Source organism: Bubalus kerabau, chromosome 19 (genome assembly GCF_029407905.1).
Source record: "Bubalus kerabau isolate K-KA32 ecotype Philippines breed swamp buffalo chromosome 19, PCC_UOA_SB_1v2, whole genome shotgun sequence".
Taxonomy (NCBI): Eukaryota; Metazoa; Chordata; class Mammalia; order Artiodactyla; family Bovidae; genus Bubalus; species Bubalus kerabau.
This window is the reverse complement of record NC_073642.1, coordinates 15,226,115-15,360,661: the sequence shown is the minus strand read 5'-3', so window position 1 is coordinate 15,360,661 and position 134,547 is coordinate 15,226,115. Positions and strand designations below refer to the sequence as shown.

Below are 134,547 nucleotides of genomic sequence, written 5' to 3'. Positions count from 1 at the left end.
CAAACAACCCCTGGCCACAATATGGCAGGAGTCTAATTGGGCTCGGTGGGGGTGTTGCTAGTAGAGGAAGGAGGGTGCATCCATCTCTGCTTGCAGCAGTGGGGAGGCTTCAGAAAGGAAGAGTCTCTGGTGCTGATTCCCAAAGGGATGGGCAGGAGTTTGCAAAGCAGAGGAGGTGGGAATGGCATTCTAGGAGTAGGAACAGCATGTAGCAGCCAGAGCCCTGAAATGTGGTGAGGATGGAGGAGCAAGTAGGGCAATGAGGCCAGCGAAGCAGTGGCTCTGAAAAGGGCCTCTGACAGTCCTGTTGAGGGACCAAGGGAATGAGAAGTCAGGGGGTGAACTGGGAGACTGGGATTGACATACACACACAACTGACATTATTTATAAAAATAGATAACTAATGAGAGCCTACTGCATAGCACAGGGAACTCTACTCAGTGCTCTGTGATGACCTAAATGGGAAGGAGCTCCAAAAAAGAGGGGCTGTATGTATATGTAGAGCTGATTGACTTTGCTGAACAGCAAAAACTAACACAGCATTGTAAAGCAAATATACTCCAATAATTGAAAAAAAAAAGACAAAGGAGAGAGAAGCCTTATAGACCACAAAGCAAACTCCTTAAGCTGCTCTGTCTCACACACACACACACACACACACACACACACACACACACACATTCACTTTTGCCATCCACATTCGTGGGGTTGGGGAAGGGCAGGCTGATACAATAATGAATTTCTAGGAGCTGGGTGCTTGCTATGATATCCAGGCCAGCAAAAGGGAGTGAGTAAATCCTAAAATCTAATATCAATGCAGAGGGCACAGACTTGGGGATGGGAGTTTAAGTTAAAAGACCTGGAAGAAGGCAGTGGAAGAGGAAGAAAGAAGCTGGGCAAGAGGTGAGGGCATTTGGGATTTTGCCATGCCTGGGGCTCCTTGTCTGCATCTTATGCTGTGTTAGTAACATGGCTTCATCTCTCTCTAATTATCTGGATTCATTTGTCATCAAAGATCATCTGACTTCTGCCCCTAACCCATCCCTATAGGTTGTCATTAGTGTCAGGAAAGGCGGCAGGCAGGGAGCTGCCAGGAGCATAAGGTCTGGGTCTTGTAGGTACAACACTGTTTGAGTTCATGGTCATGGGCTCTGTAGGGTCTGGCCCAGCTTAAGGGCTTGGATGAAAAGCATGGGAACTAGATCCAGGAGAGATGAAGGATCATTCTCCAGCCACTCAGAGAAAACCCGTATCGTGCCAGTTTGATTTCTCCCAAAGCCATGTGAGGGAGAGAGAATACCCCAAGGATGAGCCCCACCAATGATATGAAAAGCATGCACCTGGGGCTTCTATGAATGGGAACTGATTTTTCCTTGCATTCTAGTGATGTCTAAGTAGTCCAGATGGTGTCCCCAAGACCCTAAAGCACAGTGGGCTGGGGGAGGGTCATGGCAATTCAGCCCAGTAAATATTGCTTTTTGTCTGCTGAGACAGCACTGTGCTTGATATCTAAAAAGGGAACAACACCAAATCAGGCCTGGCTTTCCTGAAGCTTACAGTCTACTTGGAGAAACAGAAAATTAAACTTCAGTTACAACTGGGCTGTGCTAGATCTATGATTGAAGAAGCACAGGTAGCCATGGAAAGCTATCCCAGGGACCCAACAGGGGCTGTGTGGGTGTCAAGGATGTTCCAGGCAGAAGAAGGAGTGCAGCAAGGCTCTGATATCACAGAGACTGGCACAGATGAGCAGGGAACAGGTGTAGTGTAGCTGGATAGAGGACATGCACTGTGCTGGGAGGTAGGTGCAGGCCAGAGTGGAATCCCAAAGCCAGGACCAAGAGAATGGGCTTTACATGGAAACCACAGGAAGACAGGGAGAATGTGGAGGAGGGGAACAGCATCAACATCTGGGGTGAATTACTCTGCCTTGTGGGAAAGGGGCTGGAGGGTAGCAAGAGGGCAAACAGGACTTCACTTAAGGGATTACTGTATCACTCGGGCAGGAGACGGTGGAACCTGGATTTGAACACATAAATGGACGTGGAGGGATATTCAAAGACACCAGAGATATTTATACTGGTGGTAAAGAACCCACCTGCCTATGCAAGAGACATAAGAGATGCAGGTTTAATGCCTGGGTCGGGAAAATCCCCTGGAGGAGGGTATGGCAACCCACTCCAGTATTCTTGCCTGGACAATCCCCATGGACAGAGGAGCCTGGTGGGCTATGGTCTATAGGGTCGCACAGAGTGGGACATGACTGAAGTGATTAAGCAGCAGCCCTGTCAAAGGAGTGGTGGGATTATAACACACTGCAGAGCTCCAGGAGTGGGTGAAAATGAGGACGTGGAAGCAAAGAGTGAAAAAACACTGTTTCAAGAAAAGAAGGAAGGAGGATGGGACCAGCAGCTAGAGGGGAGATGCAAAGCCAAGAAAGGTTGTTTTCTATTTATCTCTCTTTTTTGGGTGGGGATTATTTTGGAATCTTTGCACCTGCAGGGACAGAGGCAGGAGAGAAGACATTGAAGGTGTGGGGCCACAGTGGGGATAGAGCAAGAAAGTGGAGGAGGCAAAGGGGATGAAGGCCAAGGTACAGGAAATGGTGCAGCCTGGGATGCAGAGGAAAGCAGAAGTGGTCCATTGAGGGATAAATCCGTGAGAAGGTGTGAGCGACTCTGAGGACGTTTTAAGGACTCTGGCCTGTGGGGGTACTTCCTCTGGAGGTAGAGTGTAAGAAAGACCACCTGCTGAGACAGGGTGGGTATAGGTGTGATCAGTTAAAACCACTGTGGGACTTCCCTGGTGGTCCAGTGGTAAAGAATCCGCCTGCCAATGCAGGAGACGTGGGTTCGATCTCTGGTCAGGGAAGATTCCACATGCTGCGGGGCGACTAAGCATATGAGCCACAGCTACTGAAGCCCGTGGGCCTAGAGCTCACGCTCTGCAACACGAGCAACCCCGCAATGAGAAGTCTGCACACCGCAACCAGTCGTTGCCACTCACAGCAACTAGAGAAAGCCCTCGCACAGCAACAAAGACCCACTGCCACCATAAATAAGTAATATAAATAAATATAACAGGAGGAGAAATTTGTAAAAGAAAAGCCAGAAGCCACTGTGAAGACTGGGGGCAGAGAGCGATTAGGAGAAAGAGAAGTCGTCTGGAGCAGCGTCAGCTCCACTTCTTGTTGATTACTGGGAATTTATCTTGGCCCCAATTTGCACACTGTGTCTTTTTGTTTTTGTTTTTTTTTTTTTACAATGCAGCAGAAAGGGCCAAGAGGTGAAGTGGTCCATAGCTGGGGTTTTGTCAGAAGCGGGAGATGAAGGGGCTTGAGATGAGGATGCTGCCAAGACAGTGGTTGACACTCAGCATGGATCCCAGACTCCAGGCAGGAAGGATGGGAGTTGCTGATGGACAGAGGGAAGTAGAGAGGTCAAGTGACAGGCTGTCGGACGGAGGATGCACGTGATTGGTGACAAATGTGAGCTGGGGGCAGGGTTATGATTAGAGAATGGGATGTCTGAAATGTTGATTTCAGAGGTGGATTCCCATAGAAGCAAACCTGAGATACACTGGGAGGAAGTGTCCGGCGGGCCAGGGAAGGGAGCGTGAATCCAGGTCACCATTCCAAACAGGTCCAGGTAAAGGGGTGAAGCCAGAAGCTGAAAGACAGAGGAGCTAGGCTGTGGTCACTGAGGTTTTGGGGAAGGGGGTTGCCAGTGGGCCCCCTTAGAGGGATGCGATGGGGTGCTCAAGAGACTCTCTCCTTATGGGACTTATCAAGGCCCCGTTTATGAGCTGTCCTCACCTCACCCATGACCATTGCCACCATGCATCGTTGTTTCTGTATATTAACAATTACATCAAAAACATTGTTGTTTCTGTATATAAACAACTAATATTCTGTATAATATTAATAATATAATAACTATCCAAATTTATATAACACAGAGTTAGCGTCTGTAACTGCTTCAGCTGAGCCCCCATTTTAGAGGCCGCAGGGGTGGGGAGGAGGGAAATGTGTCCTCATCTGTTTGTTTCGGGCTGCAGGGGGTTTTCGTGGCTGTGCGTGGACTTTAGCTGTGGTGAGTGGGGGCCCCCCCTCTAGTTGGGGTGTGCAGGCTTCTCACCAAGGCAGCTTCTCTCGCTGCAGAGCGTGGACTCTAGGAGACGCTGGCGCCAGCAGCCGTGGCACACCAGCTTAGCTGCCCCACAGGATGTGGGATCTTCCAGGGCCAGAGATCAAATCCGCGTCATTGGCAGGCAGACTCTCAACCACTGGACCACCAGGGAAGTCCTGTCACCATCTATAAAGGTGGCAATGTCTCAGCTCTTCCCCAACTCTTCTTTCAAGGGGTTCCCCTTCCCCCTTCTCCCTCCCAAACTGGCACTGAGGGCAGAGGGGAGCTGGCATAGCCTCACAGCAGTGAGGAGGGGTCCCACCATCCCTTGAGTCCTCCTGCTAGGGCGGCTCCTCTCACCTCCTCACTGGCTTCCTGCACTGGGGTTCGCTGAGGGGAAACGGCTACCCTTTGATTCTTGGGAATCACACAGATAGTAAGTGATGGAGGGAGGCCTCCAACCCAGGTCCATGTGATCCAGAGCCTGAGGCAGTAGTCACTGTATGCATGTGTGCGTGCATGCGTGTGTACATACATGTGTGCATGTGTGTGTGTGCATGCATGTGTGTGTGCATGTGTGCACGCATGCATGTGTGCACGAGAGCTAAGTCACTTCAGTCATGTCAGACTCTCTGTGATCCTATGAACACAGCAGGAGCCCATCAGCCTCCTCTGTCCATGGAATTCTAAAGTAAGAATACCAGAGTGGGTTGCCATTTCCTCTTCCAGGGGATCTCCCTGACCCAGGCACTGAACTTGAGTCTCCTGCGCCTCCTGCACCGGCAGGAAGATTCTTCTCCCACTGAGCCCCCTGGGAAGCCCCTACCCACTGTACACACAGCCTCAGCTAGGCCACCCAGCTTCCGACTCCTAAGTCCAGAAACCATGAATCTCATTTTCATTCTCTCTCCCTGGAGCCCCAAGGGTAGTGTGTGCGCGTGTGTATTTAGTCACTCAGTCGTGTCTGACTCCTTGCGACCCCATTGACTATAGCCTGCCAGGCGCCTCTGTCCATGGAATTCTCTGGGCAAGAATACTGGAGTGGGTAGCCTTTCCCTTCTCCAGGGGCTCTTCCCAACCCAGGGATCAAACCCAGGTCTCCCACATTGCAGGTGGATTCTTAACCAACTGAGGCACCAGGGAAGCCCAAGAATACTGGAGTGGATAGCCTATTCCTTCTCCAGAGGATCTTCCCAACCCAGGAATTGAACCGGGGTCTCCTGCATTGTAGGCGGATTCTTTACCAGCTGAGCTATCAGGGAAGCCCCCCAAGGGTAGTATTTTCTGCATTTTTCCCCTAACAGCAAGTGAAGGAGGTAAAGAAATATTTTACCATCTCTCCAGTGTTGGAGCCATTGGGAAGAATGATGGGGTTAATATTCATCCAGGCTGACCCAGATTAGCCATAGCAATTGTTAAAGTATTGAAAATTGAATTGCTAAAATATTTTTATTCCAGCTGGTAAATAACTGCTCTCCTCAAGTCCACCCTCCCAAGTGACCCCCTCCAGTGCCTCATTCTGATTGGTTCCCAAGCTGTGTACATTGATAAATATATTGAATATTACCCCTAAAAGAGGAAAAGAGAAGTTTTACCCAACTAGGATGGGACACATATGTATAAATGCTACCTCGAGCTATTGATGGTGCCATAGAATTGTCATTTTCTGTAACATTAGTGAAATAACTTGTGAACGCACAGCGCATAATGCCTAGTGCACAGCAGGTGTTCACTAAACATTAGCTGTGTGATAACCTAAGTCGTCTTGCTAAAAGCCTCCCTGGAGGAAGAGTTTGGAGCCCAGCACTTCCCAGACTTGATGGAGCTGACACTCACAGCAATTTTCATTTAAGTCCCTGAAGTGGAGATATGAGTCAGATATGGCTAGAACTATATCCAGATGCTAGAGCACCTGGATAAGTTAGCCAAGGCAGTTTCCTGGCCATCAGAACCACTGGACCTGAATGGGGACTAACTGACAGGCAAAAGCGAAGTGAAATAAGAAAGAAATTTGTGCCAAAAGCAGAAGCCAATTGGACTCAGCACCAAGTCCTTTCTGTGAACAGATGCTGAAAGCGTTGGTTGTTCAGTTGTGACCGACTCTTTGCAACCCCATGGACTGTAGCCTGCTTCTGTCCATGGAATTCTCCAGGCAAGAGTACTGGAGTGGGTTGTCATGCCCTCCTCCAGGGGATCTTCCTGGTCCAGGAATCAAACCTGCATCTCCTGCATCACAGGTGAATTCTTTACCACTGAAGCCACCTGGGAAGCCTAGGATACTGGAGTGGGTAGCCATTCCCTTCTCCAGGGGATCTTCCCAACCCAGGGATCAAACCCAGGACTCCCTCATTGCAGGCAGATTCTTTACTGTCTGAGCCATGAGAGAAACATTGGTCCCTGTCATTTACTGAGTGGTGTACCCTCTTTTAATCCTTAAACCCACTGTAGAAAGACTGCCAGCATTCCCGTTTTTGATGTTTGGAAATTGGAGTTTAGAGTTTGGTTCAGTCCGATCCAGTTGCTCAGTCATGTTCAGTTCTTTGCGACCCCATGGACTGCAGCACGCCAGACTTCCCTATCCATCACCAACACCCAGAGCTTGCTCAAACTCATATCCATCGAGTCGGGTTAGTCATTTGTCCAAGGTCCATGGGTATCAGGATGTGGAGCTGGAAATCCCATACATTCTGGTTCTATAGCAGTTCGTCTGCCCCCTCCATCATGAGCCCAAGTGTTCCCCTTATACACTGCAGTGGTTTGTTTTAACAGACCCCTAGAAGGAAATCACAAAAATAATAGTCCAAATATTCACATAGTCCCAATTAGACATGCTTTCAGTAGAATTGACCCACAATCCAGACAATCCAGCAAGGTCTGTGATGATGGGAGGGGTAAAGACATGCAAAGAACCAAACACACACCTGTACCTGCCAGAGAAGCAAGAAAAGACCTATGACAGCCACTCACTGCCTCGGATGCTTCCATATGGGTGGAGAATTGGATGGTGCCAAGGAAATGCTTTGCCAATGGATGGCACCCCCAGATGAACAGGCTTGGCCTCGGTATACAAGGGAGCTGTGAACGACAAGGCAGATGAGTGTGCATGGTGAGCCCGGTGGCTGGATTGATGCACGGGAGCTTGTGTTCCTGCACTGGGCATGTTTGCAACTGGGATCAACACAGAGAGAGTGGGCTACAGGCTGGAGTCTGCCTGTGTGTTCACGCGGTGTCTCTGATGTCTAGTCTTTGCTAACTGTGTGTGTACGTGTGTAGAGCTCTCCATGGCTTTCAAAGTGCTGTCTCAAACAGGATGGCTTTTTACCTGAATGAGGATTTTGAAGATGATGGTATTCTGGGTTCCTGGAGCCCAGTCTTGCCATTAGCAGGTGAATGAGTGACGTTATTTTTCCTTTTCTTTCTCTCTCAGTAGAATCAGCTACTTCCTAACTGGTGTCCCATAGGATGGATACCACTGTGTCCATTCTTGAATCCACTGCCTCAGATGCCTTCATAAACACAGATCTGACTATGTTTCTGCTCAGAAATTATCTAAGACTTTCCGGTACCACAGTCTGTCCACAGATAATATTCTGAACATGGAAATGTGGGCAAGTAAGTTTGGGGAAGAGGCTACAAATCAGATCCTCTCTGTGTTTCGCCATGTACAGTGGCATATTAAAGGGAGTACGCAGACCTGATTCCCTGTGTGAGGGGGTCTTGTAAATGATTTGGGCTACAGAAATGTACTTTCTTTGCCCTCTGTAACATCTACTAAAATCTCAAGGTGATCTTACAGAACAAGTTTTGGAAAAGGTCTGCCTAGAAAATAATACCCAGACTAAATAACTCGACATGAAAAACTTTCCAGAACCTTGACTTAATATTCTTGAAAAGTGGTAAGAGTTCAGGCTCAAGAATCAGACCCCAGTTCTAATCCTAACACTGCCATTTAATCCTGTGAAACCTTGGCCTTAATTACTCTCCTATTCTGTGCCACAGGTTTCTTATCTATAAATGGCAATGACTGTGCCTTCCTTGAAGGATTATTGTAAAGGATTGCATGAGAGAACCAATGTAAAGCCCATAGTAGAATATCAAGCCTACAGAAAGGACTCAGTGAATGGAATTTCTATTATTATAATTATCTTTAATCCAAAGATAGCTTTAATCCATTTCTAAGCACACAGTACCTGACTTTCCCCTCAAAAAGACCCCAATAATGACAAAAGCAGTGAAAATAACTGGCCAGGATGTTGAATACCTGTGAGGATTTTAGGATTTCAGCACCAGAAAAATAACTTGGCTACATGACGTAACTTACTATGAACATCACTGACTATGAAGGTTAGAAGACAGAAGGTCTCCATTTTCTGGTCTTAAAACTATCTGTAACTCTGTGTGGGACCCTGAACAAGAGTCTTGGCCTCTTAGGGACCCAGTTTCCCCTCCTGCAGATGACAACATTGGGTAGGAAGATGCCTAAGCTCCCTACCAACTCTAAGTCCATGGGGAAATCCTCCTTCTCTACTGGCTTAGCATGCATGCATGCGTGTTCAGTCGCTTCAGTCATGTCTGACTCTTTGTGACCCTATGGACTGTAGGCCATCAAGCTCCTCTGTCCATGGGATTCTCCAGGCTAGAACACTGGAATGGGTTGTCATGCCCTCCTCCAGGGGAACTTCCCGACTCAAGAATCAAATCCGTGTCTCAGATTCTTAACCCACTAAGGCACCTAGGAAGCCCCCATGTGAACACATTGCCTCAGGCATGTGTCAACTGGCTCCCAGGGTAGCATGGGATCTCACTCTAAGAGCATCACACTGAGATCAACACACACTTGTGTTGCCTTACATCACAAAGGACCCACTCCCAGTCTGCCTGTGTGCCTAGGTCATGGCGGCAGAACCTTGTTCATAACACGTGGGTCAGTCCAGAGGAAATGCAGACAGAGGAAGCTTTTCCTTTCTACCTATTTGATACTTTGTCTTGTCTCTGGTTCACTTGGCACCAATAAGTGAATCCCTGGGGTGGCAGTAATGATTGGAATTTGGGTTTTATGACTTGGCCATGTGTAATCTCTGGAGAGGGATGATGAAATCTCTACTGGAAGAAACAGGAGATTTGTTTCTACCTACTTTGTTGCTCTATTTGTCTATTGAAGCGCTGATCAATTAAGAATTTCAGCCCATAAGGGAGGAGACAAGTTTCTTTTAAATCTGGACCAGTGAGTTTTTGTGTTCCTATATTTACTTTTGACTTCTAGCTTAAGTTGTAGAGCTGGAGCTACAAATACTCTATATGACCGTCCATGACAAAGGCCTTGACTTTTCATTTGCAAGAGTGTAAAATATTTTCCTACTTTTGGAGGATATGAATTATGTTTCTTAGGTTATAGGAGTGCTTGTTATAAACACAAATCATTGCATATGTGGAATATTCCTAAAGTTCTCAGGAAATAGAAACACTGAATTTCTGATACTTCAATGTGCTAGAGCTGAGAAAATCCATCTTACATAAACTGTTAGATCAGAAACCTTTTAAGGACCCAAACTCACATAATTACAGTAAACTTTGGAAAATCACAAGAAACACTGGCTATGCCTTTTCTCTGATTGATCGGTGTTAAGTGAACGTAACAGGACGTTTTATTTTACTTGGGTTTGTTTTTCAACAAAAAAATCTGAGTCTCCTAAATTTATGTAGGTTACTAATCAAATAATCAAATTATTCCCAATGAGGTTTAAGATTATGAAAAATGTGAATTTGCATCCAACTAAACTGAATGATTATCTGACCAACTCCTCCTATCAACAGTAATTATATTTTGTATTGAACCAGTTTAAACATAATTTCCAGGATCTTTAGGTGAATTAAAACTTTAGATACATATCACAGTGCACTAATTAATGGATAACTCTTAGATATCTAGATAATTTCAAAGTAAGTAATATAGAATGATGAGACTTGGTTATAAACTATGATTTAAAGTTTATATGCTTTTGCTCCTCATTTTTATAAGCTATACAGCTAAATCTTTGGGTCATGTTAATAAACATGTTCATTTTAAATTGTAAAAGTGGAGTCTGTGGCTAATAAAATTGTGTTGCATGTATCACAAGTTCTGTTAGTCTGCTAAAGTGCTTGGATATGACTGACAGTCCTCAGATAATCTACCCCATTATTTTCCCTGTGAAATAGAAGTTAGTTACTTTAGTTAGAAATCATAATTAATATGGATGGTTGAGACTATACTCGAAGCCATAGTGACAGAAATGAAAGTGCCTATTTGCTTTCATTTCTAAGACATTAATGAGGGTAAGAGAAGGACACAACTTGGAAAGTGAGATCTGTTTGCCTTGGTTTATATTTAGGCTGGTGCAAACGCAAATGCAGCTTCAGACCATGAATTTTAAATCATTATAATTGGGCTCAAATACGTCTTTATTAATTAAAATAGGAACCATTGCAATCAACATAGTTTTGCCAACACGAACAAGTTTGTTTATTTCTGTAGTGTAAAAATCCATGCTTCAAGATTCAACAAACTCTTGGAAAGCATTTTTTGCCACTTTCTGGCTGTGGAAACATTTTCCCTGCAAAAAATTGTTAAGATGCTTGAAGAAGTGGTAGTCAGTTGGCGAGAGGTCAGGTGAATATGGCTTCCAGATAGCTCAGTTGGGAGAGAATCTGCCTGCATTGCAGGGGACCTGGCTTCAATCCCTGGGTTGGGAAGATTCCCCTGGAGAAGACTCCACCCCAGTATTCTGGCCTGGAGAATTCCATAGACTGTACAGTCCATGGGCCGCAGAGTCGGACACCACTGAGCGACTTTCAGCGCAGCTTCAATGTAGGTGAATAAGTCAGATGAGGCAAAACTACATGGCCCGATTCGTTCAACTTTTGAAGCAGTGGTTGTGCAACATGCAGTCGGGTATCGTTGCTGAGAAGGATTGGGCCCTTGGTAACCAGCGCCCGCTGCAGGTGTTGCCATTTTCAGGGCATTTCATCAACACGCCAAGCATACTTCTCAGTAATGGTTTTGCTGGGATTCAGAAAGTTGTAGTGCCTCAGACGGGCAGCAGACCACCAAACAGCGAAAGCGCGAGTCGTCCAGTCATTATTATTGCGCAGAATAAGAGAAGGTGACCCTTCAAAGCAACGATCTTTTAAATTTTCGGTCAGCTCCTGAGGCACCCACTTACTGAGCTTTTTCACCTTTCCAATTTGCTTCACATGCCAAATGACCACAGAATGGCCAGTGTTGAGTTCCTGGGCAACCTCTCGTGTAATTGCAAGGGGATCAGACTTGATAATGCTCTCAGGAGTTGGTCGTTGTCACCGTCTGACGGCTGGCCACTGCGCTCCTCATCTTCTAGGCTCTCATTGCCTTTGCAAAACTTCAAACCACCACTGCACTGTACATTCATTAGCAGTTTGGGGGTCAAATGCCATTATTGATGTTTCAAGTTGTCTCCGCTATTTTATGACCTATTTTGAACTTGAAGGGCTTCCTTTGTGGCTTAGCTGGTAAAGAATCCGCCTACAATGCAGGAGACCTGGGTTCGATCCCTGGGTTGGGAAGATCCCTTAGAGAAGGGAAAGGCTACTAAAAAAAAAAAATCACTCAAATTTTATTTTTGTCTAACATCATTTCCCCAGTCTAAAATAGATATAAAATACACAGCAAGTAATGTCATTAGCAAAAAATAATAAAAAACAAAATGAGAAATGTGCATTAAAATAATGTATACCAATAGCCACATTTATTTAAGAATGTGTTCATGCTCAGTTGCTTCCGTCATGTCCAACTCTTTGCAACCTTATAGACTGTCATCCTCCAGGCTCCTCTGTCCATGGGATTCTCCAGGCAAGAATATTGGAGTGTTTTGCCATGCCTTCCTCCAGGGGATCTTCCTGACCCAGGAATCAAACCCACATCTCCTGAGTCTCCTGCATTGCAGGTGGATTCTTTACCACTGGGAGCCACCAGAGAAGCCCACATATTCCAATATCAAATGGTCAAGTTCAACAATACAAAACCTCAGTTACTTTTGCATCAACCTAATGACCTGACTCTAAAAATAAGCCATAAAAATGCCAAATTTTGTCAAAGTTCTCTTGACTTTGAAGGGCTGACCTCCTTGATTTACTGACCAATGTCATTATCACAATATAAAAGAATATTATTTATCTTCTGTTCAGTCTTCCTAGATAGTGAAAGTTCTTTGTTTTAGCAGAATCATTTTCTATGCCTCTGTCTGAGATTTATGTTTACTTTATTATGTCCTTGATTATAAAACAACAGAGGTTCATCACATAAAAAGAGCTCAGATGCTTTATAAGCCTGTTGTTCTAAAATATTTCATAGTCACCTTGATAAATAGGTAGCTAATTATTATTTTTCAAGCATCCAGTGATAATATCTTAATCAAGTATCTCCTCTGACAACTCTTTATATTTTTGCCTTCCCTAGATTGTATCCTAATTTAGAAAGAAATAAAATAAAATGTTCAGAATACTTTCTACACCTATCTTTGAAAATTCCCGTAGACCACCAGAAAAGTACAAAGATTTATACTTCCACCTTATAAAAAGAGAGGTACTGAAAATAACTAGGCTTATTTGGTGTGAGTCATTGATTCTCTGGTTGGATTCACTATTGTAAGGGATGTATTTGAAGAGTTGTCAGATCAGGAGGGCTGCTCTGACTCCTCTGTCTGAGACATGGTCCTGTTTCCCAGTCTGGGCAACAGTGGAAAATGGCCTGGTTTCCCTATTCTGTCCTAGAGCTTCTATAGGATAAGAGGACGTATGTGTTCAAAGGATTTGGGGCAAGAAAGAGTTTAATAATTAGAGGACACGTGGAAAAGAAACTACTCTTAAATTCCTTCTCTCCTCTCCATGCTCACAGGCCCACCTTTTTCCAGGTGTTCCTTTTTATATGGAACCAGAGGGACCTAAATAAATCACGGACAGGCTGAACCATTTGGATGGATGAGTGGGTGGGTAGCTGGCTGGGTGGGTGGGTAGGTAGATGGTTAGACGAATGGCTGCGTGGTTAGATGGTTGGGTGCATGTACAGGTAGATGATGGATGGGTAGACGAGGGGGTAGATGAGTGCGTGAATGGGTAGGTAGATGAGTATCTGGGTGGTTGGATGGCTGAGTGGGTGGGTAGGTGAGTGGTCAGATGGCTGAGTGGGTGGATAGGTGTGTGGTTGGATGGCTGGGAGGGTGGATAGGTGGATGGAAGGATGGGTAGATGGGTGGATGAATGGGTAGATAGGTGAGTATGTAGGTGGTTGGATGGTTGAGTGGGTGGGTAGGTGGACAATGGATGGATAGATGGATGGGTGAATGGGTAGGCAGGTGGGTAGATGAGTCACATGGATGGGTAGGTGGCAGGTGACCCCCAGCAGGGATTTGACCTTATGCACCTGTAAGCAGTCCTGTGAGGCTGTTTTCTGACACTGTACTTGAAGTCCTCAGAACTGGTAGTCACGCAGGGAAGATGGACATAATATGAGGGAGAGCAAGGACAAGTTGAAACTCACAGGCTGGACTAAATCCCCTGTCAACCTTGATGATCGGGCCACCTGTGGAAGCTGACCTTAGGCCATGGGGAAAATTTAGCTCTCCCAGCACACCTTAAAAAATGTTGTGAGTTTCTCATTACTTTCCAGAACACCATTTTGCTCCCATTGTTACAGTTCAATCACTCAGTCACAGTTCAGTCACTCAGTGTTGTCCCCGACTCTTTGTGACCCCGTGGACTGCAGCACGCCAGGCTTCCCTGTCCATCACCAACTCCCGAAGCTTGCTCAAACTCATGTCCATCAAGTTGGTGAGGCCATCCAACCATCTCATCCTCTGTCATCCCCTTCTCTTCCTGCCTTCAATCTTACCCAGCTTCAGGGTCTTTCCCAATCAGTCAGCTCTTTGCATCAGGTGGTCAAAGTATTGGAGCTTCAACATCAGTCCTTCCAGTGAATATTCAAGTTTGATTTCCTTTAGGATGGACTGATTTGATCTCCTTGCAGTCCAAGGGACTCTCAAGAGTCTTCAACACCACAGTTCAAAAGCATCAATTCTTCAGTGCTCAGCTTTCTTTATAGTCCAACTCTCACATCCATACATGACTACTGGAAAAACCATAGCTTTGACTAGATGGACCTTTGTTGGCAAAGGAATGTCTCTGGTTTTTAATATGCTGTCTAGGTTGATCATAGGTTTTCCTCCAAGGAGCAAGCGTCTTTTAATTTCATGGCTGCAGTCACCATCTGCAGTGATTTTGGAGATCCCCAAAATAAAGTCTCTCACTGTTTCCATTGTTTCCCCATCTATTTGCCATGAAGTGATGGGACCAGATGCCATGATCTTTGTTTTCTGAATGTTGAGTTTTAAGCCAGCTTTTTAACTCTCCTCTTTCAATTTCATCAAGAGGCTTTTTAGTCCCTCTTCACTTTCTGCCATAAGGGTGGTGTTATCTGCATATCTGAGGTTATTGATATTTCTCCTGGAAATCTTGATTCTAGCTTGTGCTTCATCCAGCCCAGTATTTTGCATGATCTACTCTGCATATAAGTTAAATAAGCAGGTGGATAATTTACAACCTTGACATACTCCTTTCCCTATTTGGAACCAGTTTCATGTCCAGGTCTAACTGTTGCTTCTTGACCTGCATACAAATTTCTCAGGAGGCAGGTCAGGTAGTCTGGTATTCCCACCTCTTGAAGAATTTTCCACAGTTTGTTGTGATCCACAGAGTCAAAGGCTTTGGCATAGTCAGTAAAGCAGAAGTAGATGTTTTTCTGGCATTCTCTTGCTTTTTTGATGATCCGTAGGATGTTGGCAATTTGATCTCTGGTTCTTCTGCCTTTTCTAAATCCAGCTTGAACATCTGGAAGTTCTCTGTTCATGTACTGTTGAAGCCTGGCTTGGAGCATTTTGAGCATTACTTTACTAGCGTGTGCTGCTGCTGCTAAGTTGCTTCAGTCATGTCTGACTCTGCACGACCCCATAGACGGCAACCCACAAGGCTCCGCCGTCCCTGAGATTCTCCAGGCAAGAACACTAGAGTGGGTTGCCATTGCCTTCTCCATACTAGCGTGTGAGATGAGTGCAATTGTGCAGTAGTTTGAATATTCTTTGGCATTGCCTTTCTTTGGGATTGGAATGGAAACTACCTTTTATAGCTTAATCCTAAATTTATCAGAAGGTTCTATTGAGTAGGCATCACCTACTCAACTTGAGGGACAGTTCCTAAGGGCCCCACACCTATTCTTCTCTGATTATTCTCTCCTCACCTCAGTCTACGGAGTTGTTGTGTAGTCTGTGTTTGGAGAAGAAACAGATGCTTGGCAAACAAACATCCTTCCAAAATTTTCCTGCCACCTCTGGGGCAGTGGCTTTTTAGTCTTTAAAGCCAAATATGTGATGTCTTTTCCTCTGGCTCTCCTGGGCTCATCACTTTGGGGTGAACCGGGCTTAAATCTGACTGCTGGGGCTGAGGGGTGCAGAACTGGTGAGGAAGGGAGGAGAGAAAGCAAGCAGGATGTTTGGAGCAAATGGAGAAATTTGGAGTGGAGAGGTACTCATCAGTTAAAACTCCAGAATTTTCTGTACTGCAAAAATACAAACACACACACACAGGGGACTGCCTGGGTAATAATTTCAACAAACACCTCCTTCCTTTCCAGTAAAGAAGCAAACCTCTTCCCAATATACCTACTATACCCACTGCCTTCAAATCCACTGAGACATTGCTGTAGACTGTAGAAGCAGCACATAGGCATGGTGGCTGGAATTGCAACCCACGACCCTGAGCATCACTGCATGTTCTTGCTAAAGGCACCAGGAGTGCAAGGCCCTGAGTGCTCTGACCTGGGTTACTTCCCAGGGCTGTGTCTGCAGCCAGTAACCTTAAGGGATGAGGTAGCATCGCACTCCCCAAACCCAGCTTTCTTCCCCTCCCTGTAAAAGGGACAAGTCCTCCAGGCACAAAGTGTAACATACTTCAATGTCTGTGAAACAGCCATTCGAGCCCACCTGTGTCACTTCCCCTTACCTCCATGGGACTGCAGGTCACGGAGAACCAGTACAGACATGAAGCTCTGGCTACAGATTTTGCTATGAGTGATAAAAGTCCTTTGTCTCTGACCCAGGAGTGTCATGCCTTCTGCCAGCATCCATGGAAACATGATATGTTAGCTTATAAGTAGTATAAAATCCCAGAGAAGGCAATGGCACCCCACTCCAGTACTCTTGCCTGGAAAATCCCATGGACAGAGGAGCCCGGTGGGCTGCAATCCATGGGGTCGCTAAGAGTCGGACACGACTGAGCGACTTCACTTTCACTTTTCACTTTCATGCATTGGAGAAGGAAATGGCAACCCACTCCAGTGTTCTTGCCTGGAGAATCCCAGGGACGGGGGAGCCTGGTGGGCTGCCATCTATGGGGTCACACAGAGTCAGACACAACTGAAGCGACTCAGCAGCAGTAGCAGCAGCAGCAGTATAAAATCCCAGACCATTAGCAACTCTTTTCAGTGGTGGCCTTTCAACGCCTTGTCCCAAAGGGTACACAGATCACCTTGACCAGCATCTCTGCATCTCAGTGGGACCCTGCTAAGTGATATAAAGAAAGAGTGAAGTCGATGATGATAAAAAAAATAAAATAAAATAAAAACCAGGGCGGAAATCTAGTGTCTACCTCCCACTGGCTGGGCTTGTCTGGCTTTCACACTTAAAAACCCAAAAGCACTATGATGGAGAGGGTGTTTGAGGGTGTCCTCCTGGCCCAGTCTGGCTGATCTAAGTGCCTTCTTGGTGCTTTTAGAAAGAAGGTATCTACCAATGCACTCTGGCTTCTTAGCCTGCTGCTGGCAAATGCTTGCCATTCCCAGATTCCGAGCAGCCTTTCTAGACAAGATTTCAAACCTAATTAAGCTTAGCATTATCACTGTTTTTATCACATTAAGTTCCCGCCTGGCCCACAGCAGCAGAGACCACAAAGTCAGCGCTGCATCTTTAAACAGAAACAACAGATTTTGGTTCAATTAAAAATTCATTAAAATGCAAATGAGTTTGTAAATTTTTTTCCCTCCTTCTGATAATTCTTTAGCATGGTTTTTAAATCATAGCTTGTGCTGAAGGAGAGGTGAACCCATGGCTAGAAAGGAAAAGAGAGGGAGAGACAGAACACTGGACACTCACTGAGACGTAATGCTGCTTCCCTGAGAGCCTTCCCCCTCTGCCCCCTGCTTCCTCTCCTCCACCACTCTCCCCAGAGGGGACTAGTTTCATGATTGCTCCCCAGTGCTAGTGTTTAATGTTAAACCCCATCATTTTTATCTTTATCTCACCGCATCTTAAGGGAAACTCCAGGATAAAATGAATAAGTAACCTTATCCACCTAAGGCTATGGTTTTTCCAGTGGTCATGTATGGATGTGAGAGTTGGACTATAAAGGAAGCTAAGTGCAGAAGAATTGATGCTTTTGGACTGTGGTGTTGGAGAAGGCTCTTGAGAGTCACTTGAACTGCAAGGAGATCCAACCAGTCCATCCTAAAGGAGATAAGTCCTGGGTGTTCATTGGACGGAATGATGCTAAAGCTGAAACTCCAATACTTTGGCCACCTGATGCGAAGAACTGACTCATTGGAAAAGACCCTGATGCTGGGAAAGATTGAGGGCAGGAGGAGAAGGGGATGACAGAGGATGAGATGGTTGGATGGCATCACCAACTCAATGGACATGGGTTTCGGTGGACTCCAGGAGTTGGTGATGGACAGAGAGGCCTGGCGTGCTGCGGTTCATGGAGTCGCAAAGAGTCAGACATGACTGAGCGACTGAACTGAACTGAACTATCCACCTAAACCCCCTAGGGCTTCCCAGGTAGTGCTAGTGGTAAAGAACCCGCCTGCCAATGCAGGAGATGCTGGTTTGATCCCTGGTTCAGGAAGATCCCCTGGAGGAGGCCATGGCAACCCACTCCAGTATTCTTGCCTGGAGAATCCCATGGACAGAGGAGTCTGGCAGGTGACATTCCAAGGGTCGCACAGAGTTGGACTGAAGCGACTTAGGATGTACCTACAGCCCCTAGCCATCCCATCATATGTTGATAATGCTTTTAGGGAGCTTTCTCCACTCACAGGACATTGAAATGTGACCAAGGGCTCCTGTAATGACTTAAAATGGTGATTAACCCCTCTCATGCATTTGGCCAGGTAACCTCTTTGCCCAAATCCAACAAAACCACAGAGCCTACAGAAAGACATGTATGAACTAACAAGATGTTTAGTGTATACAGGACCTGTAAGGCTTTGCCCTCACGCTCTGACCAGTCTACCCAGAAACCTTAGTATACTCCCTACTTTTATGCCTGGCATAGGAATGGGGAAACTGAGGCACAGAGATTTGGGGAGATACTTGCTATGATTTTTCCAGTAGTCATGTATGGATGTTAGAGTTGGACTATAAAGAAAGCTGAGCAGCCAAGAATTGATACTTTTGAGCTGTGGTGTTGGAGTAGACTCTTGAGAGTCCCTTGGACTGCAAGGAGATCAAACCAGTCCATCCTAAAGGAAATCAGTCCTGAATATTCATTGGAAGAACTGACACTGAACCTGAAATTCCAATACTTTGGCCTCCTGATGCGAAGAACTGACTCATTGGAAAAGACCCTGAAGCTGGGAAAGATTGAGGGCAGGAGGAGAAGGGGACGACAGAGGATGAGATGGTTGGATGGCATCACCGACTCAATGGACATGAGTTTGAGAAAGCTTCGGGAGTTGGTGATGGACAGGGAAGCCTGGCGTGCTGCAGTCCATGGGGTCGCAAAGTTGGACATGACTGAGTGACTGAACTGACTGACTTGCCCAAAGTCACATTACTAGAAAGTAGTGGTCAAGACCTGAACCCATATCCCTTGGATTCCAAAGCCAGTGTTCTTTATATCACACGAATTCCACAGCTCTTTGTTTCCATTTTCACAGAGCTGCTCCAGCTTTTTTTCCCACAATTGACCAGCTATTTCATCCACTGGATCCTAAAACAGCTTGGATGTATAGACTGATGCTAGCTTTTGAGAAAACGATGCCATGGTTTCAGATGCCATCAGACCCCAGGAGCGATGCTGTCATGGTGCCGCTGCCTGTGGGAGGCAGGCAGCTTCCGCAAGTTCATTAGACACCCCTAATTGCTGTGAACACATTCAGGAGGTATAGTAAATGCGACTTAATTGAGAACTAATTAACTTGTTATAGTTATCTCGTTACATGCCAATTGAATGTCTAAATATTCTTTTCTTCTCAGATAAAGAAATATAAAAAAGGAAAATCAGGGGTGAAACTGGATCTCCATCCAGGTACCGGGGCAGCAACAGGGGTCTTGGTCCTCCAGAAGGAGTCAAGCTCATTAACACTATGTTAAAGGAAGATGTTCAAAGGCGGTGGGCAGATCCTGACTTTCAGAAGAATTCTCCATTAAATCTGCTGTGAAATGGGATTTAGCCTCATAAGGCTCCAAGAGACAGGACCCGGCAAGGGCTGTTTCTCCCACCTGGCTTCTCTCTAGCTGTTTAAGGTTTGGGTTTTTTATCCCTTTGTTTGCTGACAATCTGCCCTTTTCTGTGAAAGGCCAAGGGGACCTCCACGTAACCATGTGCAGCTATCAAGAGCAGAATGCCAGGCAGCGTTCAGCTGCAGCCCAGCTCTTGTGTTATCACTCGCCCTTTATCTGTTTTCAGCCACAATGTCGTTTAACCCTCTCTTCTGCTGAGTTTCCAAAAGCTCAGCGAGTCCCCAGCCATGGGGGAGATAAGGGGTGCCTCTCTCGAGGAGCAGGAATGAAGGCAAAGCTGAAATAATAGATCCGTTCACAGCACTTTACTTTCAGCTCTGATGTTTCTTGTTCAATTATGTCTGTTTAAATCACCAAGGAAAGCGAATCCTGTTTATTTCCATCAGAAACTCAAATCAATACCCAGTCCTGGCAGACAAAGGAGTCGGGTCCCCTTCTCACTGATTTGTAACTGTTAGAATTTATGGGCCACCTTGCTGACAATGGTTGGTATTGCACAAGGAAAAGATGTCCCTGGCTTTCCATCTTAATGAAAGGCAGGCATGACTGCTTGGAAAAACACTCTGGTTGACTCTCTCAACCTCTCCAGTTCAAGTACCCTCCCAGGTCTTTCTGGCTTCCTGTCTCACTGAAGCCAATCTCAACCACATTGTTTCTGGGACTTAAACATTCTTCTTTTGTCACTGCTGCTGTTGCTAAGTCGCTTCAGTCGTGTCTGACTCTGTGCGACCCCATAGACAGTAGCCCACCAGGCTCCCCCATCCCAGGGATTCTCCAGGCAAGAACACTGGAGTGGGTTGCCACTACCTTCTCCAATGCATGAAAGTGAAAAGTCAAAGTGAAGTCGCTCACTCGTGTCCCACTCTTAGTGACCCCGTGGACTGCAGCCCCCCAGGCTCCTCCATCCATGGGATTCTCCAGGCAAGAGTACTGGAGTGGGGTGCCATCGTCACAGCCTCTGATTATCCCCTATTCTGGAAGCTGATGGTGCTAACATAACTCTCGGCATCCCAGAGAGAAGTCAGGATGCTGAGGGCCCATTCTCTAAGCAGAGCTATTTATGTGGGCTGCCCCCAGGCTGGACATCCAAACCCCTCTGTCCAGGTGGGTTTCTATAAAGAACCCATTGGGATTCCTTTGTCTGACCTTCGTGAAGACAACAAAAGAATGGATGGAAAACTATTAGCCTACCTTGTAGAAAGAAAAATGATAAACCACTTACTACACAGTCAGCATGCTGCTGCTGCTGCTGCTGCTGCTAAGTCGCTTCAGTCGTGTCCGACTCTGTGCGACCCCATAGACGGCAGCCCACCAGGCTCCACCGTCCCTGGGATTCTCCAGGCAAGAACACTGAAGTGGGTTGCCATTTCCTAATACAGCAAACTAAATACATACAGTGAGATTCTGAGTGTTGTTGTTTACTCACTAAGTTGCATCTGACTCTTTTGTAACCCCATGGACTGTAGCCCACCAGGCTCCTCTGTACCATGGGATTTCCCAGGCAAGAATACTGGAGTGGGTAGCCATTCCCTTCTCCAGGGGATCTTCCCAAACCAGGGAAGGAACCTGTGTCTCCTGCATTGGCAGGTGGATTCTTTACTACTGAGCCATCAGGGAAGCCTGAGATTCTGATAAGCGTTTACACGTTCTTCTCCCTACAAAACTCGTGCAACCCCTCTTTACCATAATTAAGAAGCCTGCCTGTCCTCTAATTTATCTGGGTGTTTTGAAGTTTATTTTACAACCTAGGTTTGGCTACTTTATTTCTGCCGAGTCTTCTTGTCTCACTTTAGTCGTGCCGAGCATGGCTTCTTTGTATGAAGCCCTTGCTTGCTTCTATTTGCAGAAAACATTCAATCTCTGCTTATGCATTTGTTCAAAGTTCACTTTAAGTACAGAGTATTTATCAACTGGATTGCTCTGTAAAGCGCCTGCCGCCGGTTACTCATTACGGGGAATGGCTTCCCTTCCTATTTTGCACGGCCCTGCAGCTTTCTGTCTATGTTGCTCTCATTTGAGCGCTCCGTTTTCCTTGGCCAGCTGCCTCTGTACTCAGCCAGCAACCTGATGATTGGGGGCATATTTCAAACCTTCTACTCCTCCCGGGTGGGGAAGGGAAAGACCAGTTTGGGACTGACATTTAAAAGAGCTCTTGTATTGTTGGAGACATGGTTACTATGTTAAAATTTCCTAGAAGAAACTAGCATCCTGATTGGTGGGGCGTGGGGGGTGGGGGAGGTGCGGGGCGGGTGCGGCGGGCGGAGGTGGTGGTTAACCAAAGCTTCAGGGGATGGAGATAGGGGTGGGGGCTACGAGGTGGGTGGTTTCCAACAGAGGTTGTCTCTCGCATCCCCAGCTGTCCTTTGGAGGCCCTTGGGCAGAGTTTGAAATTCTGACGCCTCTGTCCCACCCCAGAGATTCTGATTGAATTATTGGGGAGGAGGGAGCCTGAATCAAGGTTGTTTCCCAGATATAACTGAGTACTGAGCTAGGCTAGAGGTTGGAGCCCAATCAGAGTCTGCAAGAAAAAGTGAGCTTCCCATTCAGGGGAGAGCAATCTCAACTTCAAGTCCAAGGGACCTGATTGGCGTCCAGACTGGAAAGCCAAGAGTTGAAAGTGAGGCATGATGCGGGGAAGGGATAGTTAGGGAGCCTGGGATTGATATGTACACACTGCTGTATTTAAAATGGATAACCCAGACGAATTAAATAAAAGACTTCTGGGGTGGAGTATGGGAAAGGCAACGCCTCTAAAACATGCATTTAGGGGTGGGACATTTCCTTCAATAGGATGAGTCAGGTCCCCCCCAGCAGGGTATGCAGGAGTTACAGCCCTCCATGTTTGGAATAAAACCTGAGAAGTAGCTCCATGGCAATAGGATAATCAATTAATGATAGAGAAAATAACAAAAACAAAGCAAAGTACATTATTTGCTCACATCAATGCTTCATGTATTTAGACTTAGTTATCATGTTCTGCGAGCTTTCCTGGTGGCTCGGTGGTAAAAAAATATGCCTGCCAATGCAGGAGACACGGGTTCGATCCCTGGATTTGGAAGGTCCCCTGGAGAAGAAAATGGCAACCCACCCCAGTATTCTTGCCTGGGAAACCCCACAGACAGAGGAGCCTGGCGGTCTACCGTCATGGGGTCACAAAGAGCTGGACGCGACTTAGCGACTAAGCAACAACAACGTCATGTTCTGCGTGGCCGGTTCCCAGCTCCTCTGAACGCTGCACTGACCCGCGCCCACGCGCCTGGCTGTCACTTCCACTCGCCATCTGGTTTCACTCTTTGAACGCATTCTAGATATTTCAGGTGTACTCCTTAAATCTGGGCTCCCCCAGAATATCCCTCAGTGCTCCCACTGTGGCCGTGAGAGGAATAAAAGCCAATCGCTTGTCCTTGAGACTGCATTCCTGTTAACTCAGCCCAAGTGGAACTGCCAGGGAGGAAACAGCACCAGCTCTGCCCACCCAGATCAGGTGCAGAGACCCTGGCTCAGTGTTAGGACCAATTCCTCAGCCCCCACTTTGGGGTCTGGCCCCAGCTCTGCCTCCGACTCCCTGAGTTTCCTTGAATAAATCACTTCTTCTTTTGGCCCCAGTTCTCTCATCTAGGAGAGGGATTCTAGGGACAACCACACCCTTTCTGCTCCGTCCTTGGTGAGTCTGGGATTACACAGGCCTGAGAGTGGCAATGGCACCCCACTCCAGTACTCTTGCCTGGAAAATCCCATGGACGGAGGAGCCTGGGGGGCTGCAGTCCATGGGGTCGCTAAGAGTCAGACACGACTGAGCGACTTCACTTTCACTTTTCACTTTCATGCATTGGAGAAGGTAGTGGCAACCCACTCCAGTGTTCTTGCCTAGAGAATCCCAGGGACAGGGGAGCCTGGTGGGCTGCCATCTATGGGGTCGCACAGAGTCGGACATGACTGAAGCGACTTCGCAGCAGTAGCAGCAGCAGCAGAGAGTGGTCCCGGAGGAGCGATGCTGTAGTCAGAGAGCTTGAAGAAAGCCCAGACATTTACCTGGGGTTAGTTCCCAGCAGTGTGCTTGTGAAATGCTCTGGTGAAGACTTGTGCAGTTCTAGAAAACATAATCGTTTGGTTACGGCTAAGCCACTTCTCCACTTCTTCCTTTGGAGAAGGAAATGGCAACCCACTCCAGTGTTCTTGCCTGGAGAATCCCCGGGACGGGGGAGCCTGGTGGGCTGCCATCTATGGGGTCGCACAGAGTCGGACACGACTGAAGTGACTTAGCAGCAGCAAGCCACTAACTCCATCATCCCCTATGTTTTCCATGGACTGGGCTCCCAGTAAGGAAGCCTCCAGTAAGGAAGAGCTTTAACACAGCCAGGAGTAGAATCATCCAGGATATAGTTAATTAGCTTTGTGCCCACCTGCCATAGCATCCGGGGAGCCCACATGCCTCACTCCCTTTGGCAGTAAAACTCTGCCTTCGTAGGTATTTTTCACTGCTCCCTGGGCTTCCCAGGTGGTGGTAGTGGTAAAGAACCCGCCTGCCAATACAGGAGACGTAAGAGACATGGGTTCGATCCCTGGGTCGGAAAGATCCCTTGGAGGAGGGCATGGCAACCCATTCCAGTAGTCTTGCCTGGAGAATCCCATGGACAGAGGAACCAGTCAGGCACAGTCCAGAGGGTCACAAAGACTCAGACACGAGTGAAGTGATGCACACACTCACTGCTCCCTGCCTTCCTCATCTCCCTGCACCTGAATACTTGGAATGGTGACATGGAGATCTTTCACCCAACTTTCCTTTCCCTAGCAGCATCCCTTTGTCAGGATGCCTCCCTCTCTGGGCTTGTCTCGTTCTCTCTCCCCTCCGTTTACCATATGTACATTATAGCAGACTCCTGGACATTCCCAAACATACCGACTTCTTCCCTCTTTCCAGTCTGGACTCCTGGGGACCACAACACCCTCAGGACAGATGTCTACCTCACCAGCATCTTATCCCCACACCCTGGGTTCTTTCTCTGACTGATGTCAGCACCATGCCCCTGTCTCCAAGCCTGGGTTTAGGGCAATCTCAGCCCCCTTTCAACAGAATCTATGCATCGCTCTCCTCTGATAAAAATAGGAGAAGAAATCCAGAAGATTTATTTCCTTCATACTCCAGGTTAAAAAATTGGAACAGCACAGTATGTGTATGCACCACGGGGCTCAGTTTAGACAAACTCACTGATTTAGGAGACTTATTTTCTCTTAAGGAGCTTTACAGTGGGTTAAAAAGTGTATGATCATAACTTTTGCATTCATTAGCATCGTTTCTATGCTGCCAAATGCATAATTCTGAGTCCCAGTTCCCACTGAACCTATAAGCAAGAGGATTTATTTTATTGTTTCATTTTATTCATTGCTTTTTCTTCCCTCTCAGTGCTTCCCTAGGGCTGTATCATGGGCAAAATTTCACCTGTGATCAGGTTACAGAGCTGGGAGCTGGGAATCGAGGTACCAGTCTCTGGTTGGCTGGTACCTACACTTGGGTAGGATGATGTTTTTCAGGAGGGTTGTGGCCCCAGCCAAAATGATACTGGCCAGGACAAAGGAAGCCTACTTTCTAGAAAAAGTCACACCTCTGATGCCAGTGTCTAAACCTTAGCCCCAAGGTATTGGGACCTCCTCCTTAATATTTTGATAGAAATTGAAATAAAATTTTAAAACTCTTGTTCCTTGGAAGTAAAGATATGATAAACCTAGACAATGTATTCCAAAGCAGAGACATCACCTTGCTGACAAAGGTATGTATAGCAAAGCTATGATTTTTCCAGTAGTCATGTACAGATGTGAGAGTTGGTCCATAAAGAAGGCTGAACCCCAAAAAATTGATCCTTTCAAATTGTGATGCTGGAAAAGACTCTTGATAGCCCCTTAGATTGCAAGGAGATCAAACCAGTCAATCCTAAAAGAAATCAACCCTGAATATTCATTGGAAGGGCTGATGCTGATGCTACAATAGGTTGACCACCTGAGGAGAAGAATCAACTCATTGGAAAAGACCCTGATGCTGGGAAAGATTGAAGATAAAAGGAGAAAGGGATGGCAGAGGATGAGATGGTTAGATAGCATCACCAGCTCAATGGACATGAATTTGAACAAACTCCAGGGAAACAGTGGAGTACAGAGGAGCCTGACGTGCTGCAGTCCATAGCAATGCAAAGAGTTGGACACAACTTAGCAACTGAACAATAATAAATTTGCCTGGTAGCTTGGACAATGTGTTTTTCTTTTAAGGTGACCATCCCCAAATCCATAACTAGTGCCCATTATGAGTAGGCAGTTCACAGAAGCAGCATACAAAAAGATATCCATTCTCACATATAATGAAATAATTTGCACTTAAAACAGCAAAATAAAAATTTTCACTTAGCCGTTGGCAAAGAGCCACACGTTTGACACAATGCTGCATTAGCTGGAGTGGAGAACGTTTTGATGGGAGAGAATACTTGCATAGCCTTTGGCAATACCCCCACAAGGTAAAGTGTATATGATCCTTGATTAAGTAGTTCTGCTCCTAGGACTCTCTCAGAACCACGGTGACCCATGGAAACATTACTGGAGAAAATCCCATGCTTATGCAGACTCAACTCACTGGATTCACCTCAAGTGTGGAGAAAAGGGAGCCTTCCTACGCTGTTGTTGAGAATGCAAGTTGGTGCAGCCACAATGGAAAACAGTATGGAAGTTCCTAAGTAAACATGGAGTTTCCATATGATCCCACAATCCCACTTCTGAGCATGTATCTGAAAAGGATGAAAACTCTTATTTGAAAAGATACGAGTACCCCAATGTTTATAGCAGCATTATTTACAATTGCCAGGATGTGGAAGCAAGCCAAGTGTCCATCAACAAATGAATTGATAAAGATATATATATATATATATATATATATATATAGAGAGAGAGAGAGAGAGAGAGAGAGAACACAATGAAATACTACTCAACCATAAAAAAGGATGAAATAATGCCATTTGCAGCAACATGGGTGGACCTCAAGATTACCATATGAACTAAGACAGAGAAAGACAGAGATTGTATCTCCTATATGTGAATCTAAAAAATAATATAAATGGAATTATTTACAAAACAGAAACAGATTCACAGATGCAGAAAACAAACTGATGGTTACCAAAGGGGAGGGGAAGGATAAATTAAGAGTTTGGGATTAACAGATACATATATGTATAAGACGGAGAAGCCAATGGCACCCCACTCCAGTACTCTTGCCTGGAAAATCCCATGGATGGAGGAGCCTGGTAGGCTGCAGTCCATGGGGTCGCTATGAGTCGGACACAACTGAGTGACTTCACTTTCACTTTTCACTTTCATGCATTGGAGAAGGAAATGGCAACCCACTCCAGTGTTCTTGCCCGGAGAATCCCAGGGATGGGGGAGCCTGGTGGGCTTCTGTCTACCGGGTCGCACAGAGTTGGACACGACTGAAGCGACTTAGCAGCAGCAGCAGCAGCATATGTATAAGATGTATATAACAGATACATATATACATATAAAGGAGAAAAACAATAAGGATTTACTGTATAGCACAGGGAACTATATTTAGTATCTTATAGTAACCTATAATGGAAAAGACTAACACAATATTATAAATTAAATATAATTCAGTGAAAAATAAAAATTTAAACTCAGATCTGAAAATGCACCCCAAGCAGGCTTAACAATTCAACCACTCTTTCCTAGTCCAATGATCACATCATAGTCACTTCTTAAACCTCTGAATTCTTTCAGCTGGAGACCCTTCTTCTGTCTTCATGGAGAAAGAGATGCAGATACAAACTGTTTCCCCAATTTAAAAAACTGTGATAGGTCTACCATGGGTGGGGCGAGGAAGATAAAAGGCTCTGGCAACAGTCAGCCTCAGAGGAAAATGAGTTTAAATGCCACATATCAGCATAAGACCTTGGTCAGCATAAACACCCTGAAATTCAGGGTCTTCATCTTCATAACCAAGATCATGGCCATGGCCATGGAGGAAAGAGAGGAATCAATAATAACTCCCAGGTATTTGGCCTAAGCAATAGTACAGATGGTGGTACCATTAACTCAGATAGCAAAGTTCAATGGTTCAAAGTTCAAAGGTCAAGTGGGCCGGGGAGCGGCAGTATGAGCATCATCTCACTCCCACCCCCGACCTACTGAATCAGAAAGACTGAATAGCTAGCTAGTGGGAAGCTGCTGCATGTCACAGGGAGCTCAACTCCGCACCCTGTGATAACCTAGAGGAAGGGATAAATGTATACATGTAGCTGATTCACTCTGTTGTACAGCAGAAACTAAGACAACATTATAAAGCAATCATACTCCAATAATTTTTTTTAAATCTTAATTAAAAAATAAAACCTCTATGATGGACCCACAAGTCTATTTTAACAAGATGTCCAGGTATTTCTGATGCATGTTAGTGTGTGAGGGCTGGTGATTCAGAGAACATACCAAAAGTGAAAGAATTTAAGGTATTAAGCAGAAAAGGATTTAAGGTGGTTGGTACTTACAAAACCCTTGAAAGGGAGAAGGAACACAGATCTGGGAAGGTTGGTGTCCCTGGTAGCTTGGTTTACCTCCAGCTTACAGAGAGCCAGAAAGCTGTGGAAGTTCAGGAAACCTCTTGCACGAGTTTTAACTTCAGAAGTAGATGATTCATAGGAAAATGCTGGTGGCCACTGCAAAAACCTTTCATTTGCTAAAATCCATGAGGAGCAATTATTTGGTTTGGTTTCTGCTTCTCCTCTTTCCTCCAAATCTCAACAAAGGCTTCCTGTTGGTGGAATCTAAACTGAGAACCCATTATCAGGGATCTGGGGAGATGGAGCTGCCAGATTCCCGGCCCCTGTGATGGGAGCAAAGCGCAAAGGGGAGGCGGATGTTGGGTTCCTCAGCAAGGTGGGGTAAAATAAGAATCTGTTGGAGATGCTGATGAGCCATCCAAAACTGGAGGCCCTCGGTAAGGATGCTGAGAGTCACTTTAGCAGAACGGTGGGGCAGAGCATTTTGGGGAATTGAATGAAGAGAGAGAACGCATAAAAGTAATGGATACAGAGAACTGACAGCCATTCCAGGGACATTTGCTATGAAAAAGGACAGAGAAATGGGCCACCACCAGATTCTTGATTATTTACAGGAAGAAACTGAATTTCAGAGAGTTTCTATGATTTGACCAAAGTCTCATACAGATGAGTGGTATTTAAACCTTGACCTCTGACACTGACTGTCACTAAATCCTATGTTATCTTCCCTCGCCCAGACAGATCCTCCAGTTTCTCAGGTTTTTTACTCTGGGTTTGTTTTCCCATAGTTACTGGAAAGAAAGTAAATTCCCTACTTACTCGTCAAAGCCTCTTGTCAGGAGGTAACTGTCCTCATTAGAAAAGAAATCTTATTAGACACAAGCAGGGATGAGGCCCCAGGCAGGTCTTCGTATCTTCAAAAGCAAAGGACTTCTACTAATTCACTCCCACAAGCACTTTCACAGACAGAGAACCTTCAAAGAGATAACGAGGAGAAGAAAGATAGACACTCCCTCCCTTTGATTGTTTCAGGTTAATAAATCAGTATTTGTGCAAATGGATTGACTCTAATGGCCACATGAATCTAAGCCAGACTCAGATAAAAAGAAGTCCCAAAATGAGTATACCCGGAAAAGTTAAAGCCAGACTGGCTTGAGGTTACAACCCACCTGTCACTCACCGTCTTCCCAAGAACATTCGATGGTATTACTTCCCAAGGCCTGGGCCATCCGGTTGCTGTGAAATCTGAATTCATTCTGTGTGGATGCCAAATGCCCTTTATGTAGTCAACCCAAGAGAGCAGCGCCAGTGGTGGGTTCCACGAAGGTGTTAAATCTACTGATGTTTTTTCCATGAAAAAAAAAATGCGAAAAAAAAAAAAACCCATCTACTTAGAAAGGGGTAAATTTAGTCATCAGTTGATCAGTAGATAATTTTAACACCTTCATGGAACCCACCACTGGCACTTGGACTCTCTTGGGTTGACTACATAAAGGGCATTTGGCATCCACACAGAATGAATTCAGATTTCACAGCAACCGGATGGCCCAGGCCTTGGGAAGTAATACCATCGAGAGTCCCTTGGACTGTAAGGAGATCCAACCAGTCCATTCTGAAGGAGATCAGTCTTGGGTGTTCTTTGGAAGGAATGATGCTAAAGCTGAAACTCCAGTACTTTGGCCACCTCATGCGAAGAGTTGACTCCTTGGAAAAGACTCTGATGCTGGGAGGGATTGGGGGCAGGAGGAGAAAGGGATGACAGAGGATGAGATGGCTGGATGGCATCACTGACTCGATGGACATAAGTCTGAGTGAACTCCAGGAGCTGGTGATGGACAGTGAGGCCTGGCGTGCTGTGATTCATGGGGTCGCAAAGAGTCGGACACGACTGAGCAACTGAACTGAACTGAACTGAACTGAAGTAGATGTTTGGAATCGTGATCATATATGCTACATTACACCCTAGAAATTATAATCAAATTCGTCAAAACAAATAAACTAGGAAAAGTTGATGTAAACTGAATCTCATCTTGAAATAAAAAATAAACGTCTTATTTTCTTTTTTATTAATTTAGTTAGAAAAATAATACATGAACATTGTAGGGGAATAAAATGAGGAATTACATTTTACCAGTGAGGTGGACACGGATGCTGGAGAAAGGGATTAAAAGTCTCCGAGAAGATGTAAAGCCAGAAATTTCAACACGTGTTTCAAGGAAGTCTCAGAAAAGATACCATCTTCTAATGTCAGTGGTTGGAGAGCACCAGCACCACTAACAAGTTCAGGGCGGGCTCTCTCCTGTAGGCCAGGGCTGGTGGTGGCTGATGCAGAGCTAGGCACAGCTGAGGGCAATGGGGATAAGGGGCCCTGGAAATAAAACCAGGAGGACACAGCTATCGTGATGATGACAGGGCCATTGTGATAGGAATGGCATCTAAGGGGGCTAGACTCACGGAAAATTCCTGTTATGCAGACAACAAAACGGAACGTCACTAGAGGTGAGATAGATGGGCACCCAACGATGGTAACTTCAGGCATGCACCACCAGAGGAAAGCAAGGACAGACGAGCAGGAGGCTGAAGGCAGTCACCGCAATAAAACAGCACACCCTCTTACCTGTGTGCTTGGTTTGAGCCAGTTTTCAGACTCAGACCAATCAGCTGAAAGGTGGTTTGCCGCCTCCTTCAGGAGGAAGGAGCTAACGCCACCGTGGCAAATACACACAGTAATGACTCCCACAGTCCTTTCTCAAAGGCACCTACAGCCATTTACTTGGGTAGCTATACACCAAGGGAAGGGGGATAGTTAAACATTTGGATGACTCTTGGACACAAATCTGAGCCAACACTGATCTCAGAAACCTGAAGCATCATTACCCCTCCCTCTCGGTTAGAGTGGAGGGTACATGTGTTAGTTGCTCAGTAGTGTCCTACTCTTTGCGACCACATGGCTGTAGCCCACCTGGCTCCTCTGTCCAAGGAATTCTCCAGGTAAGAATACCAGAGTGGGTAGCCATTCCCTTCTCCAGGGGATCTTCCTGACTCAGGGTTCAAGCCCGGGTCTCCTGAATTACAGGCAGATTCTTTACCATCTGAGCCACCAGGGAAGCCCAGAGGGGACATGGGGTCATGTAATAAGTGGAGTCCTGGCCAAGATCTGACTTACATTGGATACACTGCATCCATGAACCCACTTAGTGGTCACTTCTAGAGCTCCAAATGTATATTTGGTAATTGGTGCAACCCCCATATAGGAATCTTGACCAATGGGGTGGGAACTATCATAGTGGGGAAGGCCAAGGAGAAGCCGTAGAACTGTATCCTTGTTTGGAGGTGATTCTTCATAATTATAGCATTTCTGATCCTCTTCTGAGCCAAGCACCCCGCATGACTGTTTCTGTATCAAACAATCTTAGTAACTAGAAATAGTGTCTCCAAGATAGAGACCCTCAGTCATATTTCAGAATGATAAAATCTTTCTCCTCCCAGAAGATTTTATTACCTTCTAGAATAATAAGCTTAATCTTTCTCTGAAGAGGAAGATGGATGTGTTAGCCAGCAGCCTCATATAGGATTTAGGGTCTCCTAAGCTCAGTGTTTGAGCATTCTTTGGCATTGCCTTTCTTTGGGATTGGAATGAAAACTGACCTTTTCCAGTCCTGTAGCCACTGCTGAGTTTTCCAAATTTGCTGGCATATTAAGTGCAGCACTTTCACAGCATCATCTTTCAGGATTTGAAATAGATCAACTGGAATTCCATCACCTCCACTAGCTTTGTTCGTAGTGATGCTTTCTAGGTCCCACTTGACCTTCACATTCCAGGATGTCTGACTCTAGGTGAGTGATCAGTCATGTATGGATGTGAGAGTTGGACTGTGAAGAAAACTGAGCACCAAAGAATTGATGCTTTTGAACTGTGGTGTTGGAGAAGACTCTTGAGAGTCCCTTGGACTGCAAGGAGATCCAACCAGTCCATTCTGAAGGAGATCAGCCCTGGGTGTTCTTTGGAAGGAATGATGCTAAAGCTGAAACTCCAGTACTTTGGCCACCTCATGCAAAGAGTTGACTCATTGGCAAAGACTCTGATGCTGGGAGGGATTGGGGGCAGGAGGAGAAGGGGACGACAGAGGATGAGATGGCTGGATGGCATCACCGACTCGATGGACGTGAGTTTGAGTGAACTCTGGGAGTTGGTGATGGACAGGGAGGCCTGGCATGCTGCGATTCATGGGGTTGCAAAGAGTCAGACACCACTGAGCGACTGAATTGAACAGAAGCTCAGTGTTCATTGCCTATGACATAGACATGTGTGTGTAGCATCCACTAAGTCCACTCCTCATCACCACATGGAGCTTGGGGGGCAGTGAGAATCCATGCAAACATTTTGTGCTATGACTTATAGACTGTCTAAATACATTTTGCCCCATTGTCCTCTTACCAAACGTATCGAAGTGCAGAACACAAACCTTATTAATTGTCTGGTTGCTTGGCCTGACATACCCTTCCCCAGCTAAACAAGAGAACAAATCAAAAACATCCTGAAAAGGATGGCAGGAATCGCTGCTACTCTCAAAGACCTAAAGCAGGAGTTGGTAAATCACAGACCACATGCCAAATCTGGCCCACCAGTCTAAATAAAGTTTTATTGAAATACAGCCACTCATTTGCTTACATATTGTCTATGGCTGTCTTTGTACTACAGCAGCATAGTTGAGTAGTTATAACAGAGACTGTATGGCCACAAAGCCTAAAATATTTACCATTTGGCCTTTTGCAGAAAAGGTTTGCTGCCTCCTGATCTAAAGATGTCAGAGTAAGCGATCTCCATAAATGACGCAGTCTGGTCCCTGGAAGAAACCAGATGGATCCTGAAATGACAATAAACCACCACAAACTCAACCAAGCAGTAGCCCCAGTTGCAGCTGTCATGCCAGATGCATTGATTTTGTTAGTGGAAGTTAACATGGACTCAGGCACATGATATGTGGCCATTGATTTGATAAATGAATTCCTTTATACTCCTACCAGAAAAGAGGATCTGAAACAGTTTGCACTCACATGGAACAGGCAACAATATGCATCCATAGCTTCGTCTCAGGGATGTATGAACCTACCCCTCACACACAAAAGAGAACATCCCAAAGACCAGCACATTCAATCTTCCCTTGGCATTGATGATATTGTGATAAGTTGGGTTAGATAAAGAATTGGATAGCACAGTGGATGCTTTGGTATGACACATATGCTACTGAGGGTGAAAGGAAAAATCAGAGTTTGCCATATCGATACAAGTGTTAGGGGTACAGCGGTAAGGGGCATGCCAAGACATCTCCTCCCAAGCAATGGATAAATAACTGCAACTTATACCTCCTGCCATGGAGAAGGAAGGAAGGAAGCCCAGAGCTTGACAAAACACTGGTAGATTTTGTCAAGTTCCGGAAGCATCATGTTCCATATTTTGCAGTAGTATTCTAGCTCATAGACTGGATGAAATGAAGTACTGTGTATCTTGAGTAGAGACAGAGCCACGAAGGAGTTTGCAGCAAGTCTAAGGTGCAGAGCAAGCAGCCTTGCCTCTTGCACTGTATGACCCAGCAGAACCTATGTTATTGACTTGATGCTGGTGGTGGGCAAAAAAAGCAAACAGTAAAGAACAGGGCAATCACCACAAGGCCACAGCATCTGCAGTGGAGAATGATAGACCTTTAGAAAACAGCCTCTGGTAGAGATGGAGCACCATGGAGCACCAAGTGACCATGAATCCAGAATGTTCGATGATGGTCTTAGCCTGTCATCATGCCCTCAAGTTGGGCTGGCCCAGCAGCGGCCCAACAAAAATGAGTGGGATGAGATTGAACAGCATTTGGCCCAGAGAATGCAAGCAGGCTGCATGAACAGATAGCCTAGATCCCCATGAATTCACTCTCAGCTCATCCTGTACAGGAGCCAGTATGACCAGCTGGAGGAAAAACCCAAGCTTGGTTTACAGATGGGTCAGTGTAATGGGCTGAATATTTATGTCCCCCAAAATTTCATACATTGAAGTGCCCACCCTCAAGGTGATGATATTAGGAGAAGGCGCCTTTGGGAGGTGATGAGGTTTAGATTGGCTTCCCTGGTGTTTCAAACAGTAAAGAATCTGCCTGCAATGCAGGAGACCCAGGTTTGATCCCTGGGTCAGGAAGATCCCTTGGAGAAGGAAATGGAAGCCCAATCCAGTATTCTTGCCTGGAGAATCCCATGGACAGAGGAGTCTAGTAAGCTACAGTCCATGGGGTAGCAATGTTCATCCGCCAGCCCCAGAGACCACGCTGAGTGCTGATATAACAACATACCTCAAAAACTACAACTGGCAGCTCAGTCCTTCCATCCTGAAGAGCTAGAAATTCCTTGTAAGAAGAATAGACATATTCCAATTATGGGTTTGCCTTTCCTACCCATAATTGAAGCTATGGCCTCAGTCTATCCAAGGACCAAATATGTTTGAGTCCCACCAACTTAATATGTCCCACCAACATGGACCTTACAGAACATTGTTATCACGGGGAACACATGAGCCGTTGTTACTGTCACTAAGTCATGTCCAGCTCTTTGCAACCCCATGGACTGTAGCCCATCAGGCTCCTCTGTCCATGGGGTTTCCGAGGCAAGAATACTGGGGTGGGATGTCATTTCCTTCTCCAAAGGGTCTTCCCAATGCAGGGATCAAATCCATGTCTCTTGCATTGCAGGCAGATTCTTTACCATCTGAACCACCAGGAAAGCCATCATAGAAAACACATTCCGCAGCAAAGGAGATATAGACGTTGGCCCACATGGAATCACTTGGACATATCACTTATGAAGCCACCCAGAAGCTGCCAGCCTCATAGAGCAATGGAAGAGCTTTCTGAAGGCTCTGTTGAAGCACCAACTTGGATGCAATACTCCATGAGGATGGGTGCCACACTCCAGGATGCAGTGACCCCATTGAGTTAAAGACCTTTGTACAGTATTGAATGCACAGTAGGAGTACTGCATGGGTCTAGGAGCCAAGAGGTAGAAACAGGAATGGCCATATTTAACATCCCTCCCAGTGTCCCAGGGAAAAACACTAGGCTTCTCATCTCTCCAAAGCTGGATTTTCCAGAGCTACAGGTCCTGTTTCCCAATGGGGTATGCTATTGCCAGAACCAAAGCAAGAGTCCTATTGAATTAGAAGCTATGGCTGCTATCCAGTCTTGTCAAACTCTTTAGGTCCAGTGACCAACAGGGGAAGTGAGGAGCCTTGATCTAGACAGCGGTAATTGTCCCTGAAACCGAGAAGGCAGAGCTCCAGGTCTGTCTTTAGGTCCCTCCCGGCCAACTGTGAAGGTACATTAATAAATGCAGCATCCCTGGGTATTTGAGCAGGTGAGCCCCTGAGACCAGCATGAGTGTTAGCAGAGAGTGAGAGGAATCTATACAGGGTGGTGGTGCAGAGAACACGGAACTCCAGGTGGGGACCCAAGACCAGCTGCTGTTAGTTGCTTCTCTTCTCGCTCTCCTAAGTTTCTCCCAGGAAAGGAGGAGCTCACGGGCATCTTGGGGAAGCTGCTGGAGAATGCGAATGAAGAAGCGGCTCTGAGTGGCGCGAATAGCCGACTGCGGGCACAGACGCCCGCCGCGACGGAAGAAAAGTCCTGCTTTCTTCCTGTGGAAGAAAGTCCTGCTCCCACGGTGCTGCATGCGGACAGCTCCCGGCTGTCAGAGCTGCAGAGTCGGCCTCAGCTGCAAGGTGACCTCGCCCGACGGCCTGCCCTTCCTAGGCTAACGCATCCGACTGCCCACTGTGGGGAAGATAAATCTGGCCTTTTCCACCCAGTGGGGGTAACTCTGGTGGGCAAGCGTTCCCTGCGTGGTTGGCCGAGCTTTGGGGAGGTCCCCATAGCAACCCCCCCTCAGCCCAGCCTTGCTTTCCCTAGTCTTCTCCGCTGCGGTCCACGCAGGATGAGCTGCTCAAGAGGCTGGAAGGAGGGCCTGCTGTCCGGGGTGGGAGGTGCGGTCTGCAGGCTGTCTCTCCCTGCTGGCTCTTTCAGATCTGCGGGGGGAGTCAGAGGTCACGGCCTTCTTGGAGCAGCTTTCCTTCAGTGGCTGAGCAACACGGCTACAGAGGTAACCCTCCGCAGAAGCTGCTCCACGTTAGTCTCCTGTGAACAGTATATTGAATTAATTCCCTGTATTTAGTATCTGTTAAGTAAGAAGGTGCTGACCCCTCCTCAACATTGCACACATTCTGTGTTCTTTTCCAAACAACCATCTGAGTTTTATGTGGCTCCAGTTCATAGCACAACCATTCTGACCCCATGCAAGACACACCTGATAGAAAATATTGGCTGCAAAGTTCCCCTCTGGGTGGATGAGTCTTTATCAGACCTGCACAGTTGTTCACTGTCTCTTTCTATGCAGTCCCTCTCCTCCCACTCCCTTCATGGGTGTTGCTGCTGCTGCTGCTAAGTCGCATCAGTCGTGTCCGACTCTGTGCGACCCCACAGACGGCAGCCCAAACAAATACCTTGTAACCTAAGCTCTGTTTTAGTGCCGGCCCCCCCTCCCCGAGAACACAAATCGCAACAAAGAGGAGGAAAATTAAGTGAATTAAAGTCACCCCAAGTCACACCCCCATCATAAATAGAGAGCATGCCTCAGAGACATAATGGTTCTGTCATAAGTACATGAAATCAGCCAAGTATACTGTAAACTGTTAAGTCTCCCTTCTGTTTATTCAATGACAGTGTCAAAATCTCACATTTTTCATCAGAATAAAATATAAAAGGTTGTCAGTGTCACATCTAAGTGATTTGCAGCCCCCAAACATGTTAAGAATGCTATCTTTGTTATATTATGAAGTGTTTTTAATTAATCTCCATTCAAGGGACTTCAGTTAACCAAAGGCCTTTATTCCTCTCTGTAAGTCATTTGGCTGTGCGGAAGTCCTGCTCCTCCTGGTGGGCCTGCATACTTTCGTTCTCACGGACCAGCAGCTCACCCTAGAGAACAGGTGTCCCATAATACAGGGTTCCCCAGTCTCTGGGATCTACCACCTGATGATCCGGTGGAGCTGATGTAATAATAATAAAAATAAAGTGCCCAACGAGATGCACTTGAATCATCCTGAAACCATCCCCTCCTTAGAAAACCTGTCTTCCACAAAACCAGTCCCTGGCGCCAAAAAGGTTGGGGACCGCTGCTAACCTGACTTCCATTATGACACTAAATTGCCCTCCACAGAAGCTGCTCCAAATCACCCTCCTGTGAACAGTATATGGAATTAATTCCCTGTATTTAGTATCTGTTATGTGAGACGGTACTGACCCCTCCTCAATAAACAACAAACAACGATCTGAGTTTCATGTGGCTGCAATTCTTAGATGAACTAAGGTCATCTAAGAACCCTGGAGTCAGGCACAGATCATACATGTGTGAATCCGACTAGATGTTAAAACAACAGGCATGTTGAGGTTTGACAGAAAACAACAAAATTCTGTAAAGCAACTATCCTTCAGTAAAAAATTAATTACTTAAAACAACAACAGCAGGCCCTGGTAGAGCCTGTTGAGAGCTGAAAAGTCCGTGGCCCACTAAGAGCCTTTCAACTTTAAACACTTTTCTGGCCCAATAAAATATTTCTGTGACTCAGATTAAACATGGGCTGTGAGTTTATGATCCATGGTTTATACTTGAAAGATACTTGTTGAAAAGTAATTATTGCCTCTGAACATGAAAAGAAGCATTCCCTAAGCAAAGCCAACTGCCGCATACAGCTGGCCTTACAGTCTTTACTCCAAAAATGTCAGATGAAATGGGCTGGCAGGAACTCCAAGATGGACAAAGGACTCGAAAATTAATAAGCATTCTCTTCTTGGGAAGCAAAAGTAGGTGTCATATGAAAACATAAGTGAATGAACAAACGGTGACTGCTTTTCTGAGCTCCCTTCCTCCTTACCTGCTACAGGCGCGGAGCTCTCTCACTTTCAGAACCTGGGAGTGATGGCAGATACATTTATAAATACACCCACACTTGTCGTGAATCTCAGCAGCTTCACTCCACATCCCTGGAGGACTGACTGTAGGAATCCATTAAGTTAATGAGGGGTTGGGCACAGCTCTATCTGTGCAACATGTGACAAGCATCACCCCCTAATTGAATCAGGAACCTTCTGCAAAGACTCTGAGGGAAAAGTTATGCTTTCCATTTCTTGAAAAGCAGAGCGCTGGGCACACAGCTGGGCACATAATGGGAAGGTTTTACTAGGACCCGATGGCAAGTGTGTGAACTGTGAGAACACGAATGCTGTATGAATAGGTCCCTTTTCCTCCTCCGTCAAGGAATCCAGTTTGCTGTTTCCCCTCCTTTTCTCTGGGGAAGGGAAGAGTTGTCAAGAGAAAGCCTCTAATTTCATGTCTAATTGTATTGTCAGGGTGTCTGGGGGATGTGGGGACATTCCCTATTTTTGGCTTTTTTATTTAAAAAGCTAGAAAGGGCATGTCTTCCTGTGGCTGTGCCCAAGTCAGGGAGAGGTTCAGATGCTGACTGAGTATTGATTTTCACTGAGGGTGTAAGGTGTCGTTTTATTACTGATTTTTGTGTTATTTGATTCTTTGAAGAACTGCTCAAATTTAATTTCTTCACCAGACCTAGAAGGGGCATTAAGAAAAGGACTCCTCTGAAGAAATAACTTGGGATTTTCCAACCAGTTTTTGATGATCCATGTCTGTCTCCCCTTGGTCTGTTTGCTTTGCAATACTGATTTCCAGAGAGACTACTGTATCTACTTTTTCATCTCAATTTCAGTTACATTGTTTCATTGTTACTGTCATTCAGTTACATTGTTTGTTTGCTGCTGGGTCTTTGTTGCTACAGGCAGGCTTTCTCTGAGTGTAGCAGACGGGGGAGGGGACGGGGAGGGGTGGGTGGGCTACTCTTCCTTGCCAGGCACAAGCTTCTCATTGTGGCGCCTTCTCTTGCCGTGGAGCACAGGCTCTAGGTGCTGGGGCTCAGTAGTCGTGGCACAGGAGCTTAGTTGCCTGGGGCATGTGGGATCCTAGTTCCCTGACCAGGGATTGAACCTGTGTCCTCTGCTTTGGCAGGTGGATTCTCAACCACTGGACCACCAGGGAAGTCCTGCAGTTAACGTTGTGACTGAAACTAGCTACTGAGACAGCTCAATGAGCAAGATGTAGGATTCTTGCTCCTTTAGGAGACTGTCTCCTCCTCACTATATTCCTATATTCCCATTCTCCCGATTTCCCTTTTGACTCTCCCTGGCCCTGGTACTGCCTCAGCTCAGAGATGACACTTCATTTTGGGCACCACCCCCCTTCAATCTTGCACGCTCTTCAATCTTGAAGAATTGATGCTTTTGAGCTGTGGTGTTGGAGAAGACTCTTGAGAGTCCTTTGGACTTCAAGAAGATCCAACCAATCCATCCTAGAGAAAATCAGTCCTGAATATCCATTCATTGGAAGGACTGATGTTGAAGCTGAAACTCCAATACTTTGGCCACCTGATGTGAATAACTTACTCATTTGAAAAGACCCTGATGCTGGGAAAGATTGAGGGCAGGAGGAGAAGGGGACGACAGAGGATGAGATGGTTGGATGGCATCACCGACTCAATGGACATGAGTTTGAGTAAACTCTGGGAGTTGGTGATGGACAGGGAGGCCTGGCGTGCTGCGGTTCATGGGGTCGCAAAGAATCGGACACGACTGAACCACTGAACTGAACTGAACCATCTTGCGCAGTGCCACCTGGTGGTTCCCCTCTGCTATTACAGCAGGACAACAAAAGCAGCCCAGCGGCAGGGGCAGCTCATCAAATGAATGGAAACAAAGCTTTGAGGACCACTGCATGAAAGAAATCAAATGACTGATAGAAAAAAAATTCCTCCTTTTGTGGAATGGCCATAAATTCACGAGTTGTATGAATGCAGAGTAAGAAGTGATTCTGTAGGGACTAGTTTACAAACATCAAAACTATATTCCTATCCACATCTTTGAAAACACCTTTTATACTGTACTTTGTTAGTGAATGAGGGTGACTTTGGAGTGGTTAACCACTCTCTATGAAAGTCCTCTCTTTATAGGCTTCTGAAAGCAAAACTATAAATGGTTTTCTATTATCTAGCAAATTATAATGAATCATCAATATTATTGACACTTCCAAGTTTATCCTTTCAAACAGCTGCAGCGACCTCAGAACGAAAATTCCTGCTTCATACAAAGCGTCTCCCTCTCACAGTGGCTAGCTCAGTACTGTCGTCCTGGGTCCTGGCTGATATTTCGCCACGTGAAAGAAAAAAGGACCAAGTGGCAGTAAGCTTTTTAACATTTATCTTTTTTTTCCCTTTAGCTGTGCTTTGGAAATAACTGAAAATGTTTGTCGGTGTAGTTTTTAAATTTCTCTAGTTTAAAATATAGGTGCTGCTTCGTGATTTCTGCTTCATAGTTATTTGTGGTCAATGCCATTCTAGAATTGGAGGAAAAGAAGATCTTTACCACCAGCCTCATCTATCCCATTGATTTCCTCACCCAACACAAGCCCCTAATGGAGCTTGAAATGAAGGCAGCTTTGCTTTTGTTTTCTGCCTCTGTCGGCACACCTCTGCTGGAGGCCAGCTGTGGTCTAAGCCTGGGGCACTCATTCTGCATGAAGGCTAGCTGCCCCTCCCAGTGCCTGACAAGCAGAAGGTAAGGGGAGGAAAGGGGAATGCCATTCCCTTGGCTGGGCCTGGAGCTGAACTACAGAGGGAAAGGCTTATAAAAGACATAGGAGCCAAGAAGTTACCAATTCAGGTAGAAAAGCAGGCTGACAGTGCTGGGAATGCGGCGGTGGGAGGGCTGCTATAAAAGGCCAGAGGGACTCACGCGTGTCTTACAAACTACAAAATAAGATAGAGAGGCACAGATGTAAAAAATAAAATTTTGGTTACCAGGGGGTAAGGGAGGAAGGGGGTAAGGGAAGAACCCCATGAACAGTATGAAAAGGCAAAATGATAGGACACTGAAAGAGGAACTCCCCAGGTCAGTAGGTGCCCAATATGCTGCTGGAGATCAGTGGAGAAATAACTCCAGAAAGAATGAAGGGATGGAGCCAAAGCAAAAATAATACCCAGTTGTGGATGTGACTGGTGATAGAAGCAAGGTCTGATGCTGTAAAGAGCAATATTGCATAGGAACCTGGAATGTCAGGTCCATGAATCAAGGCAAATTGGAAGTGATCAAACGAGATGGCAAGAGTGAATGTCGACATTCTAGGAATCAGCAAACTGAAATGGACTGGAATGGGTGAATTTAACTCAGATGACCATTATATCTACTACTGCGGGCAGGAATCCCTTAGACTAAATGGAGTAGCCATCATGGTCAACAAAAGAGTCCAAAATGCAGTACTTGGATGCAATCTCAAATATGACAGAATGATCTCTATTCGTTTCCAAGGCAAAGCATTCAATATCACAGTAATCCAAGTCTATGCCCCAACCAGTAACGCTGAAGAAGCTGAAGTAGAACGGTTCTATGAAGACCTACAAGACCTTTTAGAACTAACACCCAAAAAAGATGTCCTTTTCATTATAGGGGACTGGAATGCAAAAGTAGGAAGTCAAGAAACACCTGGGGTAATAGGCAAATTTGGCCTTGGAATACAGAATGAAGCAGGGAAAAGTCTAATAGAGTTTTGCCAAGAGAACACACTGGTCATAGCAAACACCCTCATCCAACAACACAAGAGAAGACTCTACACATGGACATCACCAGATGGTCAACACTGAAATCAGATTGATTATATTCTTTGCAGCCAAAGATGGAGAAGGTCTATACAGTCAGCAAAAACAAGACCGGGAGCTGACTGTGGCTCAGATCATGAGCTCCTTATTGTCAAATTCAGACCTAAATTGAAGAAAGTAGGGAAAACCACTAGACCATTCAGGTATGACCTAAATCAAATCCCTTATGATTAAACAGTGGAAGTGAGAAATAGATTTAAGGGCCTAGATTTGATAGATAGAGTGCCTGATGAACTATGGAATGAGGTTTGTGACATTGTACAGGAGACAGGGATCAAGACCATCCCCATGGAAAAGAAATGCAAAAAAGCAAAATGGCTGTCTGGGGAGGCCTTACAAATAGCTGTGAAAAGAAGAGAAGTGAAAAGCCAAGGAGAAAAGGAAAGATATAAGCATCTGAATGCAGAGTTCCAAAGAATAGCAAGGAGAGATAAGAAAGCCTTCCTCAGCGATCAATGAAAAGAAATAGAGGGGAAAACAGAATGGGAAAGACTAGAGATCTCTTCAAGAAAATTAGAGATACCAAGGGAACATTTCATGCAAAGATGAGCTTGATAAAGGGCAGAAATGGTATGGACCTAACAGAAGCAGAAGATTTTAAGAAGAGGTGGCAAGAATACACAGAAGAACTGTACAAAAAAGATCTTCATAACCAAGATAATCACGATGGTGTGATCACTCACCTAGAGCCAGACATCCTGGAATGTGAAGTCAAGTGGGCCTTAGGAATCATCACTACGAACAGAGCTAGTGGAGGTGATGGAATTCCAGTTGAGCTATTTCAAATCCTAGAAGATGATGCTGTGAAAGTGCTGCACTCAATATGCCAGCAAATTTGGAAAACTCAGCAGTGGCCACAGGACTGGAAAAGGTCAATTTTCATTCCAATCCCAAAGAAAGGCAATGCCAAAGAAAGGCAATGCCAAAGAATGCTCAAACTACTGCACAATTGCACTCATCTCACACGCTAGTAAAGTAATGCTCAAAATTCTCCAAGCCAGGCTTCAGCAATACATGAACCGTGAACTTCCAGATGTTCAAGCTGGTTTGAGAAAAGGCAGAGAAACCAGAGATCAAATTGCCAACATCCACTGGATCATTGAAAAAGCAAGAAAGTTCCAGAAAAACATCTATTTCTGCTTTATTGACTATGCCAAAGCCTTTGATTGTGTGGATCACAATAAACTGTGGAAAATTCTTTAAGAGACGGGAATACCAGACCACCTGACCTGCCTCTTGAGAAACCTATATGTTGGTCAGGAAGCAACAGTTAGAACTGGACATGGAACAACAGACTGGTTCCAAATAGGGAAAGGAGTACGTCAAGGCTGTATATTGTTACCCTGCTTATTTAACTTATATGCAGAGTACATCATGAGAAACGCTGGACTGGAAGAAGCACAAGCTGGAATCAGGAATGCCAGGATAAATATCAATAACCTCAGATATGCAGATGACACCACCCTTATGGCAGAAAGTGAAGAGGAACTCAAAAGCCTCTTGATGAAAGTAAAAGTAGAGAGTGAAAAAGTTGGCTTAAAGAGCAACATTCAGAAAACGAAGATCATGGCATCCGGTCCCATGACTTCATGGCAAATAGATGGGGAAACAGTGGAAACAGTGTCAGACTTAATTTTGGGGGGCTCCAAAATCACTGCAGATGGTGACTGCAGCCATGAAATTAAAAGACGCTTACTCCTTGGAAGGAAAGTTATGACCAACCTAGATAGCATATTCAAAAGCAGAGACATTACTTTGCCAACAAAGGTCCGTCTAGTCAAGGCTATGGTCTTTCCTGTGGTCATGTATGGATGTGAGAGTTGGACTATAAAGAAAGCTGAGCACCGAAGAATTGATGCTTTTGAACTGTGGTGTTGGAGAAGACTCTTGAGAGTCCCTTGGACTGCAAGGAGATCCAACCAGTCCATTCTAAAGGAGATCAGCCCTGGGTGTTCTTTGGAAGGAATGATGCTAAAGCTGAAACTCCAGTACTTTGGCCACCTCATGCGAAGAGTTGACTCCTTGGAAAAGACTCTGATGCTGGGAGGGATTGGGGGCAGGAGGAGAAGGGGATGACAGAGAATGAGATGGCTGGATGGCATCACCGACTCGATGGACATGAGTCTGAGAGAACTCCGGGAGTTGGTGATGGACAGGGAGGCCTGGCGTGCTGCGATTCATGGGGTTGCAAAGAGTCGGACACAACTGAGCGACTGAAATGAACTGAACTGAACTGAAGGGAGGAAGGGATAAATTGGAAGATTGGCTTTGACAGATACACATTATTGTATATAAAATAGATACCTAAGAAGGACCGACTACTCTGTAATGGCCTCTGTGGGAGAGGAATCTGAAAAAAGAGTGGATATATGTATATGTATGCTGCTAAGTCACTTCAGTCATGTCCGACTCTGTGCAACCCCATAGACGGAAGCCCACCAGGCTCCCCCATCCCTGGGATTCTCCAGGCAAGAACACTGGAGTGGGTTGCCATTTCCTTCTCCAATGCATGAAAGTGAAAGTGAAGACGCTCAGTCATGTCCGACTCTTAGCGACCCCATGCATATAGCTGAATCACTTTGCTATATAGCAGAAATTAATACAGCATCGTAAATCAACTATACTCCAATAAAAATCATCTAAAAACACAAAACAAGAATTATAAAACTCATCCCAAATGCCCCAAATGGGGATTATGCACACAGAGGAAAAGTGAAAGGGAAGGACATGTATAGAGAGTCTTCCCGAGTTCTCCAGCTGCCTCAGGACTCCCTCCCCTCCCTCCCCTTCCTCCCCTCCCTCTCCTTTCTCTCCCCTCCCCTTCCTCCCCTTCCTTACTTTCCTCCTCCCCTTCCTCCCCTCCCTCCCTGTCCTCTCCTTTCTCTCTCCTTCCCTTCCTCCTAGGCTCAGGAAGCAGGAGCCCCACAAACAGCTGAATCAGTGAGTGTGGCCAAGGACCTCATGGACCCTACCAGAGATAAAATAACCCACAACGGGCCCTTGTGGATCTGAGATCCCAGTTTTTCCTTTTGGAAGAAAACTGAATGAGGAATTTGGCCTTCTTAATCTCTCCCAGACCCATGCACTGCTATATTGGGTAGACCACACAGCATTTCTCCAACTCAGCGTGTGGATAACTGAAGTGCTCAGTTGAGGTAGCTGCTATGAGCCCAGGCTACTCTCAGTGATGTCAGGGGGCTGGGGGCTGCTCCCAGGGCCGCTCAGGAAAGCTTAGGAAATGGCTTTCAGGCAGAAGAGTGATCCAGTTCTCATCAGTCACCTCAGGGAATTTCCAGAAACCCAAGAATGGACTATATTCCCCCATTGGCTTATGATTACAACTGGGGTTCTGTTGCTGGACGTGTGTGTGTGTGTGTGTGTGTGTGTGTGTGTGTGTGTGTCACTCAGTCATGTCTGACTCTTTATAACCCCATGGACTATAGCCCACCAGGCTCCTCTGTCCATGGAATTCTCCAGGCAAGAATACTGGAGTGGGTTCTCATTGCCTACTCCAGGGGATCTTCCCGACCCAGGGTTCACACCTGGGTCTTCTGCATTGCAAGGAGATTCTATACCATCTGAGCCACCAACTCTCACCAAAGATATGTTGCTATAAAGGCAGGAACCTGCTACCACTCTCCATAATCATTCTGAATTGTCAAAAGTATCTCCCTCTTGGTTTAATAAATAAATTTCTTTTAAAAAAATGTCTGGGGAAACTTAAATTACTGCTTTCTTTTTCATATCAATAAATTTCCTCCTAGCCAAAAAATGGAAGATATTTCAAAACGTGCAGCCGTCACATAGGTGCATTTCAGGTGAGGATTCTTCTCAAAGAGAGCAGTGTGCCACAGGATGCCCTGAAGACCTGGCCAAGAACTTTATTTGTGACGATGTGAAAAGAAAGGGTGCCTTTATGATCTTCACGTTTCTTTCGCCCTCCACCCCTCATTTTAACACATCGGCAGTTCTGTTGCCAGCATCAGACCATCGTCAGCAGAATTTGAGCAATGGTTGGGGGGAGGGGGCTTCCCAGGTGGCCCTAGTGGTAAGGAACCCGCCTGCCAATGCAGGAGACCTAAGAGACGCAGGTTTGTTCCCTGGGCCGGGAAGATCCCCTGGAGGAGGGCATGGCAACCCACTCCAGTATTCTTGCCTGGAGAATCCCATGGACGGAGGAGCTTGGCGGGCTACAGTCCATAGGGTCGAGAAGAGTCAGACATAACTGAAGTGACTCAGCACGCACGCAGGCACACGGCCAACGGGAAGTGGTCCCCTCGGCCCCTGGGAGTTACAAGATTTGTGGCACCCCACCCCCCTGTAAGTGGATCTCTGAATCGCCCCTGTGCCCCAGAAGCTGGGGCTAGGCTGTGACACAAAACAATCAACAGAGAAGTCCAGGATAAGGGATGACCAGTGACATCAGGTGAGAAGGCAGGAGTCAGAAGCGTCCCAGGAATCCCGGGATTAGTGGGGCAAGTTTTTGTAAGCTGTGCTTTCCTTCACTGGAAATTGCAACGTGAATATTAGGTAGATGCTTACAAAACATCAAAGAAAAATTGGAAATTGTTTGCAAAACCAATTTCTTTACTTAATATGTGTGTTTATATTGGGTTATTGAGAAAGAATATTAAACTCTGGCAGGAAAAAAAAATTCAGTGCAGAGAAAATAGGCACAACAAATTTTAATGACATTTTTCTTGATTATAGAGTCATTTGTGATCATTGTAGAAAATTTATAAAACAGAAAAAAGTATGTAGAAAAATACAGATCAACCTAAGTTTCACCATCCAGCGATAACCCCTCCTCACATTATATATAGTCTTTCTTTTTTTGTATTATCCTAAATGATAAATCAAAGTCCATATGGGATGAGCACTTTCAGCTAGGATTCCATGTACTTTAGATATATTATCTTAATTTGTTCTCACTGAAATTCGTAAGTTAAGTATTGCTATTTTCTTCATTTCATATTTTGGAGACTGAAACTTGAATTGAGATCACACAAAAAGGTGAGTTCTGAGCAGTGATTCACCTCGAAATCAACTCTAAACCAGAACTACTCAAAGTGTGGTCCATGGACCAGAGCCAGTGTGTTGACTGTCTGTTACGGATCCCTGCCGAGACAAGTACAGAAAAGCAAAGACAAGCACTTAGTAACGTCTGTAGCAATTTCACATTTGCAACATCAGGGGCTCCTCTGGATGAAGAGGTTTGGGGACCCCCCGACACACACAGCCAGTCATGGTGTGAACTGCGTTCTAGTTACCCAGGAGGTCAGGCACTGGTCTGCAACCAGTGAGAAATTTGAAATGAAATGAAAACCCTGGTCTTGCACCAAGAGTACTTTGAGGAGCACTGCTCTAAACCACGAAAACCATGTTTTTAAATGTAGGTGTTATTATTTATTGTTCAGCTATGGTGAGCCAAACAGATCAGGAGGACCACTGAAAACATGGTTTGTTACTCACAGTTCCAAGAGGAGGGGGCACAACATGCCATGCAGGGCCACCGAGGGAAGCAATAGGGTCAGTCGGGAGGCAGAAGGCGTAGGAGGACAATGTGGGCAAGAGCTGTTGTTGTGGTTTCCGTGGAAAGGAACAGGTGTGGCAGGATAAGCAGACTTAGAATTCTCTGGTTTGCATCATTCCAATGGGCGCTGGGGCATAGGGGCTGACCCTGGTGTCTGGTACTGGCCTTAAGATGCTTAGGACAAGGGGTTAGTGGCTCAGACCTTGAGAGCACCATTAAAAGGTGGCTTGGGGTGTGGACCGTGGATTGTTCCACTTGCTCGTGAAAGGCAAATCCTTTGCCATCTCTAGGGACTGACTACCTTAGGCAGGGCAGTCTCTCCAGGGTCAGGAAGGACTCAGATGTCAAAGTATTAAAATCAAAATATCTGCTTAAGACAAACAATTTGCATTGCCTCCTAGGGTGATAACAATGAAATAAAGGTAGAAAAATTAGCTGCTAAGAGATAGAAAGTGCAACAATATGAAACAGCTACAGAAACACTCTGCTGCCCCCACACACATGGTCAGCAGCTTCTGGCAAGTCCTGTTTCACACAATCATTGAAGGCAGGCTGGATGAGGGCTTGTGTGCAAAACTGGAGGTGGGGGAAAAAAAACCCACCAAGATCTTTTGCAACCCCATTGCGGCAGAGCCTGCCAGTTGTCCCTCACATCTGTCCTTCCCTTCTCTCATAACAGACTTCTCAGCTGAGCACACAGAAGGCCAGGATAAAGATTTGCTCCACGCTTCCCTTGCAGCTAGGTGTGGCCACATGACCGTATTCAGAACAAAGTGGACAGACGCAGAAGCCAGTTTTAGACAGACGCAGACAAACATGGCCAGTTTTTTAAATTTTTAGTCCTTTTTTCCCCCCTGTTGTTCTTCTTTAAAGGTCGTTTTATTTATTTTCTCCCCACCATTTACTCTCTTAATTTCAGTAACCCTAGAAAATACCCCCAGAGAAAAGCAGACCACAGTATCCTAGAAATCAGTACTGACATGGTGTACTCTCTTCCAAAAGTCCTGCCAGGAGCCTTGCTGCAAATCTTCACCTGTTGAGACCCACATTTTCATCTTTTTAAATCGATTTTTGTTGGAGCATAGCTGCTTTACAATGTTGCATTAGTATCTGCTGTACAGCAAAGTGATTCAGCCACTCGTATAATATATCCTCTCTTTTTTGGATTCTTCCCCGTTTAGGTCACCACAGAGCATGAGGAGAGTTCCTTGTGCTGTACAGCAAGTTCTCACTAATTATCCATTTCATACCTAATGTCAATAATGGACATATGTCAATCCTGGTCTCCCAGTTCCTCCCAGCACCCCTTTCCCCATCTTGGTATCCATACATTTGAAGAACTTTCTTTTTGTGTTTATCTCTTCCTCCACTTTGTTGCCTGCAACCTGGGTGTGATGGATCATGAGGAAAGGGCCTCGCTGTAGGCTGGGAGAGAGGAAAGTTGGGAGGACCTGAGTCCCTAAGGACCTTGGAGACCTTGTGGACAAACCAGCCCTGGTTATCTGCCTGGAGACTTACACATGAGGCAGGGTGCAGGGGGCTTGTTTAAAACAAGCCATTGGCATTTGGGGTTAACTGTTGTGTGCAGCTAAACTTCATCCAAACTCAGATACTTACAAAACCACTGGTCTCTTGATCCTTCTGAAACTTTCCCAATCTGCTTCATCAAACCTGTCCTGGGCAGGGGGGTACTGCGAAGAGAAGGTGTCCAACCACAAAGAATACATTTGAGGAGAAGTAGAAGAGGACTTGGAGAAGGCAATGGCACCCCACTCCAGTACTCTTGCCTGGAAAATCCCATGGACGGGTGATCTGGTGGGCTTCCGTCTATGGGGTCACACAGAGTCAGATACTACTGAAGCGACTTAGCAGCAGCAGTAGCAGCAGCAGAAGAGGACTCCTAATAGGATGCTGTACAAGAAGCCCACTTGGGGCCATGGGCCACTCCCCTTTAACCAGTGTTTTGTGAGGAGATCTCAGCAGGTGGATATAACGATGAATGCTGCCATGGCTTTGGAGACTCTCATCTGCACATCAGAACTGGTGTTTCACCAGCCTGCTCACCAGGTGGGTGTGACTGTGCAGCTTCCTGTTGCCACTGGTCACCGTATTGAGCTGGAAATGACTGTTAAACAAGGCCATCATTAAACGCTGAAGTATATAAGGTGAAAGTCACTTAGTTGTGTCCAAGTCTTTGCGACCCCATGGACTGTAGGCCACCAGGCTCCTCGGTCCATGGAATTCTCCAGGCAAGAATACTGGAGTGGGTTGCCATTGTCTTTTCCAGGGGATCTTCCTGACCCAGGGACTGAACCTGGGTCTCCCACATTGCAGGCAGATTCCTTACGACCTGAGCCACCAGGGAAGCTCCAACAGTACATAAACTTGCATTAAATTAACCATATTAAAAACAAAGGCAATACATACTCACAAGGCACCACTTCCTAATTTCATTCTCCACCTTTTTCCTATGTTCTTGAGATTATTTCATGTGTGGTCTCTGATAGAAATACATCAACTCTTCTCAACCTTGCCTTCAGTGAGGTGATGGTTGTGGCTTGAGATTGGCCATGGCTGAGACAGGTATTGAGTTGGTTTCTACCACGATGGATAACATGGGACCAGACGAGAAACAAAAATCTGCTGCCCACAAGAATTTACAATCTCATTGAGATGTCATGAAAAACTACGTAAAATTGGGTACGTGCGGGAGAGCTAGCGCTGAACTCAACTAGGAGACGGGGGGCTGGATTCTGTTTCAGTTCTGAAATTAGCAGTGGGGCTGTGGTCAAGTCTCCTGGACTCTGGGTCCCAGGGTTTTCCACCTGTAAGTGGCCTCCCACCCAGGACTCCAAGCTGCACAAGATCAGAAACTGTGCCTACAGATCCCCACTGCATCCCAGTCCTCTGGCAGAGTTCCAGACACTTGGTAAGTGATGCAGCAATACTTGTTAAGTAAATAAATGGCCAGGCACTGCCTCTACCCACTCTTCCAGCTCTGAAAAAATGGAGGCCCATGATCCAAATTGAGGCCAACAGAAGTGACACAAGACTGAGGGCCAGGGGTGACTGACCCAGGCCAGTTTCCTTGGATGACTCCAGGGTGTCAGGGGTGAGAGGGTCACGCCGGACTCTGAGCACAGTTGGGTGAGCTGACTCAGAGAAAGCTGATTCTGTGACCTCAGTGATAATTTCGCTGAAGCACTGGTCAGAACAGAGAAAGGGCATTCTTTTGTTTTGACCCTGAGAAAATATTTTTAGCATGTGTATCTGACAAAGGACTGTTATCATGGATGCCTTTATTCTTAATTGTATGATTTTTTGTTGTTGTTGTTAAACCCATTTTTATTGAAGTATAGTTGATTTACAAAGTTGTGTTAGTTTCAAATATACAGCAAAGTGAAGGCATCCTTTCTGGTTTATCTTCTGCATCTGGTACCTGACTTCACACTTTGGTTCAAAACCACCTTAATTTTTTTTTTTTTTTTTGTAATTTTACTAGAGCACTAGTAAAAACCAGAATAAAGATTTGTTTCATGCTTCCCTTGCAGCTAGGTGTGGCCACGTGACCATATTCAGAACAAACTGGACAGACACAGAAGGCAGTTTTAGACAGACACAGACAGATGTGGCCAGTTTTTAAAACTTTTAGTCCGTTTTTTTCGCTGTTGTTTTTCTTTAAAAGGGTAGTGGCTAAGAGAAGTGACACAAAATTGAGGGCTGCGGTGGCCGACTCAGGCCACATTTGACTTACAATGTTGTCTTGGTTTCAGATGTGCCACAAAGTGACTCAGCTATACACGTATTCATTCATTTCTAGATTCTTTTCTCATATAGGTTATCACCGAGTATTGAGTCGAGTTTTCTGTGCTATACAGCAGATCCTTATACATTATATATAGTAGTATATATTATATATATAGTGTGTATATTCATCCCAAGCTCCTGATTTGTCCTCTTCCCACGTGTTTCCCTTTGGTAAACATAAGCTTTTTTTTTTTTTTTCCAATATCAGCAAGTCTGTTTCTATTTTGTAAATAGGTTCATTTGTATCGTTTTTCAGAATTAGACCCCACACATGAGAAATATCATATATTTATCTTTCTCTGACTTACTTCACTTTAAGTATGACAATCTCTAGTGCCACCCATGCTGCTGCAAAAGGCATTATTTCATTCTTTCTTATGGTTGGGTAATATTCCATTGTATACATGTACCATATCTTCTTTGGGTTTCCTAGCTGGTGCTAGTGTAAAGAATCCACATGCCAATGCAGGAGATGGAAGAGATGTGGGTTGGATCCCTGAGTCAGGAAGATCCCCTGGAGGTGGGCACAGTAACCCAACCCATTTTCACCTGGAGAATCTCATGGACAGAGTAGCCTGGTGGGCTACAGTCCATAGGGTTGCACGACTGAAGTGACTTGGCACACACACACCATATCTTCTTCACCCGCTCCTCTGTCGATGAACATTTAGGTTGTTGCCATCTCTTGGCTGTTGTAAATTGTACTGTAAGGAACACTGGAGTGCATGTATCTTTTCAGATTCGGTTTTTAGTTTTATCTAGTTAGGAAATCATTTGCTTATTTCACAGGAACACATTGTCAAGAATTTAAGCAAGAGATGGTTTATGATAAGTAACTTTTATGATTCCTAGCCCCTAAATGTTTATAATTTCAACATTTTGTCAGTAGTTGAATGGTTAGATTTCTACACTGAAAGTCAGTCACCCAAAGCTTAAATGTTCCATTTCATTTTCTTCCAATATTAAAAGCTGCTAACATTTTTGATACATGAGTTCTCTAGTCTTTTATATAAGACAAAACAGCCCTTAATACCATTTGAAGGGTTAGAAAATTCCTAACAAAAATGAACCATTTCCCCCCTCTCTGCTAAAATCTCCAGTTCCCTGGGGAGCCGTTCCCAAGGCCCTTGCAAGATCTCCTGCTGATAATCCCAGAAAAAGTTAAAGCAATTGCCTGGATACATTTCCTTCCTTACTTTGACTAAGGTACAATGTTGCCATTTACAAAAGCTACAAATGAAATGCAAATGTGCCCCTTTACTTTGTCTTGTTGTTGTTGTCGTCGTCCTTGTGTGTGTGTGTGCACTCAGTCGTGGCCAACACTTTGTGAGCCTACGGACTGTAGCCCACCAGGCTCCTCTGTCTAGTCTATTGTCTGTTCTTGCTATAATATTCCAACTCTTTACACACACACACACACACACACACACACACCCCTACCTCACTCTGCCTCAGGTATAGCTGTTCACAGCTTCTGCTTCAGAGATGATGAAGAAGTCAGATCATTACCACTTGGCAGATTCTTAACACTCTAAACTGCTTTCAGAGAGTTCAAAGCTGTTAGGTACCAGGTCAGAGTTTTGAATGGGAAAATTATCATATATTACTGAGTTTTAAAAAACAAGTTTGGATTGACTGAAAGGCCTACACTCTTCCATGTGGAAAGACAAAAATTGAGATTTATGATCATGGTGTTTCTACTGATGAAGAGTGTGCAGGGAGTGAAGATAAATTTGTTCCTTTTATCTTGACATCCCAGAACTAAGGGGATACGGCAAGAATCAAAGGCAATGCAGGCTTACAAATCCATTTAGTAATGCCCGGGGTGCTGCAGGGGCCCTTGGCAATCCGATCCCAGAAGTTGCTGAGGCTCAGGGGAGACGGACTGAATTAAAAGTTCCTTTCTGCTGGGTGAACCATTGTGGGCAGTTTTGCTCTTTTGAGCCTCAGATTCTTCAAATGTAGAAGGTGGGGACTCGTATGAAAGGACTGCCAAGACGATTCTTCTGAGAACCTGAGGAGCAGTTCTGTTAAAGTTTACATACATACCTTGCGGGGGGGGTGGGGTGGGGGGAGTTAAATGTCTAAATGGTACTTGCAGTTTTGAGTTTCCCTGAATTTAAGCTCTGGGTGCCAGGTCCTACTCCTGGTCCCCGAAAGGGGAGCCAAGCCCTTAGCTAGTGTCGGGATGAGAAGGGGCTGTCCCATGACTGGGTATAACTCTGTCTGGCCCCTCTGGGGCTCTGCTTCCTGCTCCTCTTTCCCTCATATTAAATATTTCTGGGGACCTGATGAGGTGCCTGAATAGCTAATAGATTTGATATGCATGAGTGCTCAGTCATTCAATCCCTTTGCGACCCCATGGACTGTAGGCCACCAGGCTCCTCTGTCCATGGAATTTTCCAGACAAGAATCCTGGAGTGGGGTGCCATTTCCTACTGCAGGGGATCTTCCCCACCAAGGGATCAAACCCCTGTCTCCTGCAATTCCGGCATTGGCAGGTGGATTCTTTACCTCTGGGCCTCCTGGGAGGTTCAAAAGACACTATTAATGTGAGTTAAATGTTACTGGTTGGTAATGACTTTTGACTTGCTGCCACTCCCATAAACTCCTGTATTTTAACCCAAACAGTCAATGACTTAGCTTAAAGAAATGATTACTTTGGGACCTTCTAGTTTCTCCAACAAACCAAGGCAGAAAAAAGTAACGTGTGTAAACAGAGGGTTCAGAAAGAAAGGAGGCTAGCACCAAGCGTGTGCCCACACACACTACCCAGCATCAGCAGACTTGACACTTCCTATCCAATCATTCTTTCTCCTCCAGATCCCAGGAACAAACTCAGTTTTCAGAGAGAGCTGCAAGGGGCAGGGAATGTACACAGATCACTGTAAAAGCAGCTGGCTCATGAGGATTCAAACCTAAGTACTTAGGGACAGCATCCCACGATCAACTATCACAAGGGTTCCCTACAACTCTCAGAGTAAAATCCCATCTCAATGGCTCTCAGTGCAAGGACAGCCTCCCCATTACAAAGCTAGTGCTACTTCCCAGCAGATATACTTGAAGAATGTTGCTCTGTGGGACTGGTTACAAGATTTCTCTATAAGAGAGCAGTGTCCAACCTTTCTGGCACCAAGAACCAGTTTTGTGGAAGACAATTTTTCCATGGACAGGGCAGCGGGGGTGGGGGGTGATGGTTTCAGGAAGATTCAAGTGTAAAACATTTATTACGCCTTTTATTTCTATTATTATTACATCAGTTCCACCTCAGATCATCAGGCATTAGATCCCAGAAGCTGGGAACCCCTGCTATAAGGGATGGAACTGTTCACCAAGTTTCTACTCCTCCTGGCCACTTATAATGACTCCTCAAGTGAGTCCAAGGAAGGAAGCATCTGACGCTGGAATGATAACACAGGTCACCTAATAGATAATGGAAATAGACTGTTGTATCAGTGCTTGTAACAGTGACGTTTACCCGACCTGGGATGAATTAAGGATGATGGCAACCTCTCCATGACGTTCAGCGCAGTAAGAATGCAGTTTGTAGGGAAGCAGAGGGTTAAGGCCAGCCAGTTTCTTCTTGCTTTGGGGGGAGAGGGCTGATCCCATTGATCAATTGTAAGCCATTCAGGAGACCACAGCTGCATTGTAGCTCACATCCCCTGTGTATGCGTGCTAAGTTGCTTCAGTCATGTCTGACTCCTTGCGACCCCATGGACTGTAGCCTGCCAGACTCCTCTGTCCATGGGATTCTCCAGTAAGAATACTGGAGCGGGTTGCCATGCCCTTCTCCCGTGGATCTTCTCGACCCAGGGATGGATCCTGCCTCTCTCTGTAGTCTCCATTGCTACAAATGTGTCTTCCTCCTGAACCATGAACCACTAGGGGGCAGAAAACATGTGCCTCTTTGTAGGCCATCTCTAGCCCCTAGCACAGAGCCTGGCACAGAGTAGGCGTTCAGCAAATATTGCCAAGTGATGGAGTGAATGGGGGAGTGATTGAAACATGGAGCAGCATAACAGTTGCCTCCCATTCTGTCCGCTCCTCTTCCAATATCCGAACCATTTATCTCAGAAAAAAAAAACAAGGTTAAATGATATCAAATACAACTCCTACACACAAGGAGGCAGAAGGACTCAGCACAGCCAGTGCTTTGGAGAAGAAATCAAAAAGGTCAATTCGTACCACCCCAGGGCTCTTCCGAAGGGGCTAACCACAGTCACCTCTGCTCCAAGCCCCTCCGGGACCTCGCTCGTGTGGGCGAGCCTAGCTGCCTCCCCCATTCATTCTCCAGTGCTTTCCAGGGAGGCCCTTGCATGTAGCCTCCCTTTCCTAGCCAGCTGATCATTTCTGGGAAGTTTTCTGATTTCAGGATTGTTACCATTAGCACAAGAAGAAGCAAAGTTGGGTAATTATCTAATTCCTGTAAAACTTAATGGGGCCCTTCCCACCCCAGGCTAATGGGTGATGCAAAATGTAATTTGAGTTAAGCGGTCTAAGGCTGGGGAAGTGTAAACTATTCAGCGGGAGAGGGGGATATTACCCCTTGTGGAGGCAAATTTTCTAGCAGACCTTTAGATCAAGGTAGGATCCCCCCCGGGGGGTACTGATTTTGCCGGAAGAGGGCAAGAGCTGGGAAGATGAAGCCCAGCTCAGAACTAGCACCCGTAGGGCCCAGGCAGGGTGAGCGATGTGTCTGCCACTGTGGACAGAGGAGCCACTCCGGTAGGAGTCGGGGATCTAGCCAAGGCTCCAATAGCTCAAGCAACTCAGCGAGCCCTCTCTGGACCCAGTCTCCTTGGGTCTGTCAGTGGAGACCAAGAGGACCGCCTGGCGGGGCTGATTTCTCTCGGTGGGGTGGGGGGCGGGGCGAGCACCTCACCCACAAATTGCAATCAGCGTCCCCTCCGAAGTTGGCGTCTCTCGGATGTCTTCTCCCCTCCCCTTCCCCCACCACCCCTCCTAATTCGTCAACTGCTGAAACATCTGCCTGGCTGAAACCAGCTCCTCGCCGCGCGCCGGGGGCTGTTTCCAGGTGTTGGTCTTTGTGTTGGGAAAACTTTGCGAGAAACCGAGGGCGCTGGACAAAGATTGAAAGAGGGAGGGCGTTTGCCAGGCGGCGGGGCACGCCGAGCGGTGCGCGCTCTTCCCTGGGGCTCCGCTTGGTACCCGGACGCACGCGGTGCTCCGAGCCCAGCCTCCCTAAAGCGGGGAGTGGCTGGCTCCGGCCACATTCCAGCGCCCTCGGGAACGAAAAGAAGGCAGGCGGGAGAAGCAAAGGCCGGAGGCTGGACACTGGAGTTGTCTAGAGTGGGAGGAGGAGAGCAGGGGCGCGGAGCGAAGCTGTCAAACTGCGCGCGGATCCCCGCGCGGGGCGGGGAAAGGGAGGGGAGGAGAGTGGAGAGGAGGGGCGGACGCGAGCTGAGAGCGAGCGAGCGGGCTCGCCGCGCCTGAGCAACCCTTGTCTGCTGCTGCCGCCGCCGCCGCCGCTGGCCCGGACTCGCCCGGAGCGCAGCGTGTCTGCCCGGCTGCGCGCCGAGGCTCGGGCGCCTGCCGCTGCGCCCCCCAGCTCCAGCTCTTCTCGCCGGCCCGCGTGGGTCCCGGTGGGCGCGAACCCACCATGCAGCTGCAGTTCCGGAGCTGGATGCTGGCTGCGCTCACGCTGCTCGTGGTCTTCCTCATCTTCGCAGACATCTCGGAGATCGAAGAAGAAATCGGGTAAATAAATAGCTGCGCCGGGGCCCTTGCCGAGCCCGGGCGGGATCTCTTCCACACCCCTGCACTCTGTATCCACCCTTGCACCCGCTTTGTTTGCGCGCCGCGCCCCCCTGTCGCTCGGCGGGAGAGGTGGGGAATGATTTGGACCCGGGGTGGCGGTGCCGGGGGCCCGGGACTGTCTGCGCAGTGGAAGGCGGGGGCGCGGCTGCCGCGGGAAGTGACCGGGCCGGGAGGACTGGCAGCCTCCAGCTGGCCCGCGTAGGGGAGCAGACTCGCCCACCCTGCCTCCCTTCCTCGGCCTGTCCGCGCGCGTCGTCGCCGGGGTCGAGGGAGGGCGCCGGGGAGTGTCTGGGGCGGGCGGAGAGGCCGAGAGTGGAGGAGGTTGGAGTTTCTTTGTCTCCGGCTCGGCCGCTTTCTCGCCTTAGCAAAGTGGGCAGGGGGCGCGCGGGGATCTCTGTGCTGGGGGAGGGGATCCCCGGGGCCAGGGCGAAGGGCGGGGGCTCTCCACGGGCTCCCAGGAAGGCGAGGGTCCCCAGGACACCCAGATACGCACACGCGCCTCCCGCCTGCCCGGGAGCCCAGCACTGGGGCGCGGGCTGGTAGGAGCGCGCAAGGGTTAGCTGTCATCCCTTCCCCACCCTCACCTGGTTTTGGACGTTCAGCTAATTCCGCCGCGCCCCCTGCGCCCCCGGGTTCCTGTGCGCTCTGGGTCGCGGAGACGGAGACCTTTGGGCAAAGTCTGTACCGCCCCCCGCTTGTCCTGGCTGGGGGTTGGGGCGGGGCGGGGGCGAGGGGTTCCCAGGCACACAGTCCTGCCCTCGCTTTTCTCCCAATCTCTCTGAGGGCGGGACCGCGAGCCCCAGTCCTGGCACAGGACTTCGATGAGTGCGCACTCGCGGCGCGGGACGCACCCGCTGTGGGTCGGGTAGGCTGAGGCTCGCGCCCCGCCCCGTGGCCGCCCGCACGCTGGCCAGCCCTTTTCCACAAAGAACCTCCACCCCGCGGTGAGCAAGTGTGGGGAGGGGGCTATCCAAGGTTCTGAGAGGCCCTTTGGAGAGCTTCCTGGCCCAAGGCAGAGAGAACGTGAGGTCATAGAGTGGGCAGAAAGTCCCTTCTTCCGTGGGTCTAGCTTCGGGCAGGCTCCCTCCCGCTGGTCCCGCGCCGCGCGCGCCCCTGCATTGTCCCGCTGGGTATTTCATTCACTCTCGGCGCTAGTTGAGGGCCGGCCGAGCCGACAGGTTCCTCCGAAGGGAAATGCCAGCCCTGGCCCAGAATGCCAAGGCCCTAAGGACCGAAACCCGGGCCGGTCGCCACTGCCTGTTCTCGCCTTTGCTCCTCGCCCCTGCCCGGCTTGGCAACCCCAGAATTTCTTCTGGGAACTCCACTGCTCTTCAAGAACCCCGCCCTCTTCCTCTCCCTCCTCCTCCTCCTCGATTTCTCCAAGAGCTCAGAAAACTTTCCCAAATACTGTTCACGTAATACACGACAGGCTCCTACGCGGAGATAAGAGAAACGCTCCTTTCGGTAGCTGTTCGTCTCAAAACTGTGGATCGGAAAGAAAATCCGGCAGGACAAGTCGGGGTGAAGGAGGACGCGGTTGGGAGGGCCTTCCTCGGCACCCCCTCCCCCCCTACACACACTCCCATTCTCCCGCAAGATGTGGGCTCTGCCTGGCCCAGGCCACTTGCTGACCTTGACCCGCGAGGGAAGGAACAGCGGCTGCCCATTGTGCTGGGAAAACTTAAGAGCTGGGCGCTGTCAGGCCTTGCTCGCTTGTCCCTCCACTGAACTTTTACAGAATTTCTTCTAGAGGCCAGTGACTTTTAATTTTTTAAACGCGATCAGCAAGTCACTTTGCATATAATGCTGCGCTTTCCTGCCAAATACCTTGTAAACCCACTCCCCACCTTAGGTTATTTCAATAGGGTATCCGGAAATAAGCTCCAAAACGGGAGCTAAGAAGGGCATTTACCATATGCTCAAAAGCCAGGGCTCCTCCGCTGTGGGTGTTTCCTTAGATCTGTTTCACTGGGGTTGGGGAAGGGGCGCATTCCTGCTTGGGCCCACCGTGGGGAAAATTGTCAAACAAGTCAAATGTGTTATCTCGTGCGGCACTACCCGCCCCACCCCCCAGCTCCGGTGCCCCTGTCCTCAGGCTGACCCCTGGCTTCCTCTCCCTCAGCCCTCTTCCAGTGCCACCCCCAGTCTGCCCCACACACGGTTCACTCATCTGGGATTTGCCATGACTCGGGGAGGAAGAACATGGAACAGAGGACCGGAATCCAAGCTTACAAGCCAAGTTGCAAGCTCAGTCACTTATTTAATCTTTGGGAGCACCCCAACTTTGGACAGCCAGCGGGGGCTCAGTGCAGTAAGTGCCCTGGCACAGTAGCCAGTGAAGGGCACCAGGCATCGGACTCCTGTCTTCCTCAACCTATGCCTTGCCTTCCCGGGAGACCCGGAATCCAACTTCAGACCATGGGGCTATGGCGCCAACCCTGCCTGCCCTTCCCCAACTTTATATTGACCTGTGCTCCGAAAGATTGCAAATCACCCGCCAGTGCTGGTCCCTGGGAGAAAATAGAGGTTCTGTTAAAGGATGACTGTTTCTGGAAGACAATGGTAGGACCCTGTGATCTGTTAGGAAGGACGGGGAAAAAAAATATCTCTTTTGGAGTAAAATTTCCAAGGATTAACAAATGAGAAGTAAAAGAGGAAAGACGATTTCATGTGTGTTATCTAGAGGAACAAAACTGAGATACATTTTTGCTACGTTCTTGATTCCTTTTAGTATTAAGCCTTTTGATGTGGTGTTCTCAGAAGTTCTGTCCTGCCCAAGGAATCGTCTAAAGGGTTGCGAAGGGCACGGCTTTCTTCCAGGGGCTATTTCCCTAGAGACACGTCTCTTGCTAAGTAATGATTTTCACAGTTCTGTTTCTAACTTACTTGCTTGTGGAAATGCCTCCCTGGGGTTGAATGGGAAAAGAAAATGTAAAAAGATGGGTTCTTTGCAAAGATTTCGAAGAGTGAATTCAAATTCTCAATCAGAGATTGGGTGAAGCTTTGGTAAAAGCTCCCATCAACTCAGGCAGCACCCCCAAATTTTAGAGTCCACTGGACAAAGTCGTAAGCCAAACTTTTTCTGATCATCCCCTGAGCTTTAGTCTTGAGTGTAACCTTCAAGAGAGAGTTGTGAGCATGGCTGTTGTGCCCACCATGGTGGGCTCAGAAGCTGACACACGGAAGGCATTCAGAAGCATCTGTTGCATAAATATCCCCTGGGGTCTGGCCCAGTGATGGACATGCACGGCATCTTTAGGGAAGGCTAACAACTCAGTCTTGGAACAAAAAGGGAGTGTAGGGTTCCACTTAAGAAACCTCCTCTCTTTTTGTAATTGGGGTAAATTTGACCCAGAGAAGTAGCATCACTTACCAAAGATTACCCTGGCTGGTTGAGGACAGAGCAAGCCTGCTTGTTTGAGCTGGTCTCCTCATTTATAACCCCATGCCCAGTCCCCAAGTGAGTTCTCTAATCATAAAAGAATAACAGAACTCTGGACAAACAGGATGTGCACGCATGCTAAGTCGCTTCAGTCGTGTCCAACTCTTTTTGACCCCAGGTACCATAGCCCACCGGCTTTTCTGTCCATGGAGTTCTCCAGGCAAGAATACTGGAGTGGGTTGCCGCGCCCTCCTCCAGGGGATCTTCCCAACCCAGGATTGAACCCACATCTCTTAATGTCTCCTGCACTGGCAGGTGGGTTCTTTACCACTAGTGCCACCTGGGAAGCCCCAAAGAGGATGTAGCTAGGAATAATAGTAATAATAATAATAGAAAGCATGGCAATGGCAAAGATGAAGACGATGATGGTTATTAACGTTTATTCATTTATTGAGTGCTTGAAGCAAGAGCTATTCCAAGGGTTTTGTAGATGTTAACACGTCATCCTTGTGGAAACCCAATGGTCCCCTACTAAGTGGCCCCAAGAGCTACTATTTGTTGAGCACAAATAGTGCCAGACACCATACTTACTGCTCTAAAGCACTGGTTCAGGGACTTCCCTGTCGATCCAGTGGTTAAGACTCCGTGCTTCCACTGTAGGGGGTGAAGGTTTGATCCCTGGTTGGGGAACTAAGATCTCACATGCCCCCAGGATTATTTTTGGCATGGCAAGATCAAAAAATAAATTTAAAAAATGAAATCAGTAAATGACTTTTAAAATAAATAAAGCATTAGTTCACTCAGTCCTCACCACACTTCTTGGAACTAGCTAGGTACTGTGGCTACCTTTAGGTCATCAGTGAAGACACCGAAGCTCTGAAAGACTGTATATCTTGCTCATGATAAAGCCAGTGACCCTAATTCTATGAGAATCCAAAGTCCCTGTCTTGATTGACACCCTAGACTGCCCTTTCTCTGAATTCTTGGCCTCCTGTAGTGGCATTACAGAATAGGTCTCAGAACTGGCCTTCCTAACTCATTCCACTGAGTTCTTCCAAAGGTCCAGTTTCCCTAAGGATGTGGTCTGACTTAGTAGTAACCACCCCCGCGCCAGCAGTTTAGAATGAGGGCAGGTGAGTGATGAAGACTGAGAAGGACTTGGGGCTCGTCTCCCAAAAGTGCCCCCGGTCCGGTCAGGTTCAGTATGGCACTGTCCCCTGGTTAGCAGACAAGTTCACTGGCCATGAGCTTGAACATCCCAGACTCTCGGGTGGGGCCTGGGACTGAAGCTTCTGAAGGAGGAAAACTCCCATTCCATTGCAACTCTGATTTTGATGTCAGCTGAATGTACCTTCCTCACTTCTACACACCACGTGATTGGACATCTGGACTAGGGTTGACAGTACAGATGCTTAACAACTGGTCCCTCTAGGGCGCCACCCTCTTAGAACGGACATCTGATTGGTCAGAACTGATGCCGTCTAGTACATCATGGCCAGGGTCCTGGTGCACCCCAGTCAGACATCAGACGCTGTCTGGGAAGGTAATGAATGAACCAGCTCTGATCATCAAACCCGTGAGCTGGCAACTACTGCCATAAGCCAAGGATGAGTGAGGTGCACCTTTTGGTGGATGAGTCCAGGTGGGGACAAAAGGAAATGACCTTGGACAGTTGCCGTCCAGGTCACAAGAAACACACATACCTGTACAAGATGAGGCTATGTTTTTTTTCTTTTTTAGCCCAATCTTCGCCCCAGTCCTCGTGTACTTCGCTCAAGTATAAACATGATTGGAGGATAAAATAGGACAGAAAGAAAGTCTGTTTTTTAACTGACTTGCTCCAAGTCCTTGTTGCCAACTGTTCCTAGCATCAAATTTAAATTGTAAATAGATATCCTTCTTAGAAACCAATTCGCCACTCAGGGCCTCTTTCCCCTTGTAAAGCAGGGTTGCTAGGTTTTAAAATTGCTTAGGTTTTACAAATTGGGGATGTTGTAGATTACAAATTATAAATACTTCTCAGAGAGAGTGGAATTCTATAAAGGCTCCCATTGCTTTTAGTGTGGCATACAAGATAATACGTAATCTGGCCCCTGCATCTCTCTTCAGTCTTCCTGGGCTCCAGCCATTCTGTATTGCTCACAGTTCAGTGGAACATACCATGACTTCAGGCAACTGTGCCTTTGCACGCGCACTTACTGCTTTCTGGATCAACCTTCTTGCACACACTATTCTTCCTGACCTCACCCATCCATCCTGCCTTCCTCTGACTCCTCCTTTAAGGCTCAGAGCTAGTCCCCTCTGCAAAGCATTCCAGGACCCCAGACCTTCTTGGACCATCTGGTGTAGCTGCTCCTTCTCTGTATACCCTTAGCATCCCAGTATCCTATGGAGATGGACTCAATGATTATGTTTTCCCCCCTTCCCTGGCCCCTGGTGATAAGTATTGCCATTTACTTGCTAAGTCATGTCCAACTCTTTGCAACTCCAGACTGTAGCCCACCAGGCTCCTCTTTTCATGGAATTCTCCAAGCAAGAATACTGGAGTGGGTTGCCATGCCCTCCTTCAGGGAATTGTCCTGACCCAGGGGTCAAACCCACATCTCCTGCATTGGCAGGCAGAGTCTTTACCACGGAGCCACCTGGTGATAAGTATATGGTTTAGTAAATAGAGCCCATAAAGTATTTTTAGAATGAACAAACTTGGGTCCAGTTGCTCAGTCATGTCCAACTCTTTGTGACCCCACGGACTGCAGCACACCAGGCTTCCCAGTCCATCACCAACTCCCGGAGCTTGCTCAGACTCATGTCCATCCAGTCGGTGATGCCATCCAACCGTCTCATCCTCTGTCCTCCCCTTCTCCTCCTGCCTTCAGTCTTTCCCAGCATCAGGGTCTTTTCCAATGAGTCAGTTCTTCGCAGGTGGCCAAAGTATTGGAGCTTCAGCTTCAGTATCAGTCCTTCCAATGGATATTTAGGACTGATTTCCATAGATTGACTGGTCTTGGGCCAAGCACGTGGGAAATACAAGCATTCACCCTTATGCTCCCAAAGGTCTGTGTGTGTTAGTTGCTCAGTTGTGTCTGACTCTTTGACACCCCATGGACTGCAGCCCACCAGGCTCCTCTATCCATGGGATTCTCCAAGCAAGAATATTGGAGTGGGTTGCTGTATCCTACTCCAGGGGATCTTCGCGACCCCAGGGGTTGAAACCAGGTCTTCTGCATTGCAGACGAATTCTTTACCATCTCAGCTACCAGGGAAGCCCTCCCCACCAAAGGTCCACTCAATTGTAAAGCAATTAAACACCCTCCACTTGCTCAGAAAGCCCCTTGCTTTTCACTACATGTGTATCCAACATGGAGGTCACAGCCCAGTTAAGGGCACAGCTTTTGTCATCTCAAATGTTGGGGAGCAGGCCATGGGAATGAAAGGAACTTTCTAGTTTGTAAAAGAGGGGGACCCAGTGGTAAGGCTCCTGCTGCCAGTTTAGATAACAAAGCAAAGATGTGAAGCCCCACTTCCAAGACCATGTCCAGTTCTTTTTCTCCAGAGAGCTCTTTCTAGCTCTGCCACTGCCTATAATGCCAGGCCCCCACCATCCTCCTCTTGCCTGGAAAGGAAGTGCCCGCTCTGCCTATCTTTATCACCTTTATGGCCTCCACACTGGCAGTGAGAGCAGACTTGAGGCCAGCTGTTTCCTTCCAAGGGCTGGCCCCCAGAAAGGATGCTGAACAGAAAAGATGTGCTGTGTGTTTGAAACATTGAGGGAGAAAGAAATAAGAGGTCAGATTGATGCATTGATGCCAAGTTGTGTACGACTCTTCGCAACCCCATGGACTGTAGGACACCAGGCTTCTCTGTCCCTCACCATCTCCTGGACTTTGCCCAAGTTCATGGCCATTGATTGATGTGCATCATCTCAAAGATTTTCTCTCTGAAGCACCTTTAAGTTGTGTTTTGATTAACACTGGTCAAACCAGGGAATCATAATGGATTGGCCAAGACTTCTAAGCAGCTGCGAGAACCCTCAGTGGGATTCAGAAGCCTTGCACCTTTCAGCTGCCTCAAGCAAAAATGACTTCATGAGGCAGGTGGAAAGATACAGTGAAGAGAGTTGGGGGGGTGCCCTTCCCTGGTGAAACAGTGGTTAGTTATCCGCCTGCCAGTGCCGGGGATACGGGTTCGATCCCTGCTCAGGGAAGATCTCACATTCTGCAGGGCCAACTAAGCCCAAGTGCCACAACTTTGGAAGTCTGCTCTGCAACAAGAGAAGCCACTGCAGTGAGAAGCCCACGCACCGCAACTAGAGAGTGGCCCCCACTCGGCACACCTAGAGAAAAGCCTGCACAGCACCCCAGACTTGGCACAGCCAGTAAATAAATACAAAGAATGGGGGTGGGCAGGAACATGAATGCCACTGGGGGCTGGGGCTGGTCAGGTGGCAGTCTCCCGTGAGGAGATGGGCACAGATTCATGTCTCCAGGAGAAGCCCCAGGGTGAGACATTGGGGTGCCACGTGCAAGCAGGGAAACCATCCCCCGTGTCTGAGTGACTGCTGGTCTGGGGCTTGTCCTTAAGTGTTGAGATTAGTCACTCTCCTGGGCGGCAGCTGGGCTGGTTTTAAATTCTCCCCAGTCTCCCGCAATTCGTCACTTGGCTAGGAAACTGCCCAGTGTCCTGACGGGACCTGTTTGTCCTAGCATTTCTTAGCGTCAGCTGTCGCAGACTTTGCAGTGGCAAAGGGAACTGCTCCAGAGGTGTCTGTATTCCATGGTGGCAGGGAGTGGGCTCCTCCCAGACACTTCTAGCACTTGGAATCCTGGTTGGCTGCTCCTGGAAACCCCGAGTCCCTGTGTGGGTGTGTGTTTGAGTTCGGAAATTGCTCTTTGAGAAAGAAGCTCTCTGCTCTGTCACAGAGTTCTCCAGCATTTGGCTATCATTATTGCAGGAGCAGGGAGGCACAGCTCTGGTTCCTGGTCCCCTTTAAAGGCTCAGGGCTGCAGTTTCTCCTCTGCCTCTTAGTTGATGGTGGGAGGCTGAAATGACCCTGAGGTCAGCGGTTCCCAATGCTGATCTGCAGATGGGCGGTGACCCAGAAGGAAAAAGGAAAGAGAAAATAAGAGATACAATGTAGCCATGACAATTCTGTTAGTTTCAAGTTTTCAACCTGTCATTTTCTGAGAACTCAGCTATCTTCTGAGATGATGTTCTTTTTCTTTTGGGTGTTAATGTCCTTTGTTTCCTGAAAGAGGGTGATGGTAGATAGTAGTGTTACATTTTTCCCCAACCTGTGTTTTTGGACCAGTGCAGTGGGGGATCTTAGTTCCCCACCCAGGGATCAAACACAAGCCCCCTGTGCTGGAAACATGGTATCTTAACCACTGGACCATCCTGGAAGTCCCTCAGCCCCAATTTTTTTGGAAATGTTATTGATGGGTGAAATCTATAGTTTGGGATCTGAGTTTACCTTGAAGAGTAAACAGAGGCATTGCTTCTAGAAACAGGGGCTCACTCCTCACACATCTTTTCTCAGTGGAGGCTGATGGCAGCAAAGAATAACAATGGTCTTATTTATTTATTTATTTATTGGTGTATCTGTTGCGTGCATATGACAGCCTAAGCACCTTAGCTCTGTTCGCACCTGTAATATTCTCAGCAGTCCTATGAGGTCCATGTTGTTATTACCTCTGTTATGATGATGAGCAACCTGAGGCACAGAACAGTTAAGCAACTTGACCAAAGTCACACAGCCAGTCAGTGGCAGAGCTGGGATGTGAACCCAGGTTCCAGGAAATCAGGAGAACCATCTATAACTGATGTATGAAATGACATCCAATGAGGGAAATATGCATGCTCAGTCCCCCAAAGGATAAAGCTGGGAAAGAGAGAGGTCTGCAGGAAAGAGAGAAACCCGGGGACAGCCATGCTCGAGGAGAGCTCCAGAGACAGGACGCTAGAGGCGGGGCTGTAATGGAATATGGCAGCCCAGGAGATGGAGGCAATTCAGGGTGGCCAGCTACACGGCATCTTGTTTTGGATGGTGCTCCCCATGCCTCCTTCCCTCCTTCCCTCTCCCCCAGCCCCCTCCTTGCCCCCACCAGGTCTCATCAGAGTGGTTCTGGAGCATGTTTGTTTGATCAGCTCACTATAGGAGACACAGACACACACACACACACACACACACACACACACACACACTGATGGAAGAGAAAAAACAACACAAATGATTAAAGCCTGGAAGAATTTTTTTCTGGGGAAAGACAGAAGGGCTAGGGTGGTCAGCTTCCTGGATCCTGGCAAGGAAGGAAGGAAGCAGGTGGGGAGGAGACTTCTGCAGGGAGGTTGTAGGGGCCCAGGGAGTCTCTTTCCTAGGGGCTTATATTGTACTCGGAGCTGCCAAGTTGGTTCATCTACAGATGAGGGACTGGAGGCCCAGAGAGGGACCAAGTCTTGCTGAGGTCACACAGCCAGTAACAAGGAAATGAGATGCCAACCAGCTTTGCCCAACTGCATCACCATGCCCTTCGTAGTGACTTCTGTGTCCCGGAATCACTGGGCTGCCTGCGCCTGTTCCCCCTGCCTCCCACCTCCTGCCCTGGGCCATTTCCTGTACCACAAAGACAGTTTGCAAAGGGAAACTGGAAACACTGGGACTTCAGCAAGGGCTCACGGATGGTCAGATGAGCCTCCTGAACACCATGGCGACCCCATACTTGGGTGCAGCATTTCAGCTCCTGTTGAGAAGAGGCACGCACCCTTGGACAGTCCAGTGATGCATGGGTGCTTGCCGTTAGGTTTCCAGTCTCCAGTTTCAAGCACAAGAATATCGGCCGCGCTTGGAGGAGTGATCCGCAGGATTAATTCACATCTTCTTGCTTAGTAAATGCCAAAGTGGCTTAAATAATGGAGCGGGGAGGCTAAGACACCCAGAGAAAATGAGCTGGTAAACTGATCGGGCAGCTGACTTGCGTTTGCTCTTCTCCTATAAGCAGCAAACCCTCTCCCACTGCACTCTGAGGCTCCTGAGGTTTGGGAGCTGACTCTTAAGTGGACTCTGCCTTATGTCCAAACTACACCCCAGTCCATAGGCTTTGTTCTAAGGAGAGGTAAAGAGAAGAGCGGGAGAGGAACCTGCAGTGGTGTGAGGGTCCTGGCCAGAGCTGGGAGCCTCTTCCAGGGAAGCAGCAGGGCAGCAGCCCTCTGACAAGTAGCTCCTTAAAGAACAGCCAGCCTTGGGGATGAAGCCAGCCCAAGGTGTCCCAGCCCCATCCCCAGCCTATGGGTACCCAGGCCAAAGCTCTGCCCTCCAGCATCATTAGAATATGACTCCCTCAGGTCTTCATTGTAAATCTCTCCCAGCTGCCTGCATAGGGCCTTCCTTTTCTCCTGTCTGTAAGAACTAGGGCTTCCCTGGTGGCTCAGATGGTAAAGAATCTGCCTGCAATGCAGGAGGCCCGAGTTCGATCCCTGAGTCAGGAAGATCCCCTGGAGAAGGGAATGGCTACCCACTCTGGTGTTCTTACCTGGAGAATCCCATGGACAGAGGAGCCTGGTGGGCACAGTCCAGGGGGTTGTAAAGAGTCGACTGAGCAACTGACACCCACACAAGAACTGGCAAGTCTTCCTTACGAGCCAGACTCACTGTTCATGCTTTGAGACACTGGACCGCACCTTTGGAGCCCCTGGGAGCTCCTACGGGAAGACTAAGGCACTGATCACTGATGACATACTTATTACCTGTGTGACCTCAGGCAGGTGGCTTCACTTCTCTGAGCCTCAGTTTCCTAAACTTTCTAAAGGAGTTAATAGTATCCTATTCATAGTGTTCTGAGGCATCAGTAAAATATAACTGATGGGAATGTAAAATGGTGCAGCTGCTGTGGAAAACAGTAGGGTGGTTCCTCATAAAATTAAAAATAGAAGTACCATCTGACCCAGCAATTCCACGGCTGGGTACATACCGCAAAGAATCAAAAGCAAGGATCTGAACAGGTATTTGTACACTTGTGTTTATAGCACTATCATTTTCAGTAGCCAAAAAATGTCCATCAGTGGATGACTGGATAAGCAAAATGTATATACACAAGAAAGGAATGCTGTTGTTATTCAGTCGCTAAGTCATGCCCACCTTGTTGTGACTTCATGAACTGCAGCACACCAAACTTCCCTGTCCTTCACTGTCTCTCTGAGTTTGCTCAGACTCATGTCCAACAAGTCAGTGATGCCATCCAACCATCTCATCCTCTATCATCCCCTTCTCATCCCTCGTTCAATCTTTCCCAGCATCAGGGTCTTTTCCAATGAGTCAGCTCTTCGCATCAGGGGGCCACAGTATTGGAGCTCCAGCTTCAGCATCAGTCCTTCCAATGAATATTCAGGACTGATTTCCTTTAGGATGGACTTGATCTCCTTGCAGTCCAACGGACTCTCAAGAGTCTTCTCCAGCACCACAGTTTGAAAGCATCAATTCTTTGGTGCTCAGCTTTCTTTATGGTGCAACTCTCACATCCATACATGACTACTGGAAAAACCATAGACTAGGTCGACCTTTGTCAGCAAAGTGATGTCTCTGCTTTTTAATATGCTGTCTAGGTTTGTCATATCTTTTCTTCCAAGGAGCAAGCGTCTTTAATTCCATGGCTATTTAATTCATAAAATAATGTAGTACCAAAACGCATATGGGGAAGGAGCAGAGGGAGAAAAAGAGGAAAGAACTGGTACTAGAATTAGAGAAACATCAATGTGAACCATTACTTTGTTTTGAGTATATTTGGATACGCTTGCCAGAGAGGGAGGGCAAATTCCCAACACCTGGGATTTAGGACTGTGTATGTACACGTAAGTATATGTGCAAACATACACTTTTTGTGGACACCGTAAATACTCATTGGCCTGCCTTCCTGTCTAACTTCAGTGGAGGGACCCATATGGCCTGGTAAAAGTCTAAACTGCATGGAAGTCATGGAGTGGTGGGGAAGGGGAGCAGGGGGAAGGAAGGGGAGGCCACGGGTGCAGACAACCCAGATCATCCCCTCCCAGACTGGATTCCCAGAGGCCCTTTTCCTTACCACCTGCGTGTGAGTAGCTTTCGTCAGTGTCTGTGGCTCAAGGGTGAGTCTGAACAGAGACCCAGAATGCTCATCCCCAGAGATCATCCTGCTGGGCTGGGACTTGCTGAGAGGCAGCTGTCTATCCCCTTTCAGGCTCAGGCTAGACAACGCCCATACAACCACAGACCTGAGCTAGTGCTGCGCTTGCCAAAGGCAGGAGGTGCCAGAGCTGGAGGTTGTTACAAACAGTGCTGGCCCCACCCCCCAGCTTCTGATTCAGCAGGTGGAGCCTGAGAACTGGCCTCACTAACAAGTTGCAAGTGATGCCGATACCTTTGGCCCCTCCTTCAGAGAACCCCTACTGGGAGAACCATTGAGCTAGAGCCTTGTCAATCAAAGTGTTATCCTTGGCCCAGCAAGAGGGGCCTCATCTGGAGTTTGGGTAGACAAGCAAAACCTCAGGCCTCACCCTGGAATCCACACCTGATGAAATTGAATCTGCATCGGAACAAGACCCCAGGCAAATTGTATACACACTCCCTGCGTTGGTGGGAATAATTGATCTCCTGGCCTTTCAGCAGAGCCCCAGCCCAAGGCAAAGACCTTGACCCGTCAAACCAGGGGAAGGTTGTCTGAGGATCCCTGTTGCCCATCAGTGTTGGCCTTCACCCTTAGATGGATGTCAGAAAAATCAATAATGGTTATTATTACAGCCAGATGCCTGTGTGCACACCAGGAGTTTTCATATGCTATTTCACACATGTATTATAAAACCCTGGACAAGACTTCCCTGGTGGTTCAGTGGTTAAGACTCTGAGCTTTCCATGCAGGGGGGCCCAGGTTCGATCCCTGGTTGAGAAACTCAGATCCCACCTACCACATGGCAAAACCTAAAAAAACATACACACATTAAAACCCTGGAAAGAAACCATTTTATGGATGAGTGAACTGAGACTCGTGTAAAGTAACTGCTTAATCAACACAAAAAAAACAACTGAATTTCATCAAGGTCTAGCTGGTTGTTTCCAGAGTGTCAGGGTTTAGCCCTGTGGATTAACCTGCTTCTCTTTCTTTCCCCTCCCAAAGTGAGGCCCTGGCCGTGAAGTAAGGCAAGGAGAAATCTTAAACAAGTGTTGAATTGACGTTTTAAGTGAGCTTAAGGAGGCTGCAGTGTCTGTACCAGAATAACCTTGATCCACGGCTGGGGCAAGTGATAGAAATTTCCAGAGAAAACTGCTCAGCCACCTGGCCTGTGTCATTAAGCCCCCTCGTGCATTTGGCCTGGATGTGATCATTCACACAGCTGACGGCCCCGCTTCACAGTTGGCACGTGCAGTAACAGTTCCCTAGAGTTCTTGGGGTTCCTGAGTGGTTTTGGTGGCCTGCCCAGCCAGCAATCCAATTCCAAACTCCATTCTCAGTTTTAAAAAGCAGAGGAATTGATGAGGGAGGCCTCTAGAGGTGATCGAAGGCCAGTAGAGGGGAGCCTTTTAAAACCAATCTGCTACTTCAGATAAAGACAGCCTCGAGACAGGCTGGAAGCCAGGAATTTAATTTTATTTATTTTTGCCGTTACCTTCTATTTAGGACAAGGGATATTGGTATTCTATTTATGGCAGTGATATTAAGGGTTCCTTTGATGATAAACTCATTTATGTTTTTAAGTGAGTCAGTTTAAAGAAAATATTGTCAGTAAAGTGGGATCAGCAAAACACATGGAGGTAGACCCCAAAATGACTGAAGTGGATGCCGTGACGTTGTGCTTGCTTGACTTCTCTTTGGGACCATTATCTGCCCCCTTGGCAGCAGAGCCCTGACAAGTCCTTGTAGAACTTCTACAGAGAGTGAGTTAATCTTCCAAAAAAGTACCTAGTTCCAGATACAATGTCTCACTGTATCTGGGAAATTGCCCAGTGCACAAAAAAAGAATCCTCCAGTGAAACAATATTGTGGATGACTCAAAAGGCAAGGACGGTTGAGCTCCTGCCCAGCCCCCAGCAGCACTACTAGGTGAGACCCCCTCCGCCCCGTCCCAGCCCCCCAGGCTTCCAGCACCCTCTGCTGTTGCTGCTCGGTTGCTTGAGTCGTGTCCAACTCTTTGTAGACCCCCATGGACTGTAGCCCGCCAGGCTCTTCTGTCCATGGGATTTCCCAGGCAAGAATACTGGAGTGGGTTGCGATTTCCTCCTCCAGGGGCTCTTCCTGACCCAGGGATAGAGCCCACGTCCCTTATGCCTCCTGTTTGGCAAGTGGGTTCTTTACAGCTAGCACTACCTGGGAAGCCCTATTTCTTGCATGGTGCCTTTCCTGCCTGCTAGACTGTAGCTTTAGGAGGGCTAGGACTATTTCAGATCTGTGCTGCGTTGGTTCAGTACTTTCAGCCCCTTGCACAGTGCCTGGGAGAGAGTAAGTGCTGGTTTGGAGAACAAAGAAAGTAAGGAGGGAGAGCGGGAAGGAGGGAGTCAGTTCCAGAGAAAGGCTCAGAACAGCCCCTGCCACCCGCATTCCACAATCATTTATTTATTCCTTTCCAGGGTCAAAGAAGAGAAAATATAGTGGGTTATACGGGCTCCCGTGTAACTGTCTGATTGGAGACCCGTTGAGGTCCGTCTGGTTTATAGAGGAAACCTACTTTTCCTTTTTCCTCGATTCCATGGACAAAGACCTGCTCACTGGTAAAGTTTTCTTAGCAGGGTAATTCATGGTGCTATACAAGCTCCATGGCCTGGTACGCAGAAGCCAGGGGGATGTGGATGTGGCCAGAATTGAGAATCTAATAAGCCGGCTCCTGGCAGGCTGAGATCATGCTGATAACAAGGAGATTAATAAGGGTCTGCAACCTCCTCCATCCTGTAGTATCCAGGAGGGTTTTTCAATCAATGCTGGTCTAGCCAGCTTAATGGTACCTAATCTTAAACCTTCTGAAGCTGGAGCATTTGAGAGTTGAGATCAGTTGAGATAAAATAAAGTAAAATGTGTTGAACTTTTTGGATTTGGGGTCTTCATCGAGTTCCATTGTGCGGTGTTGTTTTTATTTTCTGTCTTGAAAACAGGCAGAGATTAGCCACTGGAGAGGGTTCTTCTGCCAGGATCAGATGATGATATATTTGCTTTTGTTCTTCTTTTTCTTCCTCTTGCACAAGATGATTCTTCATGAGGGAAAGATCCATTCCATCTTGTTCATCTCTATATACCCAGGGCATGTCACCTGGTAAATGCTCAAGGACTAAATCTCAAATACAGCATTTCAGTGTAACCAGCACACTCTGTGCCATGGGCTACATCTGCTGGAAGAGTCAGTCTGTTCCCGATTTGGTGCAGAAACAGCAGCCTTACACGGCACCCAAGGACCCTGGAGAAAACCTCGGGAAGGCTCACTGGTACCTGTCACCATGAGCCTTATGTAGTCATCACAAAACATCCGATTTGTCACATGCAGGGCTCACAGACCCTGTGCAAGATGCTGGTGACATGCAAAGATGTTGTTGTTCAGTCACTAAGTCATGTTCAACTCTTCACGACCCCATGGACTGCAGCATGCCAGGCTCCCCTGTCCTTCATCACTACCAGAGTTTGCTTAAATTCATGGCCATTGAGCCAGTGATGCCATCTCATCCTCTGTCATCCCTTTCTCCTTTTGCCTTCAATGGTTCCCAGCATCAGGGTCTTTTCCAATGAGTCGGCTCTTTGCATCCAGTGGCCAAAGTATTGGAGCTTTGGCATCAGTCCTTCCAAGGAATATTCAGGGTTGATTACCAACATTTGTTGGATCGTAGAGAAAGCAAAGATGAACTCAGCACAGAAAAAGTGCTCGAGGAGTTTGTGATCTGATGGAGGAGAGAATTCTTGTGTGATGGTGAGAAACATGTCATCATCACAGGTGAGTAAGAGTTGGGAGAGCTGCCACCTCAAGGGCAGGCCCTGAGCTCCGAGGACCTCAGTTTCCCCATCTGTAAATGAGGTTCCAGAAACCAATCATCTTCAGCTCCCCAGCATCACCACTGGGTACCTTCCCTGTTGAGTGAGTTCAGACTTGCTGGAAACATCTAATCCTTTTGCTATGCCTCTAAATTCCTTGCCCTGAAATGCTAGAGCAGGATAATAAATAGGTGCTGAGCTATTTTCACCTACCACCTGCTCTACATTTAAAAGGAAAAAAAGTCACTCTAAAGGAGGAGGAAGGCAGATGTACACACTGAGGGTCTTCCACATGCCCAGCACCTCAGTGGGTGTTCTCACATCTCAGTGAAGCCTCTTGATGAGCAGGCAAGATGAACTCACAGCATCCTTATTGCCCACATCTCAGTACCACTTGGAGCATCATCCGGTTACAGCAGGATTGGTGTTCCAGATAAATCATGCTCAGTATACCACGCTTCCCTGATGGTAAAGAATCTGCCTACAATGCAAGAGACCTGTGTTTGATCCCTGGGTCAGGAAGATCCCCTGGAGAAAGAAATGGTTACCCACTCCAGTATTCTTTTTTTTATTATTATTTATTTTTTAAATTGAAGGTTAGTTGCTTTGCAGAATTTTCTTGTTTTTCTATCACAGATTGACAAGAATCAGCCATAGGTATGCCCATGTCTCCTCATTCCTTAACCTCCCTCCCATTTCCCTCCCCATCCCACTGTGATAGATTGTTATAGAGCCCCTGTTTGAATTCCCTGAGTCATACAGCAAATCCCCATTGGCTATCTATTTTACATATGGTCATGTAAATTTCCATGTTACTCACTCCATACATCTCACCCTCTCCTCCGCTCTTTCCGTGTCCATAAGTCTGTTCTCTAGTTTCTCCATTGCTGCCCTGTGAATAAATTCATCAGTACCATCTTTCTAGATTCCATATATATGTGTTAGTATATGATACTTACCTTTCTCTTTCTGACTTACTTCACTCTGTATAATAGGCTCTAGGTTCATCCACCTCATTAGAACTGACTCAAATGTGTTCCTTTTATGGCTGAATAATATTCCATTGTATATATGTACCACAGCCTCTTTAGCCATTCATCTGTAAGTGGACATCTAGGTTGCTTCCATGTTCTAGCTATTGTAAATAGTGCCGCAATGAATATTGGGATACATGTGTCTTTTTCTTGCTGGAGAATCCCATGGACAGAGGAGCCTGGTGGGCTACAGTCCATGAGGTCACCAAGAGTCAGACATAACTGAGCAACTAACTTTCACTTTCATACTGTGTTTTAGAAAACACGTGGGTGTGTGTAATAAAATATAGAAAAGCTGGCGTCACTCAGAGCCCAGCTGGAGCATTTTGGAAGCCTTCTTCCTTCAGTCATAATCAGAAAGATTCATTATCGCCAGCAAGCATTTCAGCCTAGTGACAGTACCTGGCCTCAGGGGTGAGCCTTGCCATGTCGTAGAAACAAAAATTGACCATACGGTGCTGATGGCTGATGACTCAGACCTACAGGAGCTCCAGAGAGGAAGCCCACACAGGGCGGGGAGCAAGAGAGACCTTTTCTGGAGAAGGTGGGATTGGTGCGGGACTTGAAGGAATGGTCCAAGACTTAGCTACAAGAAGAAAGAAGTTGATGATTCAGATGGGGAGAATGGCCTGAGCCAAAGAAGGTTCACGTGCCCATCAAGGAGCTGCTGCTACCTTTGGGGCTTGGCTGGAGTGGGGGCTTCAGGAGGATCTGAGGCTGGAGGAAAACAGGATAGAACAGAGGGTGCAGAGTCAAGTTGTCAGGGGCTCCAGAACTCAAAAAATGAGATTCTTTGAGGGGCTGCTTTGGTCTAAGCTGGGGTTCAAAGACCTCTAAAGAGCCTGTGATACATTTCGGGAGATCCATAGTCACTCCGTCGAGTCCAGCTCTTTGTGATCTCATGGACTGTGGCCTGCCAGGCTCCCCTGTCCATGGGATTTCCCAGGCAAGAATACTGGAGTGGGTTGCCATTCCCTTCTCCAGGGGATCTTCCCGACCCAGTAATCGAACCTGGGTCTCCTGCATTGCAGGCAGATTCTTTACCATCTGAGCCACCAGGGAAGCCCATGAACCTCTTAAAGTTTTAGGCATTTTTCTGTATGGAGGATCCATACATTTTAAAGGATTCTCCAGGGAACCCACAAAGCTGAAGAGGAGCTGCTATGAACAATTGGGACCCTTGAAATGTTTAGAATGTGCAGATTGTATGTTGCTGAAAGGGGCAGAATCTGCAGGGGACCACCTGGGTCATCTCTAGGAGCAGCATGGAGGGAGGGCTGGGGGGCAGGGGGCTGCGAATGGAAAGAGAGAATTAGGGAGTCTTGGTTACAGAGACGAAATGACAACACTCTGGGATCATCCAGGATGGCTGAGCCCACTGTGTGTGTCAGAATCCAGAGGGGTAGCTGTGCCTTAATGAGGAGTTTAACTTTAAACATGATGATTTTAAGAGGACAGAGTTCATCTATGTGGGAATGAAGACATTTAAAAATCATTGAGTCACCAATTATTGGAGCTTAGGGACAAAAGAAGGCAGCCAGCCCATTTCCCAGTATTTTCCAGGCATGACAATAACACCCTAAGATGGGGATGGACTTCTCTAAGGTCCCCTAGATGGTAGATAACTGTGACCAATATGTAAGGAATAATACGTAGTGGAGAGATCAGCGCTGCGATGGAGATTGCAAGCCAGCTGGAGGGAGACGATTGAAGCTATGAGTGTAGCCATCTTTAACGTTGCTGAGATCCCAGGATTAAGCTACGAGAGTTGGAAGCAGGAACAAAAAGAGAAAGGCCATGGTGAAGGACCAAGAAGCGTGAGAACCAAGAGACCAAAGCAGTCACCCGGGTGGTGCAGGGTGGGCACGAACACCCACTGTGGGAGCGTGCCTGGGATGAGGGTGCTCCAGGGCCACCGGCTGGGGCATCAGCGGGCTCCTGGCACCAGGAGGAGAAGGGGCCAACAGAGGATGAGATGGCTGGATGGCATCACCGACTCGATGGATATGAGTTTGAGCAAGCTCCAGGAGTTGGTGATGGCCAGAGAGGCCTGGCGTGCTGCAGTCCATCGAGGCGCAGAGTCGGAAGCAACTGAGCGACTGAACTGAACTGGTGCCGTGTGAGTGATTCCTTTCCTCGGTGTGGTGAAGTGATACGAAATTTCAGAGAGCTCCCTGATCAAAGCAGGCCGTGATTACAGTCTGGCCTTGCCAGAGAGTTGAGAAGCAAAGAGAAGAAACAGGTCAGGGGCAGAGAAGAGTCAGAAGGAGAATATTTTACAAATAAAAAAACGTATTTGTAAACATAAGGTAAAGAAACGAGGGAAGAGAAGGAAAGGTGGGGGGTTGTAGGAAAATGCCACAACCTTGAGGCAAAAATGGGACCAATAAACAGGTGAGGATGAAGATTCACAGGCCGTCTTAGGGGGCGAGGAGGTCCCAGAAACAACATAAATTTTCAGTAGGGAAAACTGGGATCCATTAACACATCAGGCTCCTCTTGCTTTGGGACCCTGGCTTGTGCACACCCTTCTGCCTGATGCTCTTCCCATTGCCCTTCTGAGGCTGCCCCCTTGTATTTTAGGGTTCTGACAAAATGCTACCCCCCATCGGCTCTTCCATGCCCACTCCCACATACACACTCAGTCTCAAATCAGTGCTTCTCCTGGCTCCTTCTTAGCATCACCCCACGTATGGCTGAGTGGCTGTGATTATGTTCCTTTGTTGGGGTGTTTCCTGTGTATGCGTATGTGAGTGTGTGCTCTTGTCTCCAAATTTCAATTTTAAGCACCTTCAGACTGGAGACTGTCTCCATCCCCCACCGTGAGCCCAGAGCCCAGCCCGGGGCCCATTACAAAGTAGGGGCTCCATGAACACAGACTTATTGGAACAAAAAGAAGAGAAGGCCTCTTCTCAAAAAGGTTTACCAGGAACAACAATGAAAATTAAATAAAAGCAGGATCTGCCAAGTTGTTTACACATACTCCTCATCTCTCTTACTCCAAACGGTTTACTCATTGTAAGAGGTGAGAAAGCTCCATTTTAAAGAGTCCGCTACTGAAGGTAGAGTTAGGGATCTCATCAAAACCTGTGTTCTTTCTGGCAGCCTCATTTTCTGACAGTTTTGGGTCAAAGAGGCATTTCCATCAAGAGAACTAGAGGCTAGATCTCGTTCTCTGGTCCCTGAGGCCAGGTGCGAGGTAGGCCTGTGCTTCCCTCCCAGTTCTCGCCGGCAGCATCACGCAGTTCCGAATGTGCCCATGCAAAGCGTTCACGGGCGGGTGTTTTACTAGGTAGGAAAAAAGGATTAAGTTTCCCGTCCACTTGTCACTCCATTGCGGTCACTCTACTGGGAAGTCTGCAGGTAAAGAGTTCTCTTTGCATCTTTTTTATTTACTTCCGGCCTCACTGGGTCGTCGCCACTGCGCGTGCGCTTTCTCCATTTGCGGTGCCGAGGCCTCTCAGTGCAGCGGCTTCTCTTGCTGCGGAGCACGGGCTCTCGAGTGCAGACTCAGTGGTTGGGCACATGGGCCCACGGGCCCTGCAGGTGGCACGGGGAATCCCCCAGGACCAGGGATCAAATTCGAGTCTCCTGCTTTGGCAGGCAGACTCTCAACCCCTGGACCACCAGGGAAGTCCCTTCTCTTTGCATCTTGATTATTCTAAGCCTCAGGGAGGGGCCAGGATGTCCCCCCCTTCACCCTGGCCTTCTCCCCCGGCATTTCCTACAGGAATGTGATAGCAGGAGAAATGGGAAGAGGATGAGGCTCTGAGGGAGCCCCAGATACCGAGCCCTCAGTGAGAACTTGGGCCACTGTCCCCTGGGCACCACCCAAAACCACCAGCCCAGACCCTGGAAGTAGGAAGCCTGTATCTGTGATGCCATCTCGGGCCCCAGCCCACCCTGGACATCAGGACCGATGCTCAGGGCAAGAAGAAAAGCAAAGGAGGGGGTACCCTGTTAACCTACCTTGTTCCTCTTCCTGTGCTTGTTTAGAACAGAAACCAGTTTCCCAGCCTTCTGCACAGCCTGAACATCCTGTCTGAAGCTGCTGGAAACATTCCAAGTATTAGGGCCAAAGTCTCCTGGAGTGAGGGGGTAGGAAACAAGTTAGATGGGATGACCCCAGGTTCCTTGCACATTCCCTGTGTGGCTTCACACTGCTTCCTCATAGCTGTGGCAGGTGGTGGCAGGTGGCAGGGGATATTGCAGGCAGGTGATGTTGCGAGCATTTCTGGAGTGAGGTATGGTGTCCCAGGTATAAGGGCCGCCTGGCCCTGCTCTCTGGCTTCTCTTCAGGGTTTGCTCCTATTACACTAAGCCCCAGCTCTGACTGAGCTCAGGCTTTCACCTCCACCCCCACTCCCACCTTTTGCAATAGTTCCTGATTTGATGATGATCCATCAGACAGAGTTAGGTCAAATCCTGCAACTCTTGGATAGGATGCATAACATCTCTAGGCAAAATAGGGGTCATAAAAAGGCCCACCTCTCGGGGCTGCAATAGGGACAAAAGGAGAAAAATCCACAGTGAGAACTTGGTCTGTGTCTGCCCTGTGGTAAGTGCCCAGGCAGTGTTAACTCTGTGATGGTCACTCCTCCACTGTCCACCCAAGCAGAGTCCTCCTCAAGCCCCCATTCAGACACCTGATTCAGCATCAACCTGGGCGCAGCCTTGGGTGCCACCATCTTCCCTACGCCCACCTGCACGCCCCCCCCCGACCTGCTACCAGATGCAGTGGGGTTTTTTGGGGGTAAAGTCAGTTTCCCTGCCCTTAAGCACCAGGGCTGGAGTTTATTTTCTCCATCCTCAACTCTGGCCCTGGGCTTTGCTGTCTGGGCTTTGCTCTAAAGCAATCTGAAAGGAGCTCACAGAGAGGACCTGAAGGGCAGGTTCCATCCCCAGTTCCTGTCCAGAGCCTTGGAGTCCTGTAGAACATGGGTTGGGGATGTGGGTGGAGGCCACAGCTGACCCCTGAGACTGAGGGTCCTTCCAGACCCCAGGCCCGCTTCCTCTTACTAGTCTATCGGTCGGTGACTCAATCAGCGAGTCCCAGAAGGCAGCCTCGTGCCACTTCACAGAGAGGAAGGAGCTCCCAAATTTTCACCCTCAGAACTTTTGTCTTCGGAATATTGCATGTGGGGAGGACAGCGCCCCTGGGTGGTCCTCTTCTGCAGTGATTGATTTTATCAACCAGCATCTTGTCAGTTGTCATTGAAAGAGAACTAGTGACTAACCCCTGCCATTCCTCTTGGGCTTCCCTGCTGGCTCGATGGTAAAGAACCTGCCTGCCAGTGCAGGAAACGCAAGAGATGCAGGTTCAATCCCTCAGTTGAGAAGATCCCCTGGAGGAGGGCACGGCAACCCAGTCCAGTAGTCTTGCCTGGAGAATCCCATGGACAGAGGACCCTGGCGGGCTACCGTCCAGGGGCTTGTAGAGTTGGACACGACTGAGCATGAACACATGCCACTTGCTATATACCCGCAGGTCCTGTAGGCTTGCTGTACCTGGCATAAGTGAAACTTCTGGGTCAGGAATGGTCATGGGCAAGGTGACATGAGCTGACTTTGCTACCTGAGGAGTAGAGGGTCTGGCGATCCCAAACTCAGATGCCTTCAAGGTCTAGGCAGGTCACATAAATAAGTGAAACAGCTCAGTGTAAGACAATAGGGAGTGATGTGGACTCCCAATGAGGCACAGCTCCACCAATTCATATGGGTCAGGGCTGCCAGCACTTCTCATTGTTCAAAGGAAGCCAAAACTTGATACTGAGTTGGCCAAAAAATTCATCTGGATTTTTCCATACAGTGTAACAGTTCAGCACTGGCATGCACACACTGCTGTATTTAGAATGGATAGCCAGCAAGGACCTACTGTATAGCCCAGGGAACTCTGGTCAGTGTTATCTGCCACCCTGGATGGGAGAGGGGTTTAGGGAAGAATGGATACATACATGTATGCCCGAGCCCCTTTGCTTCTTACTTTCAGTTATCATAACGTCGTTCATCAGCTATACTCCAATATAAAATAAAAAGTTTTTAAAACAAACAAAGTTTTTGGCTAGCCCAAGGTTTTATATTTTATAATGGCTATTCCCTTGAGTTTTTACTATTGGCATTTTAATTATAAAAGACAACATTATACAAGTCCCCCCGCCCCCACCAAATACATATTTATGCCGGATACGACCTTGGGCTGGCAATTCATAAATGCTGACTTAAGTAAACTTGGAAAACAGAATAAAGGATTTGGGGGAGAAAGGATAATGTTCAAAGGCACGATCTTGTGACCCGACACATTCCAGAAACTGCCTGTTGCTCCGTGGAGGCAGCTAGTGGGTGTGTGAGAAGGTGAAGGTGAGGACCGAGAGGGCCAGCTTGGAAAGGGTCTCCTGTGCTGTGCTAAAGGATCTGTGCTGACTCATTTTGAAAGCAGTGGGACTTGATGAGGAAACCCAGAAGAGTTTCGAGGAGGAAGTGCCACGTTGCACCGTGCATTTTGGAAATCTGGGTCCCACATGGGAGCAGTTGACAAGGAGTGCTTCTCTGCAGACAGGGAGCTAAGATAGAAGCCATGGCAGAGGACCCAAGGGAATGGCACCTGCTGTCCTCCAGTGGGAGAGTCTGAAGGCTGGGTGATCTTGAGTGGAGGCCTGGAAATAGAGGGTGGGGAGTGCCCACAGCACCCTGATTCTGCATGACTAGGTGGGTGCCATTCTCTGAGAGAACCCTGGGAGAGAGCAGGTTGGGGTGTGAGTGCCGGTCAGGTCTGAGGTCTGTTGGGGGGTGTCTGGCCTCTTCTGTGACTCTGGCGCCTGGAGCGCACTATGCCTGAAGGTGCATTGGGAGTTGTGGGCATGTAGATGAACGACAGAAGAGGGGCTTCACAAGGCCTAAGGGTGGGCTCTGAGCAACTGGGATATGTAGGGCAGGGCCTGAGAAGGAAGAGCTGGGAGGAGTAGCTGAGAAGAGTAGCAAAGAAAACCCGAAGGTGTTGACACGTGATGAAGGAGGAGGGGATCTAGGACCTATGGGACACTTCTGGGTCCATTCAGGAGAAATGATACGTAGTCAACCCACCCAGGGGCCAGGCCATGCTCTGCGGGTCCCATAGGGGCTCCATCCAGCACAGCCTCGTGGCTGTTGGACAGGCCACATGCAGGCCTTGGCAACATGACTGTCAGACATGCCTCTTGTGCTGTTTAGCTGAGCACGTCTTGCTGAAGAAAAGAAAGGGCACTAATTTACTCCTGGGCAGGGCTCCCCTCTGGACGGCCTCAGAGACATCAGGCAGCGCAGCAGTGGCAGCGGGAATCATGGTTCTGCATCCCATTTTCTTCCATCCATACGTGCGTATGTGCTAAGTCAGAGCCAGGCTTCTCTGTCCATGGGATTCTCCAGGCAAGAATACTGGAGTGGGTTGCCATGTGCATTGGGTTGTCATGCCCTCCCCAAGGAGATCTTCCTGACCCAGGGATCGAACCCTGTATCTTATGTCTCCTGCATTGGCAGGGTGATTCGTTACCACTAGCGCCACCTGGGAAACCCTCTTCCGTCCACTGTGGTTTATTTCTCCCTAATGGACCACACTTGGTGGAAGACAACCTCCCTGAGGACAGCTGTTCCAACGGGGTCAGTGGCCTGCAGCAGTGGTTTATTCTGATTCCCAAGGCAGCAGCCGTCACCTTCAATAACAATATTACAACTAACACTCACATCTACCCGGGGCTTCTCACTGTGATCCCACCGTAGGATCCTGCTTTGCAGAGAAGGAAGGACGTCAAGACCTCAAGAGGCCAAGGACTGCAAAGCTAGAGCCTGATGGGAGTCAGAACTCCAGCCCCCTAGTTGATAGCCTCACTGTCCCCCTTCCAGATGACAGCGAGTTTCTGTGAGCGATGACTGCTGGTTGGGACCAGCAGAGTGGGGAAGGGGGCACATCAAACATCTGGAAGGAAAGTGACTTTAAAGTCCTCCCCAACCCGGGGCCCTCCAGGGATTTCCTCAGGGAAAGGCTGCAGCTGTGTTAATAGGGACACGGCCTATGAATGCTGGTCCGTCAGGAAGTGAACAAAAGAGAGGGAAGAAAGGCTGGCTTAAGGCAGAGGCCTTTCAAGTCCCAGCAAGGTGGGTTCAAGAGCACGGCATGTGGGATGGGCGTTCTGCTTCTGTTTAAAGAGCACGGATTTGTCCACACCATGTGCCATGAATGAAGTGAGAAGCTTTCAGGGCTGCCAGACCTCTCCATTAAGGTTTTGCAGGAGGCAAAGGCACAGTCAGTAGTGCCCACACACGGAAGTGCAATGGCTTGAATATTTTTGTCCCTGCCAGATTCACACGTTGGAATCCTAATGCCCAATGTGATGGTTATTAGGAGATGGAGCCTTTGAGGTAGTTAGGTCATGAGGGTGGGGCCCTCATGAATAGGGTTAGTGCCCTTATGGAAGAGGCTCCAAAGACCCCTCACCCCATCTGTCTTGTGAGGATGCAAGATGCCTGTGACCCAGGAGGGGGCCCTCATCTGGCCACGCTGGCACCCTGATCTCAGACCTTGAGCCTCCAGAATGCTGAGCGATCAACCAGTGTTGTTTATAAGCCTCCCAGGCTATGGCATTACGTTCTGGCTGCCCAAATGGACTAAAATATGGTCAAATGAATTTTCATATAAAACTGCTCCTAAGCATAACTCTTCATGGCTAGATCATATTTTATCCTTATTGGTGTGGTGCCAGTGGAGAATCTGACTTGAATATTTTCCCAGTTAGCTCATCACATGTCTCACAACTACTTATTGAATAACCTTTGCATGTGTGTGTGCTAGGTTGCTTCAATTGTGCTGACTCTTTTGTGACCCCATGGACTGTAGCCCACCAGGCTCCTCTGTCCTTGGAATCCTCAAGGCAAGAATACTGGAGTGGGTTGCTATGGCCTCCTCCAGGGGATCTTCCCAACCCAGGGATTGAAGCTGTATCTCCTGTGGCTCCTACTTTGCAGACAGATTCTTTACCACTGAGCCACTGGGGAAGCCCTGAATAACCTTTGCTTCCTCTTAAGTCTCAAGCATCTCCCTGACTGTATATTAAACCCTTATGTGCAGTAGGCGAAGGGCAGGGTACAGGGGCCAGCATTCTGCAGGCACACGTGGTTTGACCATATGCAACTCGAATCCCTGCTCTGCCAGTTTATTTGCTGAGGTTGACCCTGGGCAAATCACTTAACCTTTTTGAGGCTGTGTGTCCTATTTATAAAACCAAAATATGCAAATTAACTTGCCGCTGGTACAGTGCCTGGCACAGGGTGAAGCTCAAGCAAAGGAAGTTATTCATGATTTTCACTGCTCTCTTGGAATCCACACCCCCATCCTAAGGATGGGTTTTGTTAACATGTCTGTTTGCCACTGGGACTGTCACCTGGAATGGTGAAGCCATCGCTCTTGGGGAGTAAATTCTGGTGGAGAGGGGGCCAGGAAGCTGTTGAAAAAAAATTCAACCATATTTAGTATTTGAAAATTTTGTAAAACTAATATATTTTGTAAGAAAAATATTATATGTATTTTGAAAGAAAGCAGTGCTGGACACAGTCTTGTTGGGTGTGAATATAGAGAAAAATTGAGATTTTAATTGGGGAGGGTGCCCTCTGTCAGGGGACCAGAATCAAGGAGGAATTTTGTGTCATGATTAGTAGAACCTTAAAGTGTTTGAGAGATGATTTAAAATAATGGATTTCCAGAGCCAGAAGGAATCTGAAAGATGCCCCGAGGACTCTTAACCTTTCTCTCCACTTGGGGCTATTTATCATGTCTCTTCCCAGTAGCTTATTTCCTCCAGGGGAAGAAGGTTTGTCCAGGCCCACTCTGTGGCCAGACCCAGGAAGCCCTGACTTTACTAATCCAGGAAGGGGGACATGCCACCATCATCAAAAGTCGGCAGAGTTCAAATAAGATGGAGACAGACTTGCCCATCACAGGGTGTTCATACAAGAGCACTTTTGATAGCGTGATGGGGACATGAACCAGAATGGAATGGTAGGGGAAGATGGTGAAGTGAGGAGTCACGGATAGTGTAGAAGTCTGCAAAGTGCTGGTGAGAGACAGAGAAGTAGCCAAGGGGTATACGGAAGGAGGGTCGGGTCGTTTACTGGAGGTGAGACAAGCAAACGTACATAAATGCAAGTGGGGATGAGCCAGCCGCATGGCGGCGCAACCAGGGGCTGGTCTGAGGCAGCCTGCTGCGTTCAAACCTCGGCACCCCTGCTTGGTGGTTGTGTGGCCCCAGGCAGGATCTCCCCCCTTTCTGTGCCTCCGTTTGTTCTCATGTAGAAATGCATCATCATTTCCGCATCCTCAGGCTACTGTGAGGCTTACATGAACCAATACAAAATTTGCAGAATGGAGTCTGACATATACAAAGACCAAGATAAAGACCAGAATTATTAGGCAGCTGAAAGGAAGCTGTAAAAAGATGAGGAAGAGAGAAGAAATAGTTGATAGAGTAATAATCACGGAAGACTGGAAGGGATGCATTTCAGAGCACAGGTGGAGGTATCGGGTTTGGGGAAGAGGCCAGCTGCCTTCTCTGTTGTAACAAAGGATGGGAGGAGGCAGGTTCCTTCTATTTGTAAATATTCACAGACCTTTCGTGATGTCCAGGCACTAGGGGCACAGCAGTCAACGAGACAGGTGCAGTGCTTCTGTCGTGGAGCTGCAGTCCTGTGGCAAAGGGAGACCATGTGCATAATACATGATATAGTGATGAAAGTGTTAGTCACTCAGTCGTGTCAACTCTCTGCGACAATATGGACTGTAGCCTGCCAGGCTCCTTCGTCCAAGGAATTCTCCAGGCAAGAATACTAGACTGGGGAGTCATTCCCTTCTCCTGGGGATCTTCCTGACCCAGGGATCGAACTTGGGTCTCCTGCATTGCAGGCAGATTCTTTACTCTCTGAGCCATCAAGGAAGCAGCTATGGTTTTTTCCAGCAGTCATTTATGGATGTGAAAGCTGGACCACAAAGAAGGCTGAGCACTGAAGAATTGATTCTTTTGAACTGTGGTGCTGGAGAAGACTCTTGAGAGTCCCTTGGACAGCAAGGAGATCAAACCAGTCAATCCTAAGGGATATCAAACCTGAATATTCACTGGAAGGACTGATGCTGAAGCTCCAATACTTCAGCCACCTGATGCAAAGAGCCAACTCATTGGGAAAGACCCTGATGCTGGGAAAGATTGAAGGCAGGAGGAGAAGTGGATGACAGAGGATGAGATGGTTGGATGGCATCATCAACTCAATGGACACGAGTTTGAGAAAACTCTGGGAGATAGTGAAGGACAGGGAGGCCTGGCGTGCTGCAGTTCATGGGGTCACAAAGAGTTGGACATGACTGAGCGACTGAATAAGTGATGTAAAGATAAAAGGAGATGGGAGAGAGGAGGACCTCCATGGAGGAGGGGGACAGCAGATGCAGTGTTGAATGGGACGGGCAGGGAAGACCACTCTGAGAAGGTCAGATTTGATCAAGACTTGAAAAAAGAGGAAAGGGAGGAGGGAGCCATGGAGTATCTGTTGGAAAAACTTTCCATGGAGGAGAACAGTCAGTGCAGAGGCCCTGGGTCTGGAGCACTCTTGGCAGCTCTGGGTAGGTGGGTAGCAGGGGTGGGAGTGAGGCTGGGGTTTCCCTTCTTCCTCCCCAAGCCATGCTACCATGGGGGCTGAACCCTTTTCTCTCCAGAGAAGGAATGGTCTTGGCTTTCTTGCCTCATTTATTCATCCAGTAGTCATCTTCAGAAGCACGTTGAATCTGCAGGAGACACATGACCTCCCCCGCTCCATGGCAATACAGAGATGAGCAGGACCTTGTCCCAGGCTTGCCCCCAGTCTAGGTGGTGAAGCCACATGCTAGGTGACGCTGCAGTGGTAGCTGAGTGTAATGAAAACCTTGCTGTAGGTGTGACCACGATACCAGGGCAGGTTAAGGGACACAGACTCACTGTAGAGCAGTCTTCAGAATGGGTGGGAGGGACAAGGGACTCACAAAAGGCTGTACAGCCAAGAGTTACTTACTGGAGATCCACTAGAGAAGGAAATGGCAACCCATTCCAGTACTCTTGCCTAGAACATCCCATGGACAGAGGAGCCTGGTGGGCTATAGTTCATGGGGTCACAAAAGAGTAGGACACGACTTAGGGACTAAACAACAACAAATTACTGAAGAAATCTTCTTTAATGATAGCTTTCACCAGCTGCAACTGCATACATAGATACGTATCCAACTCAACCAACTACATAGATATGTATCACCTCTGAGTTGTAACTGCCTTGGTTTCTAGGGTTTTTAATGATCTGGATTTGTAGTGCAGCATTCTCTTAAAAATCTTTGTATTATAAAGTCTGTCTCCTTTATAAGATGAGTGTAAATTGGAGGAGGACGATTCCCGCATGAATTGGTCATCTCAATTCCTGCATCCTTTCCTGCCTCAGTTGTTGACTCGGTTTATTCCGTAAGTGTTCTGGTCTGAGAGACAAATTTCCTGGTATCTCTTCTGGTTGTTGGTGACAGTTTCATGATGAGAAAGAGGAAAGATCAGGAGTAAGTGTTAGGGAAACGCTTGGCATCCCACTGGTTGTTTACTTTTCTGATGTTCGGATGACTAGCATAAGAGACTGGGGAAATTGGCTGGAATCAAAGCCTTCGGTTCTCGCGGATGTTTTCTGAGGTTGAGCAGAGGGGAGAGCCAAGAGTGAGCTGGTATCTTTTTGTTCCAGCTGATGGAAGCTGATTCACAAACAAAAGTTTGCTGAAATCACATCCAGCGGATACATCAAACCATATTAAGCATGAAGGAAGAGGGGATGGCAGAAGGAGCTGAGTGTTCGGGGGGAGGGCAGAAGAAGACAGAAGCCCGAGAACTTGCTGACATGACATCCCATTGGCACTTAACACCCAGTAACGAGAGATCTCAGTCATCATGGAAACACCATTGTCAAGGATACCACTGGTCTCTTCAGAGCTCTGTGCCCAGTGGTGTTTCAGTATCTGTGAGGTCCAAGGGCTGTGGGGCAATGATCAGACCTGCTGAACAGCAAAAGGCCTCTCAGGGACTGTTGAGTGAGACTGTTAGACCTGAGAAGCTGGAAGTGGAGTGGATGGACCTGGAGGAGGGTAACCACATTGGTGCCAGACATGGGTGGCACTGGGAATAAACCTAAATTTGGTGCAAGCATCATACTATCAGCAGTGTCGTTTGTTGCCTGTAAGGCTGAAGAGGAGAAGGGGACAACAGAGGAGGAGATGGTTGGATGGCATCACCAACTCAATGGACATGAATTTGAGCAAACTCAGGGAGATAGTAAAGGACAGGGAAGCCTGGCATGCTGCAGTCCATGGGGTCGCAAAGTCGGATGCGACTGATCGACTGAACAACAAGGCTGAAGCTGCTGAGAGGGAGCCCCCTGTACCGTCACACGGGACCCTGGCTGGCAGTCCAGAAGTGACTGGCCTGTTCCAGCTTTAACTGTGATCCACATAAGGAGCTGGCAGTGCAGGAGTTTGTGGTCCCTGCTGTTGGAGCTGTGACTTCAGGAAAGCCTTCCTCTGGCAGTAGAAGCTTATCTCCACCAGAAGGACGTCATCAGGAGACATATGGCAAAGATGCTATGTGGAGGGGCATTTTGCTCCTAACATCCTAGAGAAGACTATTCAGAAAGTCAGTCCTGAATATTCATTGGAAGGACTGATGCTGAAGCTGAAACTCCAATACTTTGGCCACCTGATACAAAGAACTGACTCATGGAAAAGACCCTGATGGTGGGAAATATTGAAGGTGGGAGGAGAAGGAGACGACAGAGAATGAGATGGTTAGATGGCATCACCGACTCGATGGACATGTGTTTGAGTAAGCTCCAGGACTTGGTGACAGACAGGGAAGCCATGGGATTGCAAAAAGTTGGACATGACTGAGCGACTGAACTGAACTGATCCTAGAGAACAAGGTAGGAAAGCATAGCTCACAGGTCAAATCTAGGCAGCTACCTGTTATCATGTGCCTCTCAAGTAAAGATGATTTGACTTTTTCTAAAAACAAGTACTTATTTATTTATATATTTGGCTGTCCTGGGCCCCAGCTGCTGCACTCGGGATCCTCGATCTTCATTGCAGCGTGTGGGATCCCCAGCCGTGGGATTTTTTAGCTGTGTCCTGGGGCTCTTTAGTTGCATGGGGGATCCCAACCAGGGATCAAATCCAGGCCCCCACCCCCACACTGAGAGTGGGGAGTCCCAGCCCCTGGACCACCAGGGAAGTCCCTGCATTTTTAAAAGGTTGCAAAAAGTCAAAATAAGGATAACATCAATATCAAGTTCTTTACAACGTGTCATGCACTGTTCTCTATCTCTGCATTTATTAGCTCATTTAATCTCTACAGTCACTCCATGAACAAACGTAAGCCTGGAGCAGTAGTCAAAGATCACACAGCTAATGATTAGTTCAGTTAGAACGCAGACCCTGGGAGTCTTATCTCAGAGCTTGTACCCTTAACTTGCTTCCCCTTAATGACAAGTTCTCCAGCACTGTTAGGGTGGACAGAGTGTAAGTCTAGGAGAGAGATTCAGGTAACACAGTCTGGCAAGTTCACTAGAAAGAAGCAAGGGGACAGAGTTTCTGTTGGGAGGGACGAAAAAATCCTAGAGATGGTGATGGCTGCACGATCTTGTGAACAGACTGGGCGCCCCTGAATTGTACACTTAAAAAGGACAAAATGGAAATTTTGTGTTATGCATATTTTCCCACCAAAATCCTTTGACTGTGTGGATCACAACCAACTGTGGAAAATTCTTAAAGAGATGAGAATACCAGACCACCTTACCTATCTCCAGAGAAACCTGTATGCAGGCCAAGAAGAAACAGTTAGACGTAGACATGAACAACTGGTTAACACTGGGAAAGGAATACATCAAGGTTGTATGTTGTCAGCCTGCTTATTTAACTTCTATGCAGAGTGCATCATGTGAAATGCCCAGACTGGATGAATCACAAGCTGGAATCAAGATTGCTGGGAGAAATATCAACAACCTTAGATATGCAGATGATACCACTCTAATGGTAGGAAAAGAGCCTCTTGCTGAGGATGAAAGAGGAGAGTGAAGAAGTTGGCTTAAAACTCAACATTCAAAAAACTAAGATCATGGCATCTTGTCCCATCACCTCATGGCAAATAGATGGGGAAAAAGTGGAAATGGTAACAGATTTTATTTTCTTGGGTTCTAAAATCACTGTGGATGGTGACTACAGCCACGAAATTAAAAGATGCTTGCTCCCTGGAAGGAAAGCTGTAACAAACCTAGGCAGCATATTAAAAAGCAGAGACATCGCTTTACTCACAAAGGTCTGTATAGTCAGAGCTATGGCTTTTCCATTAGTCATGTACAGATATGAGAGTTGAACCATAAAGAAGGCTGAGCGCCAAAGAATATATGCTTTTGAACTGTGGTGCTGGAGAAGACTCTTGAGAGTCCCTTGGACTGCAAGGAGATCAAACCAGTCAATCCTAAAGGAAATCAACCCTGAATATTCATTGGAAGGACTGATGCTGAAGCTGAAGCTCCAATACTTTTTCTACCTGACGCAAAGAGCCTACTATTTGGAAAAAGACCCAGATGCTGGGAAAGATTGAAGGTAGGAGGAGAAGGGGGTGACAGAGGATGAGATGGTTGGACATGACTGACCCTAGATCATCCTTTTCCTTGCTTTTTGCCTCGCCATGTGTCCGGGGCACCACATACTTATGTGTCCTTGGATGGCATCACCAACTTAATGGACATGAGCTTGAGCAAACTCCAGAAGATAGTGAAAGACAGTGAAGCCTGGTGTGCTGCAGTTCATAAGGTTGCAAAGAGTCAGACATGACTTAGAGACTGAACAACAACCACCACAAAAAAGAAAAAGCCAGTTTAAAAAGCACGCTTGGAGCCTGTTGGGAGCTCTCACTCTTCATGTGACTGACGCTAAATCATTCTTTCCCTCACTCTCTCCTCACCATGTGTCCTTGGAGGAGCAGCAGGCAGGAGCCCCAGTGGTTTCTGTGCACAGCATTCAGTATCCTCCCGAAACTGTGAGGGAGGAAGCAGTCACCTGCAAATTCATGACTTGTGCTTCAGTTTAATCTTCTATTCTCAGGACTAATCAGCTGTTTAAGTTGGGTCCAGACTCTTAATTAAAGCTGTCAGCTCTTGAAAGTTCATTTACCGAGCCTGACTCTCCAGTGAGAAACCAAGGATCTGAGAGATTCTAACACAGCAATGAGACCCCAACACACTAGAACGTGACCTTACCTACACACAGCTGGGCTTGGATGAAGAGGCTAAACAGAAATGCGGTTTTCAGGTTTGCGCATTGCTTTTCACTGAAAACAAATCCAACTATGCATGGTATTCTCTTGTAACATGCTATTTTTATTTATTATCTTAGCTACTGCTTGGAAAGAGTATTATGTTTGTGGTGGAAAGTAGACTAACTTCTCAAAATGTAGCTCTTTGGAGTAATCAACCTCCATCGTAACTATGGCTGAGAATATTGGGCAGGTCCCGTGGACAGTGGTTGTTACTAACATTGCGCCTTGTTTTATTGAGTTCTTTATAGTGTACAAAGTGCTTTCCCATATATTTTTTTCACTTGGATGATCTAAGCCTCTTTGTCTCTATGATTTCAGAAGTTGATTAATTATCTTTAGCAGATTTTTCTCACCAGATCATCTTCTTCTGTCACTCAACCAAGCAGGTCACAGCATTCCCCTGTCACAAGGGATGCAGGCTTATTTTAATAACAATAGAGGCCAAACCTAATTAGAAAAAAAAAATCCCTTGCCAATTCATGCAGTTCATTTTGAGCCAAACATCTGCAGCCTGGGTTTCTTTGAATGACAGTAGCCCCATTCTCTGGGTATCTGAGAGGTGGAACAGTGTCTTGCACAGGTATAAATAATACGTGGGAACACACTATGCAAGCTACTGGAAAGACTTAGGAAGAAAAGTCCCAGTTGAGCAAGGTATTGTGCAAGGCTAAGAAGTGAACAAGACAGGCTCTCCCTGTTTTATTATAAGATTTATTATTATTTAATAATAATAGATAATAATATCTATTAATATATTATATATTAATGGATATATTATCTATTATTTAGATAATATCTACAATAATAGTTTATTGTTATTTAAAATAATAATAATAGGCCAACAGATCGGGAAATGGCTGCTGTTGAAAATGGTGTTTTTTTGTATTCCCAGATCCCAAGAGAGGTGGCATGCCACGTCATGCAGGCTGCAGGGAGTAGCCCCAGCTCCCTTAAGAGGCAGAGGAAGGGGGAGCTGTGGACAAGAGCCTTTATTGTGGTTTGCAGAGGAAGCAAGGGTGAGGCTGGGTGAGCAGCTTAGGACTGGCAGTTTTGGATAACTTCAGCAGACTATGGGGCATAGGAGCTGACCCTGTGTGTCTGAGATAACTGTAATCCCTGGGTTTATTAAACCAGATAGATGCATAGAAGTCCAGTACCTAGCTCTAGGTTGATTTTGGCAGGTGGATGGTGACCCAGGGTGTAAGATCCCAAAGAGGGAGGTGATGGGGCAGGGGAGGGGTTGGGCTCCAGATTGGTTGGTTTGCATTTGAAAGATGCCCTCCCAGGCCTGTGGTTTACTATCTCTAGGAATCTGCTAACCCTGAGAGAAGCTGCCCCTCCAAAGTCAGCAAGCCCCCAGATGTCAAAGCATTAGATAAAATAAAAGACATGGTTAGTGCACGCCACCCAGGGGCTTCCACTCTAGTGTGGCGAGCAGCCAAGGAAGCGGAAGCCCGAACCAAATCTCGAGACCTTGGTTCCTTCAACTATAAGAGGAGGAGTTTAGACTGGATAAATGACAACATTTCTTTCATGTCCCCTATCTGTGATCCCATGCAATAATTAAATATGAAAAAGGTGACAGATGCTGTAGCGGGACGCTTTGGGAGGAGAAGGGAAAGGTGGCTGAGAATTGAAAATTGGGTTTTGAGCAGAAGCACAGGTGTTGGGCTTGGAGTTTGGCATGGGGTTGGGCTTGGGAAGGTGATGGAACGGTTGGCTGGTGAGGGAGAGCAGGGGCAGGGATTCATCTCAGAGGCACCAGGTGGAAGACAAGAGTCTGAGCAGAGGTTCTCAAGTGGAGGTAATTCTGCCTCCCTGCCCCAGGGGACAACTGGAGGCATTTTTGTTGGCATTTTTGGTTGTCACAATTTGCGGGGTGTGGGGAGGGCTGCTCCTGCCTTAAAGCAGGTAGAGGCCAGGGATTCAGCTAAACATACTACAGCGTACAATTAGCTGCCCCGACACCCAACACCAACCCTGAAACATCAGTAGAGCTGAGGTAGGGGAAAGCCAGGATTAGAGAAAGTTTTAGTATGAAACCCCAGAGAAGGGAAAGGCTACCCACTCCAGTATTCTGGCCTGGAGAATTCCAGGGACTGTACAGTCCATGGGGTCGCAAAGAGTTGGACACGACTGAACAACTTTCACTTACTTTCTTAGTATGAAAAAGTGCATGGGTTGTGGCCTGAGAGCTCCTCAGAACCTGGCCTGGAGGCAAGAGAAGAGAAAGATGGTAGGAGGCAGTTGTACTCAGCATCGCATCCTCTCCAAACCCCTGGTTACAGTAAGCCAGATAGATACCCAAATGCAGGGTTCCCCTCACCTGGAGCCCTCTCATATTCCAAGAAGGACACTGGAGAGAGTTTGTTGAGCTTTGTTGTTTGTATAAGCAGAATTTTAAATTTTTATGAAGTCAAATCTGTCTGCATTCCCTCTTAGGGTTTCTTCTTACACTTCTGAATTTTAGAAGTCCTTCACATTCGCTCCTCATACCTCATCAAGATTTGATAAATATTCTCTTCCATCTTCATACCAATTTCATATGGATTGCCTTCTTTAAATATTTAACTGTTAATTCAGTCTTTTCCAGAGATGCTACAAGAGTTCTTGGTGATAATGTAAGATGATTTTAGGAATTCCATTGATAAATATTTTGGGGGATAATGGTTTTGTGTTCTTTTCAAATGACTATATATTCATGATATGAAACCCATATTTTAACCTGGGGCGTTGCTTAGGTTAAGAAGTTTTAAAAAGATGAGTCAATTTGAAAACTTGAGCATATAGTAGAATGGGTGATAAACAAAATATGGCAAACTGCTGATAGGAATAGGAGCATTATTACGGTCTGAGAAACACTAGTTAAATCCACTTGAAATGTATAAATCAGGGAACATTTAACCTGATTTCCCTCCAACTCACCTCCAGATTATTAATCAACTACTTCAGACCATTTATCGAATTTCTCATTGATAATAATTTAAAAAAAATAATACATCAGTTCTAGACAATCTTTTTGTTCCGTTAACCTTTCATTAATCTTGAGCTATGACAACACTTTTAATTACTATACTTGACTTAATATTTAGCCCAGCGACCCTTCCCTCCCGACAAGGAGTGCTGATTTTGAAAACGGGGGTCAGGGTCAGGGCATGGTGAAAGGTCAATGACTTGTAGACAGCAGCATGCCCAGGAGAGCCCCTGGGCTCTGACCTAAGTATAATAGATTATGATTACAGGCCGGAGCTGGCCAGGTAGTCCGAGACCCTTGAATTAGAAGTGCGAGTGCTCTGCCATCCCAAGGGGAAATGAAGAGAGACAAGAAAGAGATATTATGCATTGATTGCAACGTGAGGAACCAATGATACTCTGTGCAATTAAAAACTAGACTGTGTGTGGTGAAATCTGAGACCTGAAGGGAGGCCTGGAACGAGGCACAGGGTGAGTCATAGCACCCTTCCTGCTGCTGCTCATCCGGCTATGAGGCAGAATGATTCTTACTGCAAACAGTGTCGAAAAGACATTTCAGTCTATCAGGAAAACATAAACACACAAGCACGCACATATACACACACACACACACACACAATGTTATATCTACAAGTATGTGAATCCTAAAGAAATTTAGGATTTCCGGTTTCAAACTTAAAACCAGCGAGGAAATAGGCATTGGCTTCCCCCACAGAATTCCTGTTAAATCACAGTGTTCTTTAAATACACGATGATTTTGCAGTGATTTTAATTGTTTCTTTGAAGTATAGCAGCACCTTGGCTGAAGGTCTAGATGGAACTTTTAAAAAATGAGAAAACATGTATAATATCATGTATGAAACTAGTTGCCAGTCCAGGTTCAATGCACGATACTGGATGCTTGGGGCTGGTGCACTGGGACGACCCAGAGGGATGGTATGGGGAGGGAGGAGGGAGGAGGGTTCAGGATGGGGAACACATGTATACCTGCGGTGGATTCATTTTGATATTTGGCAAAACTAATACAATTTTGTAAAGTTTAAAAATAAAGTAAAATTAATTTAAAAAAAAATCAAAAGCTAAAAAAAAAAAAAGAAAAATATCTCCTTAAACCACATATCCTACAAATCAGTGGGGAAAATTATTTAATTTAACCATTAGTCTTGATCTTGGGTGGCCTTGCCCTGCAACGGCCTGGGTTCCCAGCCAGAGATTGAGGCCAGGTCGTGGTGGTGAAGGAAATGGCAACCCACTCCAGTAATCTTGCCTGGAGAATTCCATGGACAGAGGAGCCTGGCAGGCTACAGTCCATGGGGTTGCAAAGAGTCAGGCATGACTGAGCAACTTTCACTCACTCACTCAACAGTGCTGAAAGCACCAGATTCTAGCCACTAGACCAGTGGTCAGTGACCAGGGCCCCGGCCTTCAGCTTTGCAGAAAAGAACTCCCACAAAGACAAAAATAGTGAAGCAAGTCAAGTATTATATTAAGAAGACAAAGAATTACAGTACATGTGGATAGACACATGGGTGGACTCAGGGGGAGAAATAGAGTCGCTGAGTCACACCCTCGTGGCAATTTGAATTACTTCTATGGGACATTTCTTCTGGGTTTCCTTTGGCCAGTCATTATGATTTGCCTGGTTCACAGTCTCTATCTGATACACCTCAGGATTCTCCCATGTGTGAGCATGCATCTCTTAGCCAGGATGGATTCTACCAAAAGGGCGTCTGGGTAGAACCTCCCTTAACACGACTCCCCTTTGGCCTCCAAGGAGCCTTTTCTGTGCGTGTGTGGTCAGGAAGGTCTCCTGACTTCAGGAATGAAATTTGTGGTCTGATCAGGGCCCAGGCTCCTCTCTTAATGGTCCTGCTACTCTCATCTTGGAGTTTCAGTCAAGAGGGAATGAATCTCCAATAGCTTTGCCCTGGGTGGGGAAGGTCCATCTGCCTCCTGCCTCAATCTCACATACAACTTTTAAAAATACACACAGAGCACAAAGTGGGCTGAATACCAAGGAAGAGATTTATCTCTCCCCTGATCCAGTGCAACTGGCAAAGGAGGGTGAAACTTCATGGCCCTATAGCCCCCACCCAGAGCAGAATGTGACAGAACTAAAGAAATGGTGGGACTGGAAAGGGCCTTAGAGTGCTTTGACGCCCACAGCTTATCCTCCAGAGGAAGAAGCAAAGGGCACTAATACTTACCCATCTCCTGCTCCTCCACAAACTGACACTGCTATTATTTTTCCTGCCTCCAAAAAGCAAATCATTTTCACATTTGGTCGGAGGCACTGGTGGCGTCGGTCTCGCTGCCTCTGTTGAACGTCTGAGATCTTAAGTTTGGACACAATGTGGTGGACAACATCTCACCACAAGTTGTTGTTGTTCAGTCACATTATTCAGTCATGTCCGACTCTTTGTGACCCCATGGACTGCAGCACACCAGGCTTCCCTGTCCATCACCAACTCCCAGAGCTTGCTCAGACTCATGTCCATTGAGTCGGTGATGTCATGCAACCATCTCTTCCTCTGTTGTCCCCTTCTCCTGCCGCCTTCAATCTTTCCCAGCATCAGGGTCTTTTCCAGTGAGTCAGCTCTTTGCATCAGGTAGCCAAAGTGTTGGAGCTTCAGCTTCAGCATCAGTCCTTCCAGTGAATATTCAGGGCATAATTCCTATAGAATGGACTGGTTTGATCTCCTTGCTGTCCAAAGGACTCTCAAGAGTCTTCTCCAACACCACAGCTCAAAAGCATCATTTCTTTGGCTCTCAGCCTTCTTCATGATCCAATTCTCACATCTGTACATGACTGCTGGAAAAACCATAGCCTTGACTATACGAACCTTTGTAGGCAAAATGATGTCTCTGCTTTTTAATACACTGTACAGGTTTTGTCGTATCTTTTCCTCCAAGGAGCAAGAGTCTTTTAATTTCTTGGCTGAAGTCACTGTCCACAGTGACTTTAGAGCCCAAGAAAACAATCTGCCACTATTTACACTTTTCACCCATCTGTTTGCCATGAAGTGATGGGACCGGATGCCACGATCTTTGTTTTTTGAAAGTTGATTTTTAGGCCAACCTTTCCACTCTCCTCTTTCACTTTCATCAAGGTAAGTGAAAGCAAAAGACGAAGGGCAGATGCTGAGTCAGGCTAGAGTTACGGCTGAGTCATGCTATAGCAGGTGCTGAGTCGTGCTAAAGCATGCTAGCCTGTGGGGTTAACCAGAGGGGATGAATCCCAGAGGAGTCTTTCTCGAAGTCAGATGAAATTCTCAAGTGGAAACCTAGGTGGAAATTGAAACAGTGCTCAAGTGGGAGGCAGGAAAGGACCTGAGGTCAGCTTCCCCTCAAAGGCTCGGATTTTGGCTAGATCAGGATGCTGTCCATCCTGGAGAAGCCCCGGCAAGAATGCATCCTCCCTTTGTACTTCTCCAAGGTGGGCTGCAGGCGCTCTTGGCAACTGAAGAGGGCTTTGCAAAAAAGAGCTGGATTTATAAATAATGCATTTCCTTTGTCTTGCAGGAATTCTGGAGGCAGAGGTACAATCAGATCAGCTGTGAACAGCTTACATAGCAAATCTAATAGGTTTGTAAATTAGATTTTGTGTTCATTTGTTTTTGCTGTAAGGCAGCTATTAATCTGCTTCTCCTCTTTGCTGGATGGTGCCCTTCTTACTTAGCAAATAGATCTGTTTCGTTTCACTTTGGCTTTGCATTTCTCTAATCAGTGTGTGTAGGGGGGTGGCGGGGAGCTGTTGGTAGAAGAGCCCAGAAAATGGCCCCAGTCTAGAGGCTGTGGAGATGGAAAATTCAGATGGGTAAGAGTCTTTCTGAAAAGGACCCACCCGCTTGGAGGCGCTTGAGTGCTTATTCATAACTTGAATTTTTGCCAAATAATGGAGACTCTGAAAGGAATCAGGATTTCCACCCCATTTCATGGGGAGAGATAAAGATGGAAAATAGAGCACTCAGAAACTTTGTTGAGACCTCTTAAAAATATTTAGGAAGTCATCTCAGAACTGTTAACCTTGATTATTGAAAGGGACGTGAAAGTCACTCAGTCATGTCCCACTGTTTGTGACCCCACGGACTATACAGTCCATGGAATTCTCCAGGCCAGAGTACTGGAGTGGGTAGCCTTTCCCTTCTCCAGGGGATCTTCCCAACCCAGGGATTGAACCCCGGGTTTCCCGCATTGCAGGTGGATTCTTTACCAGCTGAGCCACAAGGGAAGCCCATGATTACTGAAGGCGCACTCTAAATCTAAAAGAGTGTTTCCCCAAATGACAGTTTTGGCCAGAGGATAGCTTGATGCTGGAGAGTGAGAAAATGCTTTACAAGCCAACAGACCCAGGCTTGCCACTGGCTATGGTTGGACCGTGCCAATCATATTCAGAGAATATCTTCCTCTTCCACACCCTCTTTCTGTAAACGGGGAAACTGAGGCTCAGAGTGATAAAGTAATTTGCCTGTAGTCTCACAGCTTGTGAAATCTTTCCACTACATCCTCTGCCTCTGTTCACGAAAACAGCAAAAATTGCAAAGGGTCAAGTCTTCTGTTTGCTTTGATAGCTCTCTTTAGGCCTGTCAGCTGGAGGAATACTCAAAACCCTTGAATTTTATGTTCTCTGCCGAAGTTGCATATTTTTGAATCTCCGACAAGTAGTATCAGCCAGAGGAGTCAGAAGTTTTGGGAATGGAAGTATGTGGGGAGAAAGCGAGTCCCCCAAATAAATTTCTTCTCTACCTACAAAAAGCAAAATAGAGCCCTGGGTTTAGACCTGTTAAAAGGATTTCATCTCTTTTAGCATGGCTGTTCCAAGGTAAATGCAGAGGACATAGATGTTAGGTTTGAATCCTTTCAAGCTCCAGAATTTGGCATCACAAATCCACTTGTCATTCTAACTGAGAGAATGTGCTATCCGCACACACAAAAGGAACTTGCGATGTGACCCACATGCATCACCGTGGTTCCCGCGCTGCCTTTAGAGATGTAATTGTAACCTGGTTTCTTAGAAACCCACTAGCATAGATTTCCAGCAGCTGAATTCAAGCAGGTCCTGTAATGCCTGAGTCAGGTGGGAAGATGGTGGTACGCACCCAGAATTATGTATGAGTGGCCTCAGGCATTCAGAGCCAGCCAGCAACTTCATCCATCCAGGCTCCCCTAGGGTCAAATTCAAATTCAGCAACCACTTATTTATTGAGCATCTGCTATGTTAGACCATTGGGGGATGTAGAAATGAGTGAGGGAGGTCCCCTGCTGCCAGTCTAGTGGGGAAGAGAAACAGAGCACAAATAACTCTGGAACAAGGCGGGTATTTGAAGAGGCATTTTACAAACGAGGGATAATGAGATAAGGCTACATCCCATTGCCCCAGTATGAGTTTTTGTTTTCCTCTTTATTAAGTTTGCAAACCATCTTATGATACGAGGTTGTTGATGCAAGTGCTCTGCAGAGTTTTGCAAAAGTGGCTTGAAGAAGGATTACTATTCCGACAGTGACTGCTAAGTTTCACTCAGAGGAAATGTTGTGGGTGGGAGAGGTGAGAAAGATAGTTTATTACCCCCTTTCCTGTCTCCCAGAATATATGTAGGTTATACCTGAGGGAGAGAGTTGGTGCATTCTAGAAGATAAATAGACTTCCTTCCCTTCCCAGGTAATAACTGCAATTTTGCTCCTCCGAAGAAGTTTACATTCAAGCTCGTGCAAAAACAAAACGATTAGGCTTGTCATTGGCTTGCTAACAGATCATGTCTCCCCTCTTCCCTTTTTTTTCTCCCCCCACTTCCAGAGCTGAAGTTGTGATAAATGGCTCCTCGTCGCCAGCTGTTGTTGACAGAAGTAATGAAAGCATTAAGCACAACATCCAGCCAGCCTCGGCCAAATGGAGACACAACCAGACGCTCTCTCTGAGGATCAGGTAGTGGTAATTACCTCTAGGACAAGAGACAGACTTGGCCTTCTTCGGCACAAGCCAGCAAATTGCCGCTCTCCATCACCTAAGCAAGTCAGGATAGAAATAAAATGTTTACCTCCAGCCGAGGCAGGTTTCATCTCTAAGCGATCAATTGGAAATAAAAACCCGAGACAAGCCCGGCAGCCCAACATGTGTGTGCCGCGACTGGAGTGGGGAGGGGGCAGGAGCAGCCAGCTGAGGTCCTGGCTTTGGAAGGAGCGAGGCTCTGGGTCAGCAGCAGAGAAAGCCTGGTGGGGGTAGGAGAGCGGGCACAGAGATCACAGATGGCTTCCTTCCGGAGGAGCCTGAAGCAGCAGTCCTTGCTGCTTCCATCATCCATCCCCAGCTTTCAGCGGCGAGGGTCCTCCCGTTTGCCTCTGGAGAGTTGTCCCCTCCCGTGGTCCTCGGGTCAGCAAGCCCCTCCCTGATGACATGAAAATAAAAAGTCACATCCCAGCAGCAGGTGACCCAGGAGCTGACGGGACACCTAACCACAAAGGGAGGGTCTATTTAACCAAAGAGCAGCTCTTGTCTTGATCTTTAAAAAAAAAATTGATTCATTGATTTATTTTTGGCTGTGCTGGGTCTTTGTCGCTGCGCAGACTTTTCTCTGGTTGCAGTGCGTGGGCTTCTCATTGCGGTGGATTCTCTTGTTGCAGAGCACAGGCTCTAGGGCACGTGGGCTCAGTAGTCGCCGTGTGTGGGCTCAGTAGTCGTGGTGCAGGCTCAGCTGCCCCTTGGCATGGGGAGTCGTCCCAGATCTGGGATCAAACCCGTGTCTCCTGTGGATTCACCACCACTGGGCCCCCAGGGAAGCCCCTCTTGTCCTGATCTTTACGGAGTGATGTTTCCAGAGCGGTGTGGTCACTGTTGGGCGGTGGGAATGGGGAGCTATGGGGGAGGGATTCCAAGGTCAGCACAGTGGCCACTTGGCTTTGACAGAGCTTCGGTACACCCGGCACAGACTGGTCAGTGTACCCAACCATTCCCTTGCAGATGTTGCGCTGGGAGCTGACGTGAATCAGACATGCTCGCAGGAGACACAGGTGTCACAGAGCTAGAGCATGGCAGTGAGATGCTGGCAATGGGCAGCGTTACCTCATAGAAATAGGTAGGGAAAGCTCCTACTGAGCTGAGCGCTTCATTTTGTAAGGGGACTAAGAGGGCCGGCCAGGAGAGACCTAGCCAGGAGCAGTGGGTTTTGAGGGATACTTAGGAGTTTGCCAGGCATGCCACGCTGCTGCCTGAAGTCTGGTGTCTGTGCTCAGCGTTGCTGGAGCACCCCTTGGGAGGAAGAGAAGAGGGGATGCTGGTGTGGTAGCGAGGACCAGGCGGGAAAGCTCTGACATCACGGGGAGAAGGCTGAGAACGGGGGGTCAGGGGCCCGGTAATCAGCCTTGACCTTAGCCGCCGGAAGGGCCACCATGAAAAGTGGGGAGCTGCCCCCTTCAGGTACCCCACCCCCTGGTTCTTGAAGCTTGGCTTTGGGACCTGAGGAGGTGTGGGGAGTAGGGAGGATTAGCTGGAAGGGCTGGCAGCTGAGAAAGTGCCTGAAGGAGTGGACCCCTGTCACCTCCCTTCTGCCTCCCTCATTCAGGGTCTCTTCTGAGGTCCCCGTGATGAGGGGCCCAGCCTTCGTCTTACACCCTAACAGCTGCCAGCCTGCCCTTACTGACCCCTGGTCAGCGGCCCTGGGGAGCACTAGGCCTGAGGCTGCTGAACAAATTTCCACCAACTTGATGGCTTCAGACAAAAGAAAATGCATTCTCTTACCGTTCTGGGGGCCAGAATTCTGAGCGTGGCCTCTGAAGGCTCCAGGGGAGACTTTGTCTTCACCCCTTCCAGCTTCTGCTGACTCCAGGCGCTCCCCATCATGTGGCCAAGCCGCTCGTCTCTGCCCCGTCTTCACAGAGCCTTTCCCTCTGTGTCTGTGCATTCCCTCTCCTGTCTCTAATAAGGGCACTTGTCATTGGATTTAGGCCCAGCGGGGTAATCAAGATGACCTCAAGATCCTTAATTTAATTACATTTGCAAAGATGCTGTTTCCAAATATAGCACCTCGCAGTTCCCAAGGGTTAGGAAAGTGAAAGTGAAGTAAAAGTTGCTCAGTCGTGTCCGACTCTTTGTGGCCCCATGGACTATACAGTCCACAGAATTCTTTAGACCAGAACACTGGAGTGGGTAGCCTTTCCCTTCTCCAGGGAATCTTCCCAACCCAGGGATTGAACCCAGGTCTCCTACATTGCAGGCGGATTTTTTTTGCCAGCTGAACCACAAGGGAAGACCAAGAATACTGGAGTGGGTAGCCTAGCCCTTCTCCAGCAGATGTTTCCCTCCTAGGAATCAAACCGGGGTCTCCTGCATTGCAGCCAGATTCTTTACCAACTGAGCTAGTTAGGAGGTAGACATGTATTTGGTCTGGGCTGTGTTGTGCTTAGTCATTCAGTTGTGTTTGACTCTTTGCTGCCCCATGGACTGTAGCCTGCCAGGCTCCTCTGTCCATGGGGATTTTCCAGGCAAGAATACTGGAGTGAGTTGCCATTTCCTTCTTCATGGGATCTTCCCAACCCAGATATTGAACCCAGGTCTCGTGCATTGCAGGCGGATTTTTTGCCTGCTGAGCCACAAGGCAAGCCCAAGAATACTGGAGTGGGTAGCCTAGCCCTTCTCCAGCGGAACTTCCCAACCCAGGAATCAAACCAGGGTCTCCTGCACTACAGGTGGATTCTTTACCAGCTGAACTACCAGGGAAGCCCCATATAGTTTGGGGAGCCCCTATTCACCCCAGGCTTCCCTGGTGGCTCAGATGATAAAGAATCTGCCTGCTATTGAGGAGACCTGGATTCCAGTCCTGGGTGGGGAAGATCCCCTGGAGAAGAGAATGGCAATCCACTCCAGTATCCTTGCCTGGAAAATCTCATGGACAGGAGCCTGGTGAGCTACAGTCCATGAGGTCGCAGAGTCAGACATGACTGAGCAACTCTTTCACTTTCATTCACCCCAGTGTGGCTCAGTGGTAAAGAAACTGCCTGCCAATGCAGGAGATGCAAGTTTGGTTCCTGGGTTTGGCAGATCCCCTGGAGAAGGAAATGACAACCCACTCCAGTATTCTTGCCTGGCAAATCCCACGGACAGAGGATCCCGGCAGGCTCCAGTCCTCAGGGTCTCAAGAGTCGGGCACGACCAAGTGGCTGAGCATACATGCGCACCACCTGTGAATGAAAACTTTCTGCCAGAACAAGCCCACCTGTGATCTCCACTTGCCCTTTCTCCCACCACCGGGTAGAGAAAAGGATAACCCCACCCCTTTGGAGAAGAACAGACTGAGGCCTTCGTGGGGAGCCTGCAAGCGCATAGCCACCTCAGCAGGAACAACGTGCCTTCACCCAGCGGGGAAAAGGATCTCCTTCATCTTCCTTCAATTAGTCACCAACATTATTCATAATAAAGATTCTGTGAGTGATTTGGAATGCTGTTTAATAATTGGTGGTAATTTCTCATAATTAGTTAGAAATTAATTCAGGCACAGAGGAGTTTCTCTATGGGCTTTCTGGGGGCTCTTTGCTTTTAAATACTCTGGGGTAAGTAATTGCAAAGGTTTCAGCGATTTCCAAGCCGTATTAGTTTGTCAATTGCGTCATCTTTGGTAAAGGTTCAGTAAATAAAAACAATGCCTCTGTTTTCCATTAGGAGATAGAAATTATTCATCAAGGGTGGTTTCCCATGCATGAAAATGCAAGATTCAGGTCATTAATAAGGCAAAACCAGTGGAAATAGAGCGTCATGCCATGTCAAGCATTCTAGCCACCCTTGGGCAATGCCAAAGGCTCCCAAACCTGGACCCACCTGAGTCCCCTGTGGAGCCTGTCAAAGCGTGCTGAGACCCGGGTCATGCTGAGAATCAGGATTTCTCAGGCGTCAACCTGGACCTTCTGAATTGTTTATGGTTCCTCAAGTGATTGAATGTGCACCCCACCGGGATACATCACAGGTTGTAACCATCTCAGAGCGCACAGACTGTCAGGGATCAGTGTTACCGTCTGTTCAGTGGGGCAGCAACCTTGCAAATCCTTACATTTGCAAAATGTGTGATGGTCCTGTCCCTCTGGAGCTTGGTGGAAAAGAAGAACAGTCTCATCCTATCTGTTCTATATGGGGGCTTGCTTGCTACAGGAAGTGAAGTTAATTCCTGCTGATCTGAGTACCAGATTTCTTTCTCCTGATGACTTGAATCATTTCTAAAAATCTTTGGGGCAGAGTGTGTGTGTGTGTGTGTGTGTGTGTGTGTGTGTGTGTGTGTGTGTCAGTCACTCAGTCATGTCTGACTCTTTGCAACCCCATGGACTGTATAGCCTGCCAGGCTCCTCTGTCCATGGGATTCTCCAGGCAAGAATACTGGAGAGGGAAGCCATTCCCTTCTCCAGGGGGATATTCCTGACCCAGGGATTGAACCCAGATCTCCTGAACTGCAGGTGGTCTCTTTACCATCTGAACCTCCAGGGAAGCCCTTGGGACATATACAGTTTTTACAACAAAACCTCCAGTTAGGATCCCCAGCTTCTTGGGGTAAAATTCCCCCAGGGGATTCTGAGAGGATTCTGGCCCCTTTTCTGACCGCATCCCATCCCATTTATGTGCTTTGCTAGATGATTCTGGAACTTTCCCCCTAGAACTCACCCTGGAGCCAAGAGAGATGTCCTTTTGTTTTGTCCTCAACACAAAGCAATGCTGCTCTATGGGACCAGACCTCTCTGGTCTTCGCAAATCACAATCAACAAACTCCAAGCTAGATAGCGGTGAGGAGGGCCATAAACCACACAACCCAGAAAGGACCAGCGTACAGACTTCAGGCCGTGTGCTCGGGCCCACCGCGGGGGAGTACTGACACACCCACGCTGCGCCCAGACAAGGCTGCCAGGAGAAAGATGGGCTCTGAGGAAGAAGGGACAAGGGCCATCTCGGTCTCCTGTTCCTAATTCAGGACTACTTGTCAGATGGTGACCCCGAATCCCACTCAGAGAAGGGGGTTTGACATAGGATGACTACAGTCTGGGTTTGCCCAAGATTCAGGGACACAGTTTGCCCCTGGGGCACACAGCTTTCAGTCTAAGACCGTGCTTTCCTAGGCAAACCAGCTCGATGGGTCACCCTTCCTTCCAGGTCCCTCCGTGATGAACTCGCATTGAGTCCTAAGGACGTCACTTCCCAGGGTGGGTGTCTTGTCTCTTAGAAACGGAGTGTGGGCACAGCCACCAGATTGGCCTCGGGACCATTTTGCCAGTCTGCCTGGAACCCGTTCTCAGAGGGCATCTGACCTCTCACTTCACCTGGATGCGGGTCTGCGGCAGCTCTGCAGGGTGACCGAGGAGAGGAAAAGCCAGGCGGGCAAAAGGCAGCTGGCAACAGCAGACTTTTTTCTCATGTGTGTTTGGCTTTTGCAGGAAGCAAATCTTAAAGTTCTTGGATGCTGAAAAGGACATTTCTGTCCTCAAGGGGACCCTGAAACCTGGAGACATTATTCATTACATCTTCGACCGAGACAGCACAATGAACGTGTCCCAGAACCTCTATGAGCTTCTCCCCAGAACGTCTCCACTGAAAAACAAGCACTTTGGGACGTGTGCCATCGTGGGCAACTCCGGGGTCTTGCTGAACAGCGGCTGCGGGCAGGAGATTGACACCCACAGCTTTGTCATCAGGTAACCGCAATAGGTACTCTGGACCCAGAGTGGCAGGCATTGCCAGTTATCCCAAGAGGCTGAAACAAGGCTGGTTGGCTCAGATCACTGTGCATTAGAATTGCTCGGGTAGCCTTGAAAAGTCCCAAAGTCCAGGCTGTGCCCCCAGACCATTTAAATCCATCTGAAGGGTCAGAGCCCAGGGAGCCTGAGGGCTTCTGACGTACAACCAAGATTGAGAATCACTGATCTAGAACAGAAGCAGGCAGACTCTGTCGCACAGCCTGTTTTTATCAATAAAGTTTTATTGAAACAACAGCCAGGCTCATTCACTCTCGTTTCCTCAATGGCTGCTTTCTCACAGCAGTGGATTAGTTGGGCAAAGCTGAAGAATCAAAACAGAGAGAGCATACAGCCCACAAGCCTAAAATAATATCTGGCCTTTTACAGAAAAATTTGCTGATAGAGCCCAGGACAAAATGTCGGTAAAAAAAAAGTCTCTTGGCCAGTTTTTGGTCCAAGTTTATAAAACTCTTTTAAGGTGTACTCTACTAGTATCTTTATTACCCTTTAGACAAAACCTGGGCAGTGAGGGGGCAACAGAGAAACTTGGGTTTGTACTTGACCATTATTCTCTCCAAAGTGTCACCTCTCATTTTCCAGTCACCTGAGGACACATTTGGCGCTGACATCTGACCCCCCCCAACCCAGACAGACTCAGAAACAAGGCCTTGCTGTCCCCTGTTCAAAAGTAGGGCACACAGAGCCTCGAATTTCATCCCAAACACACCCCAGCCCTGGGGGAACCGCGTCTCACGTTTCTATTGGGACCATCTTGATGCAAAGAGAGTCTTGTCCTCGGCTTTGGGAAGTGGCCTTAGCACAGAGCTCCCTGGACCTCAGGACGTGGGACTAGATGGTGTACTGACTCCTGTGTCTGCTGTGATGGACGCGCCTCCACAGCCCAGCAACCACCCGTGTTTTAATTTGCTGTCTTTTGCCTAGTTCTGTCTGTGCCTGGTGTCCCCAGTGGCTCAGTCTCTTTTTTTCAAAGCCCTCGAGTCTAAAGATTGGAGACGGAGGGGAGAAGGGGAGGGAAGTGGCAGGTTTGTCTGATTAGAAGCCAGAGAAGAGGTGAGGGTAGGTGAAAGTATTAGTCACTCAGTTGTGTCCGACTCTTTTTGACCCTATATGGACAGTAGCCCACCAGGCTCCTCTGTCCATGGGATTCTCCAGGCAAGAATACTGGAGTGGGTTGCCATGCCTTCCTCCAGGGGATCTTCCTGACCCAGGGATTAAACCTGGGTCTCCTGCATTGCAGGCAGAGTGTTTACCACCTGAGCCACCAGGGAAGGCCTCGGTAGGAAGAAAATTAAAAATGCAGAGGGTCCAATCACCTCCTGGGGACCAGGACAGAGGTGACCTGATTTTCATGGTGATCTTTCTTTGCTCCACCCAGCCTGACCCCAAGATTTTCAGAGGCCACGGCAGGTTCTAGTCAGCATTTTGTTTGTTTGTTATGGACACTTGCCCAGAGAGATGAGCAGCATGGTATCTGGAGTCTGGTCTTGGCTCTGCTACCCGTTGTCACTTGACTCAGAGTGTGTCACTCTCCTTTCTGGGCCTCAGTTTCATCATCTGTAAAATGGGTATTTGGGCTGGTTGTCTCTGAACTTCAACGAGCATATGAACCATCTGAGCTTATCAAGAGGCAGGGTCATCAGGGCTGGGGTGAGGCCTGACTAATGCCCTTGTGCCGATGCGTGGACCACACTTGGAGAGGCTCGGCTACAGCCTGCTTTGCCTCTCCTGGGACCCACATCCACAGAGGTCTACACACACTTAGAAAAGAGGGAGCCACTTGGAGCAACATGTGGCTGTCCTTTGACCTTGACTCCTTGGCTCTTGCAGATCTGTGTGTCTGTGGGGCAGACTTGTGAGATCTTTAGGGACAAAAGGCAGATGGCCCAGCTGTGTACACACCCCCATTTGATGCCAGATGCCAGCACCCCTGACACACAGGCCCTTTGCCATCTCACCCTGCTTGCCTCTCCAGCCTCATCCCCACTGCACAATATGCCCCTCTCAGACCAGATCACCAGCCTTCCCCTATGTACCAGCACAGGTCCACACTGCTATGCCCCGGGAATACATTCACTGGGACTAAAATGCCGCAGTGTGATGTTTTCTAAGCTGCCCGGTTATAAGACTCAGCTGAAAAGCTTGTAAAAATAGCTATCAATTCCTCAACTCGCCTGCTGAATCCAGATCTCCAGGTGAGGGACCTAGGGAGTCTGTATTTTTAACCAGTGCCTGAGGTGATTCTCCAGCTCTTGCAAGCTGGAGAAACACTCTCCTGAGGAGCCTCATCCACAAACGGGCTTCTGCTCTTCCATCCTCCTAGACTTCCCGCCATGGTTACCCCCTCCGGAAGACCACCTGAAGCGCCTCCTGCCTGGGAGGATGCTGGTAACTGAACATGTACTGAGCTCTCCCTGTGGTCCAGCAGCTTTCTAAGTACTGTGGGTGTCTGGGCACTGCTTTCATCCCTGGGAGGGGGCCCTGCTGTGATCTTCATCACAGAAGCTGTTGTGGCTGTTCCTCAGCCAGCGGGGAAGCTCTCAGAAAGCACAGAGAGGCTGAGCAGGTTACCTGGAGTCACACAGGTAGAACATATTAAGTTGCTTCAGTCGTATCTGACTCTGGGTGACTTTATGGACCATAGCCCGCCAGGCTCCTCCATCCAAAGGATTCCCCAGGCAAAAATACTGGAGTAGGTTGTCGTTTCCTCCTCCAGGGGATCTTCCCAACCTGGGGACTGAACCTGTATCTCTTATGTCTCCTGCATTGGCAGGAAGGTTCTTTACCACTAGCGCCACCTGGGGAGCCCAGGTAGAAAGTATCAGAGCTGAATTCTGAACCCAGGAGTGTGTCTTTGGAGCCCACGCTCTGTCACCTGATGTGACCTGGTCACACTTGCCTGTAACATGGTCACCATGTGGGCTGAGGGCTCTTCTCCAAGATCCTGAGCACCAGAAGGCAGGCACTGTACCACTCCTGGGCCCAGCAAGTTTCTATGAATGTGCTAGAGAGAGCATGGTCAGTCATGTCTGACTCTTTGCAACCCCATGGACTGTAGCCCACCAGGCCCCTATGTCTGTGGGATTCTCCAGTCAAGAATACCGGAGTGGGTTGCCATTTCCTCCTCCAGGGGATCTTCCAGAACCAGGAATCAAACTTGCATCGCCTGCGTCTCCTGCATTGGCAGGAGGACTCTTCCACTGCTGAGCCACCTGGGAAGCCCACGAATATGCTAAGGACCTGATAAATATACATAGCAGGAGAAGAAGGAACAGGGATGCCAGAGGGACCAGAAACTGCAGGAAGATGCCCTGGGTCTTTGGGGATGAGGAGGAAGCAAAGAGAGTCAAGGATGGATACAGTTAAGGATACGCAGTGGTGCCTCAGCTTTCCCCGAAGGATCATACATTACCGCCTTTTTCTCCGGCAGGTGCAACCTGGCCCCCGTGCAGGAGTATGCCCGGGATGTGGGGCTCAAGACTGACCTGGTGACCATGAACCCCTCCGTCGTCCAGCGGGCCTTCGAGGACTTGGTCAACGCCACGTGGCGGGAGAAGCTGCTGCAGCGGCTGCACAGCCTCAACGGCAGCATCCTGTGGATCCCCGCCTTCATGGCCAGGGGTGGCAAGCAGCGGGTCGAGTGGGTCAACGAGCTCATCTTGAAGCACCACGTCAACGTGCGTACCGCATACCCTTCTCTGCGCCTGCTGCACGCCGTCCGCGGGTGAGCGGCCCCGGGGTGCGGGAGGGGTGGGGGGCGTACTCCTTTCCCAGCTGCGTCTGCAGCCTCCACTCACTGGTTGTCTAATTCTGCAAGTCGCCTGGCCTCTCTGAGCCTCGTGTCCTGGAGAAGTGGGTCGGCAGATGGGCAGCATGTGGCATGCCGGTGTTGACCGAGGGGTATTGCTTGCCCAGAGAGCCGTGCGGAGAATGATCCTCCAACAGCTGTTGAGCGGAGACGGAACCATAAGGGGGCAGGAACAGAAGTAGAAATATTTGTTGGGAAGCTCTTGCAGGAGTCCAGGCTGGGACTTAACAGTGGTTTAGACTGGGATGGTGGGCGTGAATGTGCCACAGTGTGGCCAGATTTGCTAGAACATTTGGAGTAGTATCTAAGTGTTAGTCGCTCAACTCTTTTGCAAAATCCACAGACTATAGACTGCCAGGCTTCTCTGCCCGTGGGATTTCCCAGGCAAGAATACTGGAGTGGGTTGCCATGCCCTTCTCCAGGGCATCTTCCCGACCCAGGGATAGAGCCTGGGTCTCCTTCATTGCAGGCAGATTCTTTGCTGTCTGAGCCGCCAGGGAAGCCATTTGGAGTAGACGCAGCAGGACTTGCCAATGGATTCTGTTTAAGGACCTCAAGGGGTGAGAGAAAGAGAAAAATCCAAGGCGACTGTCAAGATTAGAGGTAGAGCAGATGCTTGGTTGGTGGTGTCGTTTTCTGCGCTGGGAGAATTTGGGGGAAGTTTGTGTGTGTTTCAGCATGTTGAGCAACAGAGCTCTTTCTCGGACATGTTAAGTATGAGATGTCTGTTACAAATGTACCCACCACAGTCCTGACCCCCATCTTGGTCCTGCATCTAGTGATTCATCCACCTGGCAGTTCACAGTCTTGCTCTGGTGTCGTAAGACAGTTTCCGAGGGATATTGGAATGATCTTCACTTGGGCCTTAGCCTAACTTGGTGTGACCTGAGAAGCCCTCTGAGCCGCCCAGAAAGGATTCGTGCTATTCTCATAAAGGTGACCCCTCGAGGCACACGAGCCTGTGACCCACACTGGTCTCATTAGAGTAGGTATCAGTGCAGAAATGCATTGCCCCCAAGAAAGACCCAGAGAAACATGCAGTGAGAGACCCTCGTGGCTGATGCAGCAGGGTGATACTTGCATGGACCAGGGCTCACTAGGCCACATCCCTCATCCTGGAGGCTGACCTGTCAAGCCTCCCTTTAGCGCCCACTTCACCCCCCTACAGGGAGCTGCCCTGGTGGCTCAGACAGTAAAGAATCATCCTGCAATGCAGGAGGCCCAGGTTCAATCTCTAGGTCAGGAAGATCCCCTGGAGAAGGGAATGGCAACCCACTCCAGTATTCTTCCCTAGAGAATTCCATGGACAGAGGAGCCTAGCAGGCGACAGTCCATGAGGTCACAAAGGGCCAGACACAACTGAGCAACTTTCAGCTCAGCTCATCCCCTCCCAGAGCGGGGCTGTTGCAGCAACCCCAACTCATCGGTTCAGTCTCCGTGCCTTGAACGTCATTTCTTCCTAGAAAGAGGTCTTTATGTGATTTGGAGGTCAGAGGATATAAGGGAAGGAGATGAACTGCCTTTTGGTAAAGAGAAAAAGTCCCTTGGCTGGGAATGGGCAACCACCTGGAAGAAACGATGCAGCCAGAGCTATTTCCAGCTATAATTGACTCACTTTCACCTGTCAAAATAGCATTAAGAGCCAGTAATAAACCCTTTAAACAAACAGGCTGTTAATCCTGAGATTGTCACGTCTTCCTTTGCAGGAACTCCCAGGAGGAAGTACGCCAGGAGAGACAAATGGGGAGGGCTTCTCCTTTTAGCAAGCGGAGGAGGTGGGGGATGAGGGCTCCAGGGGCTTGGGACTGATTTCTGCCAAGGACCCCCTCCCTCTGTGGAGACATTGGGCCTTGTAGGGTTTGTGTCCAGTAGGGATCATTGAGAAGATGAACAGTGTCTGTATTGAGAGGAAGAGCTTGCCTCTGTCTTGATGGGAGCTTATCTGGCATTTACTTCAAGAAGAATGGGCTGATAAGGGGCGCAGAACAGAGGCACCTCAGAAAAGACCAGGGGGTCATAGAGAAGAAGGCTGTGGGGGAAGCTGGCTAAGAGGTGATCTGGCCTAGCATCAGAAACATGGCTTTGGGAGGTAGGGACACCCAGGTTCACATCCCAGCTTGGTTACTCCCCTAGTTGTATGACAAGCTGGACCAGGTGGCTTGTCCTGCAAGCCCCACTTTCTCTCTGTACCCACTGGGGAGCAGTAGCTATGACAGAAGGTCCCGTCATCGGCACTAGATAGGGTGTCCTGTGCCAGCACAGGGGAGACAGGCAGGCAGGCAGGCATGGCTGCTGCAATCCCAGCAGCTGCCTCCAACCACCGGCCCAGGGAGTAGACTTGTTCTGTAGGCTCAAGAGGTAGAATCAGGATCAGAGAGTGAAACCACAGAAAGGAAAGTACATTTAGGCTCCATTTGATAAAGGCTTCTAAAGAACAATGGACCGAGTCAAATTCACCTGTCAGGAGCTCTTCACCTCAGAGTTCCAAGATGGGCTATAGTTTGCAGAATAATCTCATTTCCTTATTAAAAATCTATTTATGAGGTTTTTAATCCAGTCTCACCCCTGTTTATGAGGTGGGACCAGATAAACACTATTTATTGCGGTAAAATATGCACCACATAAAATTTACCATTTTAACCATTTTTATCTGTACATTTCAGTAGTGTCCAATATATTCATATTGTTGTGAAACAGATCTCCAGAACTTTTTAATCTTTCAAATCCAAAATTCTGTGCACATTAAACACAAGTTCCCTTTTCCTCATAAATTCAAGCTCTGGTAACCACCATTCTACTTCAGTGTCTATAAATGTGGCTACTTTAGATACCTCATATGTGTAAGTTGCTCGATTGTGTCTGACTCTTTGTGACCCCATGAACTGTATCCACCAGGCTATTCTGTCCATGGAATTCTCCAGGCAAGAATACTGGAGTGGGTAGCCACTTCCTTCTCTAGGGGATCTTCCCGACCCTGGGATCGAACCCGTGTCTCCTACATTGCAGGCAGATTCTTTACCATCTGTGCCACCAGGGGAGCCCATTAATTCCCCTAAAAGATAGTTCATATAAGTAAAGTAGTACAGTGTCTTCTTCTCCGTGACTGGCCTGTTGCGTTTAATGTATGTCCTTAGGGTCCACCCATGTTGCAGCGTGTGTTGGAATTCCCTCAGTTCTGCAGGCTGGATAGCATTCTATTGTGTATAGACGTCATGCTTTGTCCTTTCATCCATCAATGGACGTTTAGATTGTTTTTACCTCTTGACTCTGGGCAATAGTGTTGCTATGAAGATGGGTGTGCAAATATCTCTTTGAGAACCTACTTTCTGTTCTCTTGGATATACACTCAGAAATGGAATTCTTGGATTATACGGTGGTTCTATTTTTCATTTTTTTAGGACCCTCCGTAGTTTTCCACAGTGGCAGCACCATTTTACAGTCTACCAACAGTGTACAAGAGTTCCAGTTTCTCCACATCCTTACCAAGATTTGTTATTTTGTTTCTTGAGAGTATCCCATTTTAACCATTTAAAAGTGTACAGTTCATTTAGAAGAAATTCACTATCACAGAAAAACATATGCGAATCTCTATAATCTTGGGTTTGGCAATGGTTTCCTAACTATGACTTGAAAAGAACAGGCAACAACAACAACACAATAGATAATGGACTTTGTCAAAATTAAAACTCTGTGTGTGCCAAAAAACAGCACATCAAGAGAGTTAAAAGACAAACCATAGAAGAGGAGAAAATATTTGCAAATCATGTATCTACCAAGGGATTAACATCCAGAATATATAGAGAACTCCAATAACTCAACAGTAAAAAAACCAAACAACCCACTTCAACAACAGCCAAAGATTTGAATAGACATTTCTCCAAAGAAGATATACAAGGGACCAATAAGCACATGAAAAGGTGCTCAACATCACTAATCACTAGGCAAATATAAGTCAAAACCACAATGCATTGCCACTTCGCACCCACTAGGATGGCTGTTATCAAAGCAGTGGAAAATAACAAGTGTGAGGAAATTGGCATCCCTGTGCTTGCTGATGGGACTGTCGAGTGGGAATTGACTCTGAGACACCCCGTGCCTCTGTTTTACAAATGAGGAACCCGATGCCCAGACAAGTTTTGTGACTTGTATGAGGTCACCCAGCCAGTGAGAGTCACAACCCTGCCCTGAACCACGCTGGCTCACTTTAATGCAGTGTCCCAGATGCAGCAGAAATTCACACCCACCCACTTCTGTATTGGGGCGCACTATGAGTTCAGGGGGCTGGGAGCTGCTGCACTGCACAGGTGGTCTTGGCAAACCACAGTGCGGAGCAGCGTATCAAGACTCCATGTGCACAGCACCACTGTCCCAAACACAGGGCAGCTTCCCCACCAGGCAGAACAAACGGGAAGGTCAGCACACCTTGGAACAAATGTATGAGATAGAGTCTGTTTCCAGACCCATTTTACTCATAAGGAAACAGGCTCAGGAATGCTAAGAGAATCACCCGAGCTCACTCAGATGGGCAGGAGGGGGATCAGAATCCACAATAGAGGTTTCAAAGTTCTCTGCTCCTCCCACCGCCACCCTGTTCCCATGTCCCTGACAGACAGACTGATCTCTGTTGACCACTGATAGCCCAGGGTCACTGATTGACTACCAGCCTCCTGTCCTGCCAACTGGCCCCATTTTTTTACCTGTGACTTACATGAAGGCAGGGGCTTCCCAGGTGGTTCAGTGGTAAAGAATCCGCCTGCCAATGTGGGAGACGTAGGAGATGCAGGTTCAATCCCTGGGTCAGGAAGATCCCCTAGAGGAGGGCATGGAAACCCACCCACTCTGGTATTGCCTGGAGAATTCCATGGACAAAGGAGCTGGCGGGCTGCAGTCCATGGGGTTGCAAAGAGTCAGACAAGACCCAGCAACTAAACAACAGCCCAGACACACATGAAGGCATCAGTGGTCTGATTCACAAATTCACAGGTGGTGTGACTTTGGGGGAATTCCCAATATTTGGGTCCTCAGCGTTGAATCCAAATTTCTCTTGTCAGGCTGAAGTGAAAGTGTTAGTCACTCAGTCATGTCCGACTCTTTGCAACCCCATGGACTATAGCCCACCAGGTTCCTCTGCCAGTGAAAATCTCCAGGCAAGAACACTGGAGTGGGTAGCCATTCCCTTCTCCAGGGGGTCTTCCCAACCCAGAGATCGAACTTGTGTCTCCCACATCTCAGGAAAATTCTTTACCATCTGAGCCATGAGGGAAGCCCTTGTCAGGCTGAAACAATGAGCCAATCCAAGAGGAAGACATTTCATATGAATGAATGAATTCAAGACTCTCTACTTGGGTTCCAAACGATTGTATGGGTACAGAGGGATCAGCAGTACCAACCATCGGCAGAAGTGTGGTCACTCAAAGGGATAACGTGATCTTAACAGTACACATCCTTAGAGATGGATGGACTGATTACATCTTTGAGAGTCAGGGAGTTCAGTTACGCCTTGGTCAAATCCCACTCAGAGAACCTCATTCAGTTTTGGGTACCAGGCTGGAGAGGGGCCACAGTGGCAAAGAAATTCAGAAGTTGAAAGGATTTGGAAAGAGAAGTCTCCAAAGAGCATGGCAGCAGTCTTTCTTCATTCAGCAAATACTTACAGACACCTTGAGGGTTCCAGGCCTGTGCTGGGGAAACACAAAAATCATTCAATGAGCCTCCTTCCTTGAAAGAGTCACTGATTTGGGCCATGAGGCTGCAGGCGTAGAATGAGTTCTGGGAAAGAATCTATAGCAGCAGTCCCCAACCTTTTTTGATGTGCATGCGTGCTAAGTCACTTCAGTCCGGTCCGACTCTGTGTGACCTTAGGGACTGTAACCCGCCAGGTTCCTCTGTCCATGGGATTCTCCAGGCAAGAATACTGGAGTAGGTTGTTATGCCCTCCTCCAGGAGATCTTCCCGACCCAGGGATCAAACCCACGTATCTTATGTCTACCTGCATTGGCAGGCTAGTTATTTACCAATAGCACTACCTGGGAAGCCCAACCTTTTTGGCACCAGGGAACAATTTCATGTAAAACAACTTTTTTCATGGGCCGGTATAGGGGATGGTTTTATTCTAGAACATTACATTAATTGTGCACTTTAATCTAAGGCTGCCACTGATCTGACAGGAGGTACCAGTCTGTGACCTGGAGGTTGGGGACCCCTGATCTAGAATGAGTCCAGTTTCCTATGGACACTGGGAAGAACATTCCATCAAATACGATCATCTGAAATGATGGTTGCCTCTTAGGAACGGATGAATTCCGCATTCCTGGAGATGTCCAGGGTGCAAGGCACGCCCCTTCCTGGGCTGTGGAAAGGGAAATCCATATTATACAGTGAGTGTGTTAGTTTGCAAGGGGTCCTATAACAGCACCACAGGGCAGGTGACCTAAAGAACAGAAATGTGTTGCCCTACAGTTTGGAGGCTAGAAATTCTTCTGGGGGCTTTGAGGGAAGAATCTGTTCCACGTGTCTCTCTGTGGCTTATAGATGGCCGTCCTCATCATCCTCCCTGTGTGTCTGTCTCCAGCTTTAAGGACATCAGTTGGATTAGATTAGAACTCAGTCTCATAACCTCACTCTAACTTGGTTATCTCTGTAAAGACTTTTATCTCCAAAGGTCACATTCTGAAGTACTGGGAGATATGACTTCAACATACGAGTTTTGTTTTTTTTTAATAGATTTTTTTAAAGATTTTTTTTTTGATGTGGACCATTTTAAAAGTATTGAATTTGTTACAATACTGTTTCTGTTTTATGTTTTGCTTTCTTTGGCCTCAAGGCATGTGGTAGTGGTTTGCCCAGTCTCCTCCAGCAAACACGGATACAGAATGTGAAAGTGTGTTCCATGGTGGAGGTTTAGTCGCTAAGTCGTATACCAACTCTTTACCATCCCTGTCTGGACTGTAGCCCGCCAGGCTTCTCTGTCCATGGGACTTCCCCAGGAAAGAATACTGGAGTGAGTTGCCGTTTCCTTCTGTGGATCTTCCCAACCCAGCGATCAAACCTGGGTCTCCTGCATTACAGGCAGTTTCTTTACCAGCTGAGCCACCAGGGAAGCTCATGGTGGTGTCACCTAAAGAAAGGGAGGAAGGACTGGGGTGTTAAAGCACAGATGACATTTGGTCATTTTTAATGGATTGTCTCCATTTTTTTTTAATAGCAGTGTACATAGTCCAAAGAGAAAGTCAAATAGTACAGAAGGATTTCAAGTGAAAAATGAGCCCTTCTCCACAGAGACAGCCTGTTAAACTGGTTTTTCTATGTGTAACCTTCCAGAGATATCCACTTTCACACCTTAGGGAGCATGTTTTAAGTACTGCATTTGCTAAATTCTGAAAATTATTCCATATCGACATGCACCACTTCATTCTCTTCACAACTGCCTAACAGTCCACCATATCTGGACCATAATTTCTGTAAGCAGAAGGCATCAGTGGGCATCACAGGCTTTTCCAATCTTCTGCTGGTATAATCATTATTACAGAGATCATCTGAGTCTGACATCTACACACATATGTATGTAGGCTTGCTTTTTAGATGTGCCATTGCTACAAAGAGATGGTTTTTGAGACACATATTGTTAGTTTTCCTGGAGATTGCCAAATTGCCCAACCTAGAGGTAGGTACCAATTTACACTCCCATATATGATTATTGAAAATACCTGTTTTCCCTTAACCTCGCCAACATGACATATTATTAATACCTGCTATCTCTGCCAATCTGATGAAAAAAATGACATCTGATTGTTGTGTGAAATTGGATTCCTTCCATTATGAGTGAGGTTAAATATATAAATATATATTTTCTGTTTGGAGTGGCATCAGTTTAGATTCTTGGAGAAGACGATGGCACCCCACTCCAGTACTCTTGCCTGGAAAATCCCATGGACAGAGGAGCTTGGTGGGCTGCAGTCCATGGGGTCGCTGAGGGTCGGACACGACTGAGCAACTTCACTTTCACTTTTCACTTTCATGCACTGGAGAAGGAAATGGCAACCCACTTCAGTGTTCTTGCCTGGAGAATCCCAGGGACAGGGGAGCCTGGTGGGCTGCCGTCTATGGGGTTGCACAGAGTCGGACACGACTGAAGCGACTTAGCAGCAGCAGCAGCAGCAGTTTAGATTCTAGAATCTAGCCTGAAGGTGTTTTTTGTTTTGTTTTTTGTTGTGCTGGGTCTTTCTTGCTGCATGGGCTTTTCTGTAGTTGCAGCGGGTGGGGCTATGCCCAAGCTGTGGTGCATGGGCTTCTCATCGCACTGTGGCCGAGCACGGGCTCCAGACTGCACGGGCTTCAATAGTTGCAGCATATGGGCTCAGTAGTCACGGCTCATGGGGCTCTAGAGCACAGGCTCAGTAGTTGTGGCACACGGGTATAGTTGCTCCAAGGCATGTGAGATCTTCCCGGAACAGTAATCAAGCCCGTATCTCCTGCATTGGCAGGCTGATTCTTTACCACTGAGCCACCAGGAAAGCCCTAGCCAAAAGGTTTAAACCCCCAAGAAATGGTTTTGCCAGGTCCTTGCATGGTCCCTAGGACAGATGCAATATCTGTGCCAGAGTGGCTGTCTTTTGACTCCCTGAGCAGGGAGCTCCCCGACCCGTATGTAGCAGGAGGAATCCCTTAAGTAACCAGCATCTTGTTTTTCCTTCTTTCTTTGGGCAACATACTGTCTAGGATGCTGTAAGCCTACCTTTCACACGTGAGGATTCAGTGTCTGCCTAGAAGGGTTTAGGGTAAGGCTGGACTCCTTCACCTCTCCTGCCAGTTCCCCCAAAGGCAGACCCTAGCCTCTACTTGCTCATCTTGACTCATTGCTTCATTAAATAAAGATTGTGAAGCACCCACTTTGTAGATGAGCTATACTTGGATCTGGGGTAATGTGGAAGCAGAAAGTCAACCCACTTGTCATAGAAATTTAAATTGTAGGGGAGGAGAAAGACAAGTAAACAAGTCATTATAGCCTGGTTGGTGCTAGGATAGGAAAAGAACAGCACACAGGACACAGAAGCATCCAGGCAGGTCCTGGAAGTCTTCCTGCAGGAAGTGGCATTGAAGCTGAGACTGTAAGAAGGAGTTGCCAGCCAAGAGAAGTAGGAGGTAGTGGTGTCCTGGAAGAAGCCGGAAGTCCCTGGTAATAGTGTGGCTGTGCACGCCAGATGGTGGGAGGGATTTCAAGCCCAGATCTCAAGGACTTCACAAGTCTGGCTGAGGGTGTTGGATGTCCTCCTGTGGACCCCAGGAGTCAAGGGGGGTCTGTTGGTGGCATGGTCAGACTTGAGGCTAGCCTGGCTCACTGAGAGCACCAACTTGGGTAAGCATGGAAGCCTGGGAACCAGGCATCGACCTCAAGAATCCCCAGGGTTTGCCCAGCTCTGCAGGTTTACCCCAACCTCTGAAACAAACCTCCAATCTCCACTTCCACAAAGCTGGAAAGCCACATCCTGAGATCCCCCCAAGACGCCAGAGCTCTCACGTGCTCCCAAGGAAAGGACAGTGATGAGCTGTGGGGTCCCTGGACCACTGCTGGCTGCCGATGTAAATGACGAGAGACCAGGCTGTCTGAGAGCCCTGCTCCTGGCTTTGCTGCTGATCTGTGCAAAGCATCACCAAGAGTCCCTCAGTGACCACCTGTGACACATTGCTGCTCCTTAGAGATGATATGAGCCATATCCCACGAAGTGCTTTCAGCTTAGAGAAAGCCCTCTTGGCCACTTTTTCTGAAAGTGGCAACCACCGTGCTTGCCATGTACTGAGCACGGGAATTCAGGGAGAAAGACAAAAAAGGCACGTTGGCAATGATTTTTGGCCCTCCTCATTTATTGCCGTCCACGCTCGTAAAACATGACGCTTAATCGTCTTGGCAATTGGGGTAACCGCTTTGAAAAATAATTACTGCCTTCTTGGAGATTACTTTGTCTTCTAATTAAAACCTCCAGACTGGTATATTTAAAGGTGCCTTGTCAGTGCAGCATCCCGGATACACCCAGCTAACCTCATTTGGGAAGGCAAAATTAATTAGTTTGTGTTTCAACACCCAGCTGTTATCCTAAGGAAAAGAAATCGTCTACAAGTCGGCCACGCACACTGTCTCTAAATTGGCCAGGGCAGCTGAGGAGAGATAAAGGAAATGGAGAGTGATTTGTTCCTGCATAACTCCACCAGCTTCTAGAACAAGCTGCTCGTTAGACAGTGGCCCCATGTCCCTGTCAGACCTCGCTCGGGAGTTCTTGTTTACCCAGAGAGGCAGAATCGGAAATGAGAGGGTCCCTCCCGCCGCTGAGCTCAGTTCACTCTGGAGCCTCTTTTGCTCCTAATACCTTTCGCTGAGCGATCCTGTGCAGCAGATCTGAGAGGCTGGGCATTTCTCTTCCTGTCCCAGCCGGTCAGACTCACAAAGCTTCGTGCACTGCTAGCCACCCCCCTCCTTTACTACCACTTGCTCTTTTGCAATGCCATTTAAGTCCAGCACTTGCCGAGCACCGTGGAAACCAGGATAATCGATTCTAGTTTATGCTACAATAACAATCCCCGGAGCCCTTGTGATTTCGCTCAACGGAAGTTTCCCATCCTCACAAAGTGTGATGTGGGTTGGCGGGGGCTCTCTTCCAACCAGCGATTCAAGGACTTAGGATTCTTCTATCTTAGGCTGACATCTTTCCAGGAGTCATGGAGGGTATCCAAGGCAGGAAAAAAAAGCACTGGAGGAACCTTTAGTCCAGCAGGGGGCATTTCCAGCTGCAGCCCATTGGCCAGAACTGGTCACGTGACCCCAGCTGTTTGACAAGGCATGCTGAGAGACATAGGCGAGCCCACGGAGAACTGGTTGAGTGATGCTGTCTCTGCCAGGGTGCCTTGGCTGCAGCACACACCGAGCCAGGGGCCTCTGATCACCCACAAAGGAGGGTAAGGCGTGGGGAGATCACAGTGTAGTGGGAGTCCAACCCAGACAGTCATGAAGGATCAGCCCGGGTTGAGAAGCACAATAGGAAACATAGAAATAAAACTCATGGTAATAACGGGGGAATCACTAACTCAGTTTGAGCAGAGGAGAAGAGAGGGGAACAAAGGGAGCGTTTCCAGGAAGACGTGATTCATGAGCTTAGTTTGGGGGCGGCAGGGAGAGTTCACCCAGAGGACAGGTAGGGGACAGGCGTATCTATAAAGAGGGCACAGCACAGGTCTGGGTAACCTCAGACCCACCTAGGAGCTACTTGGACATTTCCCCACTGATTTCATTCTTCGCATCCCCTCTCTGGGCAAAGCATCAATGGCCAGAAAAAAAAAAAAAAAGGAATTTCTAAAGGTCTTACCCCACTAAAGCCTTGCGATCAGAAAATAAACAAACCACAAATCCCGAATATGGCATGTGGCTGTTGTTAGGCTTGAATATCTCAGAAAGTGAGCAATCTGTGAGATGCTCCCATGTGGGGACACAGCCTGTGGTTGTGTGTCTCTGGATACCATCAACAGCGGCTGCAGCTAGCTCATCTCAGCCCCGACACCCTCCCCCGCAGAATCACCATGGAGCGCAAACAGCCCAGGACACAGGAGGCGGGAAGCCGCATTTATCCGAGCTCTATGTGACCAGCTGCGTGAGAAGTTTGCCTCTTCTCAGGCAGGTCACCCTGGATTCTCATTTTTTCCTCTGTAAATTGAGAGATGGAAACGAGTTCGATCCAGGAGACCCGTGGATTACTCACAGATGTGGTCTATTAACTCACTCAAGAGGGACCCATGTGATTTTTTTTTTAAATGTTTTAAATTAGTTGCCAACATTTAAAAATTTGGAGAATTTGCTTGAAAATCCAGATTTCGGATAGCTTTGAAAAAATTAGAAAATTTGACACCACCACACAGGACAGCCGTAAAACCAGGCACCCTATTAGATGCTACAGACCATGCTGCTCCCTGTTGCCTTGGCAACACAGAGGCCAGTGCCAGTTTTCCCTCCACACGTGTCCCAGCTCGTTCAGTTATATCCCCTTGCCAGGTTGCTAAGCTGGATGAGGTCCCTAGGCCCAGTTGTCTTTAAAGCTCTGTGACTACGCCTCATGCTTACTTTTACCCCTCTCTTTTCTCTAAACAAGTCTCCTTCTTAGGTCCTTGTGGCAGAACTGCCTGCCAGTTAGAGCAGGGCTTCTTAGCCTTGGCTGTACAGTTGAATTTACTGGCGGAGGTTTTAAAAATCTCAGTTTCCAGGCTGTACCTGGATGGTGGGAGCCAGGCCTCGGTCCTCTTAAAGCTGCAGGCGATTCCAGTGGGCAGCCTAGGGTGAGAAGCGTTGAATTAAAGCTGAAAGTGCAATGGACTAGCTCAGGAGGGGATGAGCTGCCTGTTGCTAGAGGTAGTTAAGCCGACGTAGATAAGCATTTAGCAGGGACCAGCTGCTCTCTTGTGGATTCTTCTCCTCCTTGCACTCTCCCTGCCTTCACCCCACAGGGTCCCCCCAAGCTCAGCTCAGTGCCATTGAGCACACACAGTACACTTACAGGGCCTCAGGACATCCCTGACCATCCAATAATTAAGACTCCACACTTCCAGTGCAGGGGACACGGGTCTGATACCTGATCAGGAAGATCTGGCATGCCATGCGATGTGGCCAAAAAATATTTTTAAATCAAAAAAATAAAGGGGCTCAGCATAGGGTAAGTGGAAGGTTTTACTAGAGAGAAAGAGGTTGCACCACACTCTCATTCTAAATCCAAGCAGGAGAAAAACCATGATGGGAAACAAAAGTGATGACGAGAGTGGCTGTTTTCCCACTTCTGGATTATATGGAACTTGGAGGCTGTCTTTGTTGTTGTTAGTCGCTCAGTCGTGTCTGACTCTTTGTGACCCCGTGGACTGTAGCCCACCAGGCTCCTCTGTCCATGGGATTCTCCAGGCAAGAACACTGGAGTGGGTTGCCATTTCCTTCTCCAGGGGGTCTTCCCAGCCCAGGGATAGAACCTGCGTCTCCTGCACTGGCAGGTGGGTTCTTTACCTCTGAGCCGCCTGGGAAGCCCCTGGAGGCTGTCTTGGTGGTCCCTCGGCCTGTGCCCCGTCATTGTATAAACGTGAAAAGTGGGTTCAGCAGGGAGAAGCGACTTGCTCAAGGACACACAGGTGGCTGTTGACAGAACTGTCGCTGAAACCCCCTTTCAACCTCTGTCGCTTAGTCGGTGCAATGGAGGTGGTTTCTTCCTTTCTGTTTTCTTGTGCAGGTAAACTGAGGCCCTCTATGTATGGAGGAAGCTCAGTGCCTCACTCACAGGAAGCCCTTAGCCTAAGGCTCCACTCTTCCCTGTACAGGAGACGTGGGTTCGATCCCTGGGTCAGGAGGATCCCCTGGAGAAGGAAATGGCAACCCACCCCAGTATTCTTGCCTGAAAAATCCCATGAACAGAGGAGCCCGGTGGGCTACAGTCCATGGAATTGCAAAGAGTCGGGCACGACTTAGAGACTAGACAAGAACAAGCATTCTTCCCCACCCTGCCCTTGTCTCCTCTAACACTCCTGTCAGACTCCTTTGTGGGACCCAGCCCTATCTTTGTGGGACCCAGCCGCATAGGGCAGGCCACTATTTGCTGCTGCCTTCCCCCAGCCTCCAGCCCTCCAGGGAAGCCACATGTGCACAGAGATGGGCAGCCCACATCAGAGGGTCATGGGGCTGGTGGGCAGGGATGGGAAGGAAATCTGATGATGCTTAGGAGGCAAGGAGGTCAACCCCTGCCAAGCCCAGGCATGGCGCTAGGCAGTGGGATCACACAAGAGGCGGCCCCTTATCAGAGCTGGCCAGAGCGCCAAGATTGGCCACACCTGTGTGCGTTGTCTGTGGCTGCTTTTAGTGCTATGACAGCAGAGGCCAGGAGTGTGGCCGCCACCTGGCCCTTTATAGAAAGGGTTTGCCAGCCCCTGCTTTAGATTTCAACAGGCCTGGGCTTCCCTGGTGGCTCAGTGGTAAAGAATCTGGCTGCCAATAAAGGAGACACAAGACACTGGGGTTCAGTCCCTGGATCAGGAAGATCCCCTGGAGCAGGAAACGGCAGCCCTCTCCAGGATTCTTGCAGGGAAAATCCCACGGACAGAGGAGCCTGGCAGGCTACAGTCCATGGGCTCGCAAAGAGTCGGACACGACTGAGCACACACGCATTGCTATGCACTGAGCTCGAGGCAAGGTCCTTTCCTTTCTACCTCGGTGACCTTGGGCAAGCCACTTCCATCTCTGAACCTCGTGTCTGCATCTGCATGTATTCACAGGCTTGTGTTCTTTACATCCAATCACATATATGAAAGCACAGAGCCTAAGGGCAGTTCCAGTACTTGATAAATGATGGCTGTCACTATTTACATTAGCTAGGGCATGGAAGGAACCTAGATGTCCATTGGCAGATGGATGGATAAGGAAGTTGTGGTACATATACACAATGGAATGTTACTCAGCTATAAAAAGGAACACATTTGAGTTAGTTCTAATGAGGTGGATGAACCTAGAGCCTATTATACAGAGTGAAGTAAATCAGAAAGAGAAAGACAAATCCTATATATTAGCACATATATATGTGGCATTTAGAAAGATAGTACTAACAATCTTACATACATGGCAGCAAAGACACAGATGTAAAGAGCAGACTTTTGGACTCTGTGGGAGGAGAGGGTGGAATGATTTGAGAGAATCGCACTGAAACACGTATATTACCATATGTAAAACAGAGGACCCGTGCAAGTTGGATGCATAAAGCAGGGCACCCAAACCCAGAAGGATGGGATGGGGAGGGAGGGGAGAGGGGTTTCAGAATGGGGGGAACACATGCATACCTGTGGCCGATTCATGTTGATATATGGCAAAAACCACCACAATATCGTAATTATCCTCCAATTAAAATATTAATTTAAATGGTGGCTGTCAGTCCTCTGTGAAAGGACCTTGGAATCAGCCACTCGATTGGTATCTACAGTTGCTGGAGTGGCAAGAGGCAGGCTGTGGAGCAAGATAAAAGTCTCCTCCTTCCTGGAAAGGATAATTCATAAACTCATGTTCATTTTTTGTGTGTTTCTTTTTTTTCCACTTTTTTCCTCCAGATACTGGCTGACTAACAAAGTTCACATCAAAAGACCCACCACGGGCCTCTTGATGTACACCCTGGCCACGCGTTTCTGCAACCAGATCTACCTCTATGGCTTCTGGCCCTTTCCGCTAGATCAGAACCAGAATCCTGTCAAGTACCACTATTACGACAGCCTCAAGTATGGCTACACCTCCCAGGCCAGCCCCCACACCATGCCCCTGGAGTTCAAGGCCCTGAAGAGCCTCCACGAGCAGGGGGCTTTGAAACTGACTGTCGGCCAGTGCGACGGGGCCACGTAAGGTGGGCGCCCGGTGGGACTCAGTGGCTCACATTTGCTGCCAGCTACACCACAGGCAGATGGGAGTCGGGGCGGCACAGACTCTAGAACAAGCAGGCTAGTGGTTTTCTTTGTTCAAGTGTAAAACAGTGACCAGAATATATATATCTATTCCTGCATATATATATTGACCTGAGTATTTATAACTGTGTGGTGTTCATCTAGCATTAGGCAGATAAGCCACAAGAAGAAGGTGTGGAGAACCCACCTGGACCAGATTGAGACTCAGTGCATCTTTGGGGGCAGAAGGACTCGACGTGAAAAGAACCAGTCCCACGAGTTGGGATGGCATGCTGCCTCCTGGATTGGAGAGGTCTTTGGGCTCATGGGTGATTGGAGAGCCACCTGTGGACAGCTGCCTCGAGCCTCTGAGAAATGTGGATTCTGGGCGAGCCAAGACCCAGAGGGGACAACTGGACCCATGTCTAACACGGTGCTGTTCTTAGAGAAGAGGGAGGTTGGAATGTTCAGCCCAGCAAAGGAGCACATGGTCCCCGAGGAGCAGAGGCCAAGTCAGAGCTGAGCACTTGGGTCCGTGAACTTAGAGTTGAACTGCCCACGGGATGAACCATGGTTGACCCACCTGTCCCAGACTGGCCTCCATAGATCTGGGGAGAAGGCTGGAGAAGATGCGGTGGACAGGTCATAGTCCAGCTTTGCAAGAACCCCCAGGAACCTGGCACAGAGCAGGCAGATGACACCCAATTGCTAGGGTGTCCCAAAGCGTGTTTTTGAAAAATCACAACTTCCTACCAAGAGAGTTGGTGCTCTGGCCCAGAATAAGGCAAAAGAGGGTCCCAAGTGTGGTGGTGGTTCTTTAAAGCAACTTGAGTCCATCATGGAGGAAGGGAGCCTGGGCTTTCATCCTCAGGGTTAGCCTCCTTCCTTGCCCTGTTAGAATGTCCCCAGAGGGACAGTCCTGTTCCCTTCGGCCACCAGGGAAGCCGCCGCAAAAGCTTGAAAGGGCACGGCAAAGATAAATGTCATGCTTTTAAAATTGCCTTTCTGGTTGCCTCAGGAGCCCCAGAATGCGAGGCCGGGAAGAATGGTAAGCGTGGCACTCGTTTGCCTGCAGCCACCGCGTTTGCTTTCTGCCCTGTGCTGCGGGGCCTCTGCAGCTAGACTGCTGTGTCAGCGTCACTTTCTTGTCGCTTTCTTATCCTGATGGTCACACTAGCCAGCACTGAGCTCCAACACTGAGGTTTTCAGCCCTCCGGGGAGAGGGTTCAACGTCCATCCCCACCTCCCTGTTTTCACAGAGGCAGTGATTTTAGAATTTGACACAAACCCTATGAAGATGAAGAGTTCAGACTTTTTTTTTTTAAACCCAAGTATCCAAATGCAGTATCCTAATACTGGATATAATCTCCGTGGGGAAACCTGGGCTCCATGCGGATAACGTGGGGCTCGAATCACAGGTCACGTGTAGATGAGCGTTAGCCAGCTTCATTTGTTAGCTCATTCTCTTGCCTGATAAATAAGTGTTTTAAAATCTATTCGAAAGATAAGTTTAAAAACAACAACATTGTCTTGAAGGTGAAGGGAGTTAAGAAAAGGGATCAAGATCTGTTTCCAAGCCTAGGAGGCCAGACATAATCAATGATGATTCAGAGCAGGACATTTGCTCGAAATGAATGCCTGATGGGAAGCCAGTGGGGGTGGTGGAAGGATGCTCAGAACCTCTTAACCCCATAGGCGGACGCTCCAGCTCCGAACCACATCCGTTTCTGTGTTACCTACCTTGTTGCTGTTCTTGTTGACACTTGAAGTCTGAGATTTGGGATTTGCATTGTAAAGTAAGTATTTTAAAAAGCAACAGCCCTCACAGCCTCTGTGGGAACAGAGTGGTTTGGACTTCTCACAAGAAGTGGAAATTAACGTCTCGTATTTTACACTTCTCCAAGGGGCCTTTCACCCCGAGGATCTCAGAGGCCCTGGAAGACATTCCCTTGTTGAAGCCTCCAGCATCCAGGGAAACAGGCAGAATTTCTAGGCTCGGGATTAGCCAAGGCCTTGGGTTCCAGGAGGTTCCAGTGGCGAGTGCAGAGAGGAGCCTCATGTCAGGTCCGGAGTCAGCCCTGCGTCCATGTACCTGTCAGTGCCCCTCCCTGCAGGGGAATCAAAGGGCCAGAGCTCTTTTTAAAACATGGCTTTCTTTCTGTCTCTTCTCGGTCTTGGTTCCTTAAACTGAAACTAACAGAGTTGAGGGGGCAGGGACCATCTGCCTCTGGGCTCTCTCTAGAGAGTGCTGGGGACCCAGGACAGCCCACATGTCAGCACTGCCAACCTGCACGGCCTGTGCTGCCAAAGCAGCTACGTGATGGCAGGAGCTCCAAGGCCTTGGTTTCCCCTCCGCAGCCACCCTCCACGATCAGGAGGCAGCCGTCTTCTCCTCCTACTTACAGCTCAGTTTGCCTGAGAGTCCACGGTAGCGTCTGACCCAGCCCGGCTAGCCTGGGGCCACCCCAAGGAGTCCCAGTCTGTACCTGGTACCCGGTACCCTGATCCGCTGCCTTGTAACGGCAGTGGCCACAGGCCTCCAGGAGCAGATGCAGTCAGCCGACCTCCCCCTGACCCTCAGTCATCCCCAGTCCCCTCGTCCTCACCCACCCTGAAGCCCCTCAGCCCTTCTGCATTCTCCTCAAGCCCCCAACTGAGCCCCACTCTCAGCCTCCTCCTTTGCTGCAGAGATGGAGCCATCTGAAATGCAGTGTCTACTCCGGATCTCTTGACCTCTTTCCTCCCCTTTCACTGTCTTCCTCCCATTTCTGAGGGAACATCCATCCCCTCGCTGGTCCTTAGCCACTCTACCCGCTTTGTGCTCTCTGTCCATCAACAGGCACCCACCCACCCATCCTGACCCCCATGGCCTCATCCCTTCATCCCCAGGCCCGGGAGGGCCTCTCTGGTGCTGGTGCCACCTTTCCTCTCAACACCCTCTTGGCCTCCATGCTCCTGGGACCAGAGACTTCAGGTCAAAAGCCCCTTCTCATCACCAAGCTCTCTGCATTGCTCAGCTCCACACTGACTCCTGGACGTTCCCTGTCCCCAAGGTGCCCAGAGGCCACATTCTCATGATTTTCCTCCCCTTTCCCATTGCCCCTTCAGTGTTTATTTATGTATTTATTTATTTATGTATTTATGACGTATTTATTGACACCCTCACCTTAATCTAGAGAGTAGCCATGGTAGACCTGACTGTTGTATCCCTCTCTCCTCCATGGCCCACACTCAGACCTTCTGCACCGCGGCGTCCTCTCCTCGGGCCCCTTTCATCGCAGCCCTGCATGCTCTGTTAGCACCCCCCGCCTTCCTGTGAAGTCATCCTCCACTTCCTGCAGCTCAGCACCTCCCTAGAGCTCCAGGCTTGATTGTACAGGGCTCACTGGTCATTCATCCCATCTGCTCTGGTGGCTCCAGAAACTCAACATCTGAAGCCAAATCTATCACTTCCACCCAGTTCTGAAACCCTGAAGTCATCTTGGTTTCTTCTCCACGCATCCCCTTGTTGCTCTTGCACCATCCTTGCCTTCTAGTTGCTCCGGCAATTTCAACATCGGTCTCCTCTCGCCACTTCCTCTGGGCCTGCTTGCACATTCTCCATCTATCCTAAACATCCATAGAGATTTATCTTTTTAATCTCCAGCCATTCACAAACTTTTAAAATGATGTGCAAGTCTTTGTCCTGACATTACAGGCCATCCAATAAGGCCCCATCCTTCCTTTACACCCTGCACTTGTCCATCTAGAATAGTCGTCATTCCTCAAAAATGTGCCCAGTCTTCCTGTCTCTGTGCCTTTGGTCTTGCTGTTCCCATCCCCTGGAACACTCTCTTCTGCTTCCTTCAAGGCCCATGCAGAAACCACATCTTCCATGAAGCTCCCCCGATCGACCAACCACTGGGATCTCTCCATCGGCTGAACCACCGTAGCACTTTATTTGTACCTTTCTCACGGCACTTACCATATTCTGCCTTGTATTATAGTTATTGTGCACCTGTCTTATGACTGTTCTTAGATTGTAAGCTCGCCAAGGGCAGGGACCGTGTTTTATTCATCTATGTCCATCATGGCACTGGGGGTGGTGCATAGCACACAGCAGTTGCTCAATAAATGTTTGTTGGATTAAATCCTTAATGCCTATCAAGGGCTGTATAATTAAGAAAATCATTTTGCCTCATATGATGCCACAGGAACCTCCAAAGAATCAGTGAGTTGAGAAGATAGAGAAATCATTATCCCCACTGTGTAGATCATAAGACTGAGGCAAAAACCACATGAAGCCACATAGGTCACCAAAAGAATTTGCATCCAGGTCTTCTGGTTCCCACTTCAGGGCTTTTTCTGTTAATCAGTGCAGCTGAGTCACTGTAAACTGAAAACCAATCTGAGGCACAGTCCTGGCTCTCATGAGTCTGGGCATCAGTCAGAGAGGCAGGCGACCCTCAGTGTGAACCGCCGCTTGTGTGCCCAGCAGCACAGGTGAAATCTCGCTCTGTTTTGGAGAGGATAAGAGCCCTTCAGGTTTTACCAGGCCCAGGGGGTGGAGCTGTGGGACCTCATAAATCATTCCCGCTGCTTGTCACAGGGTAGAAACTGTCCGTCCAGATGGCAAAAGAGACTACCAGCTCCAAGGGGGCTGCTGTTTGATAAATCTCTTCATGTCTAATTCAGGCTCCTCTTCCAGAATGAATAGAACAGGAAGGGGAGTGAATGATGCCAGTCAGATGGGGCTGCAGACGTGCGTGCTGCCTCCTGAATACCCTCACCGCATCCCCAGTGACACTGACCGCCTGCCGCAGCCCGCCCGGCTCTCGTCAGCACTGCTGGGTGTCCCCACCTCCTCCCATCTTTATCCCCATCCTTTTCTTTTCTCCTCTCCGGGGCTCTTTCCCTTGGTACCCACCAAAATCAAGATGAACCTTGCAGAGCCAAATTACAGCTCTTTTTGGAAACCTGAGGCCTGGCCTGGAGCAATGGATCGAGGTGGCAGAGGGGCCCTCAATGCCCTTGAACAAGGAGCTGTTCTGGTGGTGGGACCAGGGCATCCACAGCAATGGGAGGTTTCCATGGTTACTGTAGAGAAGCAATGTTTTCGTTGCCCTTGAGCCTCATGATGAGGGTAGGAGTCTTATTTCCATCCTTAGGTGGTGGGGCCAGTTTCTACATACAGTGCATCGAGCTCGCCAAACCTCAGATCATCCAGATCTGTAGGCAAAGTTCTACAGAACCACCCAACAAGGACATTGAAGGCCCTTGGTGGCCTTTCTTGGTCTTTCTTGCCACTTCCCCAGCCAATCCATCCCATGTCCCCCTGGAACCTGGGGTGGGAAATGGGGTTCCCAAGGGGTTCCAAGAAGTGTGTCAAGAAAACCCCAAATACTGTAGCCATGAAGATGAATCCAGCGTTAAATATTAAACATGTTTCTCAAAAACTGATCCAGCACGAGCTGTCCACAGCCAGACCTTTGGGAAGTAATAGATTATGAGGAGCTAGCAGCCAGGCTCCGGGGAGACAGCACCGTGTCCCGTGTGGAGCAGGCAGGGCAGGCCCAGCCAATGAGGAGTGCAGATTCCAGGTGAGTCGGGGTGAGATTGATGCTGCAAAACACCTCTTCGTTTTAGTTCAAAGCACCATCATTTTCTAAACCAAGGTTGTCACACTGGAGCTGCTGGGCTGCCTTTGAGATGGGATGGCTGACTCAGCAGCTTTTGAAAGGAAGCTGGCTGTTGCAGAGAAGACCATTTGGGGGCGATCTGCTTCACTCAAGGAAAGCCAATATTGCGCTTTCTCATCCTGATGGCCAGGGTTGGAGCACGTGTAACTCCGTGTAGCGACTGTGACAGGTCCTCATGCTCAGGAGTATCTCTGGGCAAGAGCTCTGGGACGGGTACCAGAGGATCCAGTTCAAGAGCCCGGGGAACATGATGAGCCACTCGACACTGGTGCCTTCTCAGCTGTAAAATGGAGAAGATATCTAACTACATCTAACTAGCTCCTTGCAGGAGTCATCGTGAAAATGCAGATAAAGGATGGGGCAGAGAGAGAAGTCCGGTGGGGGTAGGTGGGAGCAAATGAAATGCATGCAGCTCTGAGTTTCAGAATTCTGCTCACACAATTGCCCTGCTTAAACCTGTCAGTGGCTTTCCTTCACCCTGGGGAGAAAATTCAAAGCATCTTTTCATTGCTCATGTAGTCTTGAATGCTCCTCTCCCCTCTGGCTCACTACATTCCAGCCACACAGGCTTTTCTGCTTCTCCTAGAACCTGCCACGCCACACTCATTCCAGCCTCAGGACCTTTGCACATTCTGTGTCCTCTGCCTGCAAAGCTGCTTCTCCAGATCCTTGCAGGATGCCTCTACCTCGTCTTTCAAGTCTCAAATTGAATGTTACCTCCCAGAGCGTCCATCCCTGGTCTCTGAGTCAATCACTCTCTATTACACACACATTGTCCTGCTAAGCAGTCCTTATAAACCATCTGAATCATCTCACTTATTTTGTAGTTCTCAACCCTGGGCAAGGGCTTCCCAGGTGGCGCTAGGGGTAAAGAACCTGCCTGCCAATGCAGGAGACAAAAGAGACCGGGTTCTATCCCTGGGTTGGGAAGATTCCCCCAGAAGAGGAAATGGCAATAACCACTCCAGTATTCTTGCCTGGAGAATCCCATGGACAGGGGACTTTGGCAGGCTACAGTCCATGGGGTCACAAAGAGTCAGACACGACTGAAACAACTTAGCACAATGCATGCAACCCTGGAGAAAATTCATAAAAGACGCCCTTGCCAAGGCCATGGTGGGGACAATTTTAATCAGTATCTCTAGAAATGAATGAGGGGCTCAGTATTAAAAAAAAAAAACTTCTGGCGCACAGCCAGGGTTGGGAAACCCTGATGTATTTGCTATTTGCTCCCTTGTTTATTGCCTGCCTACCCTTCTAAAGTGTTCAGTGGGCACTTGTTCTCCATAGCAGTTTCTTGTGCCCTGGGAAACGGAAGTGGCCACCCTCCAGGGTTACGGCGAATGTCTCTTCTTGGGGTGCTGGCAACAGACTACAATGTGACCGCTTTCCTGGCCCTCTGAGGAGGCACAGAGTAGCTCTGAATTCTCCTGGTGACACTTAGTCCCTGTGGTCCCCCGGGTGGATGGCCAGCATAAACCCTTCAGCTGAGCTCTGGCAGCTAGGTCTCTAGTCCACTCATATCCGCCTCTTCATCTTCAACTTGTCTGTTCTCTGTGACAACCTCTACTACTGAGGGGAAGCGGAACTTGGAAAGAAGCCCCAGGGACTGAGTCCACATACCTTGGAAGGCAGCTCCCCTTTCCTCTACACACACACACACACACACACACACTGGCCCCTGCCTTCTCATATACCGGAAGATTGGTGACCATCCCGTCCTGGGGGAGCTGTTGGGTGTAGTCTACATGCACCATACCCAGCCCCCAACAAAGGGCCACTCAACAGATGCGGCAAACAGGAACAGGCAAGAAGGTTCCAGTGTGCCCAAGGACGTCTGCTTTCAGTCATTCATTCAGTTTCAGGAACACACTGAGCACCAGCAAGGAGTTGCCCTGCTCTGGGCATTGTGGGAGATCCAGCCCCCGCCCCTGGAGGCTCGAGTCTAACGGAACAATTATGCACACCCAATGGCCTGCCTGCCTGCTAAGTCGCTTCAGTGTCTGACTCTTTGCAACCTTGTGAACTGTAGCCCAGCAGGCTCCTCTGTCCATGGGATCTCCCAGGCAAGAATACCGGAGTGAGTTGCCATGCCCTGCAGAGGATCTTCCCGACCCAGGGATCCAACCCACGTTCTTCTGTCTCCTGCATTGGCAGTCAGGTCCTTTACCACGAGCGCTACCTGGGAAGCCCAGGCAACAGCAAAATGAGATAAAAGGGAACCACCTATCCAAGCTGGTGGGATTTAAAGCAGGTTTCACAGAGGAGATGGCGGATGAGCTGGGCCTTGCATGAGTGAATTTTTGAGAGATGGACAGACTCTAAGACTACCCACTCTAGGAAGTTGTCACCCTCCTTGGTGACAGCAAAGGACGAGGGATGACTCAAGCTGCACCTGCCATATTGTTGCCAATTTCCGCCAGTTCACAAAACCCACCGGAGGCACCAGCTGTGCCACCATGGGCCCAGCCACCCCTCTAGATCCAGATGCTGTCCCTGGAGAGACCACCTGGATCCGTGAGATCCGCGATTGTGTGTGGGTAATGGTCTCCGCCGAGCCAGGCAGAGGAAGGACAGGCAGCTGCCCTCTCTGTCGGCAGCCAAGGGCCACAGAGTCCGCCTGTTTGTTGCAATCCAAGCCCGCCCTTCATGCCCCCATCCTCTTCCCATGGCACCTTCCTCGGAGGTATGGCTACCAAGGCCTCAGCGTTCCACTTCTAGTCACGGTTTCCTTGGTTGGTTTGCAGCTGTTCTCACCGTAAAACCTGTCACCCGTCCAGTCCTTGAGGAAATGCTGCAGCACTTCCCAGAGTGGCAGTTAACCACAGAAGCCGCTGAAGCCCCATCCTTTCCGGGTCTTTCCTGAGGAGGATGGCAGCCTTTGCTGCTCACCAATGGGAGGCAAGTGGATAGAAAGCAGGCGCTAAAGACGCAAGTAGTGGCAGCTCTTGCATGAGCTGGGGGAGGGGGTGAACAGGACTCCATTCTTTGCCTTGCAGAAGACCCTCTCACCATAGCAACTGGAGTGGGCTGGGGGGCAGGAGGGGGAAGGGGGACTGCTGAGTGTGTTCCTGGCTGCACCCTCCGCTCTACCCAAGCAACAGTCAGCTGGGCTCTTGGCCTCCTCACTGTGGCCACGCACTGTGGCGCCCTCCTCCTAATCCCCTCTTTCTCCCAGTCCCTGCTGTAGGGGATCTGCTCTCCTGATTTACTTAACACTTTTAATTCTATCCAGGTAACGGGCAGAATACATCCATGTATATATGAGGACAATCTTAAGTCTTTACAAACACCCTGAATAGTTTCTTGCGAAATTATCATCAACATGTTCAAGTATTATCAACATGTTCATTACTTATCCTAATATATGTGTGTCCTCCGAAGCAATAGATTATCTGACCATATCGACCCAATGGTAGAAACAGTTGGAGTGAGAAGTAGCCAGACACCTTAATGCATTCTGACATGGGAATTCGAAATTATACATGAAAGATGCCCAACCCAGCAACCACAAGCTCCTCCGACTATGTCCAAGATGAGCTCCGAGTCTGCTCCCCGTCACGTCCGGAGCCACTGGCGTCACTGTGCCCAGGCTCTAGCTACAGCATCTCCACTTCCCACTCCTTGTGGTCTTGACTAGCCTCATCCTCCCTAGTTTGTGTCCATCCGTTATGGCTCTCTCCCATCTGGCCTGGTACACTGAGTGGACCCCAGAATGACTGAGCGCCCTGGCTCATCTCTGACTCTCTCCAAAGAAATTTCCCCTTGGGTGGCTTAAAGTGAAAGTGAAAGTTGCTCAGTCGTGTCCGAATCATTGTGACCCCAAGGACTGTATAGTCCATGGCATTCTCTAGGCCAGAATACTGGAGTGGGTAGCCTTTCCCTTCTCCAGGGGATCTTCCCAACCCAGGAATTGAGCCCCAGGTCTCCCGCATTGCAGGCAGATTCTTTACCAACTGAGCCACAAGGGAAGCAGTGGGTGGGTTA

At 48.0% G+C, this 134,547-nt stretch overlaps 1 protein-coding gene and 2 long non-coding RNA genes across 3 annotated transcripts; 2 read left to right on the top strand and 1 right to left on the bottom strand.

Moving 5' to 3' along the window:
• Positions 1-56,820: 56,820 nt before the first annotated feature.
• On the top strand, positions 56,821-125,020 carry ST8SIA2 (ST8 alpha-N-acetyl-neuraminide alpha-2,8-sialyltransferase 2). The gene is made up of 6 exons (XM_055556121.1): positions 56,821-57,125; positions 97,450-97,512; positions 99,722-99,850; positions 105,328-105,585; positions 109,076-109,369; positions 124,559-125,020. The coding sequence occupies exons 1-6, from the start codon at positions 57,028-57,030 to the stop codon at positions 124,842-124,844; spliced, it is 1,128 nt and encodes a 375-aa protein (XP_055412096.1). The 5' UTR covers positions 56,821-57,027; the 3' UTR covers positions 124,845-125,020.
• On the bottom strand, positions 64,987-69,899 carry LOC129634137 (uncharacterized). The gene is made up of 2 exons (XR_008705439.1): positions 69,639-69,899; positions 64,987-65,644 (listed from the first exon to the last, which is right to left on the bottom strand). It is a non-coding gene; the product is annotated as an uncharacterized LOC129634137 (long non-coding RNA).
• On the top strand, positions 71,938-74,201 carry LOC129634138 (uncharacterized). Its single transcript, XR_008705440.1, has 3 exons — positions 71,938-72,026; positions 72,155-72,295; positions 72,764-74,201. It is a non-coding gene; the product is annotated as an uncharacterized LOC129634138 (long non-coding RNA).
• Positions 125,021-134,547: the final 9,527 nt, after the last annotated feature.

What these genes read in the sequence shown, in the direction of transcription:
- ST8SIA2 (XM_055556121.1), top strand. Translation starts at nt 57,028, where the DNA reads ATGCAGCTGCAGTTCCGGAGCTGGATGCTGGCTGCGCTCACGCTGCTC. An exon ending in ACGCTCTCTCTGAGGATCAG is followed by an intron (nt 99,851 to 105,327) that starts GTAGTGGTAATT and finishes TGGCTTTTGCAG; the next exon opens with GAAGCAAATCTTAAAGTTCT. An exon ending in ACCCACAGCTTTGTCATCAG is followed by an intron (nt 105,586 to 109,075) that starts GTAACCGCAATA and finishes TTTCTCCGGCAG; the next exon opens with GTGCAACCTGGCCCCCGTGC.